This window comes from Rattus rattus, chromosome 6 (genome assembly GCF_011064425.1).
Source record: "Rattus rattus isolate New Zealand chromosome 6, Rrattus_CSIRO_v1, whole genome shotgun sequence".
NCBI classification, from domain to species: Eukaryota; Metazoa; Chordata; class Mammalia; order Rodentia; family Muridae; genus Rattus; species Rattus rattus.
The window spans coordinates 48,719,040-48,863,218 of record NC_046159.1 but is presented as its reverse complement, the minus strand read 5'-3'; the positions used below and the strand labels follow the sequence as shown (position 1 = coordinate 48,863,218).

The following is a 144,179-nucleotide window of genomic DNA, read 5'->3' as shown; positions in this document are numbered from 1 at the left end:
TAAGTATCAGGAGCCTATACTCAAAAGAAAATCTCGGTCCTCAATTGCTTTCTCCTAAGCAAAAGATACAAGTCCCAGTGAGAGAAGCCATTGTTCTATGTGATGACTAAGGCAAACGTGTATCATCTAACCTGGACTGCCTTTGGACAGTGCTTGAACAGGTGTTGTTTCTGCTATGGCTACCCATTCAGACCTGCTGGAAGTAAGGAATAATCAAACTGACAATGCTGGACTTGACCCAATATCATTGGAGTCTTAATTTCACTGGTAGATTCAACTATTCTCTTCTATAGCTTTATTTTTTTTAAAAATTAATTATGTATATATGTTTCTGGGTATGTGCATAAGAATTCAGGTACCCACAGGATCCACAGGAGGGTGTCAAGTCCCTTGGTGCTGGAGTTACAGGCAGTTAATTGCCTGATGTGGGTGCTGGGAACAGAGCTTGGGTTCACGGCAAGAGTAGTATTCACTATTAACCAGTGAGCCATCTCTCCAGTTCCAACCTTTTCATTCTCTTAATGCATCTGTGAAATCAGGTATCTCAAGCCCAATATATCTTTGAAAGACTCATATCCAAGGTCAGTCATGCACACAGTGATGATGCTAAGCCTGGCAAAAGGCCAACAGTCTTCGTTCAACCAGGATAACCATGGGCTTTTCATTGAAACTTTCAATAACTGGTATTTGATAGAGACAAGATTGAAGAGTGAAGCAGAAGAATGAGGATTCTGATCCAAAGTGACAACAGGGGGAAGGATGTAGGCTGTTCTCTCTGGAGATGAATGAAATAAGAGAAAGGGGGCAATTTAGAAGTCATTCGAAGAATAAAAACCTCAGTAAGAACAGTTATTTTCTTTGATAAAGACAGGTCTTTGGGTTGAAATTTGGATGTCTAAACTTTTGGAAAATGTCTGATTTTTTCATTTGAAAGAATTATAGGAGCTAAAAGAAGGAGAACGGTTCTTTCAGTGTAGTCTTCTATTTTAAGGAGAGCTGCTAAGTTGTCACTTATGGGGGAAGATAACAGTTGGCCATTGCCTCATTCACAAAAGCTCCGTGAGAGTCTTCATGGCAAGTTGAGAATTCAAGAACAAGTGTACAGGGTTATTTTACCACTTCCAGAGTTGACACACTTATTTTATTGAGCCTTCCTTTCAGTGTTTTGGGGTTCAGACACAAGCGGACTGAAGAGTTCTCTTAGATTTTCAGGGACCTTGACTCGGGCCAAATTGGCATGATTTGCAACAGAAAAGAATATTAAGACTAGCTAGTTCATGGAACAGAGTAAGAATATTGTAATGTGGGCTTACACACAAGGATTAGGATCAAAAGAGGAAGTCAGAAGGAAGCTCAGACTGTGGATATCTCATGGGAGACTCACAATCTATTGTATTTTATGATAGTCTCATATAGGATACAGGATTTGGAGTTACTATCTTTGAAGGGCTGCTAAGGAACCTCGGGGTATCTGGCAGACTGTAACTGGTGAAGAGAAAGAAGTCTATAGAAACACAAAGACAGGAGAGCTTTAAGGTAACAAAATCAAATCTTACTAGAGATTCTCAAGATATCTGGAAAAAAAAAACAATTATGTCCTTCCCCAAGCCATAAACTTTCAGGCCTTCAATCTCAGTCATTGTGACTGTAACAGAAAACATCTCTTTATAAAAGAATTATCGTTACCTACACAGACTTGATTGCAAATGTTGTTAGTTCTGGTCAGACTTCCATCTTCAGTTGGTGAGAAGCTTCCCTGAGACTCTTAGGTGAGCTGTGTTTCCAGAACTTCTTTACCCTGACTCATCCATCTATACCTTTTAGCAGATAAAGTAGTAAATGTGTGTTTCATTGGCTAGTGGACAAATATCTAACAAGCACTTTACAAATATTTTAAGTGTGTTTGGGACCTTTCCGTTTTCTGAAACATTTTCATTAATTTTTTTTCCCCTCATAACCATGGAACATTACCTGTGGAAAAGACAAAACCTTGAGGGCTTATTGTAGATGAGGAGACATTGATTAATTGTGAAATCACTGACCAGTCTGACCCATGGACTGACATGCAAGAAAGACTTAACAGCTCCGTCTTTGCTGATTAGAGCAGTGTCCTGTGAATTGGTGTCTTCCTGGCCTCTCATGCGGTGGGGAATGTTATACGGTGTGAATCAAAATACACACTGAGGAACACACACCTTAGTTGGAACAGAGAGATGGACACCTTTAGGTAAAGAAAATTACCTTATATGGAATAAAGACTAGCTATAAATAGTAATTGAAGCAAAATTGATAGAGCATAAATTGTTATAGATAAGCCTGGAAATAACCATACCCATATTCTAGGCTTGGCATTGGAGTGGGGCTGTCAACTTGGCATGCTCTCTTTACTTACATTTATGAGTCTGCTGTGTGACCATGTGTGTGGAGGTTTAGGGAGGGAGGGAGGGAGGGAGGGAGGGAGGGAGAGAGAGAGAGAGAGAGAGAGAGAGAGAGAGAGAGAGAGAGAGAGAGAGAGGAATGAGCATATGGCATGGCAATGGCAATAGGGCAGTGTTAGAGGACAATTTAGGGCAGTTGCTTTTCTCCTTCTACCATATAAGTCCCAGAGATTAAACTCAGGTCATCAGATTTGGTGGCAAACGCTCACACCCTCGGAGCCATCTTGCTGCTCATAGTCTCTTTTCTTTAACTCTAATGACAGTTTTACAAAGAGATGATTTATTAACCAAGTATCACGGATGGAGATAAGAAAGTTCAGAGAGGTAAAGATCATTTGTTTAAGTCACAGAACTGGGTAAGTGACATCCTATCAGAGCCATACTGATTCCACGGCCATTCTTGTATGCCCTACAGTGTTTGTGTTCAAGGTGAGATAAAATCAGATTTTGTATTTTTAAAACTTTAAAAAAAACCCTATTTTTTTAAAAAAAATGATATATATTAAATCTTATATAAAATGACTAGAGTGAAGCCTCTGAAATCATGAGGAAAAATAAAATTGTATTCCTTAGAGCATCTTCAACAGATTGTGCTAGTCTAGCTGGCTACCTGCATGCTTAGAAGAATGCAAGTATATTTATCCCCCTGCACAAAACTCAAGTTCAAATGGATCAAATACATCAACATAAAACAAGCTACACTAAATCAATAGAACAAAAAGTGGAGTATAGCTTTGACCTTATTAGTATAGGAGACAGCTTCCTGAATAGAACACCAGTGGCTCAGTCACTAAGATCAACCACTAATAAATGGAACATCTTGAAACTGAAAAGCTTTTGTAAGTCAAAGGGTATCATCAATAGAACAAAATGGCAGCTTGTAGATTGTGGAAGGATCTTCACCAACCCTACATCTGACAGAGGGTTAGTATCTAAAGTATATAAAGAACTCAAGAAGTCAGACACCAACAAACCAAACAACCAAATTAAAAAATGGGTTGCAGAGCTAAACAGAGAATACCCATCAGAGGAATCACAAATGGCCAAGAAGCACTTAAAGAAATGCACAACATCCCTGGTCATCAGGGAAATGCAAATCAAAATGAGCCTAAGATTCTGCCTTACATCCATCAGAATGGCGACCAAAACCTCAAGGGACAGCATATGCTGGCAAGGATGGGGAGCAAGGGAACATTCATTCATTGCTGGTGGGAATATAAACTTGTACAACCACTTTGGACATCAATGTGCAGTTTCTCAGAAAATTGTGAATAGCTCTACCTTGAGACTCAGCTATACCATTCCTGGGTATATACCCAAAATATGCTCCACTATACCACACGGACAAGTATGTTCATAGCAGCCTTATTCATAATAACCAGAAAATAGAAATCTAAACTGAAGAATGGATTTAAAAAATGTAGTTCATTTACAAAATGGAATACTACTGAGCTATTAAAAACAAAGATACCATGAATTTTGCAGGCAAATGGATGGAAGTAGAAAATAATCATCCTGAGTGAGGTAACCCAGATCCAAAAGGACAAGCATGATATATACTCACTCATAAGTGGATATTAGTCATAAAGTACAGGTTAACCATGCTAGAATCCACAGACCCAAAGAAACCAAATAACAAGGATGGCCCAAGAGAGAACGCTTGAATCTTCCACAGAAGAGAAAACAAAATAGATATTGGAGGTTGATGTGGGAAGGGAACATGTTGGGAAGGTGATGAGGAGGGGAGAAATGGGGATCAGATATAAGGAGAACAGGGTAGAGAAAATGGAAATCTTCAGTGAGTGAGTCCAAGCACCAGGATGTGCCAGAGACCTGGATGGAGAGAGGTCCCTGGGGGCCTATGGAACCAACTCTAGCTGAGATTCCTAGCAGTGGAGGATATGGATCCTGAAGAGACCATTTTCTGTAGCCAGGAATGACCCTGTGTGAGGGGATAAGGACAACAACCCACCCACAAAAGCTTCAATTTTAGATGTGTCCTGCCTACAAGATGTGCAGGAACAAAGATAAACAGAGACTGAGGGAATGGCCAGCCAATGACTGCCCCAAGTTGATTCCCAGACCATGGACAAGAACCATTCTCTGACATTACTAATGATACTCTGTTATACTTGCAGATAGGAGCTTAGCCTAACTGTCCTCTGAGAGGCTCTATCCAGCAGCCAATGGAAAGAGATGCAGAGACCCACAGCTAAACATTAGATAGAGCGCCAGGAGTCTGATGGAAGAATTGAGGGAAGGAGGAGGGACAGGGCCCCTTGGGGCCACCAGAGACTGAACCACCAACCAAAGAGTGAGCATAGACTGAACCTACACCCCCGAACCTATGAAACAGATGTACAGCTTGGTCCTCATGTGGGTCCCCAAACAACTGGAGTGAGGGCTGTTCCTGAATCTGCTGCCTGCCCACAGTTCCTGTTCACCTAACTTGGCCACCTTGTCTAGCTTTGTGGCAGTGCTACTGGTACTACAGTGATTTGATGTGCCAAGGACGTGGGCAAGGAGAGTGTGTTGTGTGTGAGAGAAGGAAGAGGGAAGAATGGGGAGAATCTGTATGAGGGGTAATGGGAATTGGGGGGCACTGGTATTATAATGTAAGTTAAACAAATAAATAAAAAATGTTCTCCCTTAATTAGTTTCTTTCATATAGATACATGACTGGATGTTTTGGTTTATAAAGGAAACAAAACAAACAAGACATTCATATCTCATTTGATTCACCAACTAACCAAAAACTTCCTGGTGGAAAGTTAAAAATGACTGCACTGAATTCACAGATAAATCTGCAGATAACCACCAGCTCAACATTACAACATTACAATCCATGGGCAGGGTACATCTTTAGATGTGCTTGTACCTTTTTTCCTCAGTAGGATGACTACATGTAAGTGAACATATCTAGAGTGGGTTAAACGTACTCCGAAACACTTTATGTTTTTGATGTTATTATGACATCAGGCAGTTTTAATCTCATTGCTGGATATTTGGTGTGTTTGTGTTGAGAAATGCAGTTAGTTTTGGGTATAAATCTTCTACCCTGTGACTTCCCAGTCTGTTTATTCTGGTTTGTCGTTGTCCTTAAGAATTGCCATATGCTGCCTCATCCTGTCAGTAGAAGATAACAGCAGCTCTCCTTCTCTGCAGGTAATTCCTGTCTATTTTCCTTTCCTGCCCACACCGGTTCAGCCCCCAACACCATCCTAGTTCGGAGGACATGCTTCATTCTTACACCATCAAAGCGGACATCCTCCGTGGCTTGTTCATGGAAGCCATTGCTCCCTTCAGGCAGCTCCCCACTCTCAGCTCTCCTATTTGTCTTGAGCTTTTTTCTTCTTCCTAATATAAAAAAAAATCAAATAATTGCTTTAGACGTCTCACCTTTTAATTTAAGAGATTCCCCCCAACCCGGCATAGCTTTATATGAAAACCCCCACGCTAGTATGTTGTAGCATCATTTCACTTTGTGTTTCTGAGATAATTTTTTTTCAAATATGGGCTATTTACATATCTATTGTTTGGTTTATTCATATTTCTGGACTGCACAATTTTATTCTGTAGTTTTTTTCCAGTTTAATTCAGATCAATTTTGATCAGAATACATGGTTTGTATAAGCTCACTTCTTTTAAGTTTCTGAAGCTGTGTCCCGATGAATCTGAAGACGGCCTTGGTACATTTGTAACGAACACATACTGCGCCATAGTTGGGTGACATTTCAGACATGCCTCCTTGACAACACTGGTTGGGAGTGTGGCTTGACCCTTGAGTACTAGACCAGCTACTTTGTCATTATGGAATTTTGTCTCTCAGAATATTTTTAATGTTTAAAATATTTTATTGTATGTTCCCTAATATTTGTATAGCTTGTCTAATTCTTAATAAATTATATTTTACATGGTTGTATTTACTTTAATATTTCTTGCTTACTTATTCACACCTCTGAATCTAAAACATTCCCACACAGATAGCATTTAATTATATCTGGTTTTATAATCCAGCTTATCTTTTAGAATTGCTTATTTCGTTATCTGTGTATAGATGTTTTGTCTGCATGCATGTATGCATGTCTGTTGATAACATATATCTATATGTTTTGTGTCTGTGGATGTCAGAAGAGGGCATCAGATTCCCAGGAACAGATGTTCCAGACCTTTGCAAGCCACCATGTGGATGCTGGGAATCAAACCTGGGTCCTCTGAGAGAGCAGCCAGTTCTTAATTGCTGCAACCTCTCACCAGTTTGATGGTTCTAACTAGACTTCTTGCTCTTGTTTAATAGAGCTGTTGACAGTGGGATTTTCTTCTGCATTGTCCTTTGCTCCTTGCGTGTTTCCTGTCATTTCCACTTTTTTTTGTCTCTTCACTGCTCGCTGTTTTTGCGTGTGATATGTTTTTACTATAAAATCCAAGTTATTTTTCTTTTAGTTTTTATGTTTTTCTCCTTATCCTAGTGATTGCTCTAATGCTCGCAAGACAGATCTGAATTGTGATAGTATAGCTTAGATTATCATGTGCTCCATTCTGTCTGCACAGAGATACACTCTGGTATTTACCTTCTTTTTCCCTTCCTTAGTGCTGTAATGTCTTACTAACTATATCCTGTTTGACAATATTTTTAATATAAGATTACATTTTGAATTTAATCTCGGATATTCTGAGAAGACAATTCAGAGACCTAGAGCAAAAGGAGAAAGATGGGTCAGGGAACATATGTGTGAGGAGGATTGGTCAGCGGTGGCATGCATGTGCAATCAGGAGGGCATCAGGGTGGAGGCAAGAATAGTGACAGCAAAAAATAATGTTTACAATATGTCATCAGTTGAGCTTGGAATTGACCTGGAGAAAATCATGAACATTGCCTCAAGACTTTCCTGGTCCATAGCTTCTAAGTAACAGAGCAGAAGGTTTACTTATGAATAGATCTCATGGTTCAGCGCCAAGCCTTGAAAGTACCCGCAGTAATTAACTGTGAACCCCATCAATTTGTAGGCTCTAATTTTTAGGGAAGATTTCTGAGGGAAACTGCCAGAGTCATTTTCTAAAAGAAATTGATCAATGGAGACACTGATGCCTTGGTTCTGAAGTGCGCTAACTGATTCTAAAGGGTCTCAAAGCGTCTGTTTAATGATTACTAATGCACACACTGTCATGTGGGGGACAGTAAACAGCACGAATCTGAGAGTCTGACACAAACGAAAGCTCACATGTTAGCTCTCCATGTGACCGCCTCTCATTTTCAGACAATTGCCTAATTGTCAGCTGCTTACGTCCGGCTCCATAATAAAGGTAGCAACACATATCTCCAGGTGAACTGCTATGCAGAAGACTCCTAGCACACTGCTGGCGAGCACGAGTTCATTCAGAAGTAGATGGCAGTTAAGTTGGCAAGAGGTGAGCCATCGCCTGCATTTCTGAAGCAAAGCAAGACTCACTCAGCCAGTGGTTTTTAACCTGTGGGTCGTGACCCATTTGGAGGAATTACATATCAGATATCCTGAATATAACAGCTATGAAATAGCAACAAAACTAATTTTATGGCTAGGGGGTCACCGCAACACGAGTAAGTATATTATTGAAGAGGTGCAGCATTGGGAATATTGAGAACCATGCACCAGGCTGACATTTACCTGTTTGCCCCCATGCTCTATTTAGGTATGGACTGGGTTTGTGAATTAAGCCTGAGCGCATAGCACAATTTTGGTGCCCAGTAAAAGGAGCCAAGTTCTCTTACTATCTCGTTCTGAATCAAATGTGTTTTTTAATGTCACTTTGGGTCTACCTTCAGATCTATAAAACTGTATAATAGTAGATTTTTACCACAAAGGGTTAAGTGCATTCTTGGAAGAGTGCACAGAAGAAGCAAGGGCTGCAGACACGAGGGTATTGTTAGTCTCATTGCTTCTGGCTTTCTTTCAAAATTCCCTTTCACTGTAGAGCCTACAGAAATATAAAGAACTAAGTTTCTCCTGTACATTAGCCACCCGGTTTATTACATTGTTATAGCAGCTGGGAGGGACTGTAGGACGGCATGAAGGAAGCTGTCCCCTAGAAAGTCAGGATGATCCATTAGAGTCGGAAGTTCCTCTGCCATGAAGGAAGCAGATGATGCCTCCATGTCTGTACTCACTTCGTTCAGCACTTTCCCCAGAGCCAATGTTGAAGACAAGCTTCCCAAATGCTGTGCGCCCTGTTCTCAGGGTGTCTAACCTGCTTTAAACAGTAATGCCTCCTCTATGCTAAGTCAGATGTGGGTCCAGTTGTCTCCTTTTAGAATTGGGATCGCACGCATACCGTATCAAGCAGATTTCTCTCAAGGAACACAACCGATTGCATGGTACCTCGGAACATTAGTAGAATGGCTCACCTTCTCATCACAGGGCCTGGGTAGTCTATCCATGGCCTTCTGCCTGCTCAAGAGCCTGAGAACCTGCTAGTGCCTTAGTCCAGAAAGCTAGCTAAACTCAGCAGTCCAATCTGGTGCTGGAAGCTTCAAAGATTACTAGCTGGTTTCTTCGATCACATCAGAAGGCTGAAGAGACTGGAGTGTGATGACAAAGGAGGGTGGGAGCAATTACAGAAGCACCATAACCTCAGTTACCAGGAACATGTAAAGGGAGACAGAAGAAGCATTGCCATCTCCTGGACCACTTCATATCTGGACCACCTGCTGAGAGACTGTCATTACTGAATGGGGAAATCCCCTTGAAGTAATCCTTTATGGCAATGTTAGACTCACTCAGTGACAAATCTCCCAGTTGAACCTAGTTCCCATCAAGTTGATAGTCAGGAGTAGCCATCACACACAATTAGAACAAACATTCAGTAAATTCGCAATCACCAATCCCAAGTTCATACGTGAATCATCTCAGTAGGTTCCCACCCTTACACTTCAGCAGAAAGACTACTGGAAGGAGGTATAGAGGGAAGATCTGGTACAGAGTTCAAGACGTGACCCTTTGTGGTTGACTTTTGATCTGATTTTATCTTCTACACCAGGGCTGTTCAATATAACATCAGTCTGTAATAAATTATACATGTAGTATTAAAAAGTAAGGAGTAAAATTAGTTTACTATTATACTTAATTTATTTTATATATCTAAAATATGTCTACATGTGATCAGTATAAACCTTTTTTTATGATTAGTCTTTGAAATCTGGTACATATTTTATTCTTACAGCATTTCTGAAGTTGAACTAGCCATATTTTATACGTTTGGTGGTCATCTATAGCTAATGGCTCTCTATTGTGAGTGCTGTTTTATATATTTATAAACTATACTTAGCAAAATAGTGTTAAGGAATTAGATTGATAAACAAAGGATTTATTATTTGCTATATAATAGTGTACAAATAGTAGAGTATATAAAGTCTGTGATTTACATATTGAGCAGAATGATAAAGTTTCATACTAGGCATCTTTCTGGTAAAATATAAGTAAATAATAATATAATAAAATTACAAACATGCTGAGATGCAGTGTTTCCCTCAAACCAGCAGATTTGGGGTTCTCACAGCTGGGGGCATAGTGAACCCCAGCATGCAGTACTCTGGTTTAGGAAGATGCCAGAGAGATGGAGAGAGACCATATATGCAAACTGAGGGCTCCTTACACTTTCGTGTAGGAATTCCTATTTTCATCTGTGGGGAGATCTGTATCTCTTGACTTTGGCCAACTGAATGCATCAGCTTTCTTGTCAACACAATGAGTGTTAGGAGAACAAACAGACGTCATAGACTCCAGTGATCACCAACTCTGAGTGAATTTTGGCATGACAGCTGTTAAATCTTTCGTGGCTATGGGCTGAGTTGATAGCCTGAGAGATATGCTGCACCCTGGGAGAAGCCTGTGGTCACCCTCGGTGGTACAGAGGCCATCCTCATCACAGATTTGAAGGTTCACACCAGTAGTTTATAATAGTAGTTGCTAAAGTATTGACTTTGAACTCCATCTAGATATGAAAATGACAATAGTTTTGACTCTTGAATACCTACCATTATGGCAATACCCCCTCCATCACAAAAGAAATTTTAAGGAAAAAATAAAGTGTTTCTGTGGTTCAAGACAAATTCCAGGAAAGACGCACATATTCTGCGCTGAGGCCTCTTTGATGATCTTGGGTAGAGCTCAAATTGGAGCATTTGGCCCATTTAAAGACACAGGCTCAGTTACGATGCAAATAAGTTAACTTAAATCAGCCAGAGTCTCTCCTAACAGCTACTGTCCTAAATGAGTATATGGTTGGTCCTAAGGGAGCTAAGAAAAGCAGAGGTAACAAGTAAGACTTTCCTTTCACTTCATTTGGCAAAACAACGCATAACCTACGGAGATCTGGCTAGAAGGCACGATCTAGAGAGAACCAGCCCACAGAGTGTATACCTACAGGAAGAAGCAAATGCATCTAGCTGGGTTCATGACAAGTTTTCAATGAAAGGCAGCTTTGACACTGCTGCTTCCAGTAGATGTGGAGCCAGTAAAGAAGGCTGCACAAGAGATTAGCTCTCTGAAATATGGGACCATCCGTAGATCCTGAGAGAAACCAAGCCTCCGAGATCAATGAATGTAGATAAGAATGCTGTTAGCCTCAGCACCTGAAGCCAAGCTCAGCACTAATGTTTGCCTATCAATACTTATTTATGGCCCTCCTTTTGTAACATTAGGCTTCTATGAGGGTTCTAAATAGATGGGTTCGTTTCCGCTTGCCTACCAATTTCTTAGCACACATCCTGTTTGGTACGTTTGTAGTAAACTTAATTTTTTTTTTTCATACTTCTCTTGAGGGAGCTTTGGGTTGTGGTTTACTGGAGAAATGATGCAGTTCACACCAACTTGTTTGTGGGTGTTTGACTCGCTTTCTCCAGCTGTTTTTTTTTCTGGGTTTGCTCATTTCCATACAGATCCACAGCTGTGTGTTTGTTCCTGCGTATGCTCATCACAGAAACATGATAGAAATAAGGTTCTACTTTCTTGAAAGAGATCCATATTTGTTTGGGCAGAAAGATCCATACCACAAATGAAGTACAAAAGTAACTCCCCCCACCCCTCAAGGAAAGTGGTTTTACATGCCTGCGTTTAATGTCACAGCTCTGGTAGAGAAGGAAAAAAGGAGCAATTCTGAATAAAGTTTGCTTTTGCTTACACATTGCTACCTATGAATAATCTTCCAAGGCATAAAAATCCTTCTCAGTTTGAAGATAAAAAATATCATTTGAAAAAGCTTAAAATAAACCTCAGTATCAAATCCACTATGAAGTCATTGAGTGAGGGCTATTCAACCACAGCTTTCTGGCTATCAAGGAAAAAAAAAGCATATGATGTTTTATGCAAGGAGAATTTATGGCTTCCACTTCAAAACATCGCGGATCTTAGGAAAATGTTTGTATTTCTCATTTGGTATGATTTAGGAGAAATATTTCTTTAACATCTCTTTTTCATATTGTGTAATTCACACTAGAGACATGTCTATGAAATATTTACTCATGATTTTTATTTGAAGGGAAGTAGCTGGTGGCTGCTCGAAAGCTTCGTGGCGGAGACTCCTTGCTTTCAAAAGAAAATTGAAGCTAAATAAAAAAAAAGATTTCAAGGCGATCCCAGAGAGGTCTTTCCTTTGCGAAAGGTAATTGATTTGCTCCTACAAACAGTCTTCTAGAACTTTCGGTAGACAATGCTCTAACCTTGTCAGGAGAGGATAATAAATTTAGAGTTAGACCATTTTGGAAGGAAGGATTTAAAATGAACTGCATTTTATAAGAACAGAGCACCAAGGGTCTGTTGTTAGTTTATAGGGCCTTGATTAGATAGGTTATTGATTTTGGCTGCTGGTGATACAGTTCATGTTCGGAAGGTATCAAACTCGTGCTGAATAAAATAGGAGCAAGTACTTGGGAAGGAAGAGAGAAAGTACTAAGATACCAGCTAGCAATCTAGTTGTAATTCTTCCAATGGAATGGGCAGCTGTGTCTTACTGCCTTTAGCCCTCTGGAAGCAGTTATGTGTATTAAATACTGGAATAACTTGATATTTTAAAAGCTTATATGCTCATCCAAGTAAAATGGTTTTAGAAGACTACCGGGACTTTCATGATTTTATAGTTAAATCAATACTCAGATTTATGCCTTTTGGACAGAGAAACTTGAATTTAATTGAGAAAATGGATCTAATGAGGATAGACATATTTTGTGCAGATGTAGGGGAGTTTTTTCTCTTTTTTTTACTTATTATCTGAAAAAGGAAACAGGTACTTTTGATTCAAAGATGGATTGAGCTTTACAGGAAATAAGACAAGTGTCCAGAAACTTTGCAAGATTTGTGGCATTGCAGAAATGTTTCTGAATGTCTGACCTCTGGTACAGTCATTTTCTTTCTCTTTGAAATTCTTGAATTTAAGATTCATTAATTATACAGAAAAGTGCATAATATTTTACACTATCCCGCACAACTAATGGCCATATGGTATTAAACTGGCAACCAGACTTTCAGAATAACAGTTTTTAGCACAGTCCCTGGCTGTCTGATTTCCCTTTTTATTTTGCCGCATTTTATAGATCTCCATGTAGGAATTTGTGTTTTATTTATTTAAATCCTGGTTTTTTTTTTTCAAAAAAAGAAAAAAAAGAAAGAAGCCATGAAGGGCACCATAAATTTTTTTTCAGACAGAAATAAATAAAAATTCTCTGGATATTCTGGTCTGCACTGTCAGAAGTCCTGGCATGTTCTAATTGGAAGAATCCACATGAGAACTGTCTAGCAACATGCAGACATGTTTTGGGGATCTGCAACTTATTTTCCACTAACCCTAATTCTCCACAGTCTTTGACCACATTTTACTTTAGGAAGTATTCTGATAAATGTTTCATACACACACACACACACACACACACACACACACACACACACACACACACAAATTTAATTTCATGGAGATTCTGCCTATGAAATAGCTGTACGATTAGACCTTGAAATACAACGGAACAAATTGAACTTCTAGAAACATAAGGACTCAGGCAACCAAAAGGAAAATCATCGGAGGGCAGAATTTGGCTGCGTGATATTTTTATGCAATGAAAGCTCCAGAAATAACGACTGCTTTCCTGCTGTCCAGAAAATATACTTAAAAAAAAAAGTTTCTTCACATTAGTTTTCCTCTGTAGTATCTCAAAAATTAAGAGTTCTATTCTGCCTGGAAAGTCTTTGATTGTCAAAAGTTTGTGAGGAATTTGAATCTCAAGCTGCCAAAGATAGATTACCTTTGTTCTTTAATTTTATTTTTCTTATGGGTATGGAAAACTGACGAGCAGATCTGTTAGCCCGTGAGTTGTGGAGAGCGTGAGCTAGCTTCGTTGCCATTCTCCCTCCTGGAAGATACTGTGAATGTAAGGAGGAAAAAAAAAAAACAACCTACAGATGTATCAAACGCATACTCCTCAGATCATTTATAGATTTAATATATAATGCTATAAATGAAAATACATTTTCAAAATGAGCACACTGCAGAAAATGGAAAATCTGAGTATAGTCTTGGCTGAAATCTTTTTGGAAAAAAAAATAAGATATTGAAAGTGGCCATTGGTATAATTTGAAATGCACAGTCTTTTCAGAATTCAACTCCCAGATTTACTCCAGGGTGAGTTGTCCATTTTAAAGATCATAAGAGATGTTTACATACTTTTAAAGGATATCGCCCTATGTGGTGGAGTCTGTTTAGTTGGCTTTTTTTTTTTTTTTTTGAAACTTTCCTTCCCCAGAGGCACAGTCATTATAAAGAATCACCAGATAACCGAAAATGAACCAATTCCTCCTACTTGCTGTAGCTTTGAGGACAACACCTGGTATGTTAAACAGGCAGAAGTACAGAATTGAGTCACAGAAGCTTCAAGGTGCAAGGATTTATACTGGAGTATTCAGAGAGAGTGGCTGGCTTTGTGGTAGTCATGATTTGCAAATCGAGCCTGTCTCTACCTCTTTGTACAACACCCAACAAAGAGGTGCTACCTCCAAGAGTTTGCTTGTCTGTAGTGAGTTCCTCTCAGCAGCTGGTCTGATCCATTTGAAATATGGTCCCCATTTCCAAAAACTTTCTATTAAGATTGTTCAATTAAGTTTCATTAAAAAAAAAAACCTTTCTCCCATTTTATTCCATAGGTAACCACAGGCCAGGTAAAATATTTTTAAATTCCTCAAAGGCCAGTTAGTAATTGGAACCAAAACAGATTTTCCCTCTAAGTTGTTACTTTGTTTCATTAGTGGTCTTTATTTTATTTTTCAAGTGATGGTCTCATGTTGGCCATGGAGTGTTCCCTGCGTCATGCTAGAAGGAGTTTATGGTCCCACCTGCATTCACAAGAAAGAAAACAAAGCCTCATTTTGAATTCTATGGAAATTCCAGGCCATTAAGAAATGACTACTGCCAGCTTTCTGGTGTTACTTAAAGGGGTAAAAAGTTCATTATACTAGTTTGCTTATAAGTGCTGGGTTTTCTTTTCTATTACTTGAAGAGATACTGTGCTTCATCGCAAAAACAGTAGCTTGGCAGATGGCAGAGCTCTTTCTAGGATTAGAGATGGGATTTAGTTGCAGGTAAGAACACAACGGTAACTCCCACGAAGTATAGAGACAGAGGAGGAAGCGTTCGTACCTTCCAGAACATTTTGAATGATAGCTATATTTTCCCTGGAAACTCTGTGAACAGGACTGTTTCTCATGGCCTATCATGGGCAAAAGGTAGCCTGGGAAGTTCACAGCTTCAGATCCACGTACTTACCATGCTGAGCTGACTATGAGTTCTTAATTCACAAGAGGAGATGACAGCCGTTGTGGTGGGCATGCCTTAATCACAGCATCTGCAAGGTTAAAAAAGGCAGATCGTAAGTTCAAGGCCAGCCTGAGCTAACATAGCGGTTCCAGTCCATCCTATAGACAATCAGAGAGCCTGTTTCAGTCCTCTTAAGTGGAGGACTTAAGAGATGTTCAAATTATTGCTTACATGCTTAACTATGGGCAGTCCCATTTCTTTCTCCTTTATTAAATATAAATGGACTACATATACCCTGCTATAGGCATTATTATACATTTATTAAATTCACATATTACAAGGTTATTGAATTGTAGCATAATCTACTGATTTTAACTATTTATATGGTAGAATTACCTTAAAATATTCTATATTTCTATTGTTATAAAACCTGCAGGTAGAATTGTACTAATCAGTTTAACTTATTTAAAACATATAGTAAATACCTATTAGTGGTGGCTTTCCAAAAACTTCATTAAAAGTGATTTTATATACTTAAAAACATATAAAATTTTCAGTGTCTTTCAAAGCTATGGAAAGCAAAATCCAGTTCTAACAGCACACTGTGTATCGTTACTCTGAGTTACCTCTTTACAGCCACAGTGTATCCTTAACACTTATATCCTACCAATATTTTAATATGTAGAAGAATTTACATATGACCAACTGAATGATTGGAGGTTTTTGTTCTCTGAATTGTCAGTGTGTACATTGACCATGTATAAATAACACACCAAGAGAAAACATGCTAACATTTTGCGTAACGTTAATCATGTAAGCAAGATAGAAACCATCTCTCCTCACTTTCAAGATAATAAAAACAAGATTTAAGTGCCAATACTCATAACCTTCTTTTTTTTTTTGAGGCAGTATTTTTTATTTCAAAATAAGAAATTGTTTGATGAATTGAAATTGTAGGGAAACAGCCTTGATGTATTACAATGTACATAATATCAAGTTCTATATTTCTGTATCTAAGGAGTGGTGGATGGCTAGGAATAGGAAGAATTGTTTAGGAGCTTGAGTGATGGCCCAGAGGTTAAGAGCACATGATGCTCTGGCTGTTGACCTAGTTTTGGTTTCCAGAATCCACGTGGTGGCTCACAATCATCTACAGTTCCACTTGCAGGAGACCTAATACCTTTTTCTGATCTCTGTGGCTACCATGCACACACATGGTGCACACACTTACATCCAGGCAAAAGACACATAAAATAAAAATAAGTTAAACTTAAAAAATGGCCAGTCAACAGCCTCACCTTACACAGAGCCTGCCTACCCTATCCATGTTGATAGCTCCTGAACTGACTTCTCCATTTCATGATTTGGGCAGTGTCATAAGCAAGTAGGTATTTAATCTTCCCTAATCTCCTACACACTGCTTAGGCAACAACTAAGTGCTATTTATTGGCTAATATGGTATTTTGTTTTTGACTGTATTGATTTTTATTTATCGACAGACATAAATACTTTTTGTACTTAATCATTTATTATGATGGAGAATAGAAATGGTTGATGGCAGGAACTGTGTGTAGCATTTCATCTTTTGGGGAAATCTAAACAGTGATGTAATCATATTATGTATCTTTTAAAGTTGTTTCAAAGGTGCCAGAGTCTAGGTAGACTAAGGGTTAGTAGCTTCTGAAGAATTTGGGTCTGAAACTCAGAACTTGAATTGAGCAAAAGAAAATGTACACAGAGTAGAGGACCCAGGACAGACAATTGTAGTGACAGAGATTTCTACAATTTGTTGAGATATTATTAACTCTAGGTTTAGGTAAATAACCCTTAAGTGTAAGAAAAACCTTTATAGTGTCCAAGAAAAATTTCATTTCAGATTTTCTTAACGCTATGCCTTTTTGTACAGAGTGTAATTTTATCGTGTCCATGTGTCTACAAATGCAAACGGATATCCAGAAAAAGATAACCTTCCATTCTTTCAATTATCCACCCAATTATAATCAGTGGGATCTAATACTTTTCAGGCTGCTTTCTTAGGAGCTGTAGCCAATGAAGAGGGGTGACTTCTAATTACAGGTCATAAATCCTCAGTGAACAATCTAATTTCAAAATCATAAACCAAGCCAATTCTAACACATTTTTATTACAGATTATTTCCCAAATTCTAATAAGTACTTCTGCTCACCTCCCCATATATATTTTAATGTTTTCAAATTGAAATACATCTTAAAATCAATATGAACACTTAATACAGCAGTTTTTCTTTTTTATCATAAATGCTGGTACTCAATTGGCTGAAGTAACAAAGAGATTTGTTATTTCAGTTAATAGAAGTCAAGAGATGAGCAGTTTTAGCTTTGGACGGACACAGTAGCTTATATTAGTGGCTTTGTAGTTCATCTTTTTTCTGCCAATAATATGAGTATAGACACAACACTGATTTAATCACGACCATGGGCTGGCTGCCGATAGTAACCAAGACCTCTTAGTGCTTTGCACATGGCAAATGAAAACAAGAGTATCTCTCTTTCCTAATTATACATGTCCTTCTTGTCTGTCTGTCTGTCTGTCTGTCTGATTAGCCACTCTTTGACAGAGCATAGTTACCAAGGAAATTTTTAGCACCAACTGTCTTATTCTCACCAGGATCTATGCCTGAAGCTTCTTCCAGTCTCATGAGTCAGTTGGGCAGTGTGAGAGGTAGGTGATCTCTGACCGAGAACTTCTCTAGTAAGACCGAGGCAGTAGCAGACCAGGAAAGAGGACTCCTGGCAACCAGCGGTGGAAATGGAACATGCATGAGCTGATTTCAAGTCTACTGTGGACACCAAATGGATAGACATTCTGTTTCTTTTATTCTACTCTTTCTACAGTCCCCTTTAGTGATAGCAAACGACTGGATAATAATTTCTGAAAAGATGATAAAGGCTTAGGGTGACTTTATTGCAGGTCTTTTATAAGCAATATGACAGCACATTGGGTCTACCTACAGAGTCCTATGAACTCTTCCTCAGTCCTCTTAGGAGGAGCCTCATTTGAAGATGGAGTTTTCTGATAATTCACCATCTTCGGCAGCACGCCACTAAAACACTTTTGAACACAGTAATTAGAATTAACTTTTTGTTGTTTGTTATTCAAGGACACACTTCATCCAGAGATATTTCTGTCCCTTTTCCAAGACTTAAATGTGTTAGGAAGTCACATTTTGGACAAAAAAATTGAATTCAGAAAATTAAAACTTAAAAACTTTGTCTGCTTCATGCTTTAATGTGGTTTTTAAATTATTTTTTAGTTTAAAAAATACTTTTAGTACAATTTAAGACTGGGAATCAAAGGTACGCAAGTTTGAAAGCTAAGCTTTCTCAATCTGTTGACACTTGCGGATTATGTGCACCAGAGGCCATTACTCAGAAGCAACTCTGGAAATCCTTTGGAACAAAACTTTTAATGTCTTAGCTACTCCAAAGTTACCAGAGGAGGTAGAATGGCAGATGCAGTGTATGCTGGTAACGTAGACCTGGTTGATACAATCTGACAGTGTTTAAGACTGTAGCCTCACCAGCATTTCATCAATATCTTGACCTGACATGGAGAATAACAATGGTTTTCTAATCTAAAGTTTGAGATTGCCTTCTTTCTCCAATTCATATTAAAGAGATGGTCTAGGAAGTATCCCCAGAATAATTCAGTTAGAAGTTATATATCGGAACTTTTGAGTTAAGCATTTTTTTTGCCTAAAAATTCTTTATTTCTTGTGGAAAAACATACTTTGGTTGCTTGCCATGATAAAACTACTCCATACAGGTACCATTCAATGTTTGCTCTACTAGGCAATGTCTCCAATCTATAAATGCCTAGTATACTTGTTTCATATATAATGATTAAAATGCATGAATTTATACAGCCAGACTGCGGAAAATAAAACTTACATATCATATTACAGAAAGAGCTGATAAAGACATACATTAAACATTTGTCTCCAGTTAGGTGAAGAAGCGTACAAAGGCTGGTTGCTACAAGTATCAAAAACAAGAATCCATCACATGACTTTTCTCAAGGACCTGAATCTGCACCCTAAGACCTAAGGTGAAGACATCAGTGGGTACATTCGGGAGTGAAGCTATGCAAGAACATAATGCAGGACTAAGACGATCAGATCCCCCCAGAGCCTTGTTGTCCTGAGAGATTCCTGAAGGACTGTACCTCTTTCTATAACAGATGGAAAAATATACCTTTTCTATGTTCATATGCTTTAACTGGGTGATGTCACTCAAGGCATTGTCTTTTGCTGTGAGCCTTTATGTCTTACACCATCACCCCAACTTGAAAGAGCTGATGTTTAACTCTGCCTAAGGATCTGCATAGGTCGTGCCATCCATCCATAATTGTTTGTGAAGTCACTATTTAATGAGTACCTTCCATGAGACTATTTCTGACTTAGAAACTGGAAAGCAGACTAAGAATTATTCTTTTCCTAAACTCAAGCGCCAACAGAAAGAAAGCACCAAGCCAGTCTGTTCCTGGGATGTGGAAAGACAGAGGAGATGCATACAGGAGCATTACGATCCTGTACCATATCCTACATTTTCACCATTGTGACTATTTTCTTGATGTCACAATGATAATGCTTGACGTCAACAGTCCTGACAGTTACGGAAAATTCCCCTAGGATTAGATAGCTAAGTGCTAAGTGCTTCACATACCCCATTGCACAGAATGGGTGGCAATATTATTCCCATTACAGAGACAAGGTCATGGACCTGGAGAAAGACATGAATTGTGCTAGCCTCTGTCCATCCTGAAGACACATCTCCTAAGTGTCCATCGTGGCATCCTTTAACAACTTTTCATGCAAGGAGAGCTTTATTTGTTCATAAGATAGTTTTAAAATTGTTTGAACATATGGACAATATATGTGCGTATTTGTATGTCTGCAAAATATACAGTTGGATGGTCTCTATATGTACTTGCTGTGAAAATGTATGGTGTATGTATATATCTATAAACACTCCCTCTCCATATGCCGAGCGTTATAGTTAGCAAGATGAACCAGTTGGCCATTGCACATGCTGGCAGGGCCGTCCTCAGAGCAGTCGCTGAGAGATGAAGCACCCCCTTCCCTCCAGGATGGCTGTCCTATTGTCTTCTAAGCGCTCTTCAAAATGTTCCGAGCTCTTCTTTAAAGCCAGCAATTCTCTAGCCAGTGGATATTTTCTGCTCTTCTCTTATGTTGGGGATGTATAGAGGGAGGAGGGGGCATTAAAAGAATTTTCTTCTCTAGGCTCTGATACACTTAAGATAGCCTTCTTCCTGGAATCTGTAAATGCCAGCCAATCAGCATTTCCTAAGCTACAGACTCCTTCCTGGAAATTGTGTTAAAGGACAGACCCTGGCTGCTTCTCTTGAACCGAATGAGAATATAGTGAGCCTTATGATCGCCACCGTGGAGATATTAGCATAAATCTCCCACTAATGTACCTCTGTCTGTTAGTGGAGTTGTTCCTGCAACTCAGGAAAATTCGCGAAGCAGAGAAGGAACTGCTGTGTCACAACTGGGCCTGGACTCTGGGAGGAAGGCATTGGACTGAGTTTCCAACCTCAGGTCTCCCCCTGAGGAGATGCTTAGGTCATGAGAAATGGTAAATGTCTCAGGAAGGAAACTGGTTAGTTCTGAGTTGCTTGGGGATTAATAGTAAGAGCTTTATAATGGAAACAAATTTCATATCACGCACACACACACACACACACACACACACACACACACACACACACCTTATGAAAAAGACAGGATGATTTTCTCTCTTTAAAGGCTATAAATTAAGGCTCTAGAGGATAAAAGACTGAGACCTCTTCACAGTAATGCGTCTCCAATGGATTCTCTCTCTCTCTCTCTCTCTCTCTCTCTCTCCTTCCTTCCTTCTTCTTTTATTGGATTAGGTCTAGCCTTATTACTGAAGTGCTCAGTGAATATCATCATGCACGCTGCTTGCGTTTAGACTAGAATACTTTAAATTAACTTGAAAGGGGACTAGTCTACCTCAGACAGCAACTGTGTGAGGGCAGGAGCCTGGGAGAACTGCTCAGGTATGCCCTGCCCTAACCCTGTCTCATTTGACCTGCCCAGTCACTCAGGCACAAATGTTGATATACTCCAGTGTAATACAAGATCCTTCTTTTCTTTTTTCTTTTCTTTTCTTTTTTTTCTTTTCTTTTCTTTTCTTTTCTTTTCTCTTCTTTTCTTTCTTTACTTTCTTTTCTTTTTTTTCTTTTCATTGTATGTGCATTGGTGTCTTGCCTACACATTTGTCTGTGTGAGGGTGTCAGAGTCTCTAAAACTATGGTTAGACAGTTGTGAACCACCCTGTGGGTGCTGAGAATTGAACCCAGGTCCTCTACAAGAGTACTGAGTACTCTTTTGACTGCTGGGCCATCTCTCCAGCCCACAGTGGTCTACTTACTTGCCATTCCTATATGACAGAGTTGATTTTTTTTTTAAACTAGAATCTTTACTTCTAGGCAGGTGTGAACTTAGAATGTCTGAAGGTGTCACAGAATGGGAAGAAAACAGGCCAATGAGTTTCCTGCTCACTGTGTGTTAGAACATCCCCACCCCCACCCCCGTTACTAAATCACATCTCTGAGTGGGGTCTCTTACTCTTACCTGAACTCTTATGTTGCCAGGCATGCTGTGTTTATGAATCTTGTGGGGGGGGGGAAGCTTGACTCCTAAAAAAAGATTCCTTTCCTAAGCAGGGAGGCAAGATGCCCAATAGACAATTTCAATGGCCCTATAGCCTCATGCCTCCCATGTTTTCATTATGGAGAAATTTGTTGTTCTACTTGCACTGTGGGGTGTGTGTGTGCGCATGCATATACATGTGTAACTGTGTATACGGAGAGCACAGGATGACCTTGGGTGCCATTGTCCAGGAATCATCTGCCTTGTTTTGGAGGTAGGGTCTCTCATTGATGGAGTTTGTCTTGTAGGCTACACTGGGTGTCCACGGAGTCAGAGGAATCGGCTTGTGTCTGTCTCCCGGGTACTGGGATTAAAAACACTCCGCCTGGCCTGTTTGTTTGTTTGTTTTAATGTGTTTGAGGATGGAACTCAAGTCCTCATGCTTGTGGAGCAAGCATGTTATGGACTGAGATGACTTCCGGTCCTCGGTTTACATTTCCTTCTTAGGCAAAGCATCCCACCCTGCACCTGCCGTATTCTCATCCCGCTGCCAAGGGCAGCGTTGCAGCTCTGCGTGTGACCTCTGCATTGACTGAAGCATGCCTCTAGGAAAGGATATAATGTTCTCACTGCTAGTGAGGCAGCCACGGATGAAACAGGGTATTTCACAGTGAGAAGACCTTTACATTTTAATATTGGTGTGCATTTTAAGCCAAAAGAGTGAGTCCTTTCGCTCGAGTTGTGAGTATTTTTTTACTCTAAGAGCAGAAGGGGACATCTTTTGGAGAGCAATATGGTCGACCTAACAGTGTTAGAGAGCTCAGAGAAAGTAAGCCAGAGAAGTCTATGACTTGGATAAATTTAAATTTTTTTAACCCTCAATGGCTGTCTCTGTGAATTGGAAAAAAATAAGATTCTTTATCTCATAGCATTATCAAATTGAGTGATGTATTCCACAAGAATAAAGACAGCATCGTGGGACCATTGGATGAGGTAGCTCTCGATAACCTGACATGCAGAATGGAAGATGGACCGCCCTTCCCTTAACTCCCCTTTTCTGAAAACAGCCTTGCAGACTCCAGGGTAGTTTCAAATTGACTTTCACATGATCTGTATCATGTCATCTATGTTTAGACAATTTCACACTTTCCTCCGAAAACATTTTGGGTGTTCCTCCTTTAAGAAACATATACTTTCTTCCATATATATATATATATATATATATATATATATATATATATATTAATTACAACTGTGTCAACAGGCACATTATTTCCTTGAAGTAATTGGCAGTTTGAGGTGACTGATGGACGAGGGTGAGTCTGTTGGAAAGAGGAAGTTTCCAGTAGAGAGTGCATGCGAGCTAGGTGTTTGAGTGGGCAAGATCCTAAGAAGGCTTGGTAGGAGAGTCAAGGAGGCTCAGATGTCACCAATCGTGTCTCAAGCCTGGCCAGGGTCCTCATTTCACCTACAGAAAGGGCTGCATGGAAAAACAGTGTCCGATGGTAGGGGTGGGTTTTCAGTCCCTGTGGCATATGCCCTCCGCACGCTCTCTTTACTCCCCTACCCCGCCCCCACCTTCCTAAGGAAAGGGGTGGGGGAGCTGCGAAACACTTGGCACAGGTGCAAGAAAGCTGAAGACGTCTGGCGGAGCTCACAGGCGTCGTTTCCCACTAGGCACCAAATGTTTTACAGTCTTCGTGAGCCCATATAGATTCTGGCTTCTGCCCAGTCGTTTGTTTGAAACCGTGGGCTCCGAGAAAAAGGCTCCACACTGCAGCTGGCCTTTAAACCACATTTTATGGGGGAGAACGTTCGGGGTATGGCTGGAATGAGGAGAGCTTGCCTTTGACTTTGGACTTTTAAAAAATACAGATTGGAGCAGACTCTCAGTAATCATCGGTCAGTCCGTTTCCCCCCGGCGAAGACTACATTTTGGAAATTGCGCCTCAGTCTCAATTCTTTCATAGGATAATATATAGCAAGTCTCCCCTCCCAACCTGCTCAAATATGACTTTAACCCAATTTAGTTCAATGCTATTCAAATACAAATCTAAGAATTCTTAGTAATGGAGACGGCAGAGTCGTGTCTCTGAGGTAAGTCTCTGGCTAATTTAGAGCAATGGCGGTTCAGCTCTCCTTATAAGTATGTTCACTATGAATGAACTCTTCGTAGTCAATCCATCTTTCTTGCTCTTGGTAGCTCCTTTGCTTCTTTATTAAGCTCCTGGCCCACAGGATGAATGACTAAATAGATCATGGTTTATTTTATTTTATTAATTTTTTTTGAGACATGGCTTCTCTGTGTAACAGAACCCTGCCAGTCCTGGACTTGTTTTGTAGACCAGTCTGGCCTAGTATTCACAGAGGTCCTTCTGCCTCTGCCTCTGCCTCTGCCTCTCCAGTGCTGGGACTAAAGGCCTTTATCACAAAGTCTGGCTGGTTGATCACGTTTTGGTCACCCATTATTTATGATGCAAAAGAAAATGGTACCTACGAGAAAGCTTACCAAAATTGAGATTCGAACAATTTAAAAGACTTTTCCCCTGACAGTTTCGATTGAAGTAATAGCTGTCTGTAGAGAGCCAGATGGTGCAGGCCTGTAATCGCAGCACAAGAGAAGGGGGGCATGAGTTTAATACAGGAGAATCAAGTCTGAGGCCAGCCTAAGGTTCACGGTGACACCCTGTTATAAATAATGATAACAAACCTTTACTGGACAGGTTTCCTCTTGGCTCTCTGCCCCTCCCTACTCTCTGTCTCCTTCTAGAGACAGGATCTTTTTATGAAGTTGGCCTCGAAATGACCACATGATATAAGCTAAATCCCACATGGTCATCCTCCTGCCTCAGCTTGCAGGTATCGGTTCTAGAGCTGTGCATAACGCACCTGGCTTTCCTCTTCAGCATAACTGAAGTTTGAGTGTAGTCTCCGTGTTCTGGGGAATAAAACTGAGGCTTAGGAAGTATAAGGGACTTATATTAAGAAATTGTTATGAATATGTTTTATGATATTATTCTTAGTTTTCAGGAGCCACAAAGAACAGGAAGACCTCACAATTCCCAGAGCAGATGTTACTGCCGCTTTTTTGTGACTCCTGTGCATAAAGATAATCCTGGGACCTCCAAAATAAGGGAGGAGCCTATGACTCCTCTGTATTGACAAAAAAAAAAAAAAAAAAAAAAAAAAGACAGAGAAACTGCTGACTTATGACATGTAACCTTTGACCTAGTACATGTATTAAAACCTAACTTGGAAGGGACGTGGCTTTGTCTGGGACATGCCAGTGTTTATGCCCCAGACATACTTGCATTTTTTGCTCCAATAGTAAAGTGAGGTTGAACGGATGCACATCTCACACACGGCATAATGCAATGCCCTCTCCCCCAATCTGGGATTCCATCCCACCCTCAGGAGCGAATTCAACAAACAGGCAAGCACTTTCTCAGTTCACAAATTGAAAGCAGCTAAGAGCGAAAATAATGAGAACACCAATACATATGCAGAGGGCTGGCGAGCCGGCGGCGAGGGGTGGTGTGCTGCACACCACGGGATGAAGAGATAAGAGGGAGCGTGTCACTCCTTCGCCCATGGCAGATTCACAGTCTTCTTTTGGATGTCATGTTGAAAAGATTCCCAATCCTTACTTCTGTGAGCTGAAGCAGATGGGTGCACCATGCTGGTGCAGTTTCTTATTGGAAGCAGCGTGGTTGCAGAGATGGGGTTTGGGTCATTTGGTTTTCTCTGAAAACTGTCTTGTGTAACTGTCTAAAAGAATTTATAATATCAAGTAAAGTGCATCAGCTATGATGCTTCGGAAATGTTAAATGCCGAAACCAATGTTTCAAATATGTTTGCGCAGATTAATAGACAGTGTTCTTTGGTTAGCATATGTTTGAGTTAACACAAGACTGAGAGGTTTTTTTTTTCTTCTTCTTTCTTTCTTTCTTTTTTTCCCCCACTACAGGACTTCTCAGAGCATTTACTATATGACTTAACCTTAGACTTCGTCCTTCACAATGGCTCTGTTGGGAATAACTGTGCTGCCCAGTTCTCTTAAGGAAATGTTACAAACACTGTTGCGGAAGGAATTACTTTTAAGTTCTATTTAGAGTGATTCTGTGTAACTCTCTCTTTTTAAGTTAGTTCATATATGGATGCATATACGAATGTCTTTCATTCCTTAATGCTTGTAGGACATAACTCTAAGGGTTAATTAGATAACAATAGAAGATACAAGAAACTAAAACAGGTGTAAGTGAAAGCTGAATTCCGAAGTCAAGAACCTACTGAGTAGCTAATGGTAGTCTTGCTGGAGCAACATCCCTGGTGTTACCTTTATGAGAAAGTCCACCAAGGAGTCAGAAGTGGGGCACTCCATAGCTTGTAGACTAGCACATTGTACCCCTCACATCATTAGATAAGGCCAGGGGATTAAGATAGTTGGATTAATTGTTAATTTAACAGAATCCAGAATCACCTTTGAAGAGGGTTTCAATGTGGGATTGTCTATATCAGCAGTTCTCAAACGGTGAGTCGTGACTTCTTTGGGGGTGACATATCAGATATATTGCATATCAGATATTTACATTACAATTTATAACAGTAGCAAAATTATAGTTATGAAACAGTAGTGAAATAATGTTATGGCTAGGAGTCACCACGACATGAAGAACTGCAGTAAATGTCACAGCCTTAGGAACATTGAGAACCATCAGTCTACACCATCTCCCTGCAGGATGGCTGTGAGAGACTGCGTAGGAAAACCCATCCTGATGTGGGTGATATGGTTTTATGGGTCTTGGAATGAGGGAGACCTGGGTGCTGGCGAGCCTGTGTTAGTGTTTATCCATTTTTGATCATGGATGTGCTGTGAGCAGCTCCCTCGGGCACCTCCTGTTTGATGTCTCTGCTATGGGCTGTAACCTGGAGATGTGAGCAGACATAGCCCTTTCTCCCCTAAGTTACTTCTGTCTGGTGTTTTGTCTAAGTGACTAGAAAGGATAGCATACTATTTTAAGATACGGTAGACCAAGCTTGCTTCTGCCTTTCTTCCGTTAGACAGAACTGTCTCTTCCAAGGAAGATTAGCATATGCAAATCCTCTGCTGGGGCCTTTTGGATTAGGTGCAAAATTGCTTGTGCTGTGGCATGGAGAATTTCATCTACGGATTCTAGGAAGCTTGCTTTATTACACTCCCCCCAAAAGGAGTGATTTCACCTGAAAGCTAGTGAAATTGAAGCATCAGGAACCCTTCTTTTCCCAGCTTTCTTTCTTCTTGTTAATATGGCTTTGTCAGATTGCAAAATTAAGATAATTTGTGGTCAGGCTTCTTAAGAGAGTCGCTCAATTTCTAGTGTTGGGGTGAAACCAGTCAATTTTAACGTATGGTTTTCTTCACTTTGGCTATATGTATATATGTATATTTAAGTGTATACCAAAATCTCCAAGAAACTCGTAATTGTATTTTTTTCTACAGAAGGGGAAGCCATTTAAACTTAATTCAAGGCACATACTTTACTCATGAAGAAAGCCCAGAACACTGTTTACCTGAAAAGCTCAGCACTGTGGGAGTAGCCATTGTATCTTCTCAATGTCTCTGGAGTTAAAAACTACTCAGTGATTAAAGTTTCCCATGAGCCTTTAGGAAGATGTTTGCAAACCTTGCACTGGACTATGTGAATGTTGCTAGGACCATACATAACAACAAGAAGTCAAGCTTGGGTTGTCACAGTCTCTTGCTTTCTGGAAACTATCTTCTTATGATGAAACAATCGAAATAAATAAATAAACAAACAAATAAACAAATAATTCTTCCAGGCATGACAGGTCTACCCTTAAGTCATCTCCCAGCTTGTTCTTAGAGTCCTCACAGGATATTTAAAATGATGGTTCTCTAGTCATGCCCCAGGGTTGCCAGGGATTTATAGTGTGTTCCACACAAGCCTGCTTACCAGCTACCACATCCTGATCTGATCTGCACTTGGGGCTCAGAGACCCTGTCCTTATTCCCATGTAATTGATTTAAAATGCTGCCTGCTCTAACAACCAGATTTATTAACATGACAGCTCTTTAAACATTGTATGACCAAGAATGTATTCGTCCGTTGTCAAAAACTAAATCCTAAAAATATTCTCTTCCTTTTCAATCATGGAACTTTTGTTTTCAAGGAAACACTTGTTTTTAATTGTTAGGAGAGTTGAGGTTGCTGTTAAGGAGTTAAGGAATTGGTTGGAACCAAACTTCCTAAATGACCTGTGTTTGAAAAGTGACCCTCTACTAAGCTTCTAAGAGACACATAGTTGAGTAGGATGGAAGAAAGCACAATTCATGACTGGGAACCCAAAGGAGGTTTACTTACTGGTCTTGTGCTGGGTGTTCTTCTTTATTAAATGGTGGTGTCAGGATTCAAGAACGTGTGTGTGTGTGTGTGTGTGTGTGTGTGTGTGTGTGTGTGTGAGAGAGAGAGAGAGAGAGAGAGAATGTGTGTGTGTGTGTGTGTGTGTGTGTGTGTGTGTGTGTGTGTACATACATACATTTATCCTTCCTACTCTACTTTCCATTCTGTTAACTGGAAACTATTTGTTGGAACTGTCCTCAGAATAAGAGAAAATTCTAGAGCAGTAATTTCCTAACATCTAAATAATACCAGAGAGTGGTATTATTCAGGGTGCCCTCCATTTCTCTAGTTCCTTCAGCTCTTAGAGGAATCGAGTTGCTAACAATGACTGTGTTTTCATAAAACCAGAAGAGTGGAAGGCACAGTTCTGCATCATAGTATTCATCACAGGAGTTCTGCTTCTTTTCATTTTCACAGGCATCCCAATCATAGGGTAGCTGTCCATCTTGCAGAAAGCCTCAGCAAAGGCAGAAAGATATAGCCTGGACAAAAACAGACACAGGATTCTATGCTGGGATAATTTCTAACGCTCATTAGCTGGACATCCACTGATTATCCTCTGGGATGTGTCTAGCTTCGGAGAAGGTACTCCTCATTCTTCCTCATGCAGCCGAGGTTGCTAGGGGCCCAGAACACAATTTAGAGCATGGTCAGATGGGATTTGCACTCAGTCCAACCCAGCAGAGTCACTCCTCGGCTATTATTTTTCACCCTGTTGTAAATAGCAAGAGGCAGATGAAAAGGTAAAAAAATATGTTGGTTGGAAGACACTTATCCTCGCCTACCTAGGGTAATCAAGGGGAGACATCAGCTCTGGATTTGGTAAGTAATAACTCACATCTGACTTTAATACACCATGATAAACTTTGAGGAATATATCTTTTAAAACATAAAATGCTTTACCTCTGATTTAAAGTTTGGGGGATTGGTCCTGCTCTGTAGGCAGGTTAGATTTAACATCTCTGGAAATTCCAGAGCAATTTTAAAAATCCTCTTTTTGATCACTAGCTGCAGCCCCAGCTTTCAAAGAGAATGAGATGTTTTGGGAATGAATTGTGATGGACTTATATGAAAATTTATATGACCAAGAATTGGATTTGTTCCCCTGGAATATTATAGATTATGTTTTATGTTGGAATTACATCAGAGCTCAGAGCAGCAGAAGGCTGGCTTAATGTAGCTAAAAATATACCTTGGCTTTCCACTTGGAATAGAGTCCCCCTTCTACGCTCCCCAACCCGTTTCTCCCCTAATGAAAATAATGCCTTCATGACTCATATATGTGATAGACAGTAGGGAATATTTGAGTCTTAAAATAAGAACTTTGAGAAAGGCCTAATGGTCCTTTTCTAATTTCTTTCCCATCCATCTCTTCCCTCCTGTTTTCCCTGTCAGCTTCCTATTTCAAGCTTTCGGCACCCAGTGCCTTATGGTAATGGCTCCTTTCTCAGTCTTCCAGTTCCCCTTGCTTTGCACACATCTGCATAACTAACCTTTCTTCTCTACCAATTTACACTGTCCCTGTCTTTCCTTGGCTCCCCAATGCATTGTAAACTCAGTGTATAACCATCATCTACAACATTTTGCCTAGAATTGGGCAGCAGATTTCTTTAAAGGATTGCCTAATTGGCCTCTCCCTCCTTCCCACTGTCTCTCTGTCTCTTTGTCTCTGTCTGTCTCTCTCTGTGTGTCTGTGTGTGTACGCACGTGAGTGTATACGTACATGCCTGGTTTAGTAGTGTGTACATGTGTACATTTTACATTTGCTTTAGTATGGGCAGTTGTATGTCCAAGTGCTTGTGGAGGCCAATCTTCCCTGGTCCGGAACTCCCCAATTCATCTAGCCTGCCAGACCATTGAGCCCCAGGGACCCACCTTTCTGTCCCTCCCAGCTCTGACATTTCAAGGCCCTCTACTATGCTTGCTTTGTTTTGTTTCATTTTGTTTTATGTGCAACTTGGGGATTAAGCAAGAGTCCTCAAAGCAAATAGTTGATATGTACTATTGTTTAAATGAAGGTTATCAAAGAAATGCATTAAGCGATAACTTTGTAGGGTATGTGGTTCTGCAGAAGACTTTCTATAACATTAGAACCCAATTTTCACTTCCTGTCTAGGGGTCAATTCCACAAACTCACATTATAAGACAGTTATGTCTCTCTCATGCCCACATGGGCAACCATTCAACCATGACAAAACCAGAGTGGTGACCCAAGTATTGTCTAGGGTTCTTGCCTTCTTCCATTGCAGGAACTGATATCATATATTGCATAGCTGTGCAGTCATCTGAAGCATTAAAGTATATTTCTGAAGAGTCTCAGCGTCAAATGATGAGTAGCTTAGCTACTGTACCTTACTCAATCCTTATTTTATTTTATTTTTAAATTACGGGAACTTGATATTAAGTGAGGCTCCACTGGGAGAAAGCGCTGAAAGAAGAAACAAAGGGGACTTAGGAGGAGCTGGACCTAATGAAAGCTTTGTATCCACAAAATAAGTTGTGGCTTTGTAAATTCACTTTAAGTACATTTGAGGAACAATAAGCCATAAAAGAGGTTACCATGACCTTGGATTCTGCACAACTTTGGAGATAAAAGGTCTAAGTATCAGAATGCATTTGGTTGGCCATAGTGTTGTTGACTGATTAAAATCTATGCATGCTCCTGGAGCCCTCCGGCAGAATGCTGATGAGGGGTTGGCCTGGACGCAGTGCAGTGTGCAGAATGGATTCTCTTGAAGCAGGGTTCAAAGTTGCTTTGCTAAAATGGCTCACTAAAAGGTAAGTCTCTCTAACCCCAGAGCAATGAAGTAAAGTTATGACATGAGTATTAAATTGGAATACATTGACTTTACATTTGTTACTTATTGGATTCATATAGGAAAAGCATTTTGTTAGATGCTCTAAGCCCTAATCTTTGCATAATATAACAACTTTTAAGACATTTATTATCAAGGAGTGTTTTTTTCCCCCTGCTTTGAATACAGACCAGTCATTATAATTATCTGATTGCTTATAAAGCAAATATGTGAACTTTGACTCAGTTTTATCTTTTCTTCCTTTTAAATTACATATAACTTCTAGGTTGCATAATCATAATCATGGGCTTTGGAATGAATAGATCTGTGTTGAAACTATAACAATTGCTTTTTTGGAAGTCGCTGAATTTCTTTTAAGTCTTCCTAAATACATGGAAGATTTTTTAAGATTAGAAAGTGTTTCACAGGGGCTAGTCCAAGAATTTGTTAGCATTGAGAAAACACTTAGTTTCTATGCTACATTTTCTTATGGAAAGTGAATACTAATAAAATAGAGAACAAGTGAACCCCAGTGTTATCCAAGAAGTAAGATATGAACTGAATCCATAACCAAGAAGTGTTGGTTAAGAAGAAACCTTACCTTTTCATCACTCACTCCTTTTGACCTTTTGACCGAGATATGTGGAGAGAGAGAGAGAGAGAGAGAGAGAGAGAGAGAGAGAGAGAGAGAGAGGCAGAATATCTCTCATAGCTGTGCTTCAGCTCTCAGAATAGGTCCTTCTGTTTCAAGACCAGCACACAAAGCTACTGTCAGACCTTAAGACTTAAGTGAGAATTCCAGTTTTGCATTTGTCAGCTTTGCATCACTCTAATACCGGAAATACTCATCTTATGAAAAGGAAAGATTTATACTGATTCAGGCTTGAAGGTCCCTTATGCTTGATTGAGCCCAGTTTTTTAGAGACTGTGGACAGATACATATGTCATTCTCAGGTGTACCATGAGGCAGAACAAAGCCTCTTACCTGAGGAAGGGAAACAGACTAGAGTCTAGTTACTCTCGAACACACAATGTGTATGTGTGTGTGTGTGTGTGTGTGTGTGTGTGTGTGTGTATTAGTGTACATATGTTGGTGTGCATGTAGAATCAAGAATACGACCTGAGGTGTTACTCCTCAGGCAGAGTCAGTTTGTAGGACAACGTTTCTCAGTGACTGAATCTCATTGGGTAGGCCAGGTTGCCTGTCTCTACTTCCATACCAGTTTGTGTCCACAACAACCAAGTTGCTTTTTATAAAAGAAATGTATTCTTGAGATCAAATTCCGGTCATGCTTACAAGCAAACACTCTACTGAATGACCTATCTACTGGACACCTTGCCCTGGTTCCCTTTTGAGAGCTCCTTAATGATTCAAGATCTCCAACTGTGCACCACCTGTTAGACTCTACCACCTTCACGAGTATCAAGCCAAGGAGCATGACCCTAACATGTGGTCCTCTAGAGGACACATAGCATCCAAGCTACACGAGTTTCCTACCCCTTGAGTGAAATCCTTAAGCTGAAGTCCTCCTATGTTGATGATTGAGATGAGACCACAGCTTAGTGGTTTTCCTCTAGGATAGTGACTCTTTTGGAGCAGGAATTAAAACCTAGAACATCTTTAAGCTATAGTCCCCAACCACTCTTAATTATATCAATTATAAACTATGATTCTGGGAATGACCTGGCATGTGACCAAAGAATGATCATTTCTTATTCTGGACACTGGGAAAGATCTGGAAAAGGGTAACTACACAGGTCTTGCCCTAGAGTGAAGGACTTTTGAACCATCATGTTTTATAGTATAGAGGTTACAGGTAATAGTTTGGACATACTCATTTGAAGATATTTGCTATTGTTCTGAAATTAAAATTTAGCAAGTCATCCTGTGTTTTAACTGGCAAGTCTGATTTTAACAGTGTTTTAGGTGAATGGTATGAATGGTTATTAGTTGAATGACTAAAACCCCCTCAGCAAGGTGTCTTAAACTATACTTTGATGCCTATCGTGAGGGGGCAGTATTAACTACTTTTCTAGCTGCCATATCAAATATGGGCCTAAAACAAATGCTCAGCTTGGCTCATGGTGTTTTAGTCCACCATGGGAGAGTAGGCTTGGTGTCAGGCTCAATCCATTGTAATGAGGGCATGTTGTAGCACCTTACTTCTGTGAGGAAGCAGACAAGTAGGATTAATCTAGAAGTCTCAGAAGCCTGCCCTCCTATGCCTTCCTTCTTAATGGTTTCACAACCTCACTCGCCTCCACCCAGGATACCATGTCACTAACTGGGGAGCCTGTAGGAGACATTCCCCAGTCCGGCATACTAGGAACTATCATTGATCTTCAGCAGTGTTCCTAGCTCTACCCATTAAGTACTGTTCTTATAACCTTTGTCTCTATGTTGTGACAATAAGTTATACTTCCAAGCATTGCCTCATGGGAAGAGGAGGCCAAACCACTCTCAGTTGGTGAACATAGATTCAGACAGTGCCCCAAGTGAAAGCTTGCAGCGTATTGAGATGGTAGACCAAAGGTCACACCCACATCCTAAAAACACAGGCTGTAACCTGCTTCAGTTCCTCACTGCTTTCTACCTCCTCTGCTCCTTCTTTATAATGTAATGGGCTGTTTGGACTTCTTTTTGAAATGGCGATTAGTACAAATTTCATTTTTGTGTACTTCGTAATTGCTAGGATTGCCTCCAATTCTTTTTTTTTTTTTTTGGTTCTTTTTTTCGGAGCTGGGGACCTAACCCAGGGCCTTGCGCTTCCTAGGCAAGCGCTCTACCACTGAGCTAAATCCCCAACCCCTTGCCTCCAATTCTTAACCCCCTTTATCTTCTGTCTACGCCACCTGAAGCTGTAAGTCCAAATGCCAGACCATTGCTCAGCTATTCTTCACAAAGTACCCAACAAATCCGTACACCAAATGTGCTTGTTTTTCTGGTGGCCATCAGTCCATACAGTCTGAGGGAACATACAGTTGAGTGGTGAACCTTAGAAGATTCCCTTAAGTGCTGTCCTTGGGATCTTGAGTGACCTCTAAATTAAGTGCTATCCTTGGGGATGTGCACCCTAGAGCTTCAGATATCAATGCCTATTGTGGCTGCCTTTAGGAAGTGGTATCAAATGAAATTCTTCCTGGTCTTTGGAGGCACGCTCTTAAAAGATATCGTAGGACCCATGGTTCCCCTTTGATTCAATTCCAGGTCATGCTCTGAACAGATTTGTGCTGTGGTGAAGAACCCTGAACCCCATAGCAACAAAACTACTCAACTATGGAATAGAGCCTGCAAACCTGTGAACCATAATAGGCCTTTCTTATGCTAATAAATCAGTTGTCTTGTGCTTCACAGGGAAAGAAGCTGTCACAGGACACATTATTCTCCCTCCACAAAGTATGGAGGAAGACATAACCCACTTGAGTGATGAAATCTCTTCTTCAAACACCTTCTACCTGTGTGTTTACTCTTGAAAGCAAATCTGAGTGATTTCCTTTAGGCTTTCTATCGTTAAAGTTTTCCAGCCTGGATATGTTTTTCTGATCATCTTGGAAAAAAATCCCTAAAGTGCCTTTCACTCTATTAACTTTGATTGTCCAGCATTGAAAATTAATTTTGTAGGCCTCTCAGCTCATGTAGTGGGACGGTTTCATTAGCAGGTTAAATGTGACTTCTTTTCTTCATTGCTTTCCATATTTTGGTGGCTTTTAATAGAGCAATGGTTTTATAAAAATTCATGGGGCAAAGCAAAGACAATATAACTATGTGGTTATGGGCCTGGGTGGGGGCATCACTTTTCTTCATTCTTTGAAAAGCCTGCATATTCACTAATCTCTTTGATTCTGGGCTTCTTTACATCAGAATGCTCCATTCCCTAAGAAGACATACCTTGAAGTACAGCATTATCTCAATTTGTAATCACAGGCCTTCATCATTGCTGTAGAATACCCAGGCCTTCTCAGATCCTGATGTTTGTGTTTAATCAATACCTATGTTCAGCTTTGATCTGACTTACCGCTGCAATTGTGTTTTCCCAGCTCTACGTGTTTTATTGTGTAGGAATTCAATTGAAAACACCATTCATGTTTGCAAAGAGGACGCTATTTTATTATTGGCTAGAAAGAAAAGAAATTTCACACTTTGTATAACTGGCCTTCTCTGGTAGAGCATGATGAATTCTCAGAGTGAGAAACAAATTAACGAGCTGTGGAAAGCAAGGCCATGGGAGACTTTTTGAGGGTCCAGAAAATGCTGTCAAATAAGAGCTACTGATTTTTATGTCTCTAAACAACAAGCATTGGATTCATATTTGAAGTGTATAATCTTTACATAAATTGAAGGCATATTGTTGAGAAATATTGGTGATAAAACATGAATGGAACAGATAGAACGATGAGACCAGGCATCTAAGTACTATTGGAATGGGATTCCAGAGACCTCTATGGGTCTTTCTTCAGTGGCTAGGATATGAGTCAAGATATGGGTGCTCAGAGAGGAGCTGGGGTGGTGGGGTGAGTTGGAAGTATAAGGGCTTCAAGGTTGCCACAATGAGTCATCAGGGTGGTAGTGGTTTTGGGTTCTTAACAAGCAAAGAATTATTGGGTAAGAAAGCAGTTAGACCCTGAGTCAGGATCTTGAAACTGTCATGATCTCATCATGTCATCTTGTAGCCATGCATTCTTAGGGCTTCCCTTGTGTTTTTATAATGGTAATAACACATCTACCATAGCTCATGTTGGCCTCTAACTTGCTATGTATCTGATAAGACCTTGAACTGCTGATACTGCTGATAGGATTTCCCATGTCTTGTGACTAGAGATGGGTACCACCGTTCCCTTCCCCATTACTTTTTAATGGTCTGTGAGTTCTGTGCATAGAGTCTAGAGTTGTGCCTTTGATCTTATGAAAAGGTAGAAAGAGAGAAATGTTTTAGGTTGAGGATGGCATATACGCTCATGCTCTGTTGTCTGCAGATAACATAAAGGTCACACGAGAAGAAGGCTGGCACTAACCGTGATATAACCTGCTTCTAGGAGCAAGTTAAGAGAGGCTAAGTATAGTCTCAAGGCAACTCAGCTGTAGTTTTTAAGATCAATTCTGCTCAATGTTGGAGATTTTATTACAGATTAAAAAAAGGTTTGCTAGTTTACTATACAAACATTGCTTTTCTCTAACATCACCCCGAAGCAGGAGAATACAACAATTCAAAAACCAAACAATTATTTTGGGGACTGCCATGTTGGTTCTTCTTTCAGCCCACGTAAGCATCTCCTAGCCCTACTTTCAGCTGCCTGCTCTATGTGGTTGGTATTTATGCTTTGTAGTTTATGTGAAACACATTATGTTCCATACACAGGAATACATACATGCATGCCTATATAAAGCATTTTCCTCGATGCTTCACACCTATCAAATGTAGAGATTCCCAACTTACACCAAGCTTGATGCTCCTTTCCTGCTAGGTGTGTGTTTTGATTTGCTTGATATAAAGGTAACTTTGTAGCATACACCATGCCTTTTGCAGCAGTGTAAGGGGGAAGACATTTTCAGGGCATTCATCAGTTACTTTATTAGCGGAAAAATAAAATGATGAATTATAGTTTCCAAAGCACACAGGCCATATTGGGAAATGTGTTGAGCAAGTCCCTGCATGTGTATTTATTTCAGGTGCCTGTATATGTAAGAGTTTAGTGAAGTGAACTGACTTCTTTTTAATATCCTGTTGCTTATTGTACCTGACAGAGAAAAGTGAGGCAGGCAAAGATGTGATTATCATAGATCAAATTCCCGAAACATGCACGTGGCTCCCATTTTTGCCTATTGTAATAAAGAAGCGTCTTTATGTAACCAATTAAGAATATACATGACTTTTTAGGATGCAGCAACACACATATAATGAAATGGTCTAGAATTATAGGGCTCTCCTGAAGTTTACCAGATTCAAGATTCATTGGAGAGGTTTCAAAGACATCTGCTTTAATTATAAGAACACGGTTTCTGATTCATTTAATTCCCTCTCCTACCTAAACTGTACATATAAGTGAATTTTAAGAGACTATATAAATAAAATTTTAATTACAAAATGACGTTACATAATACATTATTAATAATAACCAATAATGCATAATGTTTATGCATGAGTCCATCAGAAAGGGAACTAATGTGTGTTGAGCCTACGAGGAAGCATAATTTGTCCTGAGTTCATGAATGAAGTCACAATGCAGGTTACCAAGTCAAGCGCACAGAATGGTTCAGCATGCTATTTAACAGTCAAGAAACAGCTTCTACCTATGGCATGTAAGAGGTATTCGAGATTTGTTCATCACACATCAAGAATTATTTTGCAGCGAGCCATGCGACTGTGAAAGTTGGAACAAATTGACAGTAGTAGCTTTCCCAGGCAGGTGCAGCATAAAAATGGCCTAGAGCCTCCATGAAACATGTATGGTCCTTGCATTTGGGCACACAGAGCTCTTATTTCAGATGCAATGTAATAGAATTCCCCCACTTGTAGCCAAAAGGACCGGCCACGTGCTCATTCCTTCTTGTGCTAGCGGTAACAGATTTCTGATATCTCCATGGCCAGCTCCAAGCATTCACTGGTCTCATGGCAAGATTCAAAGAGGCTGCAGTCCACGTCGCAGGTCAAGTTGCAGTCATTGCGTGGATGGTTCTCATCTGAGGCAGAGTAGTACCTGTGTGAGGGACAGCACAGGTTGATGCACACCGTCTCACACGTGTCAGGGAGCATGAAGAGGCAGTCCAAGAATTGACAGAAGAGACAGGCAAGGATTAGGGAGGCACACTCCTCTGTGTAGAGAGAGAGAAAATCAGTATGTGTGAATCTCTCTCTCTCTCTCTCTCTCTCTCTCACACACACACACACACACACACACACACACACACTGCAAATAACATTTGAGGAGACAGCATTGTTAGTTGCCCTCACATGACCATTGCAACTGCATGTTACATAGGCACACAGGCCTGTTCAGGGGCACCTAGGAACGCTATAAAGGATAAGATAGGAACACTGCAAATGATAAGAGACACAGTGGACAAGCCAGATGGACAGTTCAGCTGCCGAGGTGGCTACTGCACTAACATGGGGCTCTGAGTGTCATCCCAGCACCTGCCACCATGGACGTGCACATACATACACCTCTGCGTGCTTGGGCTCACCATATGTTTACTGTGACAGGCCACCAAAACTATAATAAAGATGGAAAGAATTAGTATTAACACATTTGGGAGTGTCAGTCAAATGCATGCAGACAGATGTGGAGATGTGGTCGGTCACCGAAAAGTCACTGTGTTATTATTATGTATGTGTGCTTACTGGTACAGGCTCTTACGGAAGCCAGAGGCCGACACTGAAGTGTGTTCCTCAGTCCTTTCTCCACCTTATTTTCTGAGCCGGCATCTCTAACTGAGCCTTGAGATTGCTATTCTGGTGGGCTAGTGAGCCTCTGGGATCCACACTTTTAATACAGTATCCGGCTTGACTTCTTTTGCTTGGGCCCTGGGAACCAAACTGGGTCCTTACACTTGCACAGGAAGTACTTTGACCACTGAGCTGCTGCCTCCCCCACCATGCAAGGTGGTGTGGATGGCTTGTCTGCCCAGCTTCTCCACCCCATCCCACTTCTTAGTATTTAAGGAATCATGTTATTAACTTGCAGAACATTCCCTATTCATTCTGTCTAATCAAGTTACTTCAAGAGTGCTGTCATTTTTGCCCTAAACCTCTTGATTTCATTTGCCTGTGAGGTGCTGGGAAGGCACTGGATGACTTACTCGTCTTTGCAACTCTCTGAATGACAACAGGCCTTTCCTATATGCATTAGATCAGAAGCCATTAGAGCCGGACAAGGAAGATCACAGATGTTCAGTTGCTTGTCACCAGGCTTCAATACACGTTCAACATGGTCTCCCAAAAATCTATCTCACCCATATTCAAACCTGAGCATAGTTCCAGACTTTATACTGAAATGCTGTTTAAAATAACCATAGCTTTTTGGGTAGTGTTTTATGTTTAATTCTTGTTACCACCTTGCCGTAGCCACGGAAAACCTGGATTTTGTATTTCAAGTTACATGGAGAACCTCATCATCTCTTCCCTAAGAGGTTTCAATCCTATCAGTTGCCTTTAAGAAAATTGGGTTAAAAATTTATTGTGCAGACTTGTTAAAAAAAAACCTGGAAAGTGTCTCTGAGGTACTGAAGGTAATTGGTAATTCTAGCCAAACAGCTGTGATGGGTTATAGATTATTATATATTTTTGCTCCATAAAGGGAGTTAGTTAGAATGATGTGGCAGTTCTCTTGTTAAAATTATATCTTTTGTGTGCTTTAGAAGTCTCAAAAAGTAAATATTTTTTGTTTTTTGTTTTTTTTTTATTTTTGGTAAAATAAAAGAGCAGGTAATAATTTACACAATCCAATTAATAAGTAACCTGAAGATTTTTGACAGTTAAATGTAAATTCTAGCAGGAGTTGGGAGAAATTTCTCCTCCAGATGGGTTTACTAGTCTACAAAGTTTGGGTTTCATAAGAAACTGTTGTTTTAATCATCATTTTAATATTTCGTGGTTTCCTGACTATAGTATATGACAACTGCACAGACATACAGAACAGACTTCCCTTAGCAGTAGACAAGCTGAGGCAGGAGGACCAGAAGTTCAAGGCTGGCCTTGAATACAGTCACATGCTTCTAAGCCTGGAGTTTTCTTTTTATGTGGGTGCTGGTAATCCAAACTCAGATCCTCACGCTTGCTTGCCAAGACTTTACAGAGGGACCCAAACACCAAGCACAATTTTATTCTCTAATTGTTCAAAAACTGGGTAATCTTTAAGGAAGGGAAAACTTAGAAATTTAGGAGCAAATATTTTAAAAAATGCTGCTTTGCCCTGTTCAAAGTTCTAACATGAATTCTGAGTGGTGCATAGCAATCTTCTTCCTTCCTGCTCCTCCGACACTTCCCCTTTCTTTTCAGAAATCTGGTGGTTTCAGCATGCACGAATGCATGAGGACACACACACACACACACACACACACACACACACACACACACACACTATGACTTTTATGATGACTTCGATGGCCATGCCCCAGCATTTATAGCACAGGCAGCCCTCTCCTGAATACCTCTGAGGCACGCGTACTCCTTTCTCTGCCAGGCTGGTTATATTTTTATTCCCTTAGCACCAGCTTCCAGCATATGGCCAACTCAGTAATCTCTCCTAAGTAACCACCAGCCACCCACAAAAATTCAGGAGTAAGTTCGTTAATAGTTCAGGGACTCTATTCTGCCCAGGCCTTTCCTGAAGAGTGTGTGTGTCAAAGGTCGAGGATGTGTAGCACACAACTTCATCAGATTTCACCCATGCCAACTCCACCTTTATCAGGTCAAGGGAGAGAAGTTATTCTCAGCAGAAAGTACTCCAAGCAAATTCTAGACACACTTCCTCAGACTGGAGCCTCAAGAGACTTACATACGGTTGTGATCTTACAAAAATTACCCCATTGAGTGGTATCCTCTATACATCAAGCTGAAAGTTTGGGTTGAATGTGGGTAGAGCATGAATCATGGTGGCTGTAAGATTTAAAGTTGGTGATTCTTACTAGAGTAGGAAAAGCCTGCTTGTAAAATGGCTTTGTAATTTCAGGAGGGCATATGATCTTTTGGTTCAATTGCATTTGCAGCTGACAAACTCTGGAGGCCTCTGCTTCTGGTGCACACCATAGATTTTATTTACCCAAAGAGTTTGGGCCTAATCCTTTGCCTGAATTGGCATTTGTTTCCTTCCATCTTCTATTTTACACGTGAGAATAGAACTGCCTCCCACACCCCTGTTTCTAACTCTGTCCCGTTTATTTGGTTATAAAAGACAGCGCCTCTTGCCCAAGAAAACCACGGGAACATTAATGAATTGCAAACAGATTTTTCTGAACTTTCAAGTGTGCACTGTACTTTTCTAAAGGGCATATTAAAAAATACTACATCAACAGGTTGAACTCTTTTGCATATGGCCATTTTGTTTGCACAAAAGTAATTTGAGTGGTTCAGACGAAATTTTACAACTGTTTGAAGAGTCCAGGTCTTCCCGTTCTCCAAATTGAGTATAGTTTTTCTTCCCTTGTACCTTTGTGGGCTGTAGTATTTAATAAACATGACATCGAGAGGCATAGCTCGTGATTAACTGGCCTCTTCTGGCCAGTTGAGAAGAGTAGCATACCATGAATCCAGCTGACCATGGTTAGGTCATGCGCAGTGTCTCCTGAACATACTGCTTACTAATTCCAGGTCCTATTTTGTACCTCCGTCTTCTTTATGACACACAGCTGCTCCCTCCCAGCTTGCTCCTGTGGATGGCAGCACCTTGATGAAGTCACTAGAAATCTGGGATCCTCACTAGTCATTGTGCCTCTCCTACTCCCTGAATGCAGTTATCAGTCTTACTGCCAGCTTCCTGCCTGGTTCTCTCACGTGTGGCCTTGTCAGTCTGCTTACCGACTGTGCTATCGGCACCGTGTTTGAATCCCAGCATTTGAACTGGACCTAGCTCGAGACCTTTGCATGTTGTATGCTCTCTCTTGGTGGTAGCTTCACCCAACTCCTGCTCAAAACCTTGGATTCTTTGCTTGAAACACCTTCCCTCTAAATGAGCCTCATGCTCAAACACAGACCGCTCGCCATCTCTCACTGGATCAATCAGTGAATGAGGCTAAGTTGAAAAGGAACGATGCTGAGAGAATGACACCGACAACCCTGAGCAGAGGTAGAGCCCCGATTCTTACTAGATCCAACGTCTGTACTTAAAGAATCCACTGTTCCATGTCCCACCTAAAGCCAATTCACAGCCCTCTGTGGTTCACATGAGTCGCAGGCAGCTCTTAGCAAGACTCTGGATTATAGATGTAGTACCTGGACTCAGAGAATTGAAAGTGCCACGATCCAGGAACCTCGGTGAGTGGTGGGGTAGTTGGTACACAAACTCGGGACTTTCTGGATCTTTGAAGTAGACCTGGCTATGCTCTCTCACGCTTTCTGCCAGGTGTGAGCCTTTGGAGAACCAAGTCCTTTTCTTATTCACAAGGCTGGCAAAATAGGTGGTCAGGTCATTTCCATGGCTACTGTCTAGCCTCAGCCAATGGGAGGTATCCAAAGAAACCTAGGATGGTGGGGGAGAAGGAAGCAAACCTAGGGTCTTTCTGCTGCCTTATCCAAGCTCTGCATGTTGCCATGGGTATTTGATGTGTCCCCCCACCACTGATCTCTCTCTCTCCCTCTCTCTCTCTCTCTCTCTCTCTCTCTCTCTCTCTCTCCTCTCTCTCTCTCTCTCCCTCTCCCCTCTCCTCTCCCCTCTCCCTCCCCTCTCCCTCTCCCTCTCCCTCTCCCTCTCCCTCTCCTCTCCCTCTCCCTTTTTCTTTTTCCTCCCATGGTTCTGAATAAAATCAGAATCAGGTACTGTCTGGTACTGGTTAGTTGCTAGATATCTCTGAGCTCAGTACAGTGCTGGTCTAAGGAGCACAGGGTAGGTAGAGCCTTCTCATGATGTGGATTTCTGGGTCACTCCAGTGTTTGCAGCACTGACCTTTTCAACTCGCTTAGCACCTTTGCAACAAGTTCCTTGTACAGGAAATCCTCTTTATTGAACCACCTGGCACCCCTGGCATCATCTCTAATTACTGCTGTCAAAACGTCCGCCCTGACTCCTAAACCTGGAATAAAGGCAGTAGGAGATGATCCAAGACCCGCAGGCCAAACTGCCATAGCTGTATTTGGCTGTGAGCAAGAAGCCTTGGCAAATCCCTTCTGAGGGTTGTCTCAAGTCCTTTCTATTCCCCTAGGGTACTTTCAAGCTGGAATGTGCTAAGTGATGATACTCTAATAACACAGAAGAATTAAGGCAGCTTTGAGGTGCTAAGCATTCTGCTGGGGATTGGCTAATTAAGAGGGAGAATGTGTCTCATTAGAAAGGCTCATGTTTAATTATAGTGGAAATGATAACGAAGCCAAGACTTTCCGCATGTGTACCTGGGGTCAGCCTCATGGAGTGAGCTTTCTGCCTCACTACATGATTTCCCCACACAGGAAGAATGGAACCAGAGGCCTCTGCTGTTGCCAATTGCAGCTCCTGAGATTTTTTTTTTTTTTGAATTTCAGAAACACTCTCTTGCTTCCTTGGCAGTCATTAAACAACGTGTCACAAGTGTACTTCTTACAGAGAATGACAGACAAACAAGCTCACCCATTTCTCTTCTACAACAACATAGAAAGAGAATGAGACTAGATGACCCTGGCCCCAAAGAAGTGCCTCGGTGTATCCGTATGCTGCCACAGACAGGCTCTTAACACAGTAGCACCAACTGACCACTGAAGGGTCTAGGTCCAAAAGCATAAACACTGGCTTCCCTCCCCCCAGCATTAAGCTCTTCATAAATACATCTGTGATGTAGAATTTGAATAAATAAAGTGTGACTGAACGCCTTCATCCAGCGGGGCTATCATCCCTGATGTTATCAATTTTAACAGCTCCTTAAATATGTCAAGATCTATTTAAGCTCAGACAAGCACAGCTAACATCCACGTCACTCCTTTAGAAGTAGAATGACTAGATTTGGGTGATACTTGGTAAATTTGTGCTTATGTTTTTTTCTGAGCAAATGAACTGAAATAATTATAAAATTGAAACACTTTATAAGGTGACACCACTACACTTAATTGTATGAAATTTACAGGGTAGAAAATGTAGTCATTTTATTCAGCAGCCCATGGTGTAATTAAGACTATTCTTTGAAGGCATCTTGTATTTATGAGTTTCTCCTTCCACCTGGATGAGATGTCTGAAATTCAAAATTATACATCAATTAGGCTTATTTCCAGGATTACTTTCTCAGGAGCCTGTTATCAAAGGTGGTGTGTGTCCCTGCCTTCCTTTTCCGTATGATGTTTTTTGAGAGTAGGGGATTAAGGACCTAGGAGCAGATGCATGCATAGTACCCTGGGTGTGTTTTCCATTCTCTTCTGGAAAGAGACCACACATGGCAAACCATTGCTACTGACAAACTTCTGGAATAGAGACTGTGAGGTTCAGTAAAGACCCTTTTAAGTCCCCAGCAGAGCATATCCTGTGGACTGTGTTAATGGATGCAAGACATGCTACCCTATCTGCCTGTGCAAGCCTTTCCACCCTGTACTAAGTGGGGGTGATACATTATAGACATGAGTACCTAATCATCTATTCCCCTGCACTCGGTTAGAGTTTTGAAAATAAATTAACTACAAATGCCACAAAAGAAGGCACCAGCTTCTCTGCTCCCTTTCTGTTTTCCCTGTTCTCCTGATAGACATTTCTGAATTTGTCTCAGAGAGAGCAGTAGCCCCGTGTCTCAATTTCTGTACCATTAAATGAATTACTATCAAAACTCCCTAAAATGAGGAGAGGCTGACCAAACTGTTGATTTCCTTGCTGGTTGGGATAATGCATGTTCTTTGTTTGTTTTTGGTTCATTTTATTTTATTTAGCATGATTAGTAAGACTTAGTATGAATCTTTTCACTTTCTGTTTTATCCAGGTACCAAAAGTTCTTTCTTCCCTGGGGAGATTTTTTTTCCCCACAAAGGGAGCAAGGAAGAGTAGCTTATGACCTACATCTTCAGCTTAAAACCTGAGTTTTCTGGGTCTGACTGGTCTCAGTTACCTCAGGTAATAAACATCTTTATTCACACATCCTTTTGGTTCCCCTTCGCTCCTTTGAGCAGGAGAAATCTTACTTTTTCTGCCATGAGGCTTTTAAGAATTAGTCTCTTTTTAAAGTTTCCCCCACTTTCCCTGAGAATAGGAGACACGAGATTTTATGCTTCTCTTGGGGTTCCGAACTGGACAGAGGGAGATGCTCTGCGAGGGACATTGTGTCTGTGGGTGTGTACTAAGACGGTTCCTAATTCTGGGACCATTACTCTGATACTTACAACTAGCAACAGCTACGCCTCCCTGGTAAAACCCTGGAACGCTCTGCTGTTGGAATGATTTGCTTAGAACTACTCCCTTGCTTACTTCAATGTCCGCCCTTCATCTTTGCCAAAGCTAAACTTTAGCATCATCCTAGACTGAAGCACTGGTCGACAGGTCAAAGTTGGCCCAAAGACACAAGGAGATGCCTTGTGTGACAGAAAGTCAATAGAAGGCATTTCTAATATTAAAATTTTTAGAACTTTTATGTGACATCCTTAGTTTCTACCTATTTTTAGAACACTTCAAGATCGGGCATCTCAGCTGGGTATAATAACACATGCCCTTGATCCCAGCACTTGGTGGACTCCAGAGGCAGGTAGATCTCTGTAATTTTGAAGCCAGCCTGGTCTGCATAGTGAGTGGGTTCCAGGTCAATTAGAGTTACATAGAAAAACCCTGATTTAAAAAAAAAAGGAAAGAAAGAAAGAAAGGAAGGAAGGAAGGAAGGAAGGAAGGGAGAGAGAGAGAAAGAAAGAAAGAAAGAAAGAAAGAAAGAAAGGAAGAAAGAAAGAAAGAGAAAAGAGAAGAATAGAAAAATCTGACAAGTCTAAATCTTTTGTTTCTTCTGATTTGAGCTGGGTGAAGGAAGTGATTCTCTTTCTTTCTCTTCCTATCTCTCCCTCTCTTCCTGTCTCCTCTCTACCCCTCCCCTCTCTCTCTCTCTCTCTCTCTCTCTCTCTCTCACACACACACACACACACACACATTCCATGCTCAAGAAATATCTCAGTTGTCATCCTCATGAACACTGCCCATCTACCTTGAGTCAGGCTCTGCTATGGAGTTGGAGCTTACAGAGTAGTCTTGATTGGCTGAAGGTGAGCCCAGGGGTACGACTACTACTTCTGTCTCATTAGTGCTGGGATTACAAACTCACCGCTACACTGGCTTCTTCACGTGGGTTCTGGAGGTCTAGCTTTACAACCTTGTGCTTGCGAGACAAATCTATGGCTAACCCAGCCATCCCTCAGAAGTGATGTTTTAATGACCCTTAGTGGAAGTATTCCTCAGCTTCCCACAGTCCTCACTATTCCCTCTTTACCTTGCTTCATTATTCACATTCTTTCCTGGCAAGCCTTAACCAACCAAGTCTGTAGTCTATGCTTTAAGTATCCATATCAGCATTTGCGTAAGACGGCACAATTGCAATACATGGTGGAAGACTCTCTTTTTCCTCTCAAAAACTGCAATCATAAGGAAAGTTAAAGTCCAGTTTCTGTGTGGCAGGTTCTGTAGTAGATGCTTTCTGTACACTGCTCCATCTGAGCCCCGCACTGGCCAGTAGTTCGTTACTAACTCTGGCCTCTAACTAACTAAGAGACTAAGATCAGGAGGTTACAGCATAAAGGTCAAACTCTAAACTGCCCTCTTCTATCCAATTAATGAACGTCAGAAGCATGAGGTAAGTTAACGTAGTGACAACAGGACTTTTATTACAAGCTTTCTCTATTTGTTTTTTACATTTAACAATGAATTATGACATCAGAGGAGATCATGTCCAGGGTTAATTTCAATGCAACCATAGGCAGATTTGGAATACTACCAAACTTTTGAGTGACTCATGTGATTGTGAAATTTCTCTGAGTTAAACTTCATTTACCATGGCACAAGATCCATGAGCTTGAACTTCATTGTTTAGCACCAAATCAGTGTGAAACCGGCACGTGGGGTGTATTGGTCTATGGCTGCACTGTATCAGAACACCTAGTATCAGAATTACCTATGAGAGTCAACCCTTGCTCAGAGATTGTTGGTATAAACAGCTGGGTATTTAATGCAATCTCTTTTTTATTTGTGTTTGGGGTGGGGACTTGTATATGTGTGTAGAGGCCAGAGGTCAACCTTGAGAGTCATTCCTCAGGTGGAGCCTACCTTGATTTTTGAGACAATGTGTCTCACTGGCCTGGACCTCACCAAGTGGGCTAGGCTGGCTGGCCAGAGAGGCCCAAGGATCTGGATGTCTCCAATCTTCCCAGGGATGGGATTAAGATGGTCTAGAACTGCAAACTTCTTTATGTGGGTTCTGGGCATTGAACTCAGGCCCCCATTCTTACATAGCAAGTAACATCTCTAACAATCGACTACTTTCCCACTCTGTTTAAGCCCCATACGCTTAAAGTAACAGGCAGAATGGTCTCATTTCTGAGAAAAGAAGTTTTTATTTGATTTTACTGGTTTTCCATCCCCATCCGAGAATGCTGTTCTGGTCTGAGCTATTTAAAACGCAAAGCCTCTGATTCCCAGCTCTGAGAGCAAACACTTTGCCAAGCACCTCCTAGCTACAAAGTGACCTTGACACATGTCATTCAGCAGGGTTTCAAATCAAAGTCATCCTCTTTAATATTCATAAAGACTGTTTTTTTCTTTCTAACGGCATATGTAGTGATTTTACAAGGTCTGGGGTTGGGAGCTTTATTTAGAGACGGGATGTATTCTGAGAAACCTACCGTCAGGGTCTCTCTGATGAACTGAAGTATTAGTTTGGAGGTAGGGAAATTTCGTTTGGCATTCTTCGAGGGAAGAGAGTGAAGTGCTCGATCCTGACAGGTTTTTCTCGTTGGGGGTTTCCTGGGCTGGTCCATCTGTGATATTGAATTCGGATACTGAATTTATAACGATAGCATTAATAGGTTTCTCGTCGGCATGCTTTTCATTGGTGAGTTGCGTATCTAGGTGAAAAAAGAAAACACACATACACACACCCACTGTGATCCAAGAAAGGACATTTGCAGGAAAATTTACATTTTTACACTTCGAGAGGATAAAGTCCCACGACAGGGACTGAAACATTACCGAGCAAGGTTATTTTGAGAGAGAATTGAAAAGTGCAATCACAAACTTTTCTTCATACTATAAATTTCATATTAATTTGAAACATATTTTTCTAGTATCCGTTTTTAGGGTGGTGAGTTAGGCAAATCAAAGAATTCATTTACTAGATCAACAAGATGCTGCTATGTGGTATCAGCCCTGTAGTAGACTATGGACATGAGAAGCCAGGTGATTCTGATAACTTCCAATGGTCTCAAAAAGTTCACTATTCATCCTGTGGTGTTGCTTTCATTTGCACTAACCTCATTTTCCTTATATGTAGGAGAAAAACAAGCCATGTGCAGATGAACAGTCTACAGGCTCGATCTTCCTCTGCTGTCAGGGAAAGCCCGGCAGACATCCTGTTCCACGTTCATACATGGATTGCTTTGATGTAGGGACTGGCATTTTATAGAGGCCTATTCATGTGATGGCTTTTCTAGCTTTGGGGTTGTCTGGGGGTGGGCACATAACTTATTGTACACAGTCAATGGGGATAACCAGGGTTCAGGAAGCTCCTGGCAATATCCTAGCCAAGACTCTAGTTTAAAGAGGCAATGGGAAAGTTGAAAAAGCCATGATCTCATTCCATGTAATAAAGAAAAAGTAGAGTAAAAACTGGACTGAACATTGGGATTCAGTGTGCCCATCACAAGCGCATCGACCTTAGCAACTGGGGGTGTGTCGAGGAGCATTCTGTCCGGCTGTTTCAGAGAGAGGCTGAAGCTAGATGGCAGCTTGACATCGATCATAGCTACATCTGTAAACAAAGTCAAAGACGAACACAAGAATGCGTTCTTAAGCACAGCCCAGGCTTGTCCCAGGGACGTCCTCAGATGGTGCTATTGAGAGATGGAAAAGACATGTTTAGGAATCCCATTCCTTATCGAGTCTAGGGCTTGGGCTGACTCAGTGGGACTTGAGTGAGGCTGACATGACTGGAGAAGCACACCCAGCTTAGTGTGGAAAATCCACTTTTTCTAAGTCCATGTTTATGGCCTGTTTCTAATTGGCCTTTTCTTTTACAGGAATGCGATTCCCTGAAACTGCTATAGTGTCCAGTCAGCTGAGAAATCTAAAGTTGCTGACCTGTTCAAAGCTTGGATATCACTCTCCTCAGCAGCCCAATCAAATCACCCTCCTTTGGGGACTTGACTGAAACTTTTCAGGTGACCCCAACCTGCAGATGAGTCTGGGAGTTCTAAGGAGTTCTGCTTTAGGAAGAGGAAGAAAAGAGAAAGAACAACCCACAGACTTGTCAATCAGGGATTCTCAAAATCCATCATGAGATGGTCTCTCTCTCTGAAGGCTTGAACTGGAAGAAGACCAAACAGTCTGCCACACACAGTCATCTTGGGCCATTTTTGTTTCTTTCCGATTTTCCAAACAGCCTTGGTTTTTGACAATGTTTAATTTTTATTCCCTTTCCCATATGCTGTTGGCTTTAAATCCCTCGGTAGTGGTTTAATCCACCCTAAAAAAGATTGGCAGAAGTAGGGGTTCAGGAAAAACATCTATTGTTGACAGCAATTAATGTGGTATCGAATGCTGCATGTAGAATAGAATTGGCTCTACACACTGGCCAACTCTAGACTCCTTCAACTCAAGAAATACTCACCATGTTAATAACACAATGACATTGGCCATGGTCATGCTGAAAATAAGGGTTTATTTTCTTTACTTGGGTATAAAGGAATTCAACCATCAGCCACTTTCCCACTAAGATGAATATTTAAATACTGTCTTCAATTGCTTAGCATTGTCAAGATTTTGAGTCAGACAATGGATACATAAGGACACGTTCTCATCTTCTATTAGGAGACACTTAGTTGTACTTTGTCTCCCTAAGCTATGATAATTAAAAAAATTACCATTTGCACTGTCAGATTTCTCTCCTGGGACAAATTGCTCAGGTTGAAAACCACTGCTTTGTACACATACACATGTATGTCTGTGCCTCCATTGTAGACCAAGCTTTACATTCTTGTTAATATGGAAGATCATGTCAAGACACCTGTTTGAAAGTGTCTAGGAGATCGATATTGCTGTTGACTTCTTTTACGACATGGGGAAAGTAAAAGTTAGTACTACTAGGTGAATCTTTAGAGTTAAAATTGAATCAAGCAGATGCTTGAGAAGTCTCAAGGTTTAGAACTTTCACTTCAGTAAGTTGCCCAAGGACTCCTCTGTAGTCAACTGAGATCTGAATCTAGGGATTGCAAAGGTTTTGTTCTTATTTTTGTCTTTTATAAATATTATATCGGTCCCTAATGTATTCTTTGCCTCTACCTCAAGTCTTTTAGTGGCTGAGACTACACATAGGCAATGTCTTCTGTACCTTAAGACTTGAGATGCAGGGGTTTGGGATTTAGCTCAGTGGTAGAGCGCTTGCCTAGCAAGCGCAAGGCCCTGGGTTCGGTCCTCAGCTCCGAAAAAAAAGAAAGGGGGGAAAAAAGACTTGAGATGCATTAATACACCTTAAAGCCAGTCTTGCAAATAACTGAGCTCCACAGACCTCCTTTTTCTGCATGGCCAAGTATGGCTGATTTCTTGAGCACTTGAATAATGACCTGTTCAGCTCTAGCCACTGTGTGCTGTGCATTCAAAGTCAGCGCAGAAAAGGGCGGATAGCAAACCATGGTGCCTACAGACATTTCAGCAGCTCTTTGCCTAACAGACTTCCTTAACAATCAGTTCAAATTACCACACACAGTCAGACTGCATGTAATTTAAATTGCCTTTGCACAAAGTAATTCTGTAACAACAACAAAAAAAAGTTGGATAGAGGTTACTGGAATGTAAAAACATGCAGAGAGCACAGTTTTCAGCCAAGTGGTATATGATTCTCTTTTTAATTTTGCGACAACTTTTTTAAGTACAGCATTTTTTAAGTATAGCATTTTGAATGTAAGTGGTTTGCTACATTAAGCAACCATTTGGAGCACACCAGGTTTGCGCAGAGAGGATTTTATGGAGAATTTAAACTGCCATTCATAAAGTTATTTTAACTCTATATCTCTGTTTATATTTTTATTTTTTTTAATCCCCCAGTGGGAACTATCTGATGCTCATTAAAAAATCATCTGACACACGCAGAATTCAGAACCCAGTCTGTTCAACCCGGAATTCTGACATCTGAAGTGAGTCACATTTTTTTTTTTTTTTGGTGGTGGGGGGTGAATGTTACTGACAGCTTCCTTCTTTTTTATAGCGGGAATGCTAACAATAATTCCCCCAGTTTTCTTCCTTTACAGTTTTATTTCAAATTTTCTCCAAATTATTAAAAACAGCCTGGGCTAAAAGGAGGAACACAAGGAAAAGTGGTATCATATCCTTTGCGCAAGTTGGTATTTTAGAATTAAATAAGGAACCCGTGAAACTATATTTGGGCTGTTATACATAGTTCCTGACATTAACTTGGAGAAAATAAATTTTCCGCCCCTAAAATACAAACCAAAATTGGGACAAAAATTAGGAGCTTCTCTATAGTTCTTAGAAAAAAAAATTCAAGTGTATCTTGAAAGTCATTATAATAGAAAAAAAAAAGATCCTGTTTGGGTTAGAAGTAATTGCAAGAACCAGTGGGCATAAACTAGGCAACAGTAAGACAGACAGTTAATTAATTTTTTATTACTGCTGAGCAAATGTTATTAATTTAATTCAATTAACATTTATTGAGCACCCACATGCAATGGATGAATCAATGTGACAGCGGCCATTCACTTGTTTACTTTAAGTTATTAAGGAGACATTTCAGTGGTTTTCCTTTTTGCTCAGTGAATGTGACTTGATCATTTTTGTTTCCATATATTCTCTATGCCCGTAACACAAGAAATATGGGTAACAGTTCTTTCTACCTGGCTCCTCCCTGGAGTCTCGTTGATATTATTTTCTTCTTTCATTATTGTTTCCTTCCCCTCCCTTCCTGTCCTTTTCCCCTGACCTCTTCTTTTTTTTTTTCATTTATTTTTCTGACTCACCATCTCTTTCTCTTTTACTCATGTTGTTACTTCCAGACCCACTCTTCTATTATTCCTTAAGGCTTGACCCTTGCTCCTTCCCTCCCTCCCTCCTTCCTTCCTCCCTCTTTCCCTGCCTCCCTTCCTTCCTCCCTCCCCTACCTCTTTCCCTGCCTCCCCCTTCCTTCCTCCCTCCCCTACCTCTTTTCCTGCCTCCCTTCCATCTTCCCTTCCTCCTCTTTCCCTACCTCTTGGCTTTTCTCCCGTTTTCCCTATCTCCTTTGCTTCCTTCCTTTTCCCTTATCTAAGGTAGCATTGGTCCACACTCATAACTTAGGCGTTGATTCTGCGGAGTTTGCCTCTAAATCTATTCTATGAGCCAGTTCCCCGCCAGACTGCATTTGCTGAGTGTAAATTCCATTTCACTTGTTGTTCATCACTGGAGAATTCAGAGAAAAAAAATGACAGTGTATTGGTTCTCTAAAGGTCTGTGGTCACCACAAATCACAGTCTCATGATTGCAACGGGCTTTTAGATCCTTTATTTAGGACACCAGCCACATCTTTTCCATTTAACAGCCTATTTTGCTAAGTCCTTCATCTCACTGAAGTGGGTAACTCTACCTATCCCTGGAGAAACCACGGCTTGATTTCTTTTCCTTGTATGGTCATTGTTCCAATTATTTAGACTTGAAACTAGTCTTTGTCTGGTCCCTTCCTTCCACTGGTGATTTAGACATTCCCATTGATTCCTCTTTCAAGATATCTCTCAAGTCCGCCTTTCCATTCCCATAACCGCTCCTGCACCTTCCGATCTGGACCCTTCTCTTTAAATCGCTGTGTACTTTGGTTGTGGGCATCTAACACGGGGCCTTGCACCCTCTAAACAGATGCTCTGCCATCGAGCTGCATTTTAAGTCTTTGCACGGGGTCTCACTGTGTAGTTCAGATGGGCATTGAACTGGCCACCCAGCCGTCTCTGCTTGCCAGGTACTGAGACTTCAAGTGTGGAACGCTAGGCCTCGCTGTGGAAAGTTTCCACGCCATTATCAAAATAATGTTCTAAACTCCACCTTCTGATGAAAATATGATGAAAGACACAAAATCAAGGCAAGCCCTCCTCCCCCAAAAAACACACACACACACACACACACACACACACACACACACACACACACACACACACGCTAATGGCTCTCTGTTAGTTGGAAGATGTTCTAGTCTCTTAGTCCCGATACCTTTTACATTCTGTTGCCAAGTTGTTTTTTGAAGCAGGCAATACCTTGGTAACAGTTTCACCTGTGAGGCCAACTCCTGAAGCCTATCTGAAAAGTTTAAGATAACCCTTTAAGGTAGACTGATTTTTAATTTTATTTCTACATCAATACACTGAGAGAGTGCATTTCAAATGCAAGGACCATTATTTAAGCTGCAACTGAATTATATTTTCCCTTGGACTTGAACTACCACCTAGAATTTAGTAGTGTGATTATCTGTGGGTGAAATCAGATCAAGGTAGACAGGTGACATTTCAAGGTATAAACCACCAAACCGTTCACAAATTATTGTGGTTAGGAAGAGTAGTTCATCAAAGTGACCCTGTAGGGGAAAAGTTAATTTAGCTGGGCATGGTGGTGCATGCCAATAAGCACAGAATTTGGGAGGCAATGCAAAAAGAGAAGGTATTAAAGAACACATACACATCCCTGTCTCCAACCAGTATAGAAATGCATAACATATATATTATATTTTCTGTATTTTATAATATTTTTATTCTGGCCCATGAAGAACTTTATAATGTCCATGCTAATTTTGGCATTTGCATTCACTGTTAGGCTGTCTATATTTTCCACAGCTTGGTCAGTAAAACACATGCTATTCAAAACATCAGAAGTCACAGAACAAGATTAAACCTGGTGAAAATTATTAGGACCTGAATCTTTATTTTTTTACACTTGCATTTTCTTTGGGTACTTGAGGCAGGATCCCACTCCACAACCTAGTCTGGCTTCCAACTTGGAATCTGTTAGCCCCAGCCTCTTAAGCAGCTGGGATTACAGGTGTGTGCTTTCACACAGGACGTTCTTATTTTCATATTCAGTAACATTGGGAAAGTAATTCAGTAGAGAACAAAGCAAAACTAAGATGTTGCATTTCACCCTGACCCAGCAGCAAAAGCTGCTGGATACTCGGAGAAGGCGGATTTTCAAGGAAAACCCAATTTTTGTTTTCGATTGTGGAACTGAGGACAAAAAACTTCCTACAGACGCCCCACCTGTTTAAAGAGAATGGGAGTAAGACATTAATTATTTGACGGCTGCTGGCTGCTAGATTGGATAAGGCAAAGCCTTGGATTCAGTCAATCGAACTTCGGGACAGAATAAATGAGACACGTGTAGCTGGCTTATGGTTTTTTTCTCTCTAATTCTCTCACAGCCTTTAAAGACTTTCCAGTAAAAGCAGCGGCGTTATGTATCATTGGTTTGGTTTGTCTTCTTCAGCCTCAGAGAAATACGATGAAATGTTTATCAGGGGTCTGAGGAGGTGACATTTTAAAGCCCCTTCAATCAGCCTTAGTGAATCTTTTTGAAAATGTGAGCGGAAAACCACAAGTATATTATTTCTTCAGAAATAATAGCAGTGACTGTTCAAGGTGAAAAGGATTAAGAGGGTGTGTGTGTGTGTGTGTGTGTGTGTGAGAGAGAGAGAGAGAGAGAGAGAGAGAGAGAGAGAGAGAGAGAGAGGGAGAGAGGGAGAGAGGAGGGGAAAATAGAGTTGCAATGGCTCCAGGCTACCCCCACAACTACAGTTTTCCAGCTTTGGGACTGTGTCCTTTTGGTTTTGCTGCTGTTGATGGTGTCTCTTCCTTTTGTGCTTAACTGCCATGAGTAATCCCCTTGGTCTTCTGCTCGCTGCCACATTGCCCAGTAGGCAAACCTTGGCTCATGATATACTTTTATAGCTAGGTTGTGAGCCAGTAACAAGGAGCAGTGCAGACCTAAGAGGCGTTTGAATCTTCTTCCGACATGAAAACAGTTTGCAATTATGAGTCCCCATTTCATTTTTATGCACTTACCTCTAGTTTAATGTTTTAAAGTAGTGTCTCAGGAAATAAAGATGATGTTACCCAAGGAAAAAAAAATAGCAAGCGGCTTTTATGGTTCCATGTACTGGGTGGATAATGAGTTTAGGGCTCTGAAAAAAATGAATCAAGCCAATCAGGCTATAAACTCAGGCATAAGCACTGGATCACATGCATCTGGGTTTTTCACTATTAGCGTTTAATATAAATGGTAAACGATCAAGCTCTCCTGAAAACATTCTCTACTAGGTTAAAGTTGTATCTGTCAGTGTTTTTAATCCCAGGTCCTCGAATGTGGGTTAAGGTTTCTTAGCCACACTGTGGCATATCCAGCCCACAATGATCTGATCTGGTAGAGAGAGTACTGTCACTGCCTGTGGATGAGGGGGCAGGTGAAGAAGGTTCCAGTGGGTCCTCCCAGGTTCACAGATGCCAGTAGCAGAGCTGCAGTAGGTATCTATCTGTGCCTCGGTTCTCACTGTCATCCAGGCTTGTTTTCCAGACCACAGCCGTAAGATGTGCCAATCAGAGGTTGAGCTGTTTGCAGAAAGACTTTCCTTGCTGACTGCCTTTCTTCAAGGTAGTTGATCTTGCTGGCGTGTGATGAGGGGACACAGCTTAGCTGTATTCAAGGCAGAGCTGGGTAACTAATGGTTGGCTTTTACAAACTGACTCCACGCCTAGTTGAGAAGCTGCCTGTACCTGCTGTCCAGTCCCAGTGGAAACCCTCATCATGGCTCTTTAACTTTCTGCTGCCGTGACTGTCCTGGATGGTTCTTTCTTCTTCCTTTTCTACTGTGATTCCTGAGGGATGCATGCTCCAGCACAGTGTCTGGTGGAAAGCATGCGTTCCCTGCTTTTCTGCTGATTGATAAGCTGAGTGACAATTGGAAAGTGGGCCTCTCAACTTTCAGGGGACAATGGACTCACCTCTTGGGGAGGTATTCTGGATTCAACTCTCTTGCCTTTGTCTTCATTCTGAGTGCCCAACGAAACTGATCCTTGTCAGAGTTTATATAGTTCTCTTAGAATATAGTTTTTATTAACATTCTTGCTATATTTTTACCTGGTAAAGATTATCACATGTTGAATAGATTATAGTTAGAATCCTAATATATTAATGTATATTAAAAGAACCAATTAGTGTACTTTATGGCATAAGCTACCATATGAATAGAAATAAACACTCATTCTTCTAAGAATCTTGTCTGTAGTATCTTATCTCAGACTCCCGGCAGCCCTGTGGTGGTACTTACTGCAAATAACACCCCTAGTTTACCCATGATTATACCGGTACTTTGCTACAAAGGACTTATTTAGTTTACCACTAGCCAGTTACATAGCTGGGGTTCTAAGCAAGAAAGGCAGGCTTCAAATCGAGGCTCCTAACCAATGAACTACACTGTCTGTCTGAGCAGATGTTTAACAGACATGCATTGTGATGTCATTGAATGTGATATCCAATTACTAAAGCATTCCTCAACTCTTTGATCAACAGTCACCTTCTCAAAAAGACCTTCCATTTTGCCCAGTCTGAGTCAGTTCTTGCCATCACTACCCTGAGGACGTCTGCTTTGACTGTCGTGACTTGGATGGTTCTTCCTAACATTACATAGTCAAAAGCCAGGGAGGCTGTCAAACATTGCCATATGCACAGGAGCTCCCTTTATTCCCCACCTCAGACCTACAAGCACTGCAGCGTCAAGAATCAATGGTGCTCAAGCTAAGAAACTGTTGTAGGAAGTAATCCAATAGACCTCAATACTGGCAATTTTAATTTAGTTACTGTTTATTTTCTGTATCTGCTTATTCATTTACTCTATTATAGGATGCATGTCCTTCTACACTTAAGATGGATCTTTACAAGAGTGCTGTCCGTTAATTAATCTCTATATTCTAGAAGAGCACATAGGAGATACAAAGAGCTCTCAAAAAATAGGTAAACAAGGAACGAACACTCACGGGTGTGGCATCCTGGGAACTGTCAATTCTCCGTCTAATAAAATAAAGGTTGCCTCTACTTCTGTGGTTACAAATACTCTTGGAATAAGTGTTATGGGTGTCAGTCTTTTCTCATATTTGTCACTTTCTACAGTTTGAGTTCATTGGAAGAGGTTGATATAACTCACTTCCCAGAAAAAAATTTGGTCCATTTTGACTTATATCAAGAATAAAAGGGAAGAATTTGTCTCTTGTTCTGTAGCCAATTCTGAACTTTACCATTACAATAATTTATTTTTGTCAACTTGAAGGGAACTTGGAATCTAGTCGCAATTCCAGCAGCTGAATAAACAGTCTTGCACTGCTACAAGGGGTAGGAAGATTTTTTTTTAAAATGCCCACCGTTTTTTCTGTGGAATTTTCCTTCTCCAAATAGATTCTGGGTAATTTAGAAAACTCTCATGTTACATGGGATTGGGCACTTAAAATACTTACTATGTATTTATAGATCAATAAATTCTTGTTTTAAGTGTTTATTAGATGGATGCTAATTGGGTCCTTAAAAAGAAAAAAAAACCTTGGTTCTTGGGTGGTGACAAGACATACACATCGGTGGATTTGGGTGACATTTTTATTGATTTCTGAGTCTTTGTGGAAGCATCATCCATCTATGGTGGGCTTGCACAAGCACAGAGTGGACATAAGGTCTACCTCGTGGCCCTTGAGACACTAGAAGTCACTTCTCACTGGCTAGAGAGAAAGAGAGGAGGAAACAAAAACAGTGCATGCTCAGCCATGGCTCTCGTGCCTGCTGTGCACCCCAGCGACTTACAGAATCTATGAAGAAGTCCAGCTGAGAGTTTAAGACCTATATTCTTAATGATCTGCCTGGCAGAAATTTATCCCAGTAGTCTCCAAAGTGGCAAAAGTGTGCCTACAGGGAGGCATGAGCCTATCTAATGAAGACAGAGTATCACTGTCTATATATGTATATTATAAGTGTCTTTATATATGGTAAACTTTTGAATAGTTTATGGTATATTCAAGTTAATATTGATGGTGTCTGTGCCAATTTTCTCTACCTCTCTGTTTCTCTGTTTCTCTGTTTCTCTGTTTCTCTGTTTCTCTGTTTCTCTGTTTCTCTGTTTCTCTCTCTCTCTCTGTTTCTCTCTCTCTCTCTCTCTCTCTCTCTCTCTCTCTCTCTCTCTCTCTCTCTCTCTCTCTGGGTATTAATTAGGGTTTGTATCCACCCTACCCTAGCAGCTATTTTTCCAGTAAAGATTTACAAGATTTCCAGTAAAAAGTTTGGAGACTGCTGCCCTAAGTAAAAGACCAAGGTCAACACTGTACATCCTCTCCTACGTAAGGAATTTTCTTGTGCTTCCTTTGGGTGCCCAGGGTGTGGTTACTGGAACGTGGACAGCCACAGCAGCTGCAGTAGTGGCCTGGGTAGACTTTTCCTGCGAGTTTCTATAGTGGTAACAGGATTAACAGGCTCTATTCTGGAAGAACTTGGGTGGCATAACACCTCCCAGTAGAACTATTCCTGACAAGGATGTGCAGATGGAAATGCATATTTATGTCACTTAAAGCCTACAAGAGACACAAGGATTTGAGCTATAACAATAAATAGAAAAAAAATCTTCAGCATTTTTGGTAACCCATACTCAAGTGCATTGAGTGTGCTTGGTGAAAGACCTACAGTCTGCTTTTTGTCCAAGCATGAAATATTCAGCATTCAAGCACGGCAAGGTGAATTCTTCTCCATAGATTTTAGACTGTTAAAATAAAGCTTCCACAAAGTTAGTATAAAACTTCAGGTCTTAAAAATAATGACAATTTTATCAAGTGTTTGGGCCATTTCAAAGGGTAAGGCAGGATCTTTTTTTTCTTTTTATAAGTACAATGTTCATTTGTTATACTTATTAATAATGAAAGGTCTTTGGAAAATTATTTCCAAAGCCCACATAGTCATTTAGGTATTGTCTAGGAGTTTTTGGTATGTTCTCTCCTGTTTTTATTTCAAAAGCACCCATGGAAACATGGGAAAAGTAGAATACCCACAAACATGAAATATGGAATGGGCACCCCTTGCAAGATTCACACAAAACATCAGGCCACCAGAGCCAAAGAAAGCTGGCAGCCTGGCTCACGGGGAAGTATGGTAAACCACCTCTGATCAACTCGCCCTGTCAGGAGCCATGGTTTGGCTCAGCCAGACGGCTGGATGGCCATCTTCTTTCTAAAAGAAACGTCACTTCTTGATAGGCTCAAGAGAAATCTAAAGGTTTTGTTCTCCTAATCAACCTGGAGAGAGTTGGTTGTAGCTAAAAGAGGGATGTTTTTCTTTAAGAACTGTGCATAGGCTTTCAAGGAAGAATTTAAAGAAAGAATAAGTTAACAATGACACAATTGAGATGAGAAGTGATGACCGAATCAGGTGGGGCATTCTGGAAATAAGGAAGATACAAGAAGATTAAAAGTCTAATTCCAGAATTAAAATCTGCTTTAGAGTCAGTAAACCAAACCAAATCAAATCAAGCCCTGCTCCCCCAAAAAACTAGAAGCAAACAAAAACAAAACAAAAAACCAACAACCAAACAAGACCAACACCACCAACAAAAACCATAACCAGGACCAACCTGTAGAAAGTAACAACATTGAGAGCAAATATGCCTTTTAAAATCCCCCATAGAGTAAAAGTAGAAGACGTGGATTAAGGCTGACACAGGAAGGATGTTGTTAGGCAGAGGTGTCGGAGAGAATGACCTTAAGAACTGAAGCTAGCTGAACATGAGCTTTGTTCAAAGATGACCCTGGGATAGAAGGAGATCACGTTCTAATACTTCCTATCCTTGAGCAACTGGCCATTTCTGCGGATGAGTATAATAATTTCACCCTATACATCCAGAGGAAAATTTCCCACCATCAAAAGCATGTTTCTTTTTACTTTTATTTCTTTGTGTGGCTATGCAATAGCGTGTGCAGGTCAGAAGAGGGCATCAGATCCCCTGGAACTGGAGTTCTCGGTGGCTGTGAGCCCCAAGACATGGGTGCTGGGAACAGAAGTCAGGTCTTTTGCAGGAGCAAAGAAGCAATCATAATGGCTGGGCCATGCCTCCAGCCCCATAATCAAATTTCTTAAAAAACTATTTAAATCCTTATCTTTCTTGACAGAAAACCTAAGAAGTTGTCTCCTAGTAACACCAGAAGCTATAGCCATAACGTCTCACCAAAATGACTGCCCAAACATGAACCAAACAAGCACAACACTGATGAACATGACAAAGCAGAGGGAGAAAACCTCATGAGGCTTCAGTCCTACATGAAGAACTACACGCCACTGAGGAAATCTGGGAGCAGGAAGGCTAACCTTCCCCGGGGAAGAGCACACCGACAGGTTATCCAGGGTCAAACAGCCACACCTGAAAACATACATTCAAGTAACATTATACAAACCTAGAAGGTTATATTTATGAATATATATGTATATACAGATACATATATGAATGTAATAACAATTAATGAAAAAAGAGGCCATGAATTTGAAGGAGAGCAGAGAAACATACATATATATATATATATCATACATATGCATATATACCTTACACACATAAGATATATATATATATACATACATACATATATGAATATGAAGGAAATGGGGGAACTTTTTGTACTTATATTAATGTCTGAAAAGGAGAAGTTGCGATGTGAAAAGAAATGAACCACTGATTCGTACAAGCTGAACTTAAAGGTACCAAGGTGAATCTCAACAAGTACATTTTACCATGATTAGACTCAGCTCAGGAACCTGGAAGTCTGCGCTAGAATGGTGTGTGGGCGTACCATATAAACATAACTTTGAATTAATTTTTATTCTTCATTGTAGAAGCAGTTAAGAAACTGTAATCTGGAAACGCTCCCTAGCGAGATCTCCACACACAAACATGTTTCCTGCATTATTCAAATGCTCTTGGGCATGGTTAATATTCTTTTAGCTTTCCGATTTTCTGAAGCTTCCAACTTTCTCTTTAAAATTTTTATTTTCTTTTATGTGCATGAGTGTTTTGTGTGCATACATATTGAGCCACCATGGATGCTGGGAGCGGGACCCAGGACCTCTGCAAAGACAGCCAGTGCTCTTAATTGCTGAGGAATTTTTCAGCCCCCATGTTTTCGAATTTTACTAGTCACTTCAATGCAAAGTGTTCTCAATAGAACCTGAGAAAATATTCTTTTACTGAGTATTCTGTTACAAAATGACATAAAATTTACATACTTTGTGATAGTAATATTTAGAAATGTTTACTGAATACATACTTGGAAACAGTTCTAGGTAGGACTCTTTCAAAGGCATGCTGCAGGCATGGTGTAGACAAGAGAGTGAGAAAGCCGAAGTAAGTAGTCAGTGCACAAACACTGAATAGTTCACTTTTTTTTTAAAGGCTTCTTTCTCTTTTTTTATTAGACAAAATGCACAGCAGATAAATGCTGGTTATCTCTACTCTTTGTTGACTTTGCAAAATGTTTTATAACAAGAGTTAAGGGGGAGAAAATTAAGGCACTCAAGAGAAGACTTTGGAAGCATGAACTTGACGAGAAGACCACTTGGGGGCCCAAAAGATGTCAAAGCCATCGGGGCAGGAAGTATCCAGCAGAGTAACCACGCAGGATCACAGCGTGTTCAATCCACACATGACTTTCATAAGCACTGTCTAGTTTATCTGCAGTCTATTCCAGCAACAGAGCATATCACACAAGCTTGCCTTGTCGGATGGTGCCAATTTCTATTACGTTCTCTGTGATTACACAACCTCTTTCCTTGTTATCTTAATAAAGTCCTAAGTGTATCTAAAGAACTCAGTATGGAGTGGACACCCATAACTCCAGCTCTTGGGAGGTAGAGGCAGTTGGCTCACTTCAAGTTCAAGGTCAGCCAAATATATATATATATACTTGAATATATATATCACATACACACACATACACACACATATATATATCATACACACACACATATATATCACATACACACACACACATATATATATCACACACACATACACACACACACATATATATATATGTATATGTATATGTATATGTATATGTATATGTATATATATTCAGTATCGGGTCAAATAAAGCTGCAGAGTGATTCCCTGTCACAAACAAGCACAAAAAGGATTCAGTGGGCATGTATATTTCTTATTTAACAAATACTTGTCAACTGTTACTGTGTTCAAAAACTCTACCACACCATTGGGGATGTGAGATGAATGCAATGTATTTCTGACCCACAGGGTGATTTCAGCCTCTCTGTGGCCTTTCTTGAGCTGAATAAAGGTAATTCCAAGGCCGGGGGATGGGTCAGGAAGATGGGTCAGGGAGATGGGTCAGTGGTTAAGGGGGTATATCACTCTTGCAGAGGACCCAATTCGATTCCCAATTCTCATGTCTACAGAAAGAGGGTCATACCCTACTATAACTCCCAGCTTCAGGTAGGATCTACCACCTTCTTCTGGCCTGTACAGGTACTGCACTCACATGGTCACATATTCATACACAAACATATAACTAAAAGTAAAATAACTTCTTTATTAAAAGAAGGCGTTTCTCCTTCTGACCATGAGTGTTTCTGTTCACCTGAAAAGAAAGGCAACCACAATGTGGCATTCGTTTTAATTTGTTGTGTATATGTGTGCATGTGTGTGGTGTATGTACATGATCATGTAGGCATATACACATGCATGTGTGGGTACGTGTGCATGCCTACATCTATATGATGCTGGGTATCTTTCTTCACTGTTCTCCTATTTCTTTTTCTCTAAACCTGGAGCTCATTGATTGTATGAGGTTGGCTGACCAGTAGGCTTCCGGGGATCTGCCTGTCTCTGCCCCATCAACACTGGAGTCAGACTGGCTTTATCACTCTGCTTTTGTACTTAGTTGCCGGCGATCCAAACTCAGGTCTTTATGCTTGCACAGCAGATACTAGCTAGAGTGCCACCTCCTGCCCCGTGAAGTCTTTTGTCTGAGCATGGTAGAGTGGTCAATACAAGGTTGAATGCCAATGGATAACTATAAGCTTACCAACAAAGTGCTTTGATTTTCAGTTCTCAGGCCTCTACTCCTATCTCCTGTATCATATTGTCCCCCACACAGGCATGGTAATATCCAGCACTGCTAATAAAACACTTTCCATTGTAAAGTGTTTAGCCATGAAAGTCTTTGGAAATTGAACAGAATTGTAGTGTTCGAGATGTACAATGAACTATAAGTGCCAGGTGCTTTCTTCTCCCTTACACCCACCTAACTTTCCATTCATTCGACTCTTTCGAGCCAGTTATAATAATAAAAATAATGATAGCCAGCCTGCACGTCACACTCTGAGGGGCTTTGGCTGAGCACGTTAAGTGACTTCTCATTGAATCTACAATAACATAATGAGAAAGTGATTGTGAGCTTCCGTTTCCTTAGGAAAATGCCTCATGGGGAGTAGGCGACCAAGCCTTATTCATTGCTGACTCCAAACTGGTGCAGATTTGAGTAACAGTTTGAATTTTGGCATTTGGAGGCCACTGTTCATTCTCTTAGCTGCTAGGATATCTACAGGTGGTGACAAAGAAGGATGACGGTGACTTTAAGGGATATCGTGGGCTACTTAAAACTGGCCCACACACCCACGGGTCTGAGTGCTTCCAGGTATGACTTCTATGCCATCTCTAATCTGATTTTTGTCAACCAATATAATTTTCCTTTATGACTAATATCTGATCCAAATTCCCCACTGAGACCAGTTCAATTGAAAGGGTAGAAGGGACAGTAAAACAGATCTTACACGATGGGAATCAAGTTACTTTGGATGTGCTCCCACTCCGTCAGAATCTGATGCATATGGTTATATCTTTATTAAGGCTATTTTCCAAAGTTACATTCAGGGTACTGCAAAATCAGATGATGATAGCCATTGGGCCTCATCCCATCAGCTGGATAGATGACTCACCTGATTCCCCCCCTAAGACACTCAGTCGATTGGGCTGAAGTAAAAAGGAACAATGGAACTGAGCTGAAACTTCCAGAACCTGATGGTGAGGACTCTGGCTCCCGCCTGCTTTGTAAATAACAACAGGTGATCTTACCAGCATCTGATGCTTTGCCCTCTTGGCTTTTGACTTCTTCTGTCTCCTAAGTTTCATGGGTTCTGTCTCCCTCACTACAAGGAGTTTCAGCTGCTGATTCCTCTGCAAATTTAATACAGGAGAACAAAGTCCCCTAGATATGCACGTTTGGATACAACTATGAGATCTGCTCTTGGCAACTGGAGACTCTTTGGAAGTCTAGGTATTCATTTGAAATTAATGTTTGTCCTAGAGGTGGAACTGGTGGCCTTGACTTCATTGTTGAACTTGTCGCTTACTTTAAGAATTTTCTAAGGTGAGTTAAGTGGAAATGATAAACTTAAGTCAGTTTAAGTAATTGCTATGTAAGGCTTTGCTGGTGTTTGTGTGCTTTAGTTTCAGACTTGAGAGTATAGTCCTTCTGTCCAGTAGTTCTTTGCAACCGCCCAGTGTGAGCTGACTTCACTTTAACTCAGTGTATTTTCAGATGCTCAAAGGGCTGAAAGGAGTAACAGGAACTCTAAAGGAATGATACTGCAAGATTTCCTAGGCCACCCAAACTCCCTGGTGGCCTAGGAAGCTCACTTAACAAATGGAATCTTTAAACCTGAATCTAGCCAACAATATGTATGTTAAGTTGTTCCCTCCTGATACAAAGAAATAGAAACGAAGATTATACCTTTAAGAATCATTTCTACAGTTTGTTGCACAGAGCATGAGTCCCCTAGGTTACCCTTATTTAGTAATCCTAGTAGATGGAGAGAGGACCCCTTTGCTCTCTCTAAGAGAGTTAGGCAAGTTGTCAGAAAACACTGCTGTTTTTACGCAATTGCCTTTGCTCTTGTTAATGTCACTCTGGGAGGTGCCCCTCCCTGACGATTGACCAGTGAGTCTCAGTGGCATGTAGCTGCATTTAGATACCACTTTGGCATATGCCAACTGGGCTTTTAATTCTTCAATGCCTGCAGCAGGGCCCCTCAAACTGAAGATCCACTGGAATGACCCGGCATGGTTTTTGGAATGAACGGCTGCATCTAGATTGCTGTGTCATCCCATCGGCATTTTTTGATTCCATAATGTTGAAGTTGGGGCAGCCTTCAGGTGACAAGGACACCTGGTAAGCCTTCCAGCCAAGCCTAGGCCACCTGCTTCAGCTAATGGTTATAACAGCCCTTTTAGCATTACGGTTTACAGTGGTCAATAAGTGAGGCAACCCTTCTCCTAAAGTTCCTGCTCCTAGCGATCCTCTTTTAGGCTGCAAGGAAACTGAAACTCAGATGAAGCAGCTTGCTTAAGGATTCTCAGCCAAGATTCAAGATTTGGGGACGCTTCTGTCTTCCCTGCATGGCAATGCTCACCCCCTTTCAGTGAGCCAGAATAGTGCGTCCGTTTGGAAAGATGGTCTCCTCCTCCTAGAGTATAAGAAACTTGACAATGTATTTTGCTTTGGACTATTGCAATGGTCTTACAGGCAATGTCTAGGTTCCTTCTCCCACACTTAGCTTCCAAACAGAAGCTCGAGAGACCTGTTGTTGTTGTTGTTGTTGTTGTTGTTGTTGTTGTTGTTGTTGTTGTTTTGGCTGTCACCTGACTTTGAGAGCATCCTAGGACAAAGGCCAGCAAGATTGTTCACACTCCACTTAAGACACATTGCTGTGGGGCAGATAGAGTCTTTGGGGAAGGATTTCTCTCTAGTTAGCCCTTTAGTACATGCACCCTACACACTCCCTACGCTTAACTACCTTCTTCCTCTGGATGCTCTTTATCCGTCTAATTTTTCAAGTGCTTTAGGCAGTGTTGCTGATCAAATCCAAGGCCATCAAATCTTGTCCACTAGGCTCTCTCGGTGGCTCTTTTAGATCTGTTTTCTAACACCATCTTAAGTTGCCTAGGCTGGCTTCAAACGTGGAATGCTCCTTGCTTCACATCCTCAGATTTGGGTTTGCAAGTGTGTCTGCAGAAATGACTTTGTGCAGTCAGCCTGACTTTCCAGGTTCCCTTCCTGCTCCCCCATTAATTGGGGTTCTCTTTCTCTCTTTACTGCAGCTTGACAGGGCTGTCTACAATAGGAATATCACCTTTATGTGCTTCTCCCTGCATATTGATCCCCATTATCATGGTAGACACTGGTGATGACCAGACAAGTATAAAAGCAAATCACAATTTTGATTGCACACACACACTACCACAGAGACACATAGGCCCAGCAGCGTGGTGAAGATGTGGGCTTGATGCTGTCATCTCCCTGTGTTCCTTCACTATGTCCCACCACCTCTCCTATTAATCTAGATGTAAGTGGCCTCCGTTTTCCCATAAAGATACTGTTAATTGCTGGGGAGGTAGCCCAGTGGATAAAGTCCACGCCATGTGAATGTGAGATCCTGAGTATGAATCCCCAGAACCCATATAAAGCTGGGCGTTTTAGCCTGCATCTGTAATCCTTGTGCTCCTACAGGGAGAACTGGTGCAGGGGCCGATGTATCCCAGAAGCCTCTGAGTCTGTGCCTGGTTTCCTGACTACAGAAAACAAAGAGACTCTGCCTAAATCTAAATGAGAAGAAAGAACTGACAGTCATGGTTGTCCTGACTTCTAATCTTGTACCATGTCATGTGTGTACCTGCTTATATTCATAGGAACACACACACACACACACACACACACACACACACACACACACACACACACACACCTCACATACACAACACACAAGATTTTTTAAAAAGAATCACAGAGAGAGGGAGAGAGGGAGAGAGGGAGAGGGAGGCAGGGAAGGAGGGAGGGAGAGAGAGAGAGAGACCCCTATATTCTCTTGTTGGCAGCATTTTAAGACTGTTATCTGAAGAAGAGAGAGCTCCCTGCAGAAGAAGCATTTAACAGAACACTATAATTTCCACGTTACTCGCTAAGTGTCTCACTCTGCTGCTGCCCTCTTGCCACCACGAGTGCCAGAGGCAGTAATGGGGTCAGTGAGAACACTTCTCCAATGCTCAGGACCCACCCTCTGAGAACAGCAGAGTTAAATATCAGACAAATCCACGCTTTGTGTACTGTCCATCTCCACATCCGTCTACAGAACTCCGCTTCCAGTTCCGTTCTCTATTAAAACCACGCTCTTGACAACGTCACTGTAATTATTGTCCCCACGCCCACACCTAACCATCCAAGGAAGAAACGAGCTGGCTGAAATGCGTGAAATGGAAACATGGCATTATATCTTCTTCTACTTTTGCAAAGGGTGGGGAAACAGATCTGTGTTTTGACTAAATATTGGGTTTCCATGAGGATTTTTCAATAGGTAACAGACTATGCTGATGGGATCACTGAAGACAATGGAGGGCAAAGCTGTTTGGAAACTTGACTTTGATATTTCTGGGGTTCTGGGAAAGTTACAGAATAAATACATGATAGGCATTTTTTTTAAATGTAAGAAAAAGATTTTCAAAGAGGTATGTCTCTTTTAAAAATATACACCTTCTTTTTTATACAATAATGAGCTAGCCTACAAAAAAGAATTCTGGCTTTCTTTTTGTTTAATAAAAGAAGGTAATTTATAATATTGATATGTCAATATGTTTTTCAATAAATTTCTCCCTGGATTTCTCTTGAATTCTCATCAGTGTGTAAGAATTATAATTATGTCTTCCTCCTACCTTGAAAGCACTATAAGGTAGTCATTTGCTGAGCTCGGCAGCTCCAGGCAGTACTAGAATAGGGATGTCATGACTTAGTTAACACTGCTTTGCTATTCACACCTTCCTTCTGACAGTGTTCTGTATCTCCCAAACACTGTAAATCAGATATCTACCTCCCAGCCCTTTGTTCCTGTGCAAATTTTTATTATTGGAGTCAGTGTGTACTGTTTTGGTCCTTTCTGTCTGCCTCAAAAATCCTCTTCTCCGTGAACATGAAGAGACCAGGGCTGAAGAGATGGTTCTTTGGACAAAATGGGTGCTGTGTGTATGAGAGCCTTAGTTCAGATTCCAAGAGCCCACATCAAGGTCAGCCACAGATGCTTGTTTCTGGGATCCTAGTACCTGGGGTTTGGGGGATGGAAAGAGATGCATAGATACCTCCTGGTAGGTGTCACCCTGGTGGGCCAATGTAGCAGAAACAGGAAATTCTAGGTCAGAAAGAGAGAGAGAGAGAGAGGTAGACAATAAGGTAGACGAGACAGAGACAATTAGATTGTCACCCTGGTATGGGTCCCTGGCACTCTTGTAGAAAATCGGTCCTGGCCTTGAGCATCTGTAACACTGGAGGACAGAGACAGGCAGATCCTTGAGCTTACTGACTACCTACCTACCCTAGTCAAAATGGCCATGTTCAGTTTTGACATCCTGACTGAGCATATTAACGAAGATATCCTAAAGGTGACCTCTGGTGTCCATGTGTGCACACATGGGTGCATGCTCCTGCACATGTGCACACATAGAGAGAAGCATATGTGTATACTCCATACATCAAAAATAACCAGGTGGAGCATGATTAAAAGATACCCCATATCCACCTCTGGCCTGCACATACATACACACAGGTAAGAACAGTGATATATATATATATATCACACACACACACACATATATATATATATATGTATGTATATGTATATGTATATATGTATATATGTATATATATATAACAAATACACAACAGTGACAGAAATGTAACTCTAAAGTTTGTCTTTTTAAACTTTAATTCTCTCTGTGTGTCTGTCTCTGTCTGTCTGTCTGTCTGTCTGTGCCCTGTGATCTTATGGAGGTCACAGGACAACTTTGTGAAACCACTGTCCTTCTTCCTCCTCTATGTGGGTTCTGTGCATCTGACTCAGCCCAAGGCTAGCTTGGTAAGTGCCTTTCCCCTGCTGAGCCATCTCATGGGCCCTCATTCTAAGCTTTCTGTACAACATTTAAAAAAAAATGTTTTCCCTCTGGATCAAAAGAGTCCTAATGTACCTTGAATCAAGAAGGTGAAGTAATGGAGAGAAAGTATATTTTAGGGCTTAAGAACACAAGCACTTTAGATTTATTTTCTTTAGAAGTTCTATTCTTTAGCTTAAAATAGACACCGGTACTGTTGAAATAAATTTTAATGAGCTCCATTTAGACAAATGTTGCTAGTGGAAAGAGTGCTGGCCTCTCAGAACTTGAAAATCTTGGTATCAAAGCTTTGATCCCTCAACATCCAGCAATGGGTCTTTGGATATGATGCTTATATGATTACAGGGATCTGGGGGGAGGGAAGCCTACCAAGCTGCTCTTCAGTTTGCCTCCATATTGGAGAAGACGATAGACGTGCTTCAGGATTGACGGAAGTTCCCTTTTCAAATACATGAACTGCTGTGAGCTGGGAGATGGCTCAGTGGGTAAGGTGCCTGTTATGTGGGTCTGATGGCTGGAACTAGAGAGCTGGGATCCACATAAGAAACTAGACGGTGATGACGGTGTACATCTGTCATCCCACAATTCCCATTGTGAGATGGGCAGCAGAAGGAGGAGAATTGGCTGGGGTGTCCCAGGCCAGCTACACTGAGAGTGTAAAGTGTGGCAAGGATTGAACAAATTCCTAAGCAGTGGCTCTGTGATCTACACACACACACACACACACACACACACACACACACACACACACACACGGTGACACTCGTGTACGCTCACTCCAACTTACACAAAGTTCTCTCTGTGTCTCTGCCTCTCTCTCCTCTTCTCTCCCCCTCCCCAGATGCCCCCATCCATTAGTTGAAGTCCCACACCTAACAGACCAGTCGAAGGAAGACAGCTGTCAATAGTTCACCTACTAACTCAAGAAATATTTGCAGACTTAACATATCCAAGTTCTGCTTCCTATTTAGAAGCCCAAACAGAGGTTTTAAGCAGCAGTAGAACAGGGTCCTGAGAAAGCCACCTTGCGGCATGGGTTAGGGGAATTGTCATTTTACTTAACTGTCCTTATTTCCAAATTGACCTGTCAGGCAGTTACAGGCTTTCCTGACACTATTTCCACCCTCGCAGGCTGCTGTGACTCAGGCTGTCTCTTTCTCTCCTCATCTTTGTTTCTTGCCTCTCCTTACCCAAAGAACTGAGTGTCTTTGGGGATGCAAACTAAGCCCTTGGATGTAGCAGTGGGGAGATATTGATGGCCTTTGTTGCAATGGTTTCAAGGCTAGAAGTCAGACTGAAACGATGGTGGGGGGCGATGCAGACATGAGGAAGCAGCAACGGTAAGCATAGGTGTTCTTCCAGTGTGTCATGCTAGCCATGTGTTGCAGCTTTCTAAACTTCACACAAAACACTGCAGACTGCATGCAATTGTTACCCTCACTTTAGAAATGCCATAGAAAGGAAATCTGAGCTGCCAAGGAGTGACTGTTAACATCAGCGCTAAAAGAGTAATGTAGTTAATAATATACAGATGAGAAGCTTTAGTAATTTCAGATTTGAGTAGGTCACTGTTACCATTAGACAGCCATGGGCTAGCCATGAACACCATGTGCTGAAGATTTCAGTATTTAGTACTGAGAAAGGGGTTAACCGTGCTCTGGTCTACATGACTCTTAAGTAAGATGCCTTAATATCAACAAAGACGAATAATGTGACAATGTCCAAAGCAGGAGGAAACAAACAATTAAGATATTTTGTATTTCATTGTAAATGGAAAACCCCTGAGCAAGAAAATCAAAGATTAATTTGGAAAGTAAACTACACTAACCTCGTCATCAAAAATATTCTGTCCTAACACTCAAAAAAATTGCATGTGCCATGACTAATTATAAGCTACTGAAAGATTATCCTTCATGTGTAGAATTTTAGGGTTTTTTAAAACTTATTTTATTTATTTAATTTTATCTTCTGTATTTGTGTCTTTTAGTTACATAAATATATCTGTTCACCATGTGTGTGCAATACCCGTGATGACCAGGAGAGGGCCCCAGATTCCTTTGGAGCTGACGTTACAGAACGTTATGAGCCACAGTGTGGAGGTTGGGAATGGAACTCGGGTCTTCTGCAAGAGCAACAGTTGCTCTTAACCCCCGAGCTGCCTCTCCAGCCTAGACAGGTTTTAAATATGGCACAAAAAGTTATGGGAAGGACTCCTGACACAGCTGTGAGAAGTTCTTGATCCTTTTTTGCCTTCTAGAAAATATAAACAAACAAACAAACAAAAAAACCTTCCCGATCTCTTGTTACTGAAACTCAATGAACTGTTTAAGTCTCCTTGACCTTAGTTTTCTATGTATGATGCTAAACATTAAAAATTGAAAACAAATCAAACACAATAAGAAAAAATAAAAGCAGGAGTTATTGCAAAGGAAAACACTAATTCCTTGCATATTACTTTTATTTGCTTAAGTAAAAGTTTCATTGACGTTTGGGCTTTCTCTATAGTCTAAAGTGGACAATTTGGATTTTATCTTGAAATGTTTCCATAATTTTGGCCCATGGTATTGAGTGTCTACTATTCCATCTAGCAGAAATTATTCTGTGTAAGGACAAGCACAAATGTAAGACGAGTCAATTTTTAAAAAGCATGCAGTAAGTAGGGAAATCTAGTGGAAAGATATTGGGAATTCTGGGTAATAAATTTGAGGGCTGAGGTTGTGGCGTCTCCCAGAGAGCACCCAGATGTTTTGTTACTTTTATTTTAATGTAATTATCACCCTTCTCGAATGGCTGTATGAAACCCAAGAAGGTAAGTGACTTCTGAATCTTAACAGTGTTAAGACTAATGCATGTGCAGAAAAATGCCGTGAGTACATTAATCTTTCCAATGTATCAAATAAACATAGGGAAAGTCCCCAGAACTCTGTTATGCGTTGCTCATGATTGAGGTCAGTGGCAGACTGACTGTATATGTATCTAGCTGTTTCCCCTCTAGCCATGTAACTGAGCAATGGGTTTCAACTTTCTGTACAACACTGAGGTGTATAAGTTGTTCTTGCCCAAAAGATGTGTTGGACATAATATATATCATTCCATGTGGGTCCTACACAGTGCCACAGGTTTCTTACAGTATTTGATGGTTAGAGGAAGGCAGAAAGTACAGAAAAAACTAAGGAGGAGCCTAGAGATGTCAGGGCCACAGGAAATGAAAGCCAGTGTCACTGGATGTCGGCAGCCACTTAGGGATTCCAATAGCATGGAGTTTTCAGTAGTTAGATAGTATGTATATTTTTTAAAGATTTGTAAAATTCAGTACTCATTATCTATTATAGCCACTGTCAATCTGATCAAATGTTTATTTGGTCAATCTTTCATTATGCATTCATCAGGGATGTATATTGGATACTCATAATAGAACTGTGAGATGTCTAATACTTACACGATGTATTTTATACCAGAGGAAGTGATTTGTGCTAAATTCTATCACTGTCATTAAGCTTTTAGTGGATGTTATCCACTGTTTAGGAAGTTGGACCTCTTGGACTTGGCGACATTTTCTCAGGATAGAATTAAAAATGACAAGGCTTGGTTTGGGACATGTATGGTTAGACACAAAGCCACTCGCTAGACTGCACTTTGGCTTCCATTCAAGGGTACCATGGACTGTGTTGGGAGAAGATTATCCCACTCCTTTTAAGAAAGTCAACATAGGTCCACAACACACAACATGGACCCTTCCATTCTACATGCTAAAATGAGAGACCCTTGACGCTCCTAGCACAGGAATAAAGAATGCTCTAAAAAAAAATTCTGCTATGTCTAGACAGATGTCACGCCCATCTTGTTAACAGCAAGTACTACACCATGGTTCCCCAAACCTGTGGTAACTTACAGTTTGTATTAGGTAAATGGTGCAAGGTCAGATATATTATATACTTACTACAACCTTAGCCGATCAGAGGTCTGAATAAAAGAGATTGCTCTGGAAGTCGGTGGGTGGAAACTGTGTTTATTGCTTGCTATTCAATACCCAGGATGTTCAGTGCAAGCTCTTCAGATCTCTTAAAAATGGTGTTTGGTCTATGCAATATTGCACCCCTTATATCATTTCTTTGAGAGTTTGGGGGCCCACATGCCACAGTAAGACCAAGGGCCAAATACGAATGGAAGTTGCATGCCCTCCTGCCCTCTCGCAGCTCCCTCTTACTAGCAGTTTACTAAAAATATAAACTTGAACTTGAATCTAAAGATCCAACCCCCCCCCCCCACCTCACATTTCATCCTCCTGACACCGGGTTGAGCCGCACAGCTCTGAACGCAAAAGCGTTATGGGGTCTCATCTCTGTTCTACATTTGCGGACGCTGCTCTCCGGACCAAACAGGCCTATTGCTAGCAACTTCAAATGTCTATAAACACAGCAGAGCATTTCAGTCTGTGTCGTGCAGCAGACATAAGATGGCATGCAAGGCGCCAACCGGCAAGGAGAAAGAGGTGTTCTCGAAGGAAACGGGACCTACAAACAGGAAACAGGGAGAGAAAAGGTGATAACGCTGGTGTGTGTGGGGGTCCATGTTCTCCTAAGATGTGAGCTGCTGATTCGGTGGGGTTTACACCCAGAGGACCTAGTTATTCAGGAAGCCAATCTCCCTTGTCTCCTTCCTTCAGTCAGTGCCAACTGGGATTCTTTTTCTCTCCCTCTGAGTTGAGCATCGATCTTTGAGCTCCACAAACCAGTCAAAGTCAAGGGTGGGAGGGAGCCCCCCAACTAAACTGCACCCTAGGTGTATTCCATCACAAGTGTATTGCTGTAGTCTTTAAAACGTGCGATGGCAGAGGCAAAACTCTGAAGTACGCTGTGAATGACTTCTGAGTTGCTTTTAAAGATTTTGTCTTCATGGATTGAAGGGCTCTCTGGTCCTGCTTGGGCGCTCCTGACCCAATCTTGTGTAGGGCCCTTGCCTTCTCCATTGCTAATTCAGCTCACTTTACTTGGTCGGTGAAGCACACACTATGGTGAGAGGGAGGGAGAGAAGTAGTAGCGATGGAATAACTTGGGTAAGAAGACACAAGCACAAGTTCTCATGCTATTCTGTGTGTGAGCATGAATGTGCCCATATACCCGTGTGCATGTGTATTTATGGGTGCCCATGTGACTTTTTCCTTCCAGCACTGATGCGCTGTCTACTGCAGTCATGGTTTCATGACGGCTATTTAGTGTTGTAACTCCCCAGAGCAGTGTTGTCTACTCCTTCCGCCCGACTCCTGCCTTCCTACTAATGAATGTGTTTGACAGGCAAGGGTCATTTTATTATTGTGACATAATGAATTGGGAGATGTGATTTCCAAGTGCTGAGGCTAACGCAGTGACACTGGCAGGGTGACGTTTTTTTCACCCCGAAGTGCCCCAATTGTATACTCGACACACTTGCAAGAATAAATATTGATCTGCTCTGGGCGGATGTGCGCAGTGTGAAATGTTAATGCTTTTAAAGGGCGTCGGATGTACAACATAGCTATTATTATGACTGTTATTATAAGGTATAAAATCACAGCGAGTGTCTTGTCTGTACCCCTATCATCATGATTACCCCCACATGTTGCTTGCCACTGTATGTGAACCACTATTCATGAGACTGGGAACCTTGCTGAGGAACTAGGCCAAAAGCATTGGTCTTGAGACTACCCACAAAGGAGAAGAAGAAAATAATATCAAGACATCAAGCCCCTGGTGTCTTGAGGCTGGGGATTTGCTCAGTGGGGTAGAGCACTTGCCTAGCATGAGTGAAACCCTGAGCGCTGCATAAACTGAACACAGCTATAATTACAGCACTTGGGAGGTAAAGTCAGGAGGAACAGTAGTTCAAGGTCATTCTAGACTCCATAGTGAGTTTGAAGCTACTGTTGGATTTATGAGAGACGCTGTCACAAAAACTACTGAAGACTGCCAGTCTATCTCATGACCTCTCCTCTTGCTAGTGGGTTAGAAAATGTCTACTTATCTTTCTAGTGTGATTTATTCTTTGGTATAAAATGTTTTAGGGGCTGGAGAGATGGCTAAGTGGTTTAGAGCACTGACTATGCTCCCAGATGCCCCAAGTTCATTGGGCAGCACAAAACCATCTGTACCTCCAGTTTCAGGAGATCTGATGGCTGTTTCTGGCCTCCACCAGGCATGCATAAAGTCTACATACATACATGCATGCATACATACATACATACATACATACATACATACATACAACATTTATATACATAAAAAATGTTAAGTTGTGGAAACATACAGGTAACATTTTACAAACCCAACAGGCGTTATTTAAGCATACACACACACACAAGAACACCACATACACATACCATATACACATAGATTAATCAATTTAATTTGAGATCATCATTGATCGTGAAAGTTTGCAATCTTAAGAGGGTTTAGTATCTGTCTTTCACTTTGGCCAAATAGTTTCTAGATGGGGGTATAAGGCAGTGGTTGTCAACCTTGATAATCCCTTGGTCCTTTAATAGAGTTCTTTGTGTTGTGGTGACCCCCAACCATAAAATTGTTCCATTGCTACTTTATAACTGCAATTCTGCTACTGTTATGAATTTTGATGTATCTTATATGCAGATCGTTTTAGGTGACCCCTGTGAGATGGTCATGTGATCCCCAAAGGGGTCACAATTCATAGGTTAAGAACCACTGGGAGAAGGGTATCATATCTTGAGATCAAATCTTCATATTGAAGAAACCTTCAGGTTTGCTCCTTTCTTTTGTCAGGTTACACAGACAGGGCATCATGATTTAGAAATGTGGGGGTGCCACTGATGCAGAGTTGGGATTGAGAGCCATTGTCCCCTCCATGATTCTTAGAGTTGAATTCCTTCCTGCTTCCTTTATTCCTTTCCAAAGAGCAGAGCCTCTTCCTTAAAGGTGCACCTTCCACAGAGTTCACTCACCATCTCTTTGGTACAGAGTTCACTCACCATCTCTTTGGTACAGAGTTCACTCACCATCTCTTTGGTACAGAGTTCACTCACCATCTCTTTGGTACAGAGTTCACTCACCATCTCTTTGGTACAGAGTTTACTCACCATCTCTTTGGCATACTATAAGATGTTTTCATCAGCCAATGTTTACCCACCCCAATCCTGCAGTCTCTCTCGACTCCCTCCTTTCTCTAGATGTATAGCCTCTCGTTATTGGACTAAATTTTTACTATGTCCTCCTCGGGGGAAACCTTAGCACATGTTCTTTCAGAGTCTTCTTAGTTCTTAAGCCTTCACAACTGCCTTCCCTCCAATCCAAATGAAGTTGATCTTTCAAAACTTTGAAGCTATGGCTGGTATTGAGCAAATATTGAAGATATAAATTAATGACTATGTAGCTCTGATCACCCAAAACAGTAGATTTCTTTTTCTTTCTTTTCTTTTATTTTTCTTTTCTTTTTTAACCTATTTTTTCTGTTCTATGACATGGTAGTGAATCCCCTGTCTATCCTTTCATGTAATACGGAAGGCCTGTCTTCCCTTCTAGATACTTCTTTGACTACTTTATAGGGACCACGTTGGCATCCACATGTGACCCTTGACCTGGTATTGAGACTCGTTTATTCATTCACGTATTAGTTACTTTTCTGCTGCGATGATAGGCTACCTGACAAAGCGATGTAAGGGGCAAAGGGTTTATTTGGCTCACAGCTCTCAGGCACAATCCGTGATAGTAAAAAAGAAAAAGAAAAGTCATGGCAGCAGGATCTTAAAGCATTGAGTCACATTTGTATCCATGGTGATGAAGCAGGCAGCAAAGAAAGTTAGTGCTCAACTCCCTTCTCCTTATTCAGTCTGGGACACCAGCCTGTGACTGCAGGCCACTCAAAGTTATGGATGGTCACATTGCTTTAGTTAACTCAGTCTAATTCTCAAAGCTCAACAGCTAAATCCCTCCCAAGAATGCTCAGAGGTTCATCTCATAGGTGAGTCTAGATCCTTCCAACTTGATGTTCTTAGCTCTCTCGAGCCACACAAAGAGAAAAGTATCATTTTAAAGGTCGTGTATTACTTGCCAAGCCAATGGTTGCTCAGTAAATATGAACCACTTGCCCCCAAAATAAGTCAGGTCTCCATCCTGTGTTGCCCTTTCCATTCCTCCTGCATATTTTTGTTTGTTTGTTTGTTTGTTTGTTTGTTTGTTTATAGAAACAATTTCACTATTCTGACCCCAAAACCATACAGTATGTATTTAGCTCAGGGGTCTTGAAAATATTGATTGTGAATGAATTAGCAATGCATTGTCCGCCAACCCCTAGAAGACATACTTTTCCATAGCTTTCTTTGGTTTCAGCTCTGGAAGCATCTTGCCTTTCTACCTCCCCACCCCCAATGGCCCTTCGTCTTCACCCACTCATCCACAGGCTTCTCCGTGGCAATGACTGCCAAGACTTAACTGGAAATAGACTCACACTTGTCATCTCCAGGCCTAAGTATTGTCTTCCAGATGATTCCCAAGATAGTACCTCTAAAGACAGATACTCAATGAGCTAAACTCCTTGTACATGAAGCGCGACTATAATCTTCCCTTGATCCTTATCATTCATATGTGGAGTTTGCATATGAATTAGTTAATTATATTCATCTGTTGACTAGCCTTGAAGGAGCTCCCTGTGCATGTTCATTTATTGGTGCTAACATAACACCATTTGCAAGCTGTTCTTTTCAATGCATAGCTTAATGTATTAGCTACCTGCTGCGTTGACAAAAGCAATATGATTTTAATATTAGCAGGCCCATGCTTGCCCTTCAAGTCATATACCATTGCCTAAAGAGACAACTTTCACACACACACACACACACACACACACACACACACACACACACACACACACACGTCAAGTAGGCAGCAGGCAGATGCATTTTTTAGTGTGTGTCAATTAACAATAACTCTACTTTACCCTGTTTCTCCTTTGGAACCCTCTGTCTGAAAGATAGCTTTGGTATTAGTTTGGGCCACATCTTTCCAGGCCTCTACAGGCATACATGAATGCATACATGTTTTTACTGCTTTCTCTAAATGAAGCCATGCTTTACTTAATCTTGAGAAACTGGATTTTTCCCACGTAATATGTCCCTCAATTATACATACATACATACATACATACATACATACATACATACATGTGTGTGTGTGTGTGTGTGTGTGTGACCTACCTATGCTCATGACCCCCTCTCTCAAATGCAACATTGGAACCAAATTAAAATCATACTTCAAAATTTTCTGACATGGTCTCTCTGTGCAAGCTATTCTTTTCATTCTTTTTTAGTGAGACTTCTTGGTCTCTTATGTCTTGCTATGATCATGGTGTCCTGTTCTAATGTCTCCTTACCTGTGGAGCCCTCTGCTGTGCTACCCTGATCATTCATCCTTCTTCCTCCTCCATCCTTAGAGGACAGACGCTGAGGATAATTATACCCACTGAACTAAGCCTAATATCGTATGTGTTTCCATGTATTGCAAAAATAAGTGAGACAGTCTTTTGTAGACTGGAAGTGCCTGAAAGGTAAAAATATACCCCAGAATGCTTTGAGTCTTATCTATTGGTGATTTGTATGCTGGCGTGATTGCAGCCTCTTTCTTAGACATGGCTGTAGAGAGAGAATCCCTCTCTTACCAGGATATGCCCTTTGGTCAGAAAAACTGGATGAACTCAGCAGGACCTCCTATAGGAGGGTTTAAATGGAGCAACATAATCCTGAAACAATGGGGAAAATTGAGTGATTGTCCCTTCTTGTTTGTTATTTCATTGTTTCTTATTTGAAGTAGGATCTTGTCTGGTTCTGGAGTATAAAAATTACCCCTTTGTTTAAACAGGGCGAGCATTAATGATTTCCCAAGGAAAAAAAGAAAAAAAAACTGTATAGAAGGTTTAATCTTAATTAGTTTTTCTTACTCCATTTTCTTCCTGACTTTTTTATGCTTATTGAATTCTGTAAATTGAATTATTTAGCTTTTGCTTTATAACTCCTAAAATATCCAGAGTAGAAATGTTTAGTTTTGTGAAGGTATGCCAGAAACAAACTGCAAAGACGGTTCAAAATTAGAAGCTGAATCTTAGCGCAGAATGCATGGAGAGGACTAAATTGGCTGATGTGGCTGACCTGTCTGTTGACTTTAAGTAGTTCTCTTCAGTTTGCCTTAGGGAGAAGGAAGTATATGTTGAGTCCATGCTAAGTATGTCCTCTTACTCATATCTTGTACCCATCCTTGTCTCAATCTGGAGAGTAGTCACATGAGTCTGTTGGTCTGGTATTGCCCAGTTTCCTTCAAATATTAGTATCGTGAGAGCAATCTAAGGACCCTGGCATGACCTCTCATTGCTTTTTCTCCCCCATACAGAATGCTGTGTGCATAGTTTGGATGTCAACTTGAGTCTCTTCTCAAAGTGGCACGTCCAACCTTATTTCACAGCTGAAAAGTTTCCATCTTCATCATGTATGCCTGAGGAGACTATAATGCTTACTATTTTCTTCAGACTATAATCAAATACCTGACAAGAAGCAACTTTAGGGAGGGAAGGCTCAAGTTTGGCTTACAATTCAAGAGGACAACATGCATCTTTGTAGGAGGCATGGCAGCAAGAGTGACAGGCAGTGGGTCACATGGCACATACAGTCAGGAAGGAGAAGGGTGTGAACATGAAGTGGGACTGTAATATAAAACCTCAAGGCCCATCCCTGGAGAACCACTACTTACATTGTGATCCTTCCTCTAAAAGGAAATACAACCTTCCAAAGAGCACCAGCAGCTGTGGTCCACATGTCCAAATACATTCTCCTACTGAAGACATTTCATATTCACACCACCACTTCCAAAGTGATTATGGTTTTTAGAGAAGTGCCTTCCATTACAGAGAACTCGAGTTTCAGGTACCAGACTCAAACTCTCCTCTTCTTATTTCCCATCCAAGGGCTCAGTAACTGTAAAGCATGATTTTACGTATTTATTTTTATTTTATTTGTTCTAATTTCCTCCTTAGTAAAAGGTGTGAGGGCCGGCCATGTCTGAAGATCAATGAGACTCAAATCTGCCATGGATCAAGCACTCTCATGTTGTTCAGGGCTCCCCCAGTATTCCGACCTCCCCTTAGCAGAGATCTATAACCTTCTAATATAGTTATGTACCATATGTTAACCTCTTCAGCTCCCTGTCCCTATACAAGTTCAATGCCTGGGAAATAGCCAATGATCTGTAGATGCATTTTTACTAATAAATGAAGCAACAAAATCAATTTACTATTATATTAGGATATTATGTTTTTTCTTCCTCTTTTCTTCCCTCCCCCCCAATGAGCAAATGAGCTCTCTGAGTGACAGCAGATGACAGGAGACAGCTCTGTTTTCTCTGATGAGGTGTAAAAATAAGGCAGTGATAGGCTTCAGTTATAATGCTCTAGCCATTGATTTGGATTTAAAGAGGAGTTCTTGTTCCTTAGAGGCTCAGGATATGTACCTTTGGTACAAATTCTCGGAAAGCAGGGTCTTCATTTTCATGTGGAAGTTGGTCATTCTAGATGGCCACTGGCCTTCAGCCTCCAAGGCTTGATGAGGGAGCCATCTTGGTGAGCATTTCCTATGAATGAAGCCTTACTTAATCAGATTTTCCTATCTTATGTCATCCTGGGAAAGTGACAAGCAGTAACTGAGCCAGAAGCAAGCAAGGAAACAGGGTGGAAAAACACCAAGTCTGTGACAAAAGCAACAGAATTACTTTTAATTTTTTTTCAGTCCTTCACTGGTATTTGTTAGAGAGCAGTAAGCAAGGCAGATTTTTGTCTTTGTGTAGACATTGGACAATAAGAATCAGGAGAACGTATATTTTTGACTTCCTATTTTTTGGAGTTCTTTGGAATTTGGACGCTAATTAAAAAATATGTGTTTCCTAGCCCTTCTTACTGTGAAAATCCTTGGCAATATAAACAGATGCACGGGTTGGATTTTCATTCTGACACCAGACTGTCTGAAATAATGGCTGGAAGGAAGTGTGAATTCTTTCGTTCCTCAAGCTTCAATTATAAGTACTTAATTTGTTTCTCTTTCTACTGCTGACTAGAGTCCCAATCTGTTTTATTTTTCATCTGGCCAAAGCATGGTAGTTTCAGAAGCTCCTTGTTTTGAAAAGTTTACTTCGTTCATAGCAAATGAAACAAACTATAAGTAAGAATTACTGTCACGTGCCAGCACTCATCACTGTGTTGCGACAATTAAGATATTAAGCAGTGTTCCAAAATTTCAATAATATAGGCTATCAGATGACACACTATGGATCTTCGAGAAATGGTTTGAAAGCACTGACTTATTCTCTAGAAAGCTTGAACCGTTTGATATATGGTCCAAGTTAATAACTCACTAACTCATCATAACTTTTCACAGTCAAATAAGATTTCTTCCATTTTTGAAGGGTTAGTCATTGTTTATTACAGACACTAGACCATTGACTGACATGTTTCTAGCCTGTGGTGTGTCTTTGGTCATCATGATGTCTACTTGGATGAGGTAGTACGCATGCCACATTAGTCAAGCACTGATGATGTCAGTACCTGGGAGTGTGGAAGAGCTAGTGTGGGTGATCCATGTACACTGTTGTTACTTTTGCTTTGCACACTTCCCCATGGAAAAGTTTAGCTTTGTTTTTCAGGGAGGAAAAATTAAAATTGATGACAGGCAAGTGATTCCCAGAGATCACCAAAGAACAAAACAAAACAAAACATAATTAAGACTGTTTCATGCTTCTCCAGGGGTTTTTCCTTAGATATACCTGTCCATGCACTTACTGTTTCAAAGGGCTTTTATAAATTATTTTGGTGCCAAACTCTAAAATGTTTATGTCTCATTTGTAAATATGATGGAAGGTGCAAAGAAGGCTGCAGTTGTAGGGCAGCAATTTTAAGCTGTTTTCTTCATTGTAATCACAAATGTTTTGTAATTGGATCTTTCCATTTTTGAAAGTAGGAAAGTGAGGATTAATGGTGTTAAGTAACCTACATAAAGTCAGAGTAAAAGGGTGAAGAGGAAGAGTTTAAACCAGGAAGAGTAGAAGTTCAGTCCTGTTCTCCTCGTTCCTTCATATGTTGGTTCTGTTGTATTGGCTCTTTGCATTTAAGCCTTCCTAAAACCTACTCGTATTGAAAGCATTGTACTCATTTTATAGACAGAAAAAAAAATTACATGTAATTTTCTCCTCATAGAATTCAGAAGTCATTGAGATGGTTTTAGGAACAAGATCTGATTCCAATAACTTTGTCCTTGCAGCATTCATTACACATTCCATAAGAACATTCATTCAGAACTGAGAGTTAATATATAGGCCTATTGGTTGATACCAATACTGTTCCTTAGTGTGGAGTGACTGGATGTACCGTCTTTGCTAGTGGAGAAAGTTAAGACAATTTCGTGGTTAATAATGCATCCTATGATTCTTGACATGTTTACAATAGCAAGGGAAAGGATATGGTTCCCAATGGACAGGTGGATGGTGGGACCTTGGTTCCTAAGACAACTCCTTTCCTCCCTTTTTTAGACAATACATCAAGATATTGGTCTCTAATTGATTACTAAGGTTAATGTGACTAGGATAATTTTTCAAATGGCGGAAACAACACTACAGTGACATCACTGATCATTTTGCTAAAATGCGTCTGTGATTTTTGTCTACTTTTAAGCCTTTCCCCTCATTTGTAGGACAGTTGTTTTGTTTGGGGGCGGAGGGAGAAAGGGATTTGAAATCTCAGTGCCACATGACCAGGTTTTGAGGAGGAAGCTTAGAAAAGCATGCTAGCTTTTAAGTTGTTTCCTGTTTTTCTTGGCCTCATTGCAATCCTTGCCAAAACTTGCCTCCTTCTCTGCTGCATTAGTAATGCAAAATGAAATTCATTGTGCCCATTATATCTGTTAAATGGTTTCCATTTTAACTCAAGAAAAATGTATTGACGTTCATGTGTTTGGCATGGGAACTGTGTATATCTATCGAGGATAGCAACTTGTCTGTTGGAATTACAGTGCATTATGTATAATGCTGCTTTTAGCCATGCATGTACATTTCCTGGAATCTTATTGTGTCAGGGCTTGGAAAGTTTACACAAGCATTGGTAATCTAATTTTTGTCTGGTGGGTGGGTGGCTGTGGAAATATGGAGTATTTGACATAACAAATGTCTTGGCCATCTGTGCCAGGAAAGGGATGGCTGGTAGAGTATCTAGTCAGGTAGGTAAAAAAAAATAACCATCAAAATAACAGATTGGAAAAATATTGCCCCAGGCTTACCCTAAATATTAATTTCTCACGAGCATGAAGATATAACAGTTATTATGACATTGTTTTCTGTTTGTTTTGTTTTGATTACATGATTCTGCTTTAGCATTCTCTTGCCTCTTACCCATAATCCTTCTCTAGACTGTATGATTCCCTCCCTCCTTTGTCTTCTCCTGGCACCAGCCTTTGGCTCATGAAGGTCTTGTTAAGGTCCCTAGAGGATCAGGGACTCTGACTTAATTTTCTCGCTGAGTCTTTTCATTGAGAATTTTTCTGTTGCTTTGTCTTAAAGATCTTTGAAATATCACCCATCAAGCCACAGGCTTCATTTTTCTTTGTTCACTTCGAAACTGGTGCTGCATTTGGCTCAGTGGTCCTAGGGATCTAGACAATAAATTGTATTCTTAACAGGTAAGAGGACGATGCTGTGCCTTGGTCTCTGTCTCTCAAAGTTCTTCAAGTTCTGCTTACTGGGCAGAACTGTTGCCCAGTGACCTGTGATGTCCTGTTTTGGTCTTGCTCTAGGCATAGTCCAGCACCTACTAAGGAAGGTTTCCTTAACATGGTCACTGTCAAATTTGGAGAATTTGGTCATGGGTTAGGTATCGGTTTCTATAGCCTCTCTCTACTTACTAGATTCCAACAGTACTTTTTCCAATGTTCCCAGATATACCTAACATCCCCTCATGCATGGTGTGGTGTGGTGTGATGTATATGTGCGTCTGTGTGCTTGTGTGTGCGAATTCCGTCCCCCCACCCCCAAAGGAAATCATTGACCTAAAGCCAGGTTGAAAGGCACAGCTGGACAGAAATTTACATAAAAACACGGAAGTCAGGCACTGCTGCTTGACAGTGCTGAGAGGGCTTTGTGTCTTGCAGGATGCATGGAGGCTCTGTATCACAGACCCAGGAGCAAACACTGTGATAAAAATCTATGCTTTCTTAGAATGAGTAACAGAGGAGGTTAGGGTCACCTTTTAATTGCCCTGCTTCTGCTCTGTCAATTATCCTTACCTTGAGACGCCTTCTATCTCTCATCTCTGAACCATGACTCACAGGAGGAAGAGTCCAATTCTTCTCAGACCACAATCTTCCCAACACTCTATGCTCTATGTCCCCACTCTGTGCTCTTGTGGTTGTCACTGGCTTGAATAGAGGCAAGATGTCCACTTATTTCTCTAATCCCCTTCACCACCAAGTAGGAGTGGCCCATTCTCTTCTGAGGACCAGTTTGAACAGAATGCATCCATCCTCTGGAATGCACTACGGGGAAGAGTTCATGTTGATGATGATGAATATTTGGGCTTCCAGGCTGGTAAGCCCAGATGTACGCAACCACTGTAGTGTGGACGTGTTGTTCATGGTTAGTTCTTTCTTGGTGCTTCTTTCAGTGAGTTCCATTTATTATGTTTAATGGCAGTCCCATGAGCCTGTCAAAAGGGCATCCTGTTTGCTACTGAAATAGTAATTAATGTAACATGCAAACAAATGAGGTAACGTAACGCATTCAATAACATCAAGATGATTACTTTTTTCAGTAATATGAAAGCCAGGGAAATATGCTAACAAATCTATCTGATCAATACATGGGATGTAAAAAAGGGAGAGGAGACAAGATTGACTGATGAGTGAAACAGAAATGACACAAACAGGCTGACAGCCAGCTGTAAGTCTCTTTAGGGCAAATGCAATTAACTTAGAATAATAGACTCAAATGTGATGGTTAGAAATGCGTTTTTATTAACAATCCCAGACTGAATCATTATGCTCTTGAAGATAAAATGGTCCTTACATTTTGTGCGTGTGCAAGTGTGTATGTGTGTGTGTGTGTGTGTGTGTGTGTGCATATATGAACACACACACATATGTCCCCACATTTATACCCAGGTTTCTCACATTCCTATGTGCTCTGCTTACAATTTGGGTGGAATAGTTGATTTTTAGAGTAATGTACTTTCAAAAGGGAATTCATTCATAAATTGTCTCCAGGACTATAAATTCTGAATATTCTCCCAAATTACATATATAAAAATCATGCTACTTATCTGGAGCTATTAAATACAGAGCCAGTGAGCCTCCGTCCCAGCACTGCTGGTCCTTGGGGGATTTGGCATTGCAATCAGGGATTTACAGATTTCGTTCTGAAGAGGAGAAGTCATTACTAGAAACCTAAGCTCATTTCCTCTCCTTTAATAGCTATTTTAAATCATTCATTTAGAAAATACATTAACTATTTAGGGTACCAGCAATGTATTTCTCTTGGCGTCAAGTCTGCATTTTTTAAAGAGTTTTTTCTTTCTTTCTTTCTTCCAAAATTATTTGCAAAGAAGATGGAGTTTGGGGAGAAGAAGACCAAATAAAATTTTGTTCATATGAAATTATTTTGGCTAGTATTTTCTTCCTTTGTCTTCTAAGACAAAATAGATTGAAACTTTAACAAAGTAGTTGAAAATTAGTTAAGTACTTTTAAGGTTTTAATTCTGATGGATGAAAATGCACAAGGGTCCTGAGAAAAATCTAAACTGGACTTTGAGTGCGATTAAATACCAGTGGTCTCTATAAATGAATTTGTTAATAGTTTAAATAGAAAACAGTTTAAATTCTGAACTACTTAATACTGACGCTGACCTTACCAAGAGAAAAGGTAACCACAGGGGAAAAGAAAGATGACAGTTAAAAATAAGCACTGACTTTCTGCAAAGAATTTAGAAGACAGAGTCTTGCATAACGTTTTGCAAACTGCTTTATATATATTTTTTCAAATGCAAAATAAGGTTCCTCCGGTTATGTAATTGCTATTCATTCAAAGGACAGCAGAAAGGTTGACAGTTTAAAATGTGTTCTCCCTGTCACCAGCCAGTGTGTTTGCACCACTTTGTCGACTGACGGTGTTTTAAACAACCTCTGCAGGAGAGGGCTGCCAACCACCATTGAGGACACTGACTTTGTTATTAGAGTGGGTAGGTTAGATCATCCTCTTGATCCTCCTGCCTGCTTTGTTCTTTTGATGTGGCAGCACACCAAGGTTGACAACAGCCTCCATTTACGTAACAATGAGATGCATTGTTAAATACATATGTGTAGATAGGCAGAGAGGGAGCTCTTTTATCCTGAGAGATAGCAAAGTTCACTGTACACTATTAACACTGGGAGCGTATGAAGATGGTTCTCGGGAACACAGAAACTATTAAAAGTATTGAGAGTGTCAAGAGTCTTAAAAAAGTCATCATCACTTCACATTTTGATACTTTAAAATCTTTCCAAAAGAAAAAAAAAAAGGAATGAAGGACCTATTCTTGCTTATAGACGAGGCTCTCCTGTTTCTCAGTGTCCCATTAACTGTTCAATTTGCTGTGTTTCTTACAACAGCGCATTATGAAGGCAAAGTAGAGTCTCAGGATGGGAGGGTCATCAAATAAGAGTACAGGATACACCACTAAATTTGAACTTTCTTAAAGGCAAGTAGGTTTTTAGTATAAAGCTGCCTGGTGTCATGTATAAGGCTGAATACTATATTTAATAACAATCTAGGTTTATATAACCGTATCTGAAGCATACTCGACGCTAAAAATGTGTGCATTGGTTTTAAAAATTTACATAAACCTACATATTTTGTGTTGAAACTGGTGAACCAACCTGAGAAACCATGGCACTGTACCTGTGGCGAGCTTGCTTATAGAGGGAGACTAATCCTGGTTGCTGTTGTCTTCCTTTTCTCTCCTTCCTTCTAAGGTCTACTACTCTTCTCTTCTCCAGACAGCCCAATGCTCCCTCTGTGATTTAATTTCCATTTCGGCATGTTCACAGTCAGCATTTAGCACTATGTTACCAGTAAGATAGAGCTGACATTTATTAGGTAAGTGTTCTTAACATGAAAGGAACAGTTGCAATTGTGTCCCATGTGGAAAATTAGAGGAGTGTCCTTGTTAGGTCCACTCTAAAAGTTATATTCAAGAAATTTAAATGTTACCACTGAACAGAGAATGGGACCCCTGTTGGAGGAATTAGAGAAAGGATTGAAAGAGCCAAAGGGGCTTGCAACCCCATAAGAACAACAATGACAACCAATCAGAGCTCCCAGGGACTAAACCACTACCCATGGACTGACCATGGCTCCAACTGCATATGTAGCAGAGGATGACCCTGTTGGATACCAATGGAAGGAGAAGCCCTTGGTCCTGCCAAGGTTGGACCTCTAGTGTAGGGGAATGTTGGGGAGGGTAGAAGGGGGGGAGAGGAACACCCTTGTAGAAAAAGGGGAGGAGGATGAGATAGGAGGCCTATGTCCAGGAAACCGGGAATGGGAATAACAATTGAAATGTAAATTTAAAAAACCCAACAAAAAAGAAATTTAAATATTAAATATTCTTGGATATTCCATATGTCCTCTTTGTCATGGGATATATATGCTCTATTATACGAGTTACACATTGTCTAAAAGTATAGAATCTTTTACCCTGGGTTTCATATTAACTTTTGCATCATAAACCCAAGCTATAATTCCATTGTAATATAAAATAATATATGACAGTATATGTCTTTTAAAACTCAGAACGTATGATCTGCCCACTTACCAGTGTCTCCCTCCCCTAGTTATTGTCATTGGCTTTATTCAGTCTGTGTTTGTGCCTTGTAGAACTTGCTTCTAAAATGATCAAAATGAGGGTCTAAAGCAAGACAGTGTAGTCTGTGCTTTTATCATTCAAAAGCTAGGGCATTAAATGGTGCAGGAAATGAGCTGATATGCAAGGACCTATTACACTGAAGCACAATATAAAAAACACTAAGCCATAGGTTGTGACTTACAGTCTTCAGTGTGGAGTCTGATGAGACATACAGACAAGCAAATAATTGTGCAACGGTATAATAAAAGCATCATATGGTTCCGTAGTGTAAAACAGTATCATGCACTGACCTGATGCATCGGAAGGGTCAGTGAGAACAGATTGGCTTGGCTAGAGTATAAGACTACAGTTGTAGGAAATTCCAGGAAATACAAATTGAGAAATCAGTGCATCTTAACACTGAGAGAGTTGTAAGTCACTGGGATGGGAATTCTAAATGTTTTTTTTTTTTCTTTTTTCTTTTTTTCGGAGCTAGGGACCGAACCCAGGGCCTTGCGCTTGCTAGGCAAGCGCTCTACCACTGAGCTAAGTCCCCAACCCCTTGGGAGGGGAATTCTAAGCAGGAAAATACTTGCTCAAATTAACCAAGAGAGTGCTAGCAGCAGATTGAAATCACTGTAATAGAATGGGAGGTCACTGTTGGAAATCGTGGAACCCATCATTCCACCAAAAGATAAAGAAGGTGTTACTTACTAATTAGAAATGTGTGGAATATAAGATTTTCAAGAGTAAAGAACTCAATGGCTTGACACTGGGAAATATCAGTCAATCTGGTAGTTGAAATAAGACAGAGGCTGGGACTGATGTTTGATGGCAGAGCGCTTATGTGTACAAGACCTGTACAATGAAAACATCATGCAATGGCAAGGCAAACCAAAAGGTACTACTGAGTAGGAGGTCAGCCTATTCAATACAGCAAGATGCTTGCTGAGGGTCACCCATGTGACTCGAGGGAAAGGACATGAGAGAAGTGAATTGATGGCCAGGAAATGGTCCAGATACCTTTACAGGAATCATTGCAAGTGGCAGGCTCATTTCACCTTTCCACTTAATCTATTTTGTTCTGAAGAAGAAGGTCACAAGCTTTGAGACATTGCATTTCATGGAGCTAGGAAATGATGGAGTGGAGGAAGTCCTTTATCAAGTCCCACTAACCACAAAGTGCTTCATGTTGCACAGCCCATAACTGACTTCATAGCAAGTGTGTGTGTGTGTGTGTGTGTGTGTGTGTGTGTGTATGTGTGTGTTTGTGTGTGTGTCTGTTTGTCTGTCTATTTGAATCAACATGAATAAGGAGTTATTGTCATATGTGAGATGTGTCATATGGTACATCAAGAGCCTTGTGTCTTTAATAATTTCTAATGAAACCAAAGTTGGATAAACAATTTTGCTTCTAACCTTAGTACCGCCTTCCTTGCAGTTATAATATGGAGCTATAAAAGGGGCAGTGTGTGAGGTGGATCCCATGCAAATAAGAGTGTAGGTTTGGATGCAACTAAAGAAACAACAGACAGATGTTGTAGTCATCGCTGTTAATGCTGCAGTGGAGAAGAACAGAATTTAATGCCCATCCTCTCCACACATCTTCCTAATTCCAATCCTCCTCTTCTCTCCTTCCTTCATCATTCCCCATGGTTCTAAGTATATTTTCTTTTTTCAACATATCCCAGGTGCCCCTGCTGTGGAAATGAAAAGAAATGTGCTGTGCTTGGTCAGAGCAGAGCTGCCAATCAATGGAAGCCCTTGACTGGCAGCACTCCTCCACGAACTCCCTCCTTCCCCTTTCCTTTTTGGATGTTGGTGAGATATTAGTATGGCATGGAGCCTGTTTGCTCTTCGCTGTATTTATTTTGTTATGATTAGAGTTGCTAAGCTACGGTAGTTATTCCAAATTGTAGCCACAAATGCCAGTGGTCATAAAACAAAGTACTAAAATTCCTTTATTCGCAAAGGCTAATAAAAAAATTCTTGAGGGGGTGAAGGAGTTTTCTGAAAAAAGAAAAAAAAGAAAGAGAGAGAGAGAGAGAGAGAGAGAGAGAGAGAGGAGAGAGAGAGAGAGAGGGAGAGAAAGAAAGAAAAAGAAAGAAAGAAAGAAAGAAAGAAAGAAAGAAAGAAAGAAAGAAAGAAAGGAAGAAAGAAAGAAAGAAAGAAAGAAAGAAAAGCACACCAAAGTGGTCTATGCTACTATGCTATAGAGCACATAATTAAATCCACACATCTAGTTGATACTGTTATTTTGCTTAAAAATCTAGAGAAATGTTCTGATTTTGGGCTGTTTATGAACTTACTGGTTTTAAACAAAAGGAATGATCAGGTTGTATAATTTTTATGTCTCCTCTTGTATTTAGTGGTTATTTCTTCTCTCTCTCTCTCTCTCTCTCTCTCTTTCTTTTGATCTAGTCTTTGCTATTTTTTCCACATTGAATAAACATTTTGCTGAATGATTTGGATATTTAATGTTCTCTTCCATTTACGTGAGTTGGAACCCTCAGTTCTCCTAATCATCCACATGTAAAGTTCTAAATCTGTGTAGTTCTATTCATTCTCCTGTCTGTCCACAATTGGTAAATTAATTCTAACTCCACTATCATTAATGGCATTTTTAGATCATTGAAAAGAAGCCATACCAGTGTTTTAGCTTTATTATTTTCACCAATTTTATTTTTCTTCATAATAAATCATATTCTAAAAACTCAAAATTCTTTGCAAACCAAATTTTAATAAACTCCAGGACATTTCTTTGAGCTTGTAAGTAAATATTTTTTAAGTACTACTTAAAAGAAAAACCATTACATGATTTGGGTAGGAAAATAGTTCCTGAGCAGCCAGCTTGGCATCAGTCTCCTCAGTGAACGTGTGTAATTTCAAATTACTGTATGTTTTTATTTCACAAAAAAAAATTCCAACTTCCCCACAACACTTCAAATACTAATACCCAGACTTTCCACTGGCGAATCCTTTGTTTGTCCTGGAAGCATCTTACAATTTGGGACCAAGAAAATCCTGTGTTCCCTTTGGATTTATAGACATAAACATATGTATTTCTTCCTCAGCACACAGTTCTTTTCAGGGAAAGCCAGGTTTAATGGGCAGATTTTCAAATAATAAGGTTCCATCCAAAGGATATTCTGCTGAGAAACAAAAAAAAAGGAGTCCTCAATAAAACTTAATCTACGTACCCAAAGATGGGTTATGAAACAATGGCATGCCAGTGTGATTTGATTAAAAGTAATATCCTGTGAAATCATCATTGAAATGCCTGTCCAGAGGGACTTCAAGGATGTGCTGTGCACTGGGAAATTGTATTCGTTAAGCCAAACCTACAATGCCCAGTGGAGTCCTTCTCTACAACAAGCTTGTAGTTAATTGTTATTCCATTAGACAGATTGCAGAAGGGTGGTTTCTCCTCACATCACTGGAGACAACGTGACTCCTCATGCTCCGTGCTTATGGCTGTCTCTGCCTTTTCAGATGCCGGGGTGTTGTAGGGATTTCATTCCTGACATCTTAATTCTGGGAACTTACGGTCTACAAGGTGAAGTGATTGAACATGGTCGTCAGTTTTCATGGTCTGCTTTGATTGTTCATCTCTGCCATAGTAGTGAGGATTTATGTCTGACTTGTATCTCGTCCGACGAGAAATGGGAAGATATAAGATTATGGGTGTGCAAGGTCTTCTTCTATTTACCCAGGAGGGTATGATCGGATTTATCAGCCTAAACTTTTCCCTTTTTAACTAGTAGCATCCATGCATATCCTTCCTCTGGCCTCGTGGTGGTGGTGGCGGAGTATGTATGTCCATGGTTTTGGAGGGATAAGGGTTAGATAGACTTGGCAGAGATAGGGACAAGAACGGATGCTTCTGCATCTTGCACTGAGAGTAACATATCTAAGTAGATATTGGTCCAAGAGAGATGGACGTCTCAAGGCACCATAAATACGGTACTGTTCTAAATCCTATCGTACATGCCTCATACCAGCCAAACTGTAGCTACTCCACAGATATGCAATCAAGAAGCAGAGGAATATTACTTCTCATTGATGTGTAGGCATTCTCTAACTGACACAGGTTACTCAATCTTAGTTCCTTATCTCACCGCATTTGGAGCTTTGTCTCTGAAGATGGGGGGGTGTCTCTGCTAGAATTTCAGTTATCTGAAAGCTGGAGTGGACAGAGTAAGGAAGTGAAGGGAATTATAGATTATTAATTGTCTTTCAAGACTGCAGTGGTCTGTATAAGAATGGCTCACTTGGGCTCGTATGTATGAATGCTTGGTCCCAGGTTGGTAGGATTATTTGGGAAGGATTAAGAGGTGTGGTCTTAGAGAGATGTGGGAATGGGCTTTGAGGTTTCTAAAAACCCACACCATTGCCAGTTAACGTTCTTTGCCTCATATTGTAGATGAAGACACAAAATTCTCAAATACTATTTCAGTGCCATTGCTACCTATCCACTGCCTTGCTAGCAGGTTCCCCCCATGATGGCCACGAACTCCAACCCTTTGGAACTGTGAGCCCCAAATTAGATGCTTTCTGTTGTAAGTTGCCTCAGTCACAGTGTTTAGCCACAGCTATTGAAAAGTTAACTAAAGCAAACCCCATACTAGCTCTGAGGTTACTGTTTGAGTTTGCCTCATATATAACTGAGAGCCTTCGCTAAAGTAATAAATTAATAAATAATTAATAAAATCATATTCATTGGTGAATTTAACATAATGATTTTTATGTGTGGTCTCAGAAAATACACATTGCACAGAGTGTGAGAAGTGTAATACTTGTTTAACTTTACTTTTTATATAAACTTTTATATAATAGTATATATATATATATATATATATGTACTGTTATGTTCGCATTTACTATGTGTTCTCTTTTTGCATGTGTTGTCTATGTGTAACTACTGTGCGTTGTTATTTTCTAGACAGGCATAACCATGTCCCACAAGCCTATCATTCATGTCACTTCATGTGTTGTGATGTATGACTGCAAATTAATTTTTGAAGGTTGGAGGTTAAGGGGAGGGATTTCCCTGGGGAGTAAAAACTATAGCGGAAATAGCTGTCTATAGAGTATTGATCTATGTGGCTAAGTTTGAGAGGGCAGTAGGTTAGAGACAGTTCAACTTAGGTTTACAGTGTCAAAGCTAAGGGTATCCAAACAACATCAGTGAATAAAGTTGGGCAAGTGTGCTAACTAGTCTGATGTGAGCCTTGCACAACCTAGAGGTACCTCAAAGGAGGGACACTCAGCTGAGAAAATGCCTCCATAAGATTCAGCTGTAGGGTATTTTCTCAACTACTGATCAATGAGGGAGGGCCCAGCCCATTGAGGGTGGGACCAACCCTGGGCTGGTGGTCCTGGGTTCTGTAAGAAAACAGGCTGAACAAGTCAAGGGAAGTAAGCCAGTCGGCAGCATCCCTCCATGGCCTCTGCATCAGTTCCTGCTTCCAGGTTTCTGCCTTGTTCTGACTCCCTTTGATGATAAACAGCAACATGAAAGTTTACGCTGAATAAACCCTTTCCTCCCCAACTTGCTTTTTGGTCATGGTGTATGGTTCATCTCAGCCAATGAAAGCCTAAGACAGCAAGCATTAGGAATGGAATGGCTGGGATAAGCGGGGAACAAAAGTTCCAGTTCTAACGGGAAGCTCTTTGGCTCCATATAGTCTTTCTATATAGGCTGTATTGCCTCTTGCTTATTAAAGAAAAAGAAAACTAATTCCTGAACCCCTACTAGTTGTCAGGAGCCTTTTTATGTTCACTGGAACCAGCAGTATCATAAAACAAAGGAATATCTCAAAGAAACCGTATTTTTTTTAAAAAAAATAGAAAGAAAGGAAAGTATTTTCAATGAGATAAGTGCTAAGAAGGAAAGGCTACCACCAACCCAGAGCAGAAATGAGAAGCGATGTTTTAGAGGGTGACAGGCCCAGTCTGTACCAAGATAGTAAATTTACAGAGTGAGCCATGCAGACAGGAAAGACCTTTGCATTCCTGTGGAGCTTCAAGAGCAGGAAATCTGATATAAGAGTGGTGTGGGGAAGCCTGGAGGAGGGACTGAATGGGGTGAAAGGTGGTAAGACCTGAGGAGTGTGAGAATACCCAGAGCCTCGGAGGCCTTAGTGGGACACACTCAGGGTGCCTCCTTCAGATCTACGCCTTAAAGGTGAGGTAACCTCTACCTGCAAAGACTACACTGAGCTTCTTGGGGCCTTTGAGCTCCTTATATCACATGAACCAAAGTTAAAAATCTACTCCAGAAAATAGAAATCTTTAAATATGTTAAAGATTGTTAGCCATTTCTACAAGCCTAACAAAATCCTGAAGATGTTCTACTTTAGACATTAGCTTCATATCGAGAGGCCATCAGAATAGAAGTGAGGGGTTAACAGATTCGGGGATAAATTAATGATGAATCTGTACAGTTTGACTCAAATAGGAGTCATTTAGTAGTCCTATTCATATTTTTATTACTGTTTTCAGAACATCAACATTTCTGAGTAAATGTACACAACAAAATCCAGTTCCAATTACTTAAAAAATGTATGCTAACTAGTACTGATAAACATTAGTGTCAATTGTGTATTTTTAACAGCTAGAAAGTCTATATTTAAATGTTCTTGAATTTAATGGATAAATTAAAGTCATACTTTAAGACTACTTAAAACAATCTTTAAAATGTGTTCAACCCCAAGCATTCTAAAATTGCTTATTTTTATTTGATCTGTGTAATTATTCTCAATTATTATTTTGTTTTTGTGCAAGTTATCCATTGTTAGAAATAGACGTGAGCAGGAGCTAAATAACGTAATTTATTTTAGATACAAATCGGCTTTCCTTACACTAAAATTTTGGCAAAATTAGTTTTCACTTAGAAAGCCTTTGGAACAACAAATCCACATCTAGTTAAGAGTGAGATTGCAGAAGTAATTGTGATAGATATTAAAATGGCGAAATAAAAAAGACAGCTTCCGTCTTGGCAATTAAGGACGAACAAGATTCTTATTGCTGAACTTTATCACGGGGTAGAAGAAAGAGCAAGATTTTCTCCACTTTCTGCAGTAGAAAGAAAGAACACAGGAACAGCTAGACTCACTCTTTAGCAGTGCTCAACCATCTCCCCAGGGCAGTTCAGTTCCTGGTGGTTTGTTGTACATTCCTCCAGCCATGGCTTTTGCACACAAAGCATCTCTAATTTTTATGTAACAGAGTGGGGAGCATCTTGCTTATAATATTCCTTTCTCCACCTGAATTCTTGCCTTAATGGCTTCTTCATGTTCTCACTATGGATAGGTAACCATGTGCTAAACCTACAGAAGGTGAATGATCATTTTGATCATTTCATATAATTTGATAACAGTAATATTAAGAAGGTGAAGTAATATTAAGAAGTAATATTAACAGGTTTGAAAGTTGGCACATAGGTGAAAGTTATGATTGTGTAAAAGGTATGAAATTTAATTAGTGAAATTAGCAAATGAATCCTAAATCTTGTCTGGTTTTTTGGGATCAAGAAGTTGAGCTACTGGGGTTGGGGATTTAGCTCAGTGGTAGAGCGCTTGCCTAGCAAGCACAAGGCCCTGGGTTCGGTCCCCAGCTCAGAAAAAATATAAATAAAAGAAAATTGAGCTACATTGTGCACTGAAGTTCCCAGCCCAAATCAAAGATACATGACTAGAGAATTTCAGGATAAAAGGAGATTGAACTCTCGGCAGGTTTTTGTGGTTTGACTCTTTGTTGTTGTTGTTGTTGTTGTTGTTGTTGTTGTTGTTTTTGTCAAACAGCTTTTATGAAGAAACATTTGGGAGTTGAGATGCATTACAAGCACACATAGAAAAGGTCTAAGGATAATCCTTGGGGTGTGCCTGACATTTGGGCCTCAATAAGCAGATGTGGAGTAAGCATATTTGTCCTTCATTCAGCAGTCTAAAAGGAGATTAATATTTTGACAATATGGATCCACTAAATCCTGGGAGTTGGGAACAATCAAAGCACACTATTTGAAGGAAGCTTCCATTATGTGAGATATATTTTAATCTAGACATAATGGTTATATATAACCTGAGGATTTTGGACATTTTATGAAAAAATTGTAGCCCTATAGGGAACTTGGAAATGTTTTGCAACATATAATTAAAACTCAGAGCCCACTGCTTCTCTCCTTTTCTATAATCAAAGCAAAATATAAATTATGCTCCCTGAAGTTATTTTAATACACTTAGAAATAATTTGAGAAAATTCAAGGTTTTAGGAGTAAAAACTCCAGAAAGTGAAACAATTTTCTTTGTTTTTCCTCATGGGTAGGAATGCTTCTTTTAGGTGACATCTCTTTAGTTTGGACAGAAATGCTAAAGTGTTAGTTATATTGTAGAGTGTTTGTGATAGTAAAATTAGAGTCATGTTCTCTGAATCATAAGAACGTATATTTATGCTCCATGTTTTCTGAGTTATATGGAGATATATAGAGTTCTTATTTGAAAGGCATGGGATTGCATTTTTTAAATCAACCCTCAGTCTGAGGATCTGCTTCATAAGCTTTGTGGGATGGGGGGTCCTTTAAACCCTGCATACTGTAAACTGAAGTTAATAAAGTGTGTTCTCTAAATTCTAAATTAGGAATATATAATAGCTCTTTGGATCTCAGGAGTCAATTGGTCATTAAGATCTTCAAAATTTGTTAACCAACATCCAGAAAAAAAGTGAATATATTATTGAATATCTGGAAACAAAACTTTTTGCTCCATAAATGGACTCAACAATGTATTCTATAGAAAAGCATACATCCGCGTCTCTTTTCTAGCTACGTAGAGAAACAAGAGTCAAGGGTGTTTGCCTTCCACATTTTATTCTGTGAGAAATTCTTCTAACGCATATTTATTTATGAGATAAGAGCTTTTAGAACATGCTTATTTAGCACATTAATGTAAGTTGATATAGGTGGGCTATTTTTCTTAGGTCTGTAACTGGGAACTCACATAAACTGTAGAAAATGATACTTTAGGATTTGTATATGCATTTTTCGTTCCATGTGAAGCTCAAGGAGAAGGCAGAGCATGTTCTGTGCAAAAGAGAGGAAGAATAGAAGAGGTATAGTATAAAGGACAGTCGGGATGATTTAAAAAAGCAAAACAGGATGGGTGTCACGATGCACATCAGAATTAGTGCATGGGCTCCATGTCAGAGTAAGCCGGCCCAATTCCCCCAAATGTAATTTCACAACATATACCATGACATTGCCAGGAAGAGTTGGTATGTTATTTTATTGTCTGACAACTGCCCCAGGATCCTCTGAGTACCAGGGAGATAGGCAAGTAAAAAGGACCTAAAACAAGGTCATAGAAAATGCAAAGTACTTCTGAATAGATTTACTAAGGTATGCATATAACCCATGAACAAAACCACACAAAGTACTGAAAAGAGAAATTAAAAACTATATAAATGAATGGACACATATATATTTTTCATGGATTTAAAATAAGTGAATAAAGATATATGCTATGTTCATAGATTGGAAACTATCACATGAGTAAGATGGCATTCCTCTTCAAGTGACCTAGATTCAGTGAAACTGCTGAATTTTGGTTTTATAAAAACTAACAGTGGACCTCACTACACCAACATAGTACATCAAAAAGTATTTTACAACTTGTACAGGACTTTCCCTCAGACAAATTTTTGTCGGCTCAGCTGTGCCTGCTTACAAAATACTATAACTGGCAACTTTCCTTTGTAGAAGAAGAGATAGGAGGGTCATGGGACCTTCAGCCAAGTGTCCCCCACTCTTCCCAGCCAGTTAGTTCTATGAGATTTTGTCCTAATTATACGTGGACTCAGAGAGACACCGGGGTATATAGGTGGGGAAGGATGAGGAGAGGGGATCCATCTGCATAGCCATGGAGGTTACCCTCCTGCTTTAAGTTCACCCACACTCCTGCCTATAGCCATTCACCTCTGCTTTGTAAGGAAGTCTAATCAACTCGTTGGATTCAGGAGTGAACTTTGGTGAAATTGTGCTGCTGTTTGTTGTTGGAACCTTGAGCATAGGAATAGGAATTTTTTGTGTCACCCACAAGGAAGGAATTTTAGCAACATTACCTGATTTTAAGGTTTGCAATAACCCACAGTATAATGATTCTCTCTTGATCTCCACAGTGCTGGAATTAGTAGACTGGTACCACACCAGCTTGTGGAATAGGTGGAAAGAGGACATCAAGATTACAACTAGGAGATGAGAAATAAATGAATACACACACAAACACGAACATAAACACACACACATACACACACAGTTGATTACATCTAATTCATGAGTATTTGGGTTTCTATGACTCTGTTATGTCATTCTTAATTTATTCTCCAATTCCGTCTCCCACTTCTTCATATCTATCCCTCTGCTATTACCTTATTCTCTGCTGCAGACCTGGTCATCTATACTGTCACATCTTTTGATGACCCCTGATCTTTGTTAAAGTTCATGATCCAGGAATCAAAGGTACCACTGGCAGTTGACAAGGGGGTATGTAGTCTTTTAGACGCTACTAAAATATACAAATAGCCATAAAGAACAATTAAGTAAGCCTTGACTTTAACATTAAAAAAATTCCTACTGGTCAAATCTGTTGGATGAGGAGAACATTGGTTTATTTCAAATGAAAAACACAGATCATAATAATATTTTAAAAGAGTTTATGTTGTAACTCATCCCCCGATATCCTGAAAATTTATTTTTTTAAACAGTGAGACGCTATGCAGTCAAAGCTTTACATATCACTTATGAATTGAAATATGTTGGGCAAGGCAGAATCTTTATAGAGTGAGCTGACAATAGGGACGGACGCTTATTTAACTAATAAAATATAAAACTGGATGTATGCAGAATGCTGACAGCAGGGGCCGTCTCCGCTGTTAATTATCAGTCTTCTCTTTAATTGTAGGAACATTCCCCAACAGTGAAACTTTGATTTTCATAATTAGAATTCAACCATGACTTTGTGAAATTGCTAAAAAAGAAAATTGGATCAGACACGGTAGAGAAAGGTATCGGAGTTTTTGTGCCCTTGCTAGGTCAAAGAAGAGTTATCAGGTCTGTTTGCCACTTAAAATCCCTCAGTGGCTTTGCCTCAGTTTTACGTTCATATTGTATGTTTCTTTGGATGGCAGAACCTTTTATTCCATGTGGTCCTTTCCCTATGTCTAATCTTTTTCATAATTCTTCTGGCACTGTTTTAGGAAGTTGTGAAACCTTTAAGAAGTTGGGCCTGGTGTGGAAGTAGATCGTTAGAGTGGGCCTCTCAAGGTCGTACAGATTGTCTGGACATGGACTTTCTGCTCAAGGTCTCTGCCAGGATAAGAAGCCTCCTTTTAGGGTTGCCATTGCTATGCCACAACCCAGAGATTACCCTCAGGCAAGGAATGACCGTTCTTGTTTTCTTTGTCTTGGGAGTCATACTCCTATTTCTTATCTTCCAATGTCAGTTTGGGCTGATCGTTTAACATATTGTGTCCAGTTTGGGAGTTGTTAAACAGTATCAAGATGATTCAATCTCTCTCGCTCATGACTGGAAACACTGAGCTCACCATGAACTCCTGTTTTATTTCTTGTTTGTTTTGTTTTGTTTTTCAATTTTGTGAAAGATATTGTGGCTAGCCTTTTTATCTTATATATTTGCAAAAAGTACAGGTTATGGATAATTAATATGTAAATATTTCAAATGCAGCATAGAACTTGCATTTTTTCCTCTTGTTTTGTAAATACTTGTCTAAGAAATAATGGTAATGGCCAGGAGTTGAATATCTCTCAGTCACCTTGATCATTGACTCACCTAGTTGCCGTTGGCCATCTACTTGTAGAACTTAGATAAATTTCCACAGTGGAGGACTTCATCTTCATATATGAAAGTATATACTTGAATTAATTTTATAAGGGTGGTCATTGAGTTGATGCCTGAGTATAGATTATCAAATTTCTAATTTCCAGAGCAATTACCACAAGAATGTGCCTTAATCTACACAGCCAACGCACTCTCTCCTGCCCTCAATAGGAGTTATACTGAACCTGTCTGCTCAGCCTGGATTCGAAGATGGCATATATAAGTGAAGTAAACCAAACATTTTGGTTATGGGATCATAAATCAATTTTCTGAGTATGGTTCATGGGTGAAATTCCTAAGTCTCTTAGGAGTTGGGGTTAAGCTTGTGAGAACAGATGCTCAGAAACAACTGTTCTCGGAGTCTTGCAGTTAGGCACTGGGGAAGAGGTGGTGGCTTCACTTTATCTATCCTTTGGTTCAGGTAATGGGACTATCTTAGTCATTTTCTGTTGCTATAACAGAACGCTTGACACTGTATAATTTACAAAGAATATGGTTCTATTTTGGCTCATGATTTTGGTAATTCAGGAGTATTTTATAAGCACCTGCTTGGGTTTTGATGAGGGCCTCATGGAGGGAGATAGGAAGACGAAATAGGAATGTATGGATGAGATGGAACTTCGACGCACCCTTGCTTCTTACCAGTTGGTTCTTAACCAATGAAGCTGTGAAAGAAAGAGTTCACTTCTGTTCTACAGAGCATTCGTCTGTTAATAAGAGCGCTCTTCTGTAATCAAGTCTTACTAGCCCCTGCCCTCAAACATTGATACACCAATGAAGTAAGACTTAGAAAGAGCTTCTGTGGGGACAAACCATGTGACTTAGTTAGGTTACTATTGCTGTAATGAAACACCATGGCCAAACAGGAAGTTGGTGAGAAAAGGGATTATTTGGCTTACATTTCCATACACTGTTCATCATCTAAGGAATTCAGGACAGGAACTCAAACAAGACAGGAACCTAGAGTATGGAGCTGTCACAAAGGCCATAGAAGATACTGCCTATTGGCTTACTCTCCTTGTCTTGCTGAGTCTGCTTTTCTTTTTTTTTATAGAACTCAAGACTACCCAACCAGGGATGGCACCACCCATAATGAGCTGGGCCCTCCCACATCAACTAATAAAGATGATGCCCTACAGTTGAATCTTATGGACACATTTTCTTCATTGGGTTTCCCTCCTCTCAGATAACTCTATCTTGTGGCAACATAAGACTAGCCGGTACAGAATGTTTACAGGTACCTTGGGAGAAGGCTCAGAAGCAGTAGAACTTGGATGTGTGATTTTGCTGAAGGAAGAAGTTAGCTAACTAGACTAGAGATGGCAGTAATCTGCATGTAGTCCATGGTCTTGGGAAACACAGTTTACTTAGAGATTTATGGTAGGGGCAACCCTGGGACCTACCTTCTGCAATTATGGTGAAGTATATATATATGAAATGAAAACAAGGCTCATACAAATACAATGCCTCCGTCTGATGGGTGCATTAGAAATGATGTTTTATTTTGTATTAGAAATGATACTCCCAAAAGGGCTTGAAAGAAAGTCTATTGAACTCATTTATGTATGAACAGATCCACAGATAGCTAAAACATTTTTCTGTCTCTGAACCTGTTTATGTTAGGAAGGGTACCATGAAGATATGTTACTTATTAACATAGGGAAATATGACACAGGTACTTCCTTAACATTTTCCTATATCTAGTGACAACAACCAGTGGCTAAGAGTGTCATCTACCATGTCACTTGGGCATTACCATGTCAGGAGGCATGTGCAAGAGACATATGTGTGAGGAACGTGGGAGGTAGGTGAGTGGGTGAAGGGCTTGCTGTGCCTACGTGAGGACCAGAGTTCAGATCATTAGCACCCACATAAAGCCTGGACACGGTAGCATATGTCTGTAATTCCAGTACTGGGGGTGTGGGGGTGGGGTGCTGAGAGAGGCATGCCCCAATGGCTGAGTGTCTAGCCAATGTAACAGAAACAGTGAACTCCAGATTTTGTGAGAAATCCTAACTCAACAAATATGGTGGACAGAGCCAGAGAAAGACACATGATGGCAATCTCTGCTCTACACATGTTTATACACAGACACATATGCTGGGTATATGTGCATACAATGTGCATGAATGCAGTCACATGCATGTGAGCATATGCAGACAAGTAAGCATAACTGTGCAATATATCCGGATAGGATATAAAGTCACTTTGGCTTCCTTTGAGACAAAAAGTTTATTAAACAGTTGCCTCTTAAGTTTGTTTGATTTTTATCCTAGTCTTCAACCTAGTAGCTTTAAAAAAACAGTGTCATTTTATTAGAAACCACTTACAAACATTTCTTCTTCTGCAGTGAAACCATTTTTAGCCTATGCACTTTTATGTATTGACTAGATGTACTATTATTATTCCTATTTGTTTATATCTAATTTCAAATTTTTAACGTCTGCAGTTAAGTTATATTTGATTAAACTATGGTTGTTATTTAAATGAGAGTTTTATGGTAAACAGGATCGCTTTGCTTTCCTATGTACCATGAGAGACAGCTTTTAACTTATAAATATGTTTAATTTTTGAAACGTGAATTAGCTTGGAGGCAAATTAGTGACTATCTGCACAGATGGTGGTAGGTGCAGGGGAAAAGCGAGCAAAGCAGAAAGAGAGGATTGCTTCAAGGATTCAGGCTCACTAGAGGCAAGGCTTAGCAGTGGGATAAGACAAAAGTTATATTGTCTGAGGAGTCCTCTCAAATTTATATATGAGCATGAATCCCGCCAATGCTCCCCTCTCATAGTTTTTATACTCACTCCCAAGAAAGACTGTTATAGTTGGGCATGATGGTGCATGCCTGTAATGACAGGAAGCAAGGGGGTCGTTACAAGTTCCACACCAATATGGTCTTCACAGTGAGTTCCAGCCAGTACAAGGCCATAGAGAGGAACTCTGACTTAACCCCTCTACCCAGAATATGAGTGACCTTTTCCAATTTCCTTCTGAGCAATGATATGACAGTGGATTAAATTGGATCAATTGCCTTAAGGGGAAAAATGCTGTTACTATGTAAAAGTGAAGGGGGCTAGAATGTCAAACTTCCCCTTTAATACATTTTTCTCTGATAATTTATGCAATTGTGTTATATTTAACCCCTCCACTACACAGACACTTTCTTAGATAGCAAATGGAAAAGGCTTCTTTCCTACCAGACAGAAGGAAAAGCAGGAACAGGAAGAGAGGGATGGATCTCGCTATGGTGAAGCTATTTCTAAATTAACATAGTCTAGGAATTAAGTTTCCTGCAAGTAAAATTTTACAGAATTGTGGAGTCTATTCTCTCTGTTTCTGCGTATATCTCTCTTTGCACCCCTCCTCTTTCTCTCCTGAGCATGGGGCATGAAAAGATCTGGGGTGTAGTGAGTGGGAGAGCTCTTGTTTCTTTAGCCTGCATGAATTTGGGTTTGATTCCCCCAGTCCCCAGTAGAAGTGATCTTTTAAATCTTTCAAAGGTGGTTTCTGCCTCTTATAGATCCTTACCGAAGTGGTGGGAAGTTCCATACCACATTTTTTTAGCCTACACGCAAGAGGCATGGAGGTAGGCAATAGGTAGGGTCATAAACTTATCTTACACTTGTGCCTTGGAGGGGCAGGGCTCACTTCTCCTGCATCCACTCCCAAAAGTCAGGAAAGTAATAAATATGTAGACATAAGACCCAAATCCAAAGAAAACTGAAAAATTACTTCTCTTAAGTAAAAGATACTGACATAACTATACAATAACAATAACAAAACCCTTTAAAATTATCCTAGGCCAAAGACAATAAAGTGAATTAGGTTAAAGAAGAAATTAAAGTCTCAGATAAAAGTACAATTATAATAAACCCACGAGTTTATTTTTCCTCAGGGAAGGAGGGAACCAAGAACGCCAACAGAACTCAGAACCTAATAACGCAAATCACAGAATTTAGAGTATTTTTCAATTTAGAATATTTATGTAAATGGAGTAGAGTAGGTAGACCAGAGACTCTGATGAAGACTCAATGGCCAGTTATTTTAGAGATGGGGCCCTTGCAAACTCCACCCTGCTACTAAGTATCACATGGCATTGGAAATAAACAAGAACAGTTTCCAAACAACTATGTCCAGAATATGTAACCTTGCTCCCTGAACTAATATTAAATTAGAGAAAATGGACAGAAAGGAAAGCTCAGGCCAGGCCTCATAGAACTGCAGGATCTGTTTGGGGTTAGTTTGTGTTAAATTTACTTGCTGAGAGCGGTGGGTGTTGTACTGAACGTCCTAGCCAAGTTCAGTTACTGGAACTTTCTATCCTATGCCTGTGGTCATCCCATTCCTTCTTGTTCAGTGTTCCCAGAAGGTGAACTCAAATGTCAGGGCTTAACCATGATTTCTCTATGGACACTCTTGAGTAAATGACTTCGAGAAATGGTTTTTCTATTGTGTTAGAGAACTTTACTACTAAAATAATGCCATAGGTCATTTGGGAAAACCTGGGAGTAATTCACTTCTTGTGGATCCTGGCTACTCATCCCTGGGTTGGTTGATGCTTTGCCAGCTAAATATGAACCGCGTCTGGGCAGACACACAAGGATCTTGGTTGAAACCAGACAAACTACAGGGTGTTATTTGTGGCAGAGCGGAAGTGCGGCTCATCCTATTGAGCTGGGATTCACAGAGTGCCTCATTCAGGCAGGTTGACCATTAGCAGATGGTGGTTTCTCAAAGTGAGCCCTTATGGAATAGCTCTGAAATTTTTCTGCTTGGAAACCATAATTACGGTGATGTGAGGCCAGAAGAAGGTGTGGGCTCCCTTGGAGCTGGAATTACATGCGGTTGTGATCTACCCAGTATGGTTCCTGGAAACTGGACCTGTGTCTTCTGCAAGGGTAGCAAGTGCTCTTAACCACAGAGCATCTCTCCGGCCTGTCCAACCTCTGCTCAGCATCATGGTTTGTTATTTGCCCATGTTGTAGAGTTCATTTCTTTATCTCATTGAGGAAGGGTCCATTTTACAAATAAATCATATTTTTTTTATCCATTCTTCTCAGGAAGATGAAATTTCCTGGCTTTAGCTAACAAGAATAAAGCTGGCCTGGACACAACTTCCATGTTTTTATGTGGATACATGTCTGTATTTGAATTTCTAGATTGAATAGTAAGTGTGTGTTTAACTTTATAACAAACAATGATCCTTGTAGCAAATTTTGAAATTTGACCCTAGATAGAACATATGTGTTGCCAAAATAGACAAACCCTGTCCCCTCTAATTCTACTAGCATACATGCTTTGGTAAACTCTCCAACTGGAGAGCAAGAATGAGTATTTCCAGTGTCGCTGAGTTACAAAGTTTTCTCTAGACCAGGAAAGGAGAAGAAAAAGAGATCAGAGAAAAACCAACAAAAGGGAAGAAGAGGAGACGGGAGCCATGAGTATTCTGCAAAAATTCTGTGAAGGATCATTCAACTGCTGTATGCTTTGTGATGAGCACGGTGGTGGCCACAGGCCAGTTCAAACATCCATTGACCCGCAGGTATCCACTTCACCATACTCACTGATTGCCAAAGGAATCCAGCCAATGACTTAGGCAGTCCATACAGAGAAGATGAACACAGTCCTGAACTGACTGCCACAGCTAAGACCCGCCCGTGATCAGCAGATTTCATGCAGATGGGAATGTTTGTCCCCAGAGGTTGAATAACAAGTGCACTAAGCCTGGCTAGTTCATTAAAACTGACTTGACTCAACCAATTCTCGGAAGATGCTCTTAAGAAAATACGTGTTTATATAGTACTTAGCGCCTCTTCTTTTTCCTTAAAGATGAGATGCTAAGACCCTTAATCCAAAAGAAAGTCTTAAAGGCTCCAGGATGAGATCACAGAATTGTCTCTCTCCAGGAGGACTTTGGGATCATTGCCATCACCCGGGAGATGGTCCAGAAAAATCCTCCCTAAACCAGTAAAATCCAGATAATGCAGTAATATCCTCTAATTGGGAAAAGGTCAATCCTGGTGAAAAGTCTGAGTTATGAGGCCATCTCGAAAGAGAGACGTGGTTCTTATTTTTGGCTTATAATGGTGTTTTGATTGCTTCAGAGGAGAAACAGCCAAGACACAGATGTGCTTGGCCCATGTGTGTTACCACTCCTCAGAGGCTCTGCCAGCTGCAGGCATTACTAATCAACCAGGATTTAAAAAAAAAAAGTAGACCTTTCTGACTTCTTTAGTAGTTAAATTCACACTGCCATTTAGAATTTGCCTTTTGATTTCAAATTTTGAGGCCAGTCAGAAACTGATGGTATAAATCAGAGCATAAGACACCTCTTCAGAATGTGTAAGCATTTATGCACATGTAACTAAAAGCACCTCACGCAAACTGTGGAACACTTCTTTGTGGATGTGGATATTTGTGGGTAGAGAGGCAGGGAGAGATGGAGAGAGAGTGAGGGAGGGAAGAAGGGGGAGGGAGTGGGATAGAGAGGAAGAGGGGGGAGATCCTTTTAAAAAGAATTGCAGGGAGTTCATCTAAGCAACTCTGAATGTGATATTTTGCTGCTTTGACTGCAGATAAATTGTCACTTATAAAAGCGAGACAAGATAGGAGTCGTCATTCTCAACAAAATAAACTTAACTCCTTTGAAATATGGAGAGCGCAATTGACATAGACGAGGTATGATATGTAATTTTTAATGACATTGTTCGTCAACTTGGGATCACAAGACACATTTGAAACGTATTTTCCTCTAAATAATTAATGTAAAACCAGCTGAACCTAGTAAAAAGCCTTCAAATTGAATCTGCATTAAGGACTGGTACAAATGTTATTAGTTATTGCAAGTGGTATAACTTTCAATCCCCAAACATTCCAACTAATATTCTTTCTATAAACTCTGCATTAGTTCTATTCAGTCTTCCTCCTCCAATTTGGTAGTGCATGTCCTGTGAAAAGGGCTAATAAAATCTATTGTCAGTTGGTATGATTTTCATGTAGGAAGATGAGAAAAATGATGTCAGGCTTCAGGGTGATGTAAGCCCGAAGCTGTGCTCTACAACTGTCGCACCTCACTCTGGTGACCACGGATGCCTCATCAGGGCTCATCATTACCTCAGATTAATGGTAAAATGCCACCTTATCAAAAAAGCTTCTGTGAATGAACTTTTCTTTGATTTAAAGTCCAAGTTTCGGAATAAAACTTGATGCTTAAGAAATACAGGTCTGGAGACTGCATTGGCTCAATTGAAGCTCTGTTCTTGCTTCTGCTTGACTGTAGCCATTGACCTGGTCCCCATTCCTCACTTATTTTAGGACAATAAGAAAAACACTTGCTAACATACGGTTGTCAAGAAGATGTAATAAACTTATTTTTGTTTAAGTACTTACGAAGCCATCAAATCAGAATGCTGTATGGAAGTTGAAAAGTACATTTCATTTGAAATGAGGGCTTTTTTTTTTTTGGCTAAAATTTCTAAAACTTAGAAGTCTTTCCTAGTGAGTCATTAGATAATAGTTTCTTAGCATCAAACTGTTCCGTAGTTGGTGAAAGTCTTGTCAAGTTGTGTTTGAGTATGAGCGTCAATGAACACCCCATACACACATGCATTTGAACACTGGCCTCAGCTCGCGGCACTGGTTTGGAAGGTTGGAGAACTTCAGGGTCCTGCTGGGGGCTGTGAGTCACTGAGCCAGGATCAGAGGTTTTACAGTCTGTCCAGCTCCTGGTAGCTCTCTACTTCCTCACTGTGGGTGCCATGTGACCAGCCACCTTATGATCCTGACACCGTGCCTTCGATGCTATCATGAACTAGCTTGCTCTTACATTGTGACTGAAATGCACACCCCCCTTCTTTAAGTGCTCTTTTGGCACAACGATAAGGAAAGCGACTAATCACATCAAAATGAGGTAAATAAAATCACCCCTTTTTATTTGCTCACAATGAACTTTATTTTAAGAAAAGAAGGGTTTATTTTGGCTCAGAATTTGAGGGCATATTCCTCTCTGCACAGAAGGCATGGTGGCAGAAAGCATTTGGTCTCATTAATTCCAGTGTCAGAAAGCCGAGAAAGAAGAACGTTTGGTTCCCCACTCACTCTACCCTCTGATCCATCCAGACTCCAGACTCCAATCCGTGCAAGTTAGGGTGACATTTCCCACGTCAGTTAACTCAGAGAAGAAACTCTCGCACAGACATACTCAGAGGCTTGCCTCCTAGATATTTCTAGATTCTCTCAGTTTAATAATAATCATCTTCAACTTTCCTTGGGCAACCACTTTCAGCTATTTTCTCAACCTTTTAAAAATTATTTTTGACACTTTCATCTGTGTATACACTGTATTTTGACAATATTCACCCAGTCATCTTCCTTAAACACCTGCCCCTCCCAAGGAACCCCTTCTTTTCCCCCAAATCTCTCCTACCTTTATGTAGTATATTTAGTGGCCCATGGATTTCATCACCATTTCTTGCATAAACATGGGTGTGAAGTTATTTACTGGAACATTGGTAACTAACCACTGGTTATACCACTAAAGAAAACTTCCCCCGTACCCCGGAAGTCATTGGCTATGGATAGTTCCTCAAGGAGGGAAGGGGCCTTGTGAGTCTCTACTTTCTACATTGAACCATTTAAAGATAAAGGCTTTATTTTTATTTAATACTTTAATTTTTAATCAAAATTTCGTATGTATTTGGGTGGGGCTGATGGGAGGGTTATGTTTAGAGTTCAGAGGCAAGACAAAGTTGTCAGGTTTAATGGTGCCAGATTTGCTGGTGCTAGAGTTATGAACATTTATGAGCTGTCCAACCTGGGTGTCTATCAAGAACTAAACTCCAGTCCTCTGCAAGAGTTGTCACTCCTGCCTTGACAATGAACTTGAAAGAGAACATTTTTGGTGAATGTTTTAAATAAAAATACTATGTATGTATGTCCCAACAAAAAATACTACTCTGCTTAATTAAATAGTGACATAATAAAATGGCTCATGAAATGGATTTTCATTGTTGGTTTTGATCCTCTCCGTTTTAGACAGCATCTCAATATCTGGATTAGTGTTTAATATGTGATGAGTATTCAGTAGATATTTGTTCAATGAACATTACTTGGGTTAATATAATTTTTCACTTAAATATTTGAAAATATTTTAGGGTATTAAATATCATTTTTCAAATATCATGTGTCATCTCTTTAAATGGTTGAATAACATTCAATGACTATGTTTTCCCTACATACTTCCCAATCCTTGGATAGTAACGTTAGTTATATTATCTTCCTATTATAAATAAACATTGTGACAAGTCCACACAGTAAATCCTTTGCACACACCTCTGATTATTTTCTTAGGATCATGTCTAGATGTGCCTGGTCACTGAATTATATGGGATTTTAACAATTATAATTCTTCTATTATTGTTGAGTCAATATTTACCAAATAATCTAATCTGAGCTCCATGCTAGACAGCTGTCTGAGGATGCCATGGGAAATAAAGTAGATAGAGTTCTGGCCCCATGGATTTTATAATAATCTAATGCAGATGTTGGAAAGCTATGGCTCATGGGCCAAGTGCAGCTTAGCGCATTGTTTTCCTAGATCAAATTTTGCCAGTGCACAGGCATGTTTGCTATGTATTCTCTGTGTCCTTATATTGTAAGGCAGAGTTGTAAAGTTGGAACAGAGACCAGAGGCCCTGCAGGGCTAAAAATATTACTACCTGGCCAATTTCAGAAAAACAATGGCCAACCCCTTGGGTTGATAGCTTATAATTTGGCCTAATTACATTATACTCCTTATAGCTGTCTTTAAGGAGAGACTCTCAAGTCAACTAGGTTTTACTACCTTTATTCTCCTGTTTCTCCAGAACCCTCTTTAAAACAAGTCATTTTTAGTAGGGAATGCTTGAACAACCCCATTGGAAATTAATACAATTAGTTACTGACATTTCCTTCCCGTGAGTCAACCCCAACGCTGGCTGAACCCTCATCAGTCTATCAAAGCTTCCTTTCTTTTTCCAACAGATTGAAGAAGCTTAGAACCCATACAGCGGCCCAAGCCTTCAGCTTCCTGGAAGTAAAATCCCCCAAACTGCTGGAATTATTGAAATCGATACTATATCATTTTACATATGAAATTCATCTTGTTTATTCTGAAACTCACCAACATGACTTTAATGACTTTTGTAAACGGAAATATCTGTTATTTGACTTTTTTTTCCCCCAGCACCCGCTTCACATGGGCACAGTAATGATTATTTGTCAAAGCCCCACTGTTTGCTTACAAGGTACGGAGGCTTTTTAGACACTAATGACGGCTCTTGATTCACTTGATAATATTTAGAATAAGCCGTAAAAGCTGATCTTTGAACGAACGGACCGCTTTTATTGGCTTTTAGTGCTATTACTGCTGTCATAAGTGGAAAATTGGCCTAATGCAAGCAGCACTGCTGTGTCACACTGCACTACAACAGCCTGGCTTTATGTTTCTCCTAATGGAAGGATGGCCACGTCCAGGGAGAGTCCAGTCGCCCTCAAGCTGTGGGGTGTAATGTCCACTGAGGTCTGTGGTTCACCTAAGAGGCAGGGACTGATCTGCTCAAAGGAGCACAGGGTTTATTGAATACCACAGCCCTGTGTACACTCGATCTAGAAATGCTTACTGAGTCCTACCAAGTGCCCAGAAAAGGGGATGAAAGGCTGAGGCAGGTCTCAATAAGATGGATAGATATGTCCACAGATCTATCATTCTATGTCTATAGGTAAGAGATTAGTACTCCCTTTGGGTTTTAAATGAACTTTTTTGAGACATAATGTATGTTAAGCATAAAAGTCTTGAGCCTAGAGCTTGAATGGCTTTTCTTTTTTTAATTATACTTATGTGTGTGTGTGTGTGTGTGTGTGTGTGTGTGTGTGTGTGTGTGTGTGTGCGCGCGCGCATGCGTGCAGGTCAGAGTGTAACTTTCAGGAGTTGTTTTTCTACTTCTACCATGAGGCTCCTGGACATTGAACTCAGGTTCTCAGCCCTGGCAGTGGGTGACTTTACCAGTGAGACACACGGTTAGCACCAACATGACCACATTTTACATATGTGTGTATCTGTATAATCATCAACCATTAAGACGCAAGGGGGATTCAGGAGGTTCTGTGTGAGGGGGGACTGGGAGGAAAGGACAGGCTGCAATTGGGATGCAAAGTAAATGAATGAATAAATAAATAAATGGAAAAAAAGATACCAAACATTTCAGAATCCTAGGTGCTCTATCATGCTGCCTCCAGTCACCATCTCTGCCTCATGCATATCTTATTCTTAGTATTGTTTTCCTCTCTTCTCCCTATAGATAACATTATATACTTTCATGCCTGATTCCATTTTCTCAGAACCCAGGTTTCTGCTGAATCCATATTTCATTATTTGTATTGCTTTATAATATTCCACCGTAGAACCACACAGCAAAAGCATCCATTCTACTATTAAAGGACACATAGTCAGTTCTCCACAGTTGTCTATGGTAAGTTATGCTGATTTGAGCATTCTTACATATGTGTTTTTATGGATATACATATGTATTTCTGTTAGGGATAAACCTGGGTAGAATAATGGTTTACAAATGGCCAGAATTTTAGTGATAGGTTGATTTTATCTGGGCATTTTCCAAGAGGTTCTAAGTTTAATATCCACCCACAGAGTGTGGAAATCACAGTTCATGTTTAGTGTTACCAGAACCCAGTACTCTACATTGTACAATCATTCTAGCAGACTTCAATGCCTTTATAAGCTACATGCCCATAAAGTCCAGGAAAATACAGTTGGCTTTTGAATGTTCTTTCTATGTCTATTCCAACTCACAATATGAATCTCTTTGCCCTAGGGGGGTGATAGGAAACTAGAGGTTGGAATTAGCTCTAAGTTGGCATTGCGCCACTACCTATTAATAACAGAGCAGCCTAAACAGAGCCAGTTACGTTTCCCACACCTCTCTTCCATCAAGCAGAACAAAGCACCTCCACTGGTAGGATTATAGTGAAGACAAACAGACTTCAGCGTGCCTGGTTCCACAAACCAGGAAAGCCACTGTGAGAAGATTCTCTCTACAAAGGCCTACCAACACATCACATTCAGCCCCATCCAGCTTTGCCTTCTTTCCTTTCCTTTCCTTGCTTAACTTAGACTCCCAAACAGCGTCCTAGATTCTTTCCTCTGCTTCACTGCCCCATGGGAAACTGCACTAAGCACAGCTATATATTTACATTTAGATATACAAATACTGCAGGCAATGTTTTAAACGTAGCATCCGATAGGCAACCCACTGACGTGCTTATTATTATCTCTATTTCGCTACGGTACAAGACCAAGATTCCAGATGATCAAACAAATAGGTCTTGGTCGTAGAGAGAGCACGCATATAAGAAAGCAAAGATTTCAACCCAAATCTGATACCCATGGGATGGGCTACAGGTTTGCACATCAGTCTAGTCTGAGAGTTCTTCAGATTCACTTCTGCTCCCTGAATCACTCCATGTCCATCCCCATGTCACAGATCAGCTTCCTGTGTCCTTTCTTTTCCTTGAGTCTTGCTCTTGATGAAGACATTGGTCTGCCACCCCCCTTTGCTTGTTCTCTTGGTGTGCTTCCGTCATCTAGAATCGATGCCAGAGACTCAGGGGAGACTTTGTCAAGTCCTGTTCTCCCCGGGAGTAACTCCTCCATTTCTATATTTGCCAGTGATCTGGGATGTCAGAACAGGTCTTCTTGAATAGCTGCTGGGAGCCAAATAATATAACCATTCAAATAAATCCTACATTTTCACTTTCTGTATAGTGGGGTATAGTGTCTCCTTTCATATTTTCATAATGAGTACCATCATAACACAATTACATTTGCCAGTATATGTTGCTGAGCTACGTCCTGGCTTTCTTCTTGTATAATGCTGGCCAACTAAGTATGATGTCATTCTGTGTGCATGTTCTCTTTCCTCCTTCATTATGTTTGCTTCGTTGGGTAGCTGCAACAAACTACTGCTCTGTTGGCTTAAGACACGAGGATTTCATCTCTGAAGGCTGGGTGTCTTAGACTGAAATTCATGACACCGTCAAATCTATATCCGCCCCGGAAGTCTAGAACTGGATTCAATTCTTGCCTATTCCCGTTACCAAGAGCTGCTGACATGTGGCCTATGATGGCTTCATTTCAAGCTCCATCATCGTGGTTGCGCCATCTCTCCTTCTGTAGATGACATGAACCCTTTTGAGTACGCTCTCCCTTTCCTCTTCCCTAGGTCTATCATTTTCTCCTTCGGAGATGTGTCTCTCTGTGTTGTTGTGACTTGTCTTGAACTCTTGGGCTTACATGATCCTCCTCCATGACCTTCCAAGCAGCTCAAAGCTAGGTGTATCAAGCTGCTACCACTTTAGATAATCTGTCCATCACCATAGCAACAAAAGTCCCTTTCACGGACATTTTTCCATTCACTGTTTGCGTGAATTAGAGGGCGATCTCTCAAGCCTGAAAATATTTACCTCAATTCCTTACTTTCAATATTTGCCATGGTTTGAATCTATGGTTTCCAGACTGTGGCACTGTTTTGAAAGCAATGGAGCCTTTAGGAGGTGAAGTCTGACTGGTAGTTCATTGACTGTGCCTTTGCAGGTTATACTAGTCACTGGATCTGCCTAGTTTTTCTGGTTCCTATCCACAGCATGCCAACTAACATTTCAATGGCTAAAGACAAACCACAAGTGCTGCCTTGCCTCCTCTGACAGGAAGAATTGAAGTTTTTCTGCAATTGTGAGTCAAAGCAACCCTTTCTTCCCTTAAGTTGTTTCTGTCAGGTCATACCAATGAGACTCTCAATAATGAATACCGAAAATTAATAGTGAGTCTTAGAATCAGTATTGTGATAATTCTGACCTTGCAGGATTTCAGAACTGGTTTGTGGGAAGAATGTGTGGGACTTTGAAGATGCAGGCTAAGGAAACCCTAGAACATGTAAGCTGAATTCAACGTTTGACTCTGGTAGTAGTTCAGAGGGCAAGAACGACAATAAAAATACAAACAGTAGTTACAGTGGTCATGAGGTTTCAAATTGAAAAATAAACAAACAAAAAACCCAAAAGACTCTAAAGAGGGGGAGGGTATATGGTTATATTTTGAAGATGTCCTAAAAGACTTAAGTGAATATAGATTTAAAAGGAATGGCTTAATTTATTTGGCAAATACATAAAACAGGAAAAGTTTTCAGGCTATGGAAAAGTTTTTGCTCCATGTTTTAAGCAAGTTTTGTAGACAAACCATGAGTAAAAATTTTTGCAAAATGGTTTGAAAATTGAACAGTTGGCCAGAAAAAGAGCATGAGTGTATTTAACATGAACAAAAGACGTTGTGCCAAAGTGCTGGTAGTTTTTTTTTAAAAATGAGTGTCATGAATATTGCCATTGCTTTGGTTACCCTCCAGAACTGGGAATCAAGACCCTATTGCTGGACATGTGTTTGAGGTCATAAGAGATAGAGACATCATGCTGGTACTGTACTGGACATTTCATCCCCACTGTCTAGTCTAGCTGGAAGTTTCTACTCAAGCTACCTAGAGAAAAAGTAAATACCATTTTACCTATCCATGAACCCTGAGAGCTACACGATTACTAGTTTGGTAACATATTCCCACACTATCTGGGGCAGTAGTGGTACAAATGTTTTTGGAGTAACCAACCACATTCCCATGGGTTTCAAGCCTACTTACTGCAGAAGAGAGCACTCAAGCTTTGTTATGCTATTATATCACATTATGATGCCATTAATTGGGCTACAAATCCACAGTTTACTAGATCAAAAGCCTTGGTAAAAACCCTAATGCTATTCTTCTAAAAAGACATAGTATTATGCTGACCCCAAGTTTTTATCTTGGGGATAATATATCTCTCAACTACCATCAAAGAAACCTTTCTTTAAAAAAAAAAAAAAGCAAAGACAAAGAGTAAATGGCAATTAATTCAGAGGCTCCAAACTGGCAAATGTGCAGAAAATAAGAGTATAGGATCTCAGCTCTATGTAGAACAGGTATATATTACTTTCCCTCCCATAGCTCAGATTATTACAGAATGGAGAGAGGAAATTTGTAAGGGTCGGATAGAGCCAGGGGTTTATTGCAAAATGGTTGTAGGGAGCCATATTGGATTTGGGCCTGGCCGCTTTGTGACTGTATAGCTCAAGGTGGCTACGTGACTCTGGGCTGTATGGCCACAGATGCTCACCCCTAGGTGGCTGCTGTAAGATTATGAGATTGTTGGACAAAAGCCTCTCCCAGGAAGACCCCGGGAGCAATCACAGGATGTTTCAGCCTGAGCAAAACACCGGATGTCCCTGAGCAGATTCCTGAGAAGGGTTCGACCTTTTCAAAGAACATGTCCCCGGAAGACTGTTGCCTCTTTGTTTAAGGAGGATATCTTGCAGTTTAGTGATTCACCCTATATCCTTGGGCACTTCCCAATACTCCCCTACCCCAAGCTTCAGTTCCCGCTTCTATTCCTGCCTCAGAGCTTTAAATGCTGTACATTTCTCTCAATAAACGAGACCTTGACAACGGAACTTTTGCTTGGTCTCCTTCTTCTCTTCACCCCCATTGACCCACAGGTAGAAAGCCTCTTCGGGACCCTGAATAACTGGACCCGCCGGACAGGTCAAATGGTATTTATTGAAAATGACAAGGCTGTTGTACATGTGAATCCACAGTGGCTGTGACTCTGTTCATAAGATCTGTGCAATATCAAGCCATCCAAAAATGCCAGCATGGATGTGGGAGAGGATCATAAACTCTCAATCCTAGCCAGTGAGCTATCAACAATTAATGGACACCGGGAGAGAAAGTTTTCTTTAGGGACGCAGACCCAAAGAGCCTGAGCATGCTCTAGCAGATAATCCTATATTCATGTACATGTATGTTCATGTACATAAATGAACTCAGTGGGTAAAAAAAATAACATATGAAAATGAAAGGGGAAAGTGCTCAGGGGATAGAGGAGGAATAGAAAGGAAGTGAATGGGGAATGCATTTGATCACAATAACTTATATGCATATATGTAACTTTCAATTAAAACAAATGCATAATAAAGTAGTGCTGTGAAAATGGAACCACTTACTTTGCTTGTGATTAATTGGAAGATCTTTTGGGAGTGATCTTTTGGGACCTATCAAAGGTACCAAGGAATGAAAATTTATCTGAAATGCTTTAATTTGACGTAAAAGTGCCTGAATAAAGAGTACCTAAAAAGAGATTCCAGAATCCTCTACTAGAAAAAGCCATGTAGGAAGCCTTTTCCTATTGCTTTAGCCACCTAAGAGCAGCCATGAGGGGAGGTGGTAAGGAGCAGCTGCTTCCCAAGATAGATACAAATCTTTGCATTGTTCATATGATCTTTAATTTGCAGTCCTCCTGAATTCAAGAGTTATTGAGGCACAGGGGATTTGTATAAAAGTTCAGAGAAAAAACTCTGAGCTATACAATGTGTCGTGAAGTCAAATTTTCTTCAGGGTGAAATGCATGAAGTTGTACAGGTGAATTCTAAGAGACAGTAAAGATTCCAGGTTGAAGATGCCAGCAAATTGGATCATATCCTGAGAAAGCTTAAGGTGCCAAGTGGAGGTGGTAGGAGAGAGGCTACCCATATTACAAATATCAAGGCTCTGAGGACAGGTTAGCAAGCTCAGCACAACCTGTCATGATATCCAATCTTTCAGATATTGGGCGTCCATCTTCTGGAGCTCATGTTTGCCCTAAATTGGTGCAATATTCACTTGCTATGCCCAATTCTTCCCCTTTGCATTGGAGATGCTTTCCGTGTGCTGTATATTGGACTTATGTAACCTGATTTTTTAAATTACAAACCTACGTCTCAGAGTTTGAGTATCAGTAGAGACTTTGGGAAGTTTGATGTTGAATTAATGGGAGGTGACATCATGAGGTAGCTATAAGTCCTTGAAGGCCAGATATTGAATGTTATGGGTTCAATCTGAAATGTTTCCCCAGGTTCATATTTTGGATACTTGGTCCCCAACTTATGGCATATTTCATTAAGGCTCAGGAACCTTTAGTAAATAGTACTTCGCTCACAAACATGGGTGCCTGGAGATGGATCTTTGAGGCTTACATTTACTCTGGTTTTGACCTCTGTTCTCTGTTTTGTCCTGTGTGAATAGTTCCCACCTCACATTCCTCTAGACACAGCCGTTCCATGCTCGTGCCTTCCCAACTGTGATGGAGTGAAATCTTTACGAAATCATGACCCAAAATAAATATGCCTTCTCTTAAATTGTTTTGATTCCATTTTGAAATAGAAATGAGAAAAGTAACCAACACACTACCCTAAAGAAGCAAACTCCCAAATAAGACAATAGGCTCACCGCTGTCTCAAGCCCTCCTTTCTAGAAGAGCCAAGCCTAGGCATTATCTTTGCCATTATCTGAATTCTATCTATCACTTCTTGCCTGTATTGCTCCCGCTAGAAGAATTTGCTAGAAACCACATCTGATCATGTAATTCATTTCCATAAATTTCTTTAAGGCAACTCCATTGCTTTCAAACTCCTTGGCTTAAAGGAAGGCATTTAAGGACCTTTTTGATCTTATCCATTCCTTCTCATATTTCATTATCTGACCTTCCTTGGTCTAATAGTTATGACTGTAGGCTTGTGAATTAAACCACACTGGCTTGAATGCCGCCTTTGCCATTGATCAGCTCAATATTCTTGGACAGGCCATTTAGTTCTTTGATTTCCCTGACCCATCCCTACTTTAAAGATCCTTTTATGGCTTGAGATAATAGAATGAACTCACATATATGACAAATGCTTGGTAGAAACTCAGAAAATACTAATTGCTTCAGTACTGCAACTCATATAAATATCTAAATGCCATTATGGCTCCAAAATAAACGTCTATTCTTTAAAGCTCTTCACCAATGTCACACCTCACCATTTTCTCATGTCCACTCTTACTTGGCTGTGAACACAGTTTGGGACATCCCCCCTTGCGGTTTCATTGGTGGCTATTATACTTCAAAATACTCATAGATGTCAATCATTAGGTAGGTTTAAAATCCTTCTTTAACCCTAATTGTATTTTGGATTGAGTCTGTGATAACTTTAGTTGAACATTTGGCATGATTCTAATAGGGGTGACCTCATGATTATAATTTAATGTTCCACAGCACTGTGGATGGTTCATCTTTGGAATGGAAGCTTCCTGAACAGACATGTACGAGTTATCCCATCAGATTCCACATAAAATCTCATTTTTCCCCTCTCATAAAAATCCTTAATTGCTCATGTCTTATCTCTCAAAATGATGTTTTGAATCATTTTATTACACGTAGACCTTCCCATTCTTCCTGAATTAAAATGATAGTTTTATCATTATCTGCGAAGCCTTCTGTCAGATCCTACATTGACCTAGAGTTAGACGTCTGCCGCTCATTCTCCTTCATCGGCCTTAAACACACTGGGCACTGAGACTTCATATAGTAATTGTTGTTTTCTACCCTGGAAATCTTGACCTTATTTCCTTTTGGGCCTTCCTGTATCATACTCAATTGGAGTGGACTTCCTTGCCATTCCTCTTTATCCTTTCTCTTCTTTTCCTTCCTGGCACTAATCATCACCAGACATACTTTATAGTTATTTACTTATTAAGTACCTCCTGTTTCCCATTGGACTACAGGTATCAGGAGTATTATGTTAATTATTTCTAGGGTAAGCCCAGAAAAACGTCTAGAAGATAGAGGTATGTAGTGTTTATAGAATGGATGCCTGATGCCATTCTCCCACCAACATGAAACAGGAAAGAGGAAGTCAAGATGAGCCGTATAGCCATCTATTCACTGGACCTGCCATGTAGATAAATAGAAGAACAGAGCATTAAACTAAAAAGACAGTTGCTGTAGTTTGGTTTTCAGGCTTCCATACCAGTGCATAAGGCCCTCAACTGTCTCAGGTAATGGTCTTGTGACTGACCAGGAGACAGCAAGTAGAATGCATTAATCCAAGCCCCACATCAGTATTACATATTAATGTGGTAAGGTAGGAAAAGACTGTGAGTCCTTCTGTTATTAGGGTAGAAGGCATGGAATTCATGTGTAGAGGCCTAATGAAAACATCTAGTCAGCTGCTGGGTGACTTGGGTTGTTCTGTGTGTTGTTGTTGTTGGTGGTGGTGGTGGTGGTGGTGGTGGTAAGGTCTATGTGTGTTCTTTATTGTTTTTGTGGTGTATGGATGTATCCATGTATGAATGTGAATTGTATATATGAATGCCTATGTGTCCCTGTGTAAATATGGCTACTGGAGGTCAACATCTAATTGCTATCTTCTTTATTTTGACAGAAAGTCTCTCATTGAATCTGAAATCATTATTTTGCTTAGACTCACCATTTGGCTAAACTGAATGGCCAATGAATCTCGGAATCTGCCCCTCTCTGCCTTCTTAGCACTGGAATAACAGGCATTCTCTACCTCATCTGGCTTTTAACAGGCATTCTGGGGATTCGACTGAGCTGCATCCTCAACTTTTCTTCTGTCTTTGATATTCTGTGCCTAGCAGAGAGTAAGCGCTCATAATGACTGTACAACTGGAACCTGGACTGCTAGACATTTTCCTTCTTCTTAGAAGCCATAGTCTAATATATAAAGGAAGAACCCTGAAGGATTTGAATCTTAAGCAGGGTAACACTTGCTCTATACTGCTCAGACCCAGAACAGGACAGAGCTGAATTGAAATTCCACTTGTCCCAGCGTCTTCCATATTCTGTCATGCAGCTGCAGAGCGGATTTCCGTTGTCACTCTACTACCTGGGAGATGGATAGTAACTGGATACATATTGGATTTGGGCTTGTTGTGGCTATTACCATAAAAGCTGATGTCTCAGTTCTATTTCAGAGAATTTCAAGATAGAATCAGATACTCTGCAGCATAAACGAGGAAAAGGAATATGTGACTCTTGTTTTCTCAAAAAGAATAAAGGGAAGGCAGCTGTTGGAAAATGTTAACATCTGTGAAATCTGCATGGTGGCTATGTATTTCCAAAGAAAAGCTTAAAATGTCAAAAAATTGACAGCTACTGTATGTTCTGTTAGTAATCTCTCACAATTATCCATTTCACTTTCGTGTTCGATCTCTTGTCTTTCCAAGAGGGGTTCTATTACATATTTTTGGGTGGCAAAGACACTGATTATTAATGGTTTTGAAGCTTAGATGTGTTTGGGGGTACAGGAGGGAGGGAGGTAGAAAGGGAGAGAAGGAAAGGGAGAGAGAATGACTTTTAGTAACAATTACCTCATCCCAAATTTGCATGAAAAATAGAAGTCATGTTTGTCTCTTGGGAAGTATTTATCTCATTAGAAAGACTTCATGAACTTTGAACAAACATTCACTGTGATTTTGATAAAGCCAGTATATTTGAATCTGTTAATCCTTGTGATTCATTTTCATAATCCCCCTCCTACAATTTTCAGTGGAAATTTCCCCAATCCAAATTCTTTACCAGAAAGATTTGCATTTGGTTCTTGTTTCCATCAAAACTGCATTAACCTTCCTGAAAACAAAAGCAAAAGCTGACAAGGAGGACAAGCTCTTGTCTTTGAAGAACAGCAAACATCAGGAGTCGATGGGATTCCTACAACTGATCCATTCCCGTTTGAAGTTTCACTGCCAATGTTACATGGGTTAAACTGAAATCAATACGGTTCTCCATTACTTGAGTCTTTCAAAGAAAAAGAATAGTCTCGAAACAACTTTTATCATTACAGAGTATTTTCATATGTTTTGATGGCTTACATAAAAATCTCTGGAGTCAGGGTATCTGTGACTTAAAACCAGCTCCCCAGATAGCCCATATTGATAAAGGGGTAAGTGTATTGTGGCCTGCTCTGCCTTCTGTTCTTAGGCTGGATAGAATAGCAACAGCCACCCTGAATGAATCGCTTTAAACAGCTAAATGAATTGCAACACATAAATTCTTAAGACAAGATTAGGCTAAATACACACACACACACACACACACACACACACACACACACACACACACACACACACTGCTGCTCTGAATGATCTAACATCCACAGGGCTCTAGCCTTGTACTTTTTATTATGTATTATACTTTTGCTATTTCTTCAACCTCACTCCCTTTCTACTGTTAGAGTTTCTGAGACATCCCCTTAGCACTGTACTGTTGCTATAAGTGGCCTGGAAGGACAAATCCTTTGCAAAAGGGGCTATGCTTCGTCTCCCTGCTACCCTGACACACTTGCTGCCCTTAGCCCATTCAGGATCCTCTTTACCCCGATGCTTCTGACGCTCTCTGGCAATAGGCTAGAAACAGCTCAAGATGAGCTGCATTTGTCTCTGTGCAGTAATACTTACTGAGTTTTGAGTAAAGTATAACCTGTTCTACTGTAGTTCAGGTATCTTGTCTTTTGGTTTCCTGAAAAGAAAAAGTATGAAAAATGTATCTAATATTTTCTGTTCTCTCATTCTTCCGCTCTCACATCAATTTTGTGTAATGGCTCACAGTGGCCGTGCTTCATTTCTGAGAATTCATTCAGATTTGTCAGTCATATATATGGCTTCAAAGAAACCTCTTCCTCCCTTACACAATGGAATTTAGACTTAAAAAAAATAGTCTTCAAGGGATTTTTTTTTTGTTCCTCTGAAGTTAGAGTCACTTTGATAGAAATCCAATGTAATCGGTCTTTTCAAAAAGCTTGGAGTATTTATGATTCAAAATTACCTAATAAAAGAAATATGTTTGCAGCTAATTACCAAAATTATAATGGTTTTATCTTCTTGAAAGAAGTAAATCCCTGTGCAGGCTGTGCAACTGAAAGACTGCTTTTTGTTCTTTTAGACCAAATAGAAGAACACAAGAAGATGTTTGTCATGCACACTAAACAGCTTTTTAGCTCATTACTTCCCTTTGATTCACATGTCCTTAACAGATTTGTACCATAGAAATATGATAAAAACCTTTGGGTGTCATCAAAAAGAGTCTACTTAGAAGAATAGAGTAAGGTCTGAGAGATGCTTCAGTCTCCACTGAGCAACATAAGGATGAGGTCTGAATGTAATTCTAGGGAGACAGAGAAAGGGTTTCACCAGAGCACGTTGCCTAACTAGATTTGCCATTCTGGCAAACTCTTAATTCAACCAAGAGAACCTGCCTCAGGGAATAAGATAGAGACCCATAGAACCACCATTGAACCATAGAACCAATATCAACCTTGGGCTTCTATATATGTACACACACACATACACATACACACACACACACACACACACACACACCAAAACACATATACTCACATGCTTGCATCCACCTGTGAACTTGCATGCATGCCACACTTATATACAAAAAGTACAGTAAACAACATTGTGTTATAAAGTAAACAATTACATCAGTAATATTTTATATGATCATATGTAAATATATGTACTTACTATCAAGTCATTAATAAGCATTTGTGCACACGTTTACTATAAAATGTAAACAATTCCGTTGGAATGATACAGAACTATATTTTATGGTAACAGAGAAAAGTTATATAAATTGATAGGAAAAATAGCTACATATCCTATTGACAATAAAATTTCATATGATGATGATCTTCCTGCAACAGTGTCTTTCTCGCTTGTCTTTCTGATTGAGGAATATTATTAACTTTAGCTAGAAATCGTAAACCTGTAACATCTGTGCTTTCCTTGGGTGTGGCAAAACAATATGATGGTGTTAGTATGGTTTTGCTTACAAGTAAGAGTGTCTATGTCATTTTCTCTTTTTCACATAACAATCTATTTCTCTGAAAGCAATGGCATTTGTAAAACTTTGACATATCTGCAATCATCAGGGAATAAAAGATAGTGACTAAGTAAATTACCGAAAAGAGAGATCTATCTTCTATACCTGGCCATGATTACTCGGTGGTAAAATTAATGGAACCATTTCAGTTTTGTTTCCTCATTTCGAGTATTCTTAGGACACACACTGAATTCCAACGAGTGTCTCAGGACAGGAGTAAGAACAGAGTTAGCCCAGGGAAGAAGGATTCCACAAACGACCTTGCAGGATTACTCAGAATATTAACATAAGAACAAGAAGGCCCTTTAGGAAATAAGTGGATGACCTTTGACTTCTTGCCTATTTTTATCTAGAATCTCGTCTGGGTCTGGGAAGATATTCTTATGTGCTCAGTCTTCTGGCTTTTTTTCTCAGTCTCTCAGCTCTTCAGAAATGCCAGTTATTCCAAAACAATACTGTCCACCATTCAAAGACTCAGTTTGTGAGGCTTTGTAATTTTCTTGAATGAAGGTTTCATTGACTTCCTTAATCCCCTCTGCTTCCCTCCTCCGTCTAATGTCATCTCTCTACCTGTGCTCCTTAACTGACTACACTATATGAAAGAACAGGAAGTTCCTGTTCAAGTTCATTTAATGATAATTACACAACTCACCACTGACCAACACTGCAATGAGTGTGCTTGGTGATATGGAAATAGATGAAGAAACCACACAGGTCCTCGTGGAAGAAGGAGAATGGAGCCAAAAATAACTTAGAAAAAGTTATAAGTAGTTACTACCCATTCATAACTGCCTAGTCTGCCTGATGCCCGGATCAGACAGATTTCAACTAACAGAACAACTGAACTCAAATAAGCTTAAGCGTAAAATTGTTTATTACCAACTAATTAGTATTAAGCAGCAGCATGGATCAAGGGTTGGCTAAACGACTCAACAATACTTTTAAGAATGCCTTTTATTCTTCATCCCATGGAACTTTATTAGGTGCATGACTTTGTAGCTCAGCCTTCCCATGATGATGAAATTGCTTTTCCAGTTTTCAAAAATCACATGAAGCCCTGAGAGTATTCACAGTGAAGACTTGTAAAGATCCCCTCTAAACCAGAAACATGAAAAACAAAATAAAACCGAACACCTAACTACCACCAGAAATTAAAACTACAGTCTTAACTAGAAACACACAGTAGACAGGGTTTTATATCTTATTCTCCCAAAATATCCCATAAAACTATTATTGGCAGGTTCATTGGCACCATCATCTGACCTGACTGGTCCAAAGTCATACCATTCCCGAGGGCCAGCCTTGATGCAATGGTTAATTTGGGTGGATTGCTGAGAAACTGGGATTCCTTAAAATGAGTGTAAGCATGGGGGTTGGGGAGATACTTGGTTGTGTCTACTCAAGTAGTCTTTATAAATTTGATTTCTATCTTTGGAAGCTAAGCTCAGCACTATTTTGGTGGCCAAGATCAATATCTAATCAATAATATCTCCAGATCTTGAATCCAAGATATGTGCAATTCCACAGACTCAGTTCTTCCAGTCTCATTTCCAATGCCATAAACACTGCAGGGGAAATGTTTCCCATTTCTTACCTTTTGAGCCCTGAGAGTTCCAACCATTCTTAATGTCTTAGGCAAACACGTTGCACTTTATGTCAGAACACGTTTAAATCTTCTTGAACCTGACTATGGTTATGTAGACACACGCCCTTGTAAGGCTGAGAGACAGCTGAGTGGTAACGTGTTTGACACGCAAGCTTGAGGACATGAGCTCAAATCTTTACCACTTCTGTAAAATGTCAGACCCTCTGGCCTGTGTACCCATGGGCGCACATGTGTACACAGAAAGGAAGGAAGGAAGTGAAAGAAGAAAGGAAAGAAAAGACTATGTACCTTTATTTACTCATACCTGTTACTTCCCGTGCCTGCTCGTCATATCCCTTAGTTTTCCTGGAAATGACAACGCTAAACTCTGGGTAGAACTTTTCCAATAGACTTATAGCAAATCCCTGTCTCTTTGTTGAGGATGCTGTTGAAATTTTGACTCTTTCATTTGTAGTTAACTCGAAGGACTGACATTTCTACTAGTGGGAAAATGTTATGAGTATCTGAATCTTTTTCTTCACATTCTAATAAGGTGAATGAATGAGTGTTTTATACATAGCTGTAACTAACATTAGGTTCCCTGTTCCTGAAGTCCTCAAATGAATGCAAGTTTGGCGCATGAGATGCTGTGGAGTTCAGCTTTAACCCCGTATCAGTTTCCCTCTCTAACCCATCTTGGGATTTAAAACACGGAGCAAATGCTAAACCTATGCTTTCAAGTTTCAACCACGGTTCCCAGAGCACACTAAAAAATGAGATATATGAAATGTCAGATGGTCAAAATTCAGGAAACAAAATCCCAATTGCCAAGCTCCTCATTTGCAACCCTTTAACAGTGGCTTACCTACCTTTTCAAACAAACTATTTAAAAGAATCCAGCATTGCCATTCACACACTACCTTTTTCCCTATAGTTCTAGTTGATAGAGGCTGATCACTTCCGCAGTGGTCTGGACAACTACCTGTATCTGCTGCTTTCTCTCTCTGATGAGCTTACTCAGATGTAATATTTCAAATTATCACTTGTCCCCAGAACATCTCTCCTTCTAATTTATGTTGCCACTCTCCTAACTCTAATTGGGATGCTGCTTGCTCTTCTGCCCACTTCCCACTAATGCACTGTCCCCACACTGCCACCCATGCTGGAGCGGGCGTGGCTTTCTAAAAGGCAAGTGGCCTATGCAATGGCCTCTATACAGAATGCCACCCAAAGCCTCCCATTGTCCTTGGAGGCAACATTTCCTCGTCCGAATAAAAATCCCACGGGGATGTGTCTCTTTGATCTACCTTCTTGCTCATGTGTGATCCATTACCCTCCAGCATATATGAGCTGGACCCGTGCATGTAAGTGATAGATCTTGGACTATGACTCTCTCAAAAACATCTTCTAAAATTGTAGAAAATCATTTTTCTCTGAATCTGTTCACTTTACAGAAGAAAACAAGCTCTGTCCCTTGCTTGTAAAACTTGATGATGGGCAGTTTTAATAATTAGGCACATCTGTTAATGTTTTCAGTTATTACAAATGAGTCCTAATATAAGCAAAGTGCAAAGAATTGACCCATTTAACTACACAATGCGGGAGATTCTTGGATAGAGGTGTAAAGGTCAGGGAATGCTGAACATGTTTATGGAAACTAGGCGTTTAGATACTTGGGTTACCGAGGAGTTCTGACTAAAATTTGCTTTCCATATCCAACCAAGTTCATTTAATTTATCTTATTACTGGTTTCAAAATCAGAGCATCCCCATGGTTTCTGGTGGTTAGTAATGTAGGCGATTGTGCATGCCTTGGCACCTTGTGAACATATGTTATGTATATATGCACATATACATATATCCAGAATTCTCTGAGTTGTGTTAAATTCTTGTTTCAAAGCTGGGGAAGCCTTTGACTTAGTTTCCTGTCCTCTGAGTCAAACATTTCTTTAAATATTTTGCTACTGGCATTTGTGGGGTGTACACACACACACACACACACACACACACACACACACACACACACACACACAGGCATTTTGCCAAGTCTAATTTGAAGCTAATGACTTGATAAGAAGCTTGATAAGAAGGAATTGTCATCATAATGGCTACTGGAGTACAGTTCAGGGGAAGGAGAGCTCTTGCCTCAAGGCCCTGGGTTCCATCCACAGCACCACAAAAATAAACAAGCAAAACAATCCTCAGGCCTTGGACCACTATGGTATAACCGAATATAATTCAGAACTGAAATGTGTGGTCGTTACACTAGTTTTAATGTGGCTGAGAGATGTTTGTATCTGACTTAAAGTTTGAACAGTACGATATGTTTTATTCTTTTCAAATTCCTATTATATAAGTTTAAAACGTTTTCAAATATAGACAGAAAACTGTGCCGCATCTAAGATCGACGATAAGACTTTATGTGCAAACAAGGAGAGAGCAAGACTGCATGCAATATCATTTTATAGCTGTAGAGATGGTGTTATAAGATCAGGATATTTGAAAATTAAAGTTAGTTTTGTCACCCAAATATCCTTAGGTAGAAATTTTGATCTGTTTATTACCCAGGAAAATACAAGGCTATTTTTTAATCTGATAATAGTTGATTCTGCCATAGAAGTTACTTTTTCTCTCCTATGCTTTGATGTGTTTTATATCTAAATGATTTTTTATCCCCTATGAAGATAAGCAAGTAGAATCGGATTCCCCATTTCTCCTCCTACCAATGTTTTATTTGGTTTACCACTGTCAAAGGGGAGAATATTAGAATTATTAATCCATATAATTCATGACTGGGCCTTATGAGATCTGCACCCCTGCTTCTATCTCAGCCGTGGATGTGACACTAGTGCAGCGCAGCAAAGCTCTCACACTTCTCAGTCACAGTGGTCGGCAGGCCAGTCAGCTACCGACTCTGCCCAATTTCATAACTAAGGCCTCCCTTCCGGTCAGATGGCTCTAACCATGCTGGAAATAGGTGTTTAGGAAAACCAAACGAGGAGAGAACAAGTTCAAAGATTCATTGTCCTCAGTGACTTTGCCAAACTTCCCAGTCTTTAATTTCATTTTGAAATGACTGGTAGTGAGGACTCTTGGTCACCCTGCTCCAACACTCTATTACACAGCAGATGTTTCATGGAGGGAAAAAACTCTGTCTTTGGTATTAGAAGAGGTGGCTAAGTGTCCCAACCCTGTAGTCTGTTATTCATGTGACTTCGGACCAAGCTATTTAAACTTCTGTGATCTTATGTTCCTTGTTAATAAGAAATGGTACGACAAGATTTTCTGCATGTGGCTTCCTGACAACCAACCTGGGGCATAGATATACGATAGATTGTGAGCTGTACCTACAGGACCTTAACTAGGGTTTGAATCAGCCCATCTATAACAAAATTCAAAGTGTATAGTACCATGATTCTTTGAGATTAAGAGCAAAAATAAAATAATGTGAAGATGCATACAATAAGCAACTGGGATGTGTAATTATGTTACTTAAGGCAATGCTGTGCATTTAGCTGCTGAAATAATGATGCAATTCCGCATTTATTGATGGAGGAAGTTATTCATGGTAATTTATGAGTCAGGAAATCATATTATTCATACATTGCTTAGTCTGACTTTAAAATGATATACTTATGTGTGTGTACACTTTACAATATTTAAAGCATGTACGAGATGCATGGTATGGCTTTTTTATGGAGAAGTTATGACATGTGGTAGTTGTGTTCCAACTTGCAATGATTTTTGCCATTTGCATCTTATCATTCTTTCTGAATGAAATATACATGATTTATATGAGACATATATGTAGCCATAGATACATATTAGAAATTCCACCCAAGTCCAGAATAGAGTCTTGACAATGCATCTCCCCTTCAGTTCTTCTTCTCTAGTCTCTGAGCAAAGTTTTGGGGCTGGCAATCTCTTCTGAGTCCCTTTCGATCACTGCTGTTCCCACAGCCATTCCCGACTGGGAAATTATTCCCCCTCATTCATGGATTCAGTGCACTTCTAAACAGTCATGTGTCCAACCTCTTCCAACCCATGCCCGTAAAGTCTGGCAAATTACACGTTGTTTCTAAAGCACAGAACAGATTTTCCTCTCTGTAGGACCTCCATGCATTCCTGCCTCTATGCCCAAGCAGAGGCGATGGCTTCTGTAACGTTTGGTTTGTATCTATAGCCTGCTTGGTACTGAGAGCAGGTCATCGCATGGCCAGAGTCTGTTTCTACTCATGGGTCGCATGTACCAAGTCAAACATGACTACTGTGTTTTAGAACAGGCACATCCCAGACGTCTGTCACATGTGCTCTCTCAGCCGTTCCATTCCACTCGTTTAGAATATTACCAGCTCGTGACACTCCACTTGTGGCTTTCCATCCCCGCTTAATGCCTCATGTTTCTCACTTTGACCTATCTTTTATATACCCGTAATTTCTTTGACTGAATTAGCTGATTCTTTACTTTATCTATACTATTTTTGAGCACTCATGTATTTTCGAGTCCAGTGTAGTCAGGTAGCTTTAACAAAGAGATAAATAAACAAAATCATACCCATGCTTTTGAGTAATTATCAATCTCTTATTAGTTCTCTTTTGCTTAAATCCATTGACTTAGGAGTGAATTTTCTTACACACCCTCTCCCTGGAAACCACACCGGCATCAGTTATAGACATTGTGTATGATATTTGTCCTGGCTCATCCCATAAAAGAAGACTGTGTTTTCTTACAAAGAGAAGATGTTAAATAAACATACCTATGGGATGTACATTTAGATTTTATTCAATGTATATAAAATGATTTTATTCTATCGATGTGGCCATGTGCCTGTTAGTCTTCCAGCATGAAACTTTTATTATTGTGAGTTTTTGAAGGTCAAACTTGGTTCCCAGTTAGTATTAGTTAATCTCTAAAGTCACAAGAATTATTGACTTCTCACAGTTGTGTGTGGCAGCGATGAGGACCACACTTGGTTCCTGAAGTCAAGGAATCAGTTATATCATAGAAGTTTCATTTGCTGCCTTGGCTTAGAACCCAGAGGCTAAACAGTTGCTTTTTAATTTACAAGGGCTGGCCTATGGATCTCAGAACATTAAGACCATGCTGACTTTGATAGCGCTAATGGATTCTGTCCTATAAATACACCGTGCCTTCAAATTGTGTTATTTAAGGAAAAAGAAAAGAAAAGCCAACAACCCCAGTGTTACCGCCTCCATTACTAAACAATATGCATTTATTTAGGAACGTGAATGAGCTCTTCATTATTACCTTTATGTTTATCTTTCACCAAATTCTATCACTTTAAAAGAAGCGATTAACTGTTATTTTCTAATGGCGAGATGACAAAGGACATTAAAATTTCTTTTACGAGAAAAAGAAATCTCATTAATTTTCACATCACTTTTGTTGTTTTGCAGCATCTCCTTATTGTAGCTATTTTCATCCAGATCTGCTAAGTCCATTAGTAAAGCAAACAAGGACACATCACCTTTTCAGTGTTCAGAGAGACATCTGTGTCTGTCTAAGGAGCTGGGCATACTCCTACGGCTTAGCGAGTGAGATTTCACTCTGAAAAAGATTCTTCCCAATTAGTTTTGCAATGCCACTGTATTTCAAGTACAGCTAGTAAACCTGTGCTTGCCCAATGCCTGGCAACTGGGCCATGATGCCAGAATTTCCTTCCCGAGCTGCATTCTAAGTTCTTTGAGCATCGGAACTGTTGAGTCTTCCTGGTGTAATTCTGTGATGAAAACATTTGCTGATTTGATTTATGTAATTTCATATATTTTATCAACTAAATTCTGCTTCTACAGTAGGAATAAGTTATCCTATCAGTCTAGACATATACACACTGAAGTGAGAAAATAGCTTTCAGATACGTGGGAAGGAGGTGCCTTTTACTTTTATCAGTATGTGGAATGAATACAGAATGTGCTACAGTTTTCATTGTCTACAGGGATTTATTTACATAGATCTTATTTATTTCCATCTATTTCGTATGTTAGTTGTTTTTGTGTTCATCTTTACACATGCAGAAGCATTTGCGTGTGTGTATATGTGGAGGTGGGAAGCATTTGCATGTGTGTATATGTGGAGGTCGGAAGCATTTGCATGTGTGTATATGTGGAGGTCGGAAGCATTGGTCTTCAGGAACCTTCCACTGTTCCTTTGGGACCAGATCCCTCACTGGGCTGTACCATGAAGAATGATCTAGCTGGCCCTGAGATTGTACTAGTACTGAATTGCACTGCTCTAACTGGTTCTTCTAGTGAGTTCTGGGGATCTGAATCAAGCTTTCATACAAACAGACTCTTTTCTTTTTTTTCTTTCTTTCTTTTTTTTTTTTTTTGAGAGCTAGGGACCCGAACCCAGGGCCTTATGTTTGCTAGGCAAGCGCTCTACCACTGAGCCAAATCCCCAGCCCCACAAGCAGACTCTTTTATGACTGAAATGGTTTCCCCAGCTGTAGACTGTATACATTTCATGAAATTTAAACATGAGAAGATGTTTTCCTGTATCTCTTTGTACGTCTGGTTAAAATCTGGTTTCCTGTCATTCCTACTAAAGCAGTATGCCTCCTACCTAGTATATCCTACTACATGGGAAAGTACGGAGTCAAGCATCGGGGTACATAGTCAGCAGCTCAGCACCAGAGGGGGGAAGAGAATGAGTCCATAGTCAGTATAAGGCACAAAAACTTTTAGAAGCAGCAGCAAAATGATGATGATGATGATGATGATGATGATGATGATGATGATGATGATGATGATAAATGTTAATTAAACAAGGACCTACAGCACAGGCCATGTTGCCTGTAATTGGAGACTAGAATTTATGAAATATCACTCTCAACTTCTACAACGCTGCTTCTCCAGCCATACTGGCATGGGAAGATGGTAGAGGAGGAAGTCTGTTGCTGCCTGATGGTGATACTGTACTTCCATGAACTGTCTCTTCTGCTTCCTAGAGGTTACACAGTAGCAAAACTATAGTCATTACCCTTGATTCTTGTCTCTGCTGTGCATGTATTTTCTGGCTTAAATAATGTCAGAAACCGTTGATGCCATCTACAGGATGATATCTTCGTTTTCTCTACTTACATTCCTCCTCCCTCTTTTTTTTGAAACTAATGGTCTGGTGATCACCTCATGTAGGTACATTTTATTAGGAAGTATTTCCTCTAAATGTAGCTCAGAAGCTAAAAGAAATGAGCCATAATCATATAAATGTAAAGTGTCTTTGAGAATTTACCAGAAAATGTAATGTCCTTATCCCTGAGGCATCGAATGGAAGAGACTTTTCCCCCTCTGACAGTAAGATCACTCTTTCTACCAACATTGATTAGATATATCACATCAGCAATTGTTGTGACACACTCAAAATTGAGGGGTGCTTGGGCACTCTCTATTAGAAGGTAGAAACGGCCCAGGTTCTTCTTGTCTATCATTTTTCTCCTTCCTGGTGAGGTAAAATGGATTGGCTCCTGGTCAGCATGGATTGTTTCACTCCTAGTTCATAAAACTGCAATTAATAACGATGAACTGAGATCACTCTGGATTTGATGTACTGTCCCGTCCTCATTGAAAGAGAGTCTTTAAATCTGCGGCTGAACAACTTATGGGTCTTCACACTGATTAATTCATCTTGTCAGAGTCTCGAGGCTGACATGACATCTTCTCAGCCATCCGTTGGGATCCACGTCACCGTTTTCCACCAAATGAACTCACTCTCTTCTAGGCTTAATGAGAACAAAACTCCGACTACCAGCTGCAGCTGTGCCTCTGGAATTTAATTCCTTGATCTCTGAGAACACAAAAAACCTCATCTTTCCCTGAACTTTTTAAATATAAAATAATCTGATGTTTGAACGTTAGTAGAAGGGACGATTCATTTAAAGTAAGTCGTCTTTTGTGAAATGTTTAGAGTTTTATTGCTACCATGTCAGGTTCTTGAGAAAATCTTCCTCCTCAAGGAGAGAGATGCTGGGAATCCACATACTACAGGAGAGACTCTTAGGGTAGTTATGTTTGGAGGCAGCACAGACCCCTTAACCTTTCTTTTGATTCAACAACCCATTTCACTCTGACAAAGCATTTACCAGATGCTGTCTATTGAGTCTTTACTAACCAGAAGGGAAACTTTTGGCTGAAGATGTTGACCTTCCTTTCTGGGGACTTGGAGTCTAAAGGTTGGGGACTGAAGAGACAGACCTTGATAGAGAGCTTGCTTATTTGAGGAGTGGCATCCTGGCTATGTGGTCTCACTCTCAAGCTCCTAAAGAGACAGATTGGTTCTTGTTGTTCATGGACCTCAGCTTCCCTTCTGGGCTGTGGGCCACTATCATGCCTCCATCAATTCCACTCTCATTAAGGTAACTACAGTCTGTAACTTTAGTATTCCTCTCAATTAATGATGAGATTCTCTTTTAAATTTGCTCAATCTTGAAAAGCAACCTGCTTACCATTGGTAGCTGTTTATGTTCTTGAAAAAAACACAAAGGGACGTATTTTATTGGACCAGGAATCCTACCCTTAGTAGGCATTCCCAAGGTGAGCATGATCCAGGGACTAGGAGAGGGTCGATGCTGTGATGAGAGGGACCACCAACACCCACAGAGCATCTTTCCTCTGGTCTGCAGATGTGTTAATCATCCATTTCCTCTGACATATTTATCCTACTCTGGCACCATCAAGCCTGTGATTTTTTTTTATCATAAAAGCTTTATGTCATTTCCATTGCTTCTGTAAGAACAGGCTTCCATGTCTTTCTTGTCTGAGGGAAATTTGAAGGGGGCTCTTCCTTATCTACATGACTTAACATCTCCTAAGTCCTTATGTCCCATAGGTAGTTCACTCAGGATACCTCTGAGGCAGTTTACACCGAGTTGTTCTACCCACACCATCCACTCTCCTTCCTCTAGTCATTTCCTTTCACAGTCATCTCTCTCATTCTCTAAGTATTACTGTGGTGTCATCACACACCAGGAGCCAGCATTGCACTCCTTTCTTTCTGGTGCCTCACCCAGAGGTAGAGACACCAGATTCCTCACATCTTCATCCCCTTCTTTTTTCCCCATCTCCAATGTTATATGCTTCTCCGGTTACCATATTTTGCTAGATGAGGTTCTGAGTAATTATCTATGTAAAAGTTTCTTTATACCATCTGCCAGACTTTGGATATATTACCTTCAAAAGCTTGTTGGGGTGAAAAGGCATAACAAAAAGGTGCTGGGCAACTAGGAAGACTTTACCCATGGCCTTCTCAATCTCAGAAACCAAAATTCTCAGAAACTAAATGTCTTTGACATTCTTCAGTATTCTGTTATCCTAAAATAAAATGGAGGGAGACTAAGACAATCCTGTTGTTTGTATTTATGTGACCTCCCAGGAAATGTTTTCATGTGTATTTTTTCCTGTCAGCTCCACTTGAAAACAAAACAATATTGTTGTTATCTTTTCTTTAGCCATATTATTACATATTATTATTACACAATAAAAGCTAATTATTCTATCCTGTAATGTGTCTTTTTGTACGTTAGAGAATCTTTAGGATATATGCCCAGGAGAGGTATAGCTGGGTCCTCAGGTAGTGCAATATCCAATTTTCTGAGGAAACTCCAGACTGATTTCCAGAGTGGTTGTACCAGTTTGGAATCCCACCAACAATGGAGGAGTGTTCCTCTTTCTCGACATCCTCGCCAGCATCTGCTGTCACCTGAGTTTTTTATCTTAACCATTCTGACTGGTGTGAGGTAGAATCTCATGGTTGTTTTGATTTGCCTTTCCCTGATGACTAATGATGTTGAACATTTCTTTAGGTGCTTCTCAGTCATTTGATATTCCTCAGCTGAGAATTCTTTGTTTAGCTCTGTACCCCATTTTTAATAGGGTTTTTTTGCTCTCTGGAGCTTAACTTCTTGAGTTCTTTGTATATTTTAGATATTAGTCCTCCATTGGATGTAGGGTTGGTAAAGATCTTTTACTAATCTGTTGGTTGCCATTTTCTCCTAATGACAGTATCCTTCGCCTTACAGAAGCTTTGTACTTTTATGAGGTCTCACTCATTGATTCTTGATTTTAGAGTATAAGCCATTGGTGTTTTGTTCAGGAACATTTCCCCAGTGCCCTTGTGTTTGAGACTCTTCCCCACTTTTTCTTTTATTAGTTTGAGTGTATCTGGTTTGATGTGGAGGTCCTTGATCCACTTGGATCTAAGCTTTGTACAGGGTGATAAGAATGGATAGATTTGCATTCTTCTACATGCTGACCTCCAGTTAAACCAGCACCATTTGTTGAAAATGATATCTTTTTTCCTTTGGATGGTTTTAGCTCCTTTGTCAAAGATCAAGTGCCCATAGGTGTGTGGGTTCATTTCTGGGTCTTCAATTCTGTTACACTGATCTACCTGCCTCTGTACCAATACCATACAGTTTTTACCACTATTGCTCTGTAATCCTGCTTGAGGTCAGGGATGGTGATTCCCCTAGAAATTCTTTTACTTTTGAGTATAGTTTCGCTATCCTGGTTTTAATTTTTATTCCAAAGGAATTTGTAAATTGTTCTTCCTAACTCAATGAAGAATTTAGTTGTAATTTTGATGGGAATTGCATTGAATCTGTAGATCGATTTTGGCAAAATGGTCATTTTTACTATATTAATCCTGCCAATCCATGAGCATGGGAGGTCTGTCCATCTTCTGGGATCTTCTTCAATTTCTTTCTTCAGAGACTTGAAGTTCTTGTCATACAGTTCTTTCACTTGCTTGGTTAAAGTCACACCGACGTATTTTCTATTATTTGTGATTATTGTGAAGGGTTTAATTTCCCTAATTTCTTTCTCAGCCTGTTTATCCTTTGAGTAGAGGAAGGAAGTAGAGGAAAACTGATTTGTTTGAGTTAATTTTATACCCCGACACTTTGCTGAAGTTGTTTATCAGGTATAGTAGTTCTCTGGTGGAACTTTTGAGGTCACTTAAGTATACTATCATATCATCTGAAAATAGTGATATTTTGACTTCCAAAAGATGTTCCAACATACAACAAAGACAAATGTACCACTATGTTCATAGCAGCTATTTATAATAGCCAGAAGCTGGAAAAATCCCAGATGCCCTTCAACAGAGGAATGGATTCAGAAAATGTGGTACATCTACACAGTGGAATACTACTCAGTGATCAAAAACAATGACTTCAGGAAAATCATAGGCAAATGCATTGAAATAGAAAATATCATCCTGAGTGAGATAACCCAATCTCAGTAAAACATACATGGTATGCACTCATTGATAAGTGTGTATTAGCCCAAAAGCGTGAATTACCCAAGATGCAATCCACAGACCACCTGAAGCTCAAGAAGAAGGATGATCAAAATGTGGATGCTTCACTCCTTCTTAAAAGGGGGAACAAAAATATCCATAGGCTGGTATATAGAGGCAAAGTTTAGAGCAAGGACTGAAGGAACAGCCATTTAGAGCATGCCCTGCCTATATATATATATATATATATATATATATATACAGTCACCAAAACTAGATAAGATTGATGAAGCTAAGAAGTGCATGCTGACAGGAACTGGATATTGATCTCTCCTGAGAGATACAACCAGAGCATGTCAAATACAGAGGCAAATACTAGCAGCAAACCACTGAACTGAGAACGGGACCCCTGTTGAAGGAATTAGAGAAAGGATTGAAAGAGCTTGCAACACCAGAAGAACAACAATGCCAACCAACCAGAGTTTCCAGGGTCTAAACCACTACCCAAAGACTGTACATGGACTGACCCAGGGCTCCAACTGTTGGCCTTGTTGGGCACCAGTGGAAGGGGAAGCCCTTGGTCCTGCCAAAGTTGGACCCCAGTGCAGGTGGGAAGGGGGGAGGATGGGGGAAACACCCTTATGGGGGAGGGGGAGGGGATAGGAGGCTTATGGACAGGAAACCAGGAACGAGATGACATTTAAAATGTAAATAAAGAAATATATCCAATTAAAAAATAACAAAAAGAAAAGAATAAAATGTATCTAAAGTAAAATGTCTCAGCATAGGCTATTCAAATGAACCAACAATTTAAAACGCACAATACTGTGGCTTAATTTTTAAGCTAGCTGTTAAAAAAAGAAATCAGTCTTTTGAAATGGGTATCATCCAAGTGGCAGAATTTGCCTGGATTACTCTTTGGGCCCTGTAATAGAGCAGCTAGACAGGAATTTTCTCAGAAGCAGAAACTTCTTTTTTTGCAGTGTTTCCTCACTTTCCATGTTGTGTATATAGTCAAGAGGAGTCCCATCAAATGGTTCCTAATTGAATACAATCATTATTTTGGAATCATATCACGTTCATTACCTAAAATTGATGAACAACTTTCTTTCAATGAGTGTTGATAAATGTAAGTCTGTTACTTTCCCAATGTCATTGCAAATAAAGAGAGTTGAGGCATTGCTTGAACAGGAGAACTCGGGAAATGTGGATATGGTGGCCTCTATGTTGTCTTACAGTAGTTAAAATTACTAGCTTCTAGATTTGACTGAAAGATAACATGTGTTTTCAAAAGTCCAAGTCACTGCCATTGTGTGCTGAGAGAACACTGGGCTGAGACTTTATTCTTTGTTGTTGTTGCTGTTGTTTTTGTCATTGTCATCGTTGTTGTTGTTGCTGTTTCCTCCCTCTGCTTGTGACAGCCAGACAGAGCCAGCTCCACTAACACAACTTCTGGCAACTATTCTCTTTAAGGACTATTACATTTCTTCTCTATTCCTCAGTTTACATCCTGACTTCTACCAAGACTTTGCTCTTGAATTAATATGCACATCGTGTGAATAGTGGTGGATAGATAACTAGATATCTCTGCCCATAGAGCAATATTTACAAAATACTAGAAAATTATGTTAGAAGATATTTAGAGGTATAAACTCTGAAAGCAGAACTCACAAATGGGCAACCTGCCCCTTGAAATGGAGCCACATAGCCTGGTTTCATTTGTCCTACATTGTATTTGACTGTTGTTGTTATTATTGTTGCTATTATTACTTAATCCTTAGCCATCAGGAAGTTTCCCATCAAAATCAAGATTTCCAGTGTCCCTCGAGACACTCTAAGAAATTGTGTGCAATTCAAACACTGGTGGGACTGTGATTTTAAACTGTAAATGGCCACAATTTCAGGCTCCTATCCCTCTATCTGGATGTTTCTCGTCTGTATCAAATGGCGTAAGGTAGAAGCACTGAAATGCTTACCCAGAATGCTCCCTGACTTAATGGGGTATTGCACACCATCCTATTCCACCTGTAATTTCCACCCCAATTTCTATGTTATATCAATTTCTCCTCCATATAGTTTTTCACATTGGGACCTATTTTCTCTCTGCCCTTGTTATGAGTTTTATCCAGATCTTGCTTTTCTTACTTGGGGCTGCTGAAAGAATTAATCCTTCACCCTTCCCCCTTCTCCTACCCCATTTTGTGTCCCATGTTTCAATGTACTGGGTCTTATTCTCAGATGTGTAGGGCACTATGGAGTCAAGGCCTATCTCGATGAAAGCAAGTTGGAACTGAAATAACTTCCCTCTTCATTTGGCTAATGCACAAGCAAACAGCAAGCTACCGTGTACCAAAGTATTCCCTTCCATCCTCCCTGGTAAGGTGGCTCCCAGTAGTCCCTTCAGCCTCCCTGAATCTACTCCTCTGGGAAGCATCTGATCTTTTCTGCTGCTTATTTTACAACATTGCCCTGCTCTCTCATTATCTCAGAACAAGGATTCCCAAAGGGTAGTACCTGGAAGTCGTATTGCAATGTAAGCAGCCCTATTCTTTGGGATGATTTCTATGGATCTACCTGTACCCTTAATTACATTTTTTGGATGCAGAGATCAGAGAGATGAGAGATGATACATAGGTATATGGGCAGATAGAGAGTTAGATTGATGAATTGATAGACAGTATGCTTAAGTAAATAAATAGCTATATGCATAGGTATGTAAGTATATAGACAGCCATAGGTATATTATAGAAATTATGAATGTTACAAAATAGATAGATGATAGGTAGGTAGGTAGATAGATGACAAATAGATGATAGATAGATAGATAGATAGATAGATAGATAGATAGATAAAGTATGCATGTGAATTGATAGATATATAGTTAGCTCAACAGGTACATAGACAGATATAGATAAATAATAGAAGGTCTATATATAGATAGATGATTACTAGTTAGACAAGTAGATAGATAGATAGATAGATAGATAGATAGATAGATAGATAGATAGATAGATAGATAGATGATAAGTTCATAGGTATTGATTCATAGATACACAGCCATCTCAGACTGAACATTGGCAAGTCCAGAATTTGTAGGTAGCACTGATGCTTGTAGATTTGTAGGTTGTGTGAGAAAGGAGGAAATAGAATTCAGTTCATGTTAAATTAGTGCATTTCTAGCAGTGTCGCGCAAACACTGTTTATTGCTGATAGCCTCGAGTGTAGCTTTCATCTGCTACTTGAGGTCACCATGGAAGCTGTCAGGCCCATGGCCTACCTACATAAGAGAGGGTCAAGCAAGAACTTTTCATCAAAGTCAAGATGATCAAGTCCTCAGCTCCTTGGATGTGGTGTGTTTCCTTTATTGGCCACTACCATCTTCATACCTTCTCTCCCATAACAGTGCAGTGCATAGATGCTTACTGACAATGCACTGAGTGCACACAGGTCTGAGAATGAGAACTGAGAACAGTGCCAGTCTGCATCAGGGTGCTCATGGTGTCTGGTCCTGGGTACATGCTCACAGAAGTTAAGTACTCTCTGGGTATCCTGTATTGACTATTCCAGTGAGAACTTGCTTTAGGCCTGCTCACATAATGGGAAGTTTTGACCTGGAGGTACTAAGTTGGGAAACAGAGAGAGGCACTCACTGTTCCAGAAGTTTTTATGCTGTTCGTTCAAAGAAAAAATATTTGCTGAGCAACTTGAAGCATGGTTTTCAATTTTTTTTAAGTAGGGTGGTAGAGAAGAAATGGATTTTGACTGAAAGGATTTGGGGAAGTTATTATGACAAAGTGCCTTGATAACAACAAGAACAAGAACAACAACAACAACAGAATTTAAAAGTAGAAGCCAAGCATCTGAGATTATGTTTGTGATTCATCAGTCTTGCAAGTTTGAGCATGACCCAGATCTCTCTCAACCTCAGTCCCCCAGGCTGTAAGATGGGGACAACTCTATTGCACAGTAGGTTATGTAAGGGAACAAATACAATATCACAAATAATCTGATAAAAGATGCGCAGTACTTACGAATACAGGCATTTCCAAGAGTAAGTTAAGCTCTCAAAAATACTATTTTTCAGTCATGTTTTAAGAGAGCAAGAAACATACAAATCATAGGCCCCCCCATTCTTCATACAGTGTACACAGTCTAACCCCAACAAGGAAACTAAGGCCAATGATGATAAATCAACAAGATACGGCCACAGTTGGGTAGCAGCTGAACTGAGATTTAAAGCCAAGGATGCCTGTCTTCTTTCTGCTGATCCTATTAGTCTCCCTCCTTCCCCTTCCCCCACAACCCATACACTTTTTTTTAGCCACAAAAAATGAGAGACATTTATGTTTGAAACTAACTCATCCTGATAATTCCCAATTAAGATGTTGTCATCGAGCATCTGGCTCCATTTCCTTTTATGAAATATTGTAAACATAATTTGAGTATAGCTTAAATGAAGTGTCCAAATGGGATAAAAACAGGTCACCTGGGAAATTAGATTTTATAGATTACAAGAATTGAATGCCTAAGTTCTACTTAATGGGCATAATTTTTTTAAAAGAAAATTCTTTGGAAACGATTGGTCTATCGGTTTCATCTTTTTTTTTCTATATACGTCTACAGCATGGTGCAATTAAATTCTAAATAAATAATATGAACTTCATGGTATGCAGTAGCAAAGATTCTGTTAATAGACTTGAGATTCGCAAGAAAAACCTGGAGTCTTTGACTCAAGTTCATATTTTCCCCTTTACCTTTAAAAATTCCATATAAAAGATATTTGGATAAATATAAATCAGATAATTTTCTAGTTCTGCAACTTTTTGGGGAAATGATTTCAAATACATTTTATAGGGGTATTCCAGATATGTGTGTGTGTGTGTGTGTGCAAAGTGTGCGTGGCGTGTGCGTGTGCGTGCAAAGGTGCGTGTGTGTGTGTGTGTGTGTGTGTGTGTGTGAGAGAGAGAGAGAGAGAGAGAGAGAGAGAGAGAGATGGGGTAAATGTATGTGACAGAGATGGGGAGAGGAAGAAGAGGGAGAAATAAAAGAGGTATTAAGAGAAAGAGATGTAGGGAAGGAAAAGAAGAGTGGGGGGAGAAGAGGGAGGGGTAGGGACAGAGAAAAGAAAGAGGGAATGAGGAGAAAGAGGGAGAAGAGAGGAGAGATGGGGAGAAAGGGAAAGGGAGAGGGAGAGAGAAGGAGAGAGAGAGAGAATGAGAAAGAGGGGACAGCCAAAAGTTGACGCTGGGTGTCTTCTTTAATTGCTCTGTGCCTTAATTTTTGAGACTCTCATGGAACCTGGAGCTGGCTCACTGGTTCAGTTCATCTGGCTGCGGCAAACAGCCCTCAGGGATCCACCCCTTTCTGCCGCCTGAGTTCTGAGATTGTAGGCATTTGCTGCCATGACTGACTCCTTATATAGGTATCGGAGATCTAAACTCAGGCTCTGATGCTTGCATGGCAAACACTTCTTCTTAGCCCCCTGAAATAAAGTCTCTTAAAAGGAGGAGCCATAACCATTAATTAATTATTGCCCAATTGGACAAAAGAGATAATTATTATTATTTTAGAGAGAATGCTTTCAAAATGTGGATGGAGGTAGGATGGGATTAAGGATTTGAGAGCATGGAAACATTGCTTGTTGCCACTAATTTAAACACTGTACGAAAGTGTTCTTTTGAGCATGGATTTTGTGCTGATGGAAGACTGAACCATCTTTTCCCCTTAGCCTGGTCAGGTGATGGTTAAAGCCCATGTACTGTCAAGTTCCATAGTCTTGGATCCTGTCCCAGCTCTCACACCTCCTGATCTTGCAAGTTTAGGCAAGTTCCTTGGACTCTTCAAGGATCAGTTTTCTCATTGGTGAATTATTGATAATAACTGCTTCATAGGTTGGTCAGGGTGATTCAGCATAAATAACCGGTAAATGCCAATAAACACGTCAGGTGCTTAACGCCGTCGGTATTGTCTGTTGTTTGTATCACCTTCTCATGGCATTCCTTAGACTCTCCCTTGACCTTATAAAACAAGAGCTGTTCCTTCATGACAGAAGTGTGTCATGAAAAGGACACACGTGCCTATTTAGATAAAATTTCAAATTGGTTTCCTTTAAGAGGCATAACGATGTCCATAAAAATAAAAAGCTATAAAGACAAGGCTTCTAGTAAATAATCATGAGCCTAGGCATATTTTCAGAAGTAACACTAATTCGTACTCATCAAAGGAGAACATATTGATTTGTGTATTTCAAGCAGCGCCCTTACGCATGCTGGGCCTGTGGTCGCGGCATCCTCCTCTGGGGAAGGTAGCTTCTTTAACTGCACTGAATGGTGATTCTATTTGTAGACGTTCTTGCAGACAGCACACCCCCTCCTTTCTGTGATGATTATTTAATCCTCAAATTGCATCATCTTCTCGGAGCTAAGGAAAATACATCTCTAGACCCTCCAGACCCTACAGAGCAGTGATTCTCAACCTACCTAAGGCTGCAACCTTCCCCAGCTCATCATGTTGTGATCCCCAACCAAATAATTATTTTTGTTGCCACTTCATTATTGTGATTTTGCTACTCTTGCAAATTATACCTAATATGTGACCCCCCCAATGGGGTCGCAACCCATAGGTTGAGAACCACTGCTTTAATGTCTATATATCATGTTAAGTCTTTCTGTTTGCTGCAACCCACAGACTACAGAATTCCGACACCGGAGATCCTATTCTCCAGCTTGGGCCACATGTGGATAACAACAGAAAGTTAGAATGCTGGACTCATTTGAACCGTAGGGGTTTGCCTCTCCCCAACCCCCGCCAAAGCCATTTTCTGACTGTAAGCAAAAGCACCATTTTTAATGCAGTAGAAACAAAGTCCAGAAGACGACTTACCTTCTTTTAACCAAGGAATGTTATTTTTGTCATTTTCAAAATGCTCGGCTGTTCTTACTTTTATCTTTTCCAACTCAGTTTCTGACATCTGAGGGGAAAGCAGAGTTTGTGATATAAAAGATGCATGGAGACCACAAATTGTGATAATAGCTTTATATTTGGACACTCTCACAATATTATGGAAATTTTTCCTGCCTGTGGTATTGGGAGCACTGTCTACTGCAGCCTTACCTTTGATGCACTTGCTTTATTTTAAAATGCTAGCACCGAGAACTGAACTTTGCATGGTACAGTACTTCACTGCTCTGTGACAAAGCTTGCTGTAAGATCTTAGAGCTTTGGACAAAAGCGAATAACAGACGTCTAACTAGACTCGGATTTGTCACAAATAAATAAACATTTTAGTTACTGCCTAGTTTCTTTTCATGCCATATAGGTAAGTGTGCTAAAAATACGAAGAAATAGAGAGAAGTCAAACATAATAGGACCTTTTTAGGAATTAATCGACTAGCGTTAAGAACCTTATTATCTAAGCAAGCTGACCTGAGCCCCTAATGCTCTCCAAGAGGCCTTTCACACACCTTTAGAGCAGGACACTTGGCTTTTAGCGGCTTTAATGCTCTGCAGGCTCTCTTCAGTTCAGCACTATGGAGTTCTTACCTGTGTGTCTCAAAAGGGGGAAGCCGGAGGTGTGGGACTCGGCTGTGGCTGTGGCGTGCGGCAGCCTCCCTTGTCTCTGGGTGTCCAGCATTCCTCTACTCTGGCAGAAGTGAGCAGAGAGGCAAACATGCTCCCTCCCTGGGTGGTGCTAGATTTGTATGGCTGCCAGAAGCATCCAACTTGCGGCTGAGAGTTGTTGGTTTTTTTTTTTTTTAAGGTAATATAAAGCTTGTGGTTTAAAACAATAAACCTCCTCCACGCTAACACTTATTTAAAATGACATTCTACCAAACAGGCTTAGAAGAGTGGACTCTTTTCAAATGGACAGAATGACTCCCATCCCCATCATTTCCATCCCACCACTCGTGACTTAGTATTAATATTAAAAGGTGCCAGAAGACCATGGCGATTAGACACAAACTATTTGGACTAAAAGAGAGACCTCTGAAGCTGAGATCCCTCGACGTTCATTCCCTGGCTGCAGTTTTGAAAAACATTTTTTTTCTTTTCTAATGTTTCATAAGCAATAAGAAAATATTGAATTTTTTGTTTTATCATTTGCAGATATTCTAAAAAGAATTGGGAATGACATTCCAAAGAGCATTAGTCATTATATTCTTAGGTAAGGACAACACTGCTTTTAATGAAATATAAAATCCTAAGCATGTAGCCCTTGAGTATACATGATAAATAATTCACCCTTCTTAAAAGATGACACTTCTTTCCCTTTGCGGGAGTATTTGGTTTGTATCTCGAGTGGTTGGCCTCCTTTGATATGTTTGCCTGACACAGAGGCTGTCTGATTATGCAGCAGTCATTTCTTCTCTCTCCAAACTTTATTTCTTCTACTACTCTGCTTTCCCATCTTTAAAGCTGCCTTGATCAGGCAATTTTCACACAAATGCTACCTCTGGTTTTTCCCATTATGAGTAAGATAAATTTCAGATTGCTTAGACAGCCCAAGACCTTGAAAGGTCAGATTTCTCGATATGATTTTCTACCCGAGGTCCTGATTCATTAGGAAGGCCAAACAATTACTTCAATAAATCTGTGGTGACTATTTTGTCATTAACACTCGTCAAAAAATATTTCTTCACGAGCTTCTCTCTCTTCTCCCTTGAAGAAACTTTGGTATCTTTACATCTGGTAGTGACTATTCCTTTGTCTGATTATACTTCGATTTCTTGATGTGATTGGTCTTCATTTTAGTCTTTCTGAGACCCCTGACATATCCTCCCAACAATGGTATAAGCTCCCATAGAATCAACATTTTTG

The 144,179-nt window shown here is 40.2% G+C and overlaps 1 protein-coding gene across 2 annotated transcripts; it reads right to left on the bottom strand.

Annotated features, from left to right (window-relative positions):
- Positions 1 to 37,390: 37,390 nt before the first annotated feature.
- Positions 37,391 to 142,332, bottom strand: Mdfic2 (MyoD family inhibitor domain containing 2). 2 transcript variants are annotated; one of them, XM_032905067.1, is made up of 5 exons: positions 142,224 to 142,332; positions 73,513 to 73,523; positions 51,775 to 51,781; positions 47,554 to 47,775; positions 37,391 to 37,895 (listed from the first exon to the last, which is right to left on the bottom strand). In XM_032905067.1, exons 1-5 carry the CDS (start codon positions 142,330 to 142,332, stop codon positions 37,636 to 37,638), a joined length of 609 nt encoding a protein of 202 aa, XP_032760958.1. In that variant the 3' UTR covers positions 37,391 to 37,635. The 2 variants fall into 2 exon arrangements, with proteins under 2 accessions (XP_032760958.1, XP_032760957.1); XM_032905066.1 differs by lacking the exons at positions 51,775 to 51,781; positions 73,513 to 73,523 and having other exon boundaries at positions 142,245 to 142,332.
- Positions 142,333 to 144,179: the final 1,847 nt, after the last annotated feature.

Bases quoted from the DNA above. Each gene is read 5' to 3' on its own strand.
- Mdfic2 (XM_032905067.1), bottom strand. From the start codon at position 142,332: ATGTCAGAAACTGAGTTGGAAAAGATAAAAGTAAGAACAGCCGAGCAT. The intron at 37,896-47,553 runs GTAGGTTTCTCA...CTCTCTACACAG, and splicing joins TCATCAGAGAGACCCTGACG to AGGAGTGTGCCTCCCTAATC.